The sequence below is a fragment of the Helicoverpa zea genome, chromosome 11, assembly GCF_022581195.2.
Source record: "Helicoverpa zea isolate HzStark_Cry1AcR chromosome 11, ilHelZeax1.1, whole genome shotgun sequence".
Classification (NCBI taxonomy): domain Eukaryota; kingdom Metazoa; phylum Arthropoda; class Insecta; order Lepidoptera; family Noctuidae; genus Helicoverpa; species Helicoverpa zea.
In genome coordinates, this window is record NC_061462.1 from 11,874,517 (window position 1) to 11,988,613 (window position 114,097).

At 36.1% G+C, this 114,097-nt stretch overlaps 4 protein-coding genes and 1 non-coding gene across 8 annotated transcripts; 3 read left to right on the plus strand and 2 right to left on the minus strand.

The window, feature by feature from the left end:
- The first annotated feature begins 5,137 nt into the window (after positions 1 to 5,137).
- LOC124634563 lies at positions 5,138 to 7,140 on the plus strand. Its single transcript, XM_047170180.1, has 4 exons — positions 5,138 to 5,272; positions 5,539 to 5,654; positions 6,274 to 6,399; positions 6,857 to 7,140. The coding sequence occupies exons 1-4, from the start codon at positions 5,138 to 5,140 to the stop codon at positions 7,050 to 7,052; spliced, it is 573 nt and encodes a 190-aa protein (XP_047026136.1). The 3' UTR covers positions 7,053 to 7,140.
- Positions 7,141 to 13,911: 6,771 nt separating this feature from the next.
- On the plus strand, positions 13,912 to 41,197 carry LOC124634609. The gene is made up of 5 exons (XM_047170251.1): positions 13,912 to 14,047; positions 27,558 to 27,779; positions 38,079 to 38,225; positions 39,573 to 39,632; positions 39,898 to 41,197. Exons 1-5 carry the CDS (start codon positions 13,982 to 13,984, stop codon positions 40,099 to 40,101), a joined length of 699 nt encoding a protein of 232 aa, XP_047026207.1. The 5' UTR covers positions 13,912 to 13,981; the 3' UTR covers positions 40,102 to 41,197.
- A 2,680-nt stretch (positions 41,198 to 43,877) lies between these two features.
- On the plus strand, positions 43,878 to 48,428 carry LOC124634363. Of its 2 annotated transcripts, XM_047169922.1 has the most exons (6): positions 43,879 to 44,091; positions 44,827 to 44,907; positions 46,668 to 46,865; positions 47,214 to 47,354; positions 47,674 to 47,772; positions 48,230 to 48,428. In XM_047169922.1, exons 1-6 carry the CDS (start codon positions 44,032 to 44,034, stop codon positions 48,425 to 48,427), a joined length of 777 nt encoding a protein of 258 aa, XP_047025878.1. In that variant the 5' UTR covers positions 43,879 to 44,031; the 3' UTR covers position 48,428. The 2 variants fall into 2 exon arrangements, with proteins under 2 accessions (XP_047025879.1, XP_047025878.1); XM_047169923.1 differs by lacking the exon at positions 44,827 to 44,907 and having other exon boundaries at positions 43,878 to 44,091.
- Positions 48,429 to 48,773: 345 nt separating this feature from the next.
- Positions 48,774 to 110,699, minus strand: LOC124634362 (cadherin-87A). Of its 3 annotated transcripts, XM_047169921.1 has the most exons (38): positions 110,390 to 110,699; positions 75,218 to 75,282; positions 74,071 to 74,189; positions 73,704 to 73,790; positions 72,341 to 72,472; positions 71,925 to 72,050; positions 71,543 to 71,677; positions 70,951 to 71,143; positions 70,588 to 70,700; positions 70,066 to 70,263; positions 69,404 to 69,556; positions 68,875 to 69,003; positions 68,703 to 68,761; positions 66,778 to 66,940; positions 66,125 to 66,274; positions 65,543 to 65,704; positions 65,071 to 65,194; positions 64,556 to 64,747; positions 64,055 to 64,287; positions 63,268 to 63,421; positions 62,845 to 63,042; positions 62,202 to 62,441; positions 61,626 to 61,816; positions 60,967 to 61,153; positions 60,343 to 60,560; positions 59,511 to 59,708; positions 58,963 to 59,122; positions 58,420 to 58,555; positions 57,777 to 57,967; positions 57,204 to 57,380; positions 56,712 to 56,824; positions 56,109 to 56,272; positions 54,984 to 55,141; positions 52,723 to 52,828; positions 52,021 to 52,210; positions 50,786 to 50,899; positions 50,599 to 50,675; positions 48,774 to 50,463 (listed from the first exon to the last, which is right to left on the minus strand). In XM_047169921.1, exons 2-37 carry the CDS (start codon positions 75,270 to 75,272, stop codon positions 50,601 to 50,603), a joined length of 5,493 nt encoding a protein of 1,830 aa, XP_047025877.1. In that variant the 5' UTR covers positions 75,273 to 75,282; positions 110,390 to 110,699; the 3' UTR covers positions 48,774 to 50,463; positions 50,599 to 50,600. The 3 variants fall into 3 exon arrangements, with proteins under 3 accessions (XP_047025877.1, XP_047025874.1, XP_047025875.1); XM_047169918.1 differs by lacking the exon at positions 68,703 to 68,761 and having other exon boundaries at positions 68,816 to 69,003; XM_047169919.1 differs by lacking the exon at positions 68,703 to 68,761 and having other exon boundaries at positions 48,774 to 50,675; positions 68,816 to 69,003.
- Positions 51,162 to 51,280, minus strand: LOC124634784. Its single transcript, XR_006984919.1, has one exon. It is a non-coding gene; the product is annotated as a 5S ribosomal RNA (ribosomal RNA).
- Positions 110,700 to 114,097: the final 3,398 nt, after the last annotated feature.

Consider the following 114,097-nt stretch of genomic DNA (forward strand, 5'->3'; position numbering starts at 1 on the left):
AAGTAGGTTTTATTAGTGGTATGTACTTGGTGAATGATAGGCGAAGTTCTGTGTTTCGGGGAATTATAAGTACAGGACAGGACACAGGTAAGTTAATCATGATAGGTCAGTCATAATGGGGACTTACAATCAATGTAGTTCCTGGATGTAAAATTGGTAATTAGAGAAAATACAATGCATCTTTGGAAATAATTGGGCAATCGCCATAGATGGTTGCAAAAACATAAGCAATATGAGAGAATAGCTTATGCGGCAGACTTAGAATTCTAATTATAAAATACCCAAGGATTATATTTTCTATAGAAGTTGAAACTAATTTTGAAATCAATATTAAAATCATCAGTAGTATCCACCCCTATGGATAATTATTTCTATTATTTGATCCATAACCAATCAAAAGTAATAACGCTACCTTAACGGACAATTATATTCAACCCTTGAATGGTTTCGATCGAATTGAAAATTACTGGCTCGTGTCAATTCACAGTTATTGGTAGAAATAGAAAAAAGTTTAGAGGACGATTATAATTGATGATTTTTGTTTGTTTTCGTGACTTGATTAGGTTTGGCTTTGTTTCTATATTTTAACCGTTACTTAGAAGGCAGCGTGAGTGGGTTAATTTTGTTGCAAGAATTGGATTAGTAAATAAAAGTAAACAGTTATTTCTGTAGTTAAATGATACTATTTAGGTCAGTAATGTACCTATGCATAAGGTAAAATGTCAAATTTTATCGACGTCTAAGAGTGAAAACTCGTAAGCGTAAAATATATGGAATATGGAATTATGGAAATATTTCTAAGTAGCATTGTTGTTTTTTTTGCATACCTATCTGGACTGGGGGTAATATTGCAAAAGTACTACATAGAGTCTTTCTCGAGTATGAGGGCGCGGGTTCGATTCCAGGTCAGGCAAGTACCAATGCAACTTTTCTAAGTTTGTATGTACTTTCTAAGTATATCTTAGACACCAATGACTGTGTTTCGGATGGCACGTTAAACTGTAGGTCCCGGACTGTCATTGAACATCCTTGGCAGTCGTTACGGGTACCTAGTCAGAAGCCAGTAAGTCTGACACCAGTCTAACCAAGGAGTGTCGGGTTGCCCGGGTAACTGGTTTGAGGAGGTCAGATAGGCAGTCGCTTCTTGTAAAGCACTGGTACTCAGCTGAATCCGGTTAGAGTGGAAGCCGACTCCAACATAGTTTGGGAAAAAGGCTCGGAGGATGATGAACTACATTAGAGCCCATCGCTTTCAGACTATTTCCATTATAATCCTACCTTTAACGTTAACCCTTCATTTATTCAAATGTTTGTTTAACATCATAATAAAAAGGGGTAACTTAACGTCTTTTAAACTACATAAACTTCGAGAGAAAGTTAAAAAAAGGCTATAATTTCGAAAACTTTGAATAAATGTACCTAACTAGTTTAAGTTTGGTAAAAAAAAAGTATCATCAAGGTTAAAAAAAAGGTGATCAGATGGATCAAAGGTACCGATGTGGTTAAATAGTATGTCGTTATAGATCGAAGCGCGAACTAACTATAGTGGACTAAATGGCCGTTTAACCCTTCGGCTGTCCTTTGAGTCTGTGATGACAATTTGGGACGGGTTTGCGTTTTGATTTAAGTTGTAGTGATTTAAAATATTTTCTTACTAGTCTTTGTACTTTCTTACTGAATATTTGCTAGAGATTATTTTTCCATACTGATATTTAGTTTCTTTTATAGATATTTGCTTCTAGTGCCTGTTAGAGTAGCTTCATAATATGGAGAAAATAACTTTCCCATGTCAAACTAATTAAAACAGTCTAAATGCTTAATTATTAAAAAAGCATAGTATTTTTTTATTATTAGCTACGTAAGGCCGAGAAAGTGAAAGTTTTATACTTGTCATAGAAAAAAAAATCGATTTCACTAAATAAATGTTTTCGGCACTTTCTTTTTATCTTCAAGTTATAACGTAAACGCAAACCATCATGTTTTTAACCCGTTAAATCACTACCCTGAACCAAACCTTGATGAAGTCATTTAGAAGCAAAAATCCGTTGTTTGTTTAGCATTAAATATTATAATAGGGGCCTAAACGACCCACCTATGGTAAATAAAGGGTTGACTCCAAATTTATTAAGTCAACATTTGGTTGATTTTTTGTGCATATTTGGCTATTACATTTTTGATGCGTAAATAAATATTGTGAAGAGATTTAGTTTAATAATTTGGGATTTTACTGTTATTTTATGGCTTAATCAGTTTTCTATGAATGTTTGCTTTGATTGACCTGGACAAAAACATTAGATCAGTTAACTAAAAACAACAAAAAATACAACTTATTGGTATTACGAAAATTAACAATGGCAATCTTAAGATTGAACTAATTACTGAAGATTGCTTTAAGAACCTTTTGTTTATGAAATTGTCGATAAACAATTTCGGAAGAATCCAAAGCCAACCCCTCAAAAGAATAGATAGTCCACCCAAAAAAAGTTGTACTATATAATTCCAAATAATTTTAATTTCTTCTCCAAATCTTACGCAGAAATGTCAGCGCGGTCATCAAAAATGCCATAAGTCAAAAAATTAGAAATCCATCAATTTCCTGAGCACGGTAGCGCGACATCCCGCAGTGTGGCCAGTGTCAGCTACCGCGGGGTTGCCACACCAAAAAAATCGATTGATTTGCAAAAAAAATGGCGGACCTTTTCACTTTCTGAGCTTTCGATTTTGCACGCCCACTCAGTAACGTATCGTAATGTTGATATCCTTGGCAGTTTTTTTTTTGCTAATATATTATTATAAAAATGTGTTTGAATTATTTTTGTGTAGGGATGAGGTAAACTTGCTGCAATGTTTTGTAAATAAGCTGTTTTCTATTAAAGTAAGCTCAAATCAAGACTACATACACCTATTTCTAAAAACACGCTGTAGTGTCACTTTCTATAAGATACTTCACTCAGTAAAAGTAAAAATAATGAGTGTCTCTCAGTAAACTCTTGACCAATGTAAGAGCATTTGTCCTTTCCATCCTAGTATCAATATCGCCACTATTATCATTAGGTAAATAAACATAATTTACTTTACCTCATCATCCCATTTCACACAAGTACAGCAATCGCGGTACCACCCAAAGAAATAAAGTCATTTTCACTCATTATCACCAGGCAGTGACAATACATACAAACGACCCGCAATAAGTATGATTTGCATCTTAAAATCACAGGAAACACTGATTAAGTTATTATTTTAATATCACTGATGTGTGACAATCAACGCAGATTTTTACAAGCTTTTTATGTCTTCATCTTGTTTGTGAATGACATTTGATGGTGTTTCTGTGTGATGGTAATGGTCATTTGGCAGTATATTGGCTCTGATGTGTGGTTTCACTTGCGTATTGAAGACACAGAAGAGAAGAGTATCTATGGAGTTTCTTGCCGGTTCTTCTAAATGAGACCCACTCTTTGAAACCGTGCAACTAATTTGACGTTTCGGAAGAGCTCTCATAGGTCTATTTGAAAAAAAATACCGTGGCTTTAAAGATAGAAGACTACTTTCGAAGTAGCACTGTCTTTTAACGATTGGTCAGGTAGTAAGCATAGCTTCACCTACTTTTGTGTGAAAAATTTAATTGCACTAGAAGACTGGAACAAAATTTAAATGTATGTGAGATTAGTCAAATACTTAAATGTATAATCGTACAGACAAACAGAATAACTTTCGCATCTTTGTAAGCAAAAGACATAATAAATGTAGCGCCTCGTACCACCTACAACGAAATGATAGCGCTGTAGGTCTGATGCTCTGATCGCTCCAAATTGAGGCAAAACTTACATAAAAATAAGTCAATTAACAAAAAAGTTCCCAATCAATTGAATAAAAAACCTTTTTTTACTTTGGCAACCGCGAATAATGACACCGCGGGTCGTCCGCGTTCTTTTTGAATTTCGAACAATGGCCTCCAACAGTTCGCGCCCAAAGAATGACATATAAAGAAAAATAGATAATTTAGAAAAAATACTTTTGTGCTTATGCCAGTTCTGATACAGGCTACCGAATTTACAGATTAATAATCGATGGAATTTTAATTAATGTTCAAGGGCAGGCGTGTTAAGAATCGATGATTTGTATGTTAATGACTGTTTTAGACAACATGATACTTTTCGAGCTCAATTAAATTATATATTTCTTAATTGCATAGGAATAAGCAATACTTGCATAATAATTTCCGAGATTTTAAAGTATTGTCGTTAACCATAGATTCATTTATGATATAATACAAGTTTTTATAATTTATGAACGTGAAGTACAGTGAAGTAAATCCTACACCAAGTGACATGAAGTTCTAGAACAACCTCTATATAGAAAATCTAGAAAAAACATCTCTGACAACGTCACAGAAATGTCTGACATCTGAGCGGAAGAAAATATCGAAAGCACCCAAAATCATTTATTTAAACAAATTATCAGTATGATGTAATACATAGTCTCTCAGAAAACCTAACAGTGCCTATCTGGGCACCAGTTAGTGGGAACTCTAAGAATTGCAGAAGGTGAGACATGAAAATATACTAAATTTTTTATAAGTTGTGATAAAGGTGAGCTCATGTCTAAGGGTGCGTCTACACAGTGCATGTAGCTGGAGCAAGTTAACATGCGCAAGTGACCCGCGCGCACGCAACAGCACGTGTTCGGGTAGCCTGCTTTGGTACATGTGTGGGTCACTGGATCCGCACGTTCTTTAAGTGCCGTATAGATGCACCCTAAGATTAAGCCGCACTTGGCGCAGTCGATCAGTCGATCCGTGTGGTGCCAATGATGATTTCTTCTAAGTTTCGGAAGGCACGTTAAATTGGTGGATCCTGGTTGTCATATGCAAATTATTGGCCGTCGTTAATCAGAAGTCTGACTACCAGTCTTACCAAAGGATCTCGGGATGCCCACGTAACTGGGTTGAGGTGGTCACATATATATTCCTTCCATGTAAAACACTAGTATTCCGATTAGACTGAAAGTTGGTCTTAACTTCAGGAAAAGGCTAGGCTGTTTACGTTGCTTCTTGGTTCCATTTCTTCCCTTAAAATGGTGCCAACTACATAGTTGATAGCTCATTAACTTTCAATATTCTTCTCCGATTCAGAAGATGACATCGCAAATAGCGAAAGATTTCGCTAAGCAGATGATGAACTCTGATTTCGACCAGTTCATGTTCGAGACTCCCGTCGGCCTGACCTCTGTGTCCTCGGATGCGTTCAGCAAGAAATCCGGAGATTCCCACGTAAGACCTCTAATCTCTTGATTCTTCTGGCTTTGACTGTGATACCTACCATCATCATTTTTCCCTATTGCTGTCCACTGCTGAACGTAGGCTTCCGAGGACCGATGATTTGAGGATGGTTTCGGGCAGTGGTTGGGCTGCCCAAGACCTGCATGGTTGGGGGAGGCCTATATTACCTACTGTCTTGGAACGAGGAAACCATATTACTTATGGTAAAGTTTACAAGACTGCAGCAACAATCAAATACCTCTATATGCAATTTGCAGCCAGAAGAGCCTAACTCCGATTCGTCGATAGCAAGTGGGTTCAGCCAGTACAGCAACGACGTGGAGCGGTGGCTGAGAGGTTCCCCTACTGAGAGCACTGGTGTCCAGAACAGCAGGTATCGTCATCGGCTTACCTTCGACTAGCCTATGGGTCCGTTCAGACAGACCGGCTCCGATCGCGTTCTTTTTCTCAGTCTTGGAGACGTTTGGCTCTGATTGCAACTCTTTCAGCCGACTGGAGCCGATCGGAGCCGATTCCGGTCTGTGTGAAAAGAAAAATGCGCGCCGATGCTCTCCGAGCCGGTCTGCCTGAACGGACCCTATTTCTAACTATGTTGGGGTCGGCTTCTAGTCTCACCGATTACAGCTGAGTACCTACCAGTGTTTATGTACGTGAAGCCTATCTGACCACCTCAACCCAGTTAAATACGTGGTTAACCCGATATCCCTTGGTAACATGGATTCAGACTTTTTGGCTTCTGATTTCCCGTAATGACCACTAATTTAACATGCCTTCCGAAACACGAAGGAAATTGTCATCATAAGATGGTTACCAAGTGCCAAGCATTGCTAAGCTTTATCATCAATTTACCCGTGCGGCTGTTACTTGGCTACGAGCTCTTCTGTATAAAAAAAAAAATAAAACTTTTTCTATTTGACAACTCACCTTATCCCTTGCATTATCCACAACATGAAACCAACCTTATTCCCTACATCTTAAAGTTCAAATTCCAGAGTGATAGTAGTCCAGCGCTCGACCCTGGCGCCGTCGACGTCTCTGGCTGCGAATGGCATGTGGTACTTCATGGCCATGGCTCTGCCACTGTTTAGCAACACCATGCAATGGAGATGCACGCCTAGGTAAGAAAAACTTTCCCCCTAAGCGAGTAGGCTAGAAAAACTATAAGCTAAATTCACCCGAACTTGAGTCTCACGGATACAATGTTATTGGCTAAGAAAATAGGCACCTTCTCAGTACGGAACCCTTTACTCTCCGCTCTATAAAGATGTATTGAAATCGCTAAGGCTAACACTGCCATCTATTGAGGCTTTTCGGAACCTTTTTGTCGTTGTAGAATGCAACGAAGAAGGTCCGAGACAAATCACCTGAACGTATTGTGCTTCTTCGCTATGTAGTTAGAGTAAGAAAAGATAGATGGCGCTTATCACAATACTACTCGTTTAAATTAAATAAAAAATATTTCTAAAAAGAAAGAAGTTTATTAATGTGATTAAAAGTTACTTCTTCTTTCTTACTTCTTTACAATGTTAAGATTTATTTTTGATGAGGTTCTTAATATTATCTTTTTATTTTCAGTAACGTGCTGAACGCCGCAGAGCAATTCTTTGGCCATCTATCTCAATACTGCGAGGTGGCACGTGGTCAAGTTAGACGACTGGCCCAGGACCACGTGGCTAGGGATCTGTTTGCCACAGCCATGGACATTGTCCTAGTAGTCTACGCCATTGGGTTCCTCGTCCTATCTTTGTACCAGGCATCCATCATTGGGTGAAGGTTTCCCATTATAGTGAAGTTCATAAATGATAGGTCAGTGTGTTTTGTACTAACAATTAAGTCTCTTAATAAACTATGGGTGCAAATTTTGTTGTTTTTGTTCCTTCACTTTTAATATGATGAGCCGAACCCAACATAGTTGGGAAAAAGGCTCGGAAGATGATGCAGATGATGATCATCTCCCTAGCCTTTCCGTAACAATTTTGGGGTTGATTTCCAGACTAACTGGATGCAGATGACTGACTGACCTCCACAACCCAGTAACCAAGGCAACTCAATAGATACCCTTTGGTGAAACTGGATGTCAGACTTACTGGCTTCTGATTACCCGTAACGACGCCCAAGCCTGGGGGAAGGCAAATGTGGATGATATGATATGATGATGATGAATATCTATTATTATCTAATCCGATGCAATTTTCCTATGTAATAATACATATACATTATTGTAATACATTACCTACTCAGGAAGTTCCTGAAGGGTTTTCATAATAATCAAGGTTAGATACCAATCTCTCAGTAGATAAGTTTCAGTTTCTTGAAACTCCTAACACTTGAAACAGCAACATTATGTATCCGGCATACTAAAACCGTGGAGAACAAAATGATTAGCGGAGGTGCCATAACAGAAAATCGCCTACGAAAGTAGCGCGCCGCTGCGGGTGAGCGGGAGACGAGGGACGTTACTATTTTCGCCCTTATACGCCTTCTTTGGACACGAACATTTTTTGTGATACGAAAAATTGTTGACCGTCTCGTTAGTTCACTTGTAATTGATCGTGTCATGCATGGTACGAATTTGACATTATTTTTTATTATTTTTTTTTTAAATGGGGGAAAATCCTCATGGACTTGTACGAATTTGACCTAGAAGTGACCTGACCTACCTGCGTTATGGTATCTCTGCTCATATTTCCTTCCTTACTCCGTTTCTGAAGCGAAGGAAAATTTTACAGTGATTCATAAAATTAACTATTATGTTAAATTACTCATTAATGTCATACTTTGTAGATTTATTTAGTGATATCATACATTGTAATGATAGGCAATTAGCTTTGTTGATTGCTTTTTTATTATTTATAAAGGTTTCATTATCATTTTGTTGTTTATGGATCGTTATGTAGATTTTTCTCGGTTTTTCAGATGATTATGTTTTATGCATTTTGAGTGTCTTATTGGGAATATTTATGAATTGATGTAAAACCACCTTTCCCCATCCAAGTAATCTTTTTCCTTTCTCAGGTAATGTGTGTGACGTTCTTGAATGACCGCTGCTGAAATGACTTAGAATTAAAATTGAAATCGAACATCAAAGTCAAAGTATTTTTTTTTTCATTATACAAATTGGATATGGATGCAATCGATACCCTTGATTATTATTTACATAGGATATAGATAGAAAGTAGGTTCTTCATCATTCTCCGAGCCTTTTTCTCAACTATGTTGGGGTCGGCTTCCAGTCTAACCGCATTCAGCTGAGTGCTTTACAAGGAGCAACTGCCTATCTGACCTCCTCAATCCAGTTACCCAGGCAACCGCAACCCAATACCCCTTGGTTAGACCGATGTCAGACTTACTGGCTTCTGACTACCCGTAACGACTGCCAAGGATGTTCAATGACAGCTGGAACCTGCAGTCTAACGTGCCATCCGAAACACAGTCATTGGTGTCTAAGAAATACTTAGAAAGTACATACAAACTTAGAAAAGTTGCATTGGTACTTGCCTGACCTGGAATCGAACCCGCGCCCAAATACTCGAGAGTTTGGTTCTTTGCAAACTAGGCCACCATGACTTTTTGTTTTTTAATAAGTATAGAAGTAAAGATTGACATAATTATGATTTTGCTCGCTAAAGGTGGTCGCGACACAGCGGGCGCGGCGCGACGGGACGAGACGGCGACGTGACACTGAGCAGTTGTAATGTACTAGATATTACGGACGACACCACACAGAGCCGTCCCGCTCGACGCGACGCGACGCGACGATCTAGTACATTGTGTCGCGTCGCCGTCCCGTCCCGCCGCGCCGCGCCCGCTGTGTGCAGAGACCATAAAACTGATCATGCAGTTAACAGCTTAAGAATTGCTGAATAGACTTCGATAAAATTGGGTTTTAAAGGCCTTTTAAATAAGTGGGTAAGCCTTATTATTACATGGAGTGGATGTAACATGAAGTTTCGCATATTTCAGTAACTGACGTAATTATCATTAATGTATCATTGTGGACAGGTAGCAGGTAATTGGGTCACGTCTCAATGGAGCTGAATTCCTGAAGTATTGCTAGCTGAATGTTTTCAGCATTACTAAGTTTACGCGTCATGTTCTTATATACTTACTTAGTACACATGAGACAATCACGTTGCTTGAAGGTTTTATATATAGGGTTGCTACTATATGTTTAAATTAGAAATACACAATTAAAAATAAGTTTAGACACATAAAATTCTAATAAAAAAGTACGCGATTTTGGAGATTTTCTTAACTAAGTTTTACGGGTTAACAAAACAAGCTCCTGAGTTTTTTTTATTTGATTCCGCTTACTAATTTACCATGTAGGTGCTTTCCTCATCCAACTGTGAAAAGAGTCCTATTTTTGGTAAGTAATTCATTATTATTCATCCGAAAGTTGAGAGAAGTAATAATTTGAAAGAGGGATCTCAAATTGTGAGAAACTTCAAAATGCCCCTAACAACCATGTAATTATTTTGAATATAAAAACGTGACAACCCTCCATTAAGTCGATAATGTTTGTACAATTGTTAATACCATGCTGATGAGGTTTCACTTCGACTAACGTATATATTTCCAATTTATTTTAATACTCACTACTTATTCATCTGTATGCACGTTGATCATCTTCTATTCTTTGCGTCAGTTAATTTTTGAGCAATTAAACATATGAAAAGGTACCTACCTACTGAGGTACCAAAGAACGCGAAATATATGCGTTAGAAAGGAAATTTTCTTGTTGGAACTTTTGAGAATATAAATATTATGCTGTAACATTGATAACTTAGTTATGAAAAGTACAAGTCTGTATTTTTGTAAGATGCTAGCTGTTCCCTGTTTTACTCACGTTCCAGAAAATCCACTTCCCAAAACTGAACTGAAAGTGGCCTATATCCTTTCTAAGGCTCAAGACTAGACTATCTGTGTATATTTTATTTAAATCGATTGAGTACACAAAAGACAGGCTTACTTTCGCATTTATAAGACAGGTAAGGATTGTAGAGCTTTGATTTTGGAATCTCAAATACAGATGACATCACACCACAGTCACAGCACATCATAGTGAAAGGTTATTCATCATCATCATCATCATCATCTCAGCCATAGGACGTCCACTGCTGAACATAGGCCTCCCCCTTTGATCTCCACAGATACCTGTTATAGGCGACCTGCATCCAGCGTCTTCGACGGCGAAAGGTTATTGTTTGATTGGTAAAATTTTACAGATTCGGATAGGTTGACCTACCCGTGAACAAATCACCCATTGCATTAGAAAGTGCATCAATTTCTGATCACCTGAAGATATCATAAATTTTCAAAATCATGCTTCACCATCAAATTATGTTATCTATATAAATAAGCTTCATAAACAGGTAACGAGGTCCTTCCAGTTTACAAGAAAATCTAAACCTTCAAGTATCTACTTAACGAGAAAATAATTGTCGCTGTATTAAATATTATCTATATGCTTACTCATGATTATACTAAATTATTAAATTAGTAAAACTCTATTTTTAGCCTAGCCTTTTCCCAATTATTTTGGGGTCGGCTTCCAGTCTAACCAGATGCAGCTGAGTACCAGTGTTTTACAAGGAGCGGCTGCCTATCTGAACTCCTCAACCCAGTTACCCGGGCAACCTGATATTCATAAAGATGAGTTTGACTAATAATCCTACAGTAGAATACATTGTTTATCAGGTAAGTAATTCTTGTACTAAACAGATGAATGGTGGATGGTTTACGATTGTGAACTAAAATAACTAAATTATGTAGGTCAAAGTAAATATTTATTATCTTTAGGAATCAGATTTAAAGTCGTAGTATACAACTCTAAGAAAACATTGTAATAATTAGTATAGCTATTAAGTAATCTGTGCTGTAGGTAGTCCTATGGTCCTAAAGCATTTTTAAATTTAAAACAATCTCTGTAGTAAGAAACTCCTTTTCTACGCTAACTAACACTTGTAGAGGAAAATTTTGTTTGTAATTCATACATTCAAAAACTAATTGGCCAATTTGAAAAACTTTGAGTTTCCAAGTGACATAGGCTATATTTTATCCCGGTACTGGCAGTAGTTCCCACGGGACGCGGGTGAAAAGGCGGAAAATCGGGTACTTGAAAATTTAACGAAACTAGAATTACTGGAATAAGATTTTTTGGAATCCTGAGACTAGAAAAGGAAAGATTTAGTAATTAAAAGAGTTCTAACTTATTGCAAAAAGCTTTCTTTCTTTTCTAGTTTAGTTACCTAACTCTCTTTGCATACTAAGCTTGTAAAAGATATGGTGATTTGAAACACATAGGAAGTGGTGAATGATGGGCGTTTTGGGGACTGTTTTTTTTTCAAATTTTTGACGTCTAAAAAGTGTTATTTTAGCAGCCAAGTTTGAATAAATGATTTTTTATTTTTATATATTTTGAATAAATTTTTATTAACTACGCATATAAGAACAACTTAGGTACTTACGCCGATATACATATTTTACCCATTTGCAGTAAAATGCATCTAACAAGACTTACTGTAAAAATATGGATCATGCACTACTCGTGAGCAACCAATACATACCAAAAGAACAATTACAAAACATCACAAGTAAATAATTATTCTTTTCAATTTTCACCCTACGAGCCAAAGGCACAGAGTTCAATTTCCTATGTCATAAACTTGGAACGTGTTTCAGTTTGTATTGTAAATAAATTATAGTTTTTCGTCAAATGTAAATGACGCGTTTGCTTCTAAAATGAGTGTAAATATAAATATTGTTATGTATTGAATATATTATTCCGTCGTATATGTGTAGTATGTTATGTAATGTTAACATGCTCGCTCACGGATAAATATGGATCTGCGCACGTAGAGTATGGAGCTAGGAACAAAATATTTGCGATTTGGATGGTGTCTGAAGATTTCAGGTTTGTAAAATTAAAAAATCTGTGTTAGCAGTGAAGACTTATGGCTCTGAAGGGTCGTAAGACGATTATTAAATGATAATTCTAGTTCGTCTTCTTTTCCATTCTAGTTGGAAAAAAATATTTACTGTTTTTTTATGGCCCTAGATCTCATTAAATTGGAGACCTCATACGGGCAAGGTGTATTTGAGATGGTTTGATCTGTCTTTTTGAAATCTATGGAGAGGCCAATGTGCATCAGTGATCATCCTACGTTGAGTGATGATGATTGACTCATTAATGTGGAATATATATCATTAAATTTGTTATAAAAGTCGCCGGAAGACGCTGGATGCAGGTCGCCTCCAACAGGTATCTGTGGAGATCTAAGGGGGAGGCCTATGTTCAGCAGTGGACGTCCTATGGCTGAGAAGATGATGATGATGATGAATTTCTTATTTCTGATGTTGGGATCTATGAAAATGGTTCAAATTTAAATTTAAAGAAACAAAACTCAAATAGAGAAAAAGTCTGAAAATAATAAAACGCGTAGAGACAACTATTTCAATTTTTCAACTAGGTTCTTAGTTTTTGTGATTTCCTGAAAGAAGTGCAATATGAAATGCTTTATAATAACTCTCATTCAGAGTAGTGGATGCCGACAAAGGTACAGTCGGCAGCAAAATATAATACATTTTATTTCTAGGTCAAAGCTTAAAGTAAGGTAAAAAAATGCTTAGGTAAAAGAGAAATCTATACTTATAATAAATCTGAAGAGAGGTCAATTCTGTACATTAAATATATTTCAAAAATAACTATCGGGGGGTGATTAGTGATCGATACTGATGCCAAAAATGCAATCAGTAAAATTTTTGTCTGTCTGTCTGTATGTTCGTTATGGAAACAAAAACCACTTGACGGATTTTAATGAAACTTGGTACAATTATTCCTCATACTAATGGGCAGGTTATAGGATACTTTTCATCACGCTACGGTCAAGAGCAGAGCAGTGAAGGGAAAGTTGGGTAAAACAGGAGAAGTTATTCCATTTTTTACGCTTCTGTCGCGTGTGCAGCCATAATGGTTAAAACTACATAGAAACCATGTATGACGGAAATGTTCTCCTTAAAATGATGTAAAAAATATACTACTATAGCGTATGTCTATCTTTTATGGTTGGCTCACAATAACACGTGTAACTTTCGATAGTTTAGCAGTTTGGAGCTTTCTGATTATATTTCTTTGCTATTACGTTTATAACACCCTCACGCACACTAATTTTAAAAAAGTAATATTAGATAATTGGATAAGCTGGAGTTTATTATTTCCTCTCTTTGCACAAAGTCCGAATTTAACGCGGACGAAGTCGCTGGCAGAAGCTAGTACTAAATATAATAGAAACGATTTATTTTTATAAGATAAGAACGTTATGTTTATGTGGATTTTTCTCAAAGATCCTAAAACATTCGGATTATGACTAGGCAATGTAATCTATATTATTTTGATATATAAATATCACAAGTCTGTTTCATATTTTTACAAAACAAAAGTATAGTTAGTAACTTTTTGTGAATTCCACACATCTACATAAGTAGCAGGCTTAAGTATTTTAAGACCCCTCTTCAAACAAATCAAACACTAGAACACGAAAAGATAAACCAACTTCATATCTATCGATATCCGAACTACCTATATAAATATAACTTCACAAAGTGGTATGCAAATTCATGTAGCGACTGTACATTATACAAACAGGTGCGCAGACGCAGATCTCGGTAATCGCAGTGCAATATCTCGCAGAGTGCACTATGGCTGCGCGCATCTTAGTCGCGTCTTGCGCGCTTCTCGCGTTCATTCACGTTGCGTGTGCTCAGGTCGGTGTTAAATTATTTTTTAATTTTTTTTTTTGTGTTTTTTGGTGTTTTGTTTTGTTTTGTTTGTGATTTAAGTGGTCGGTAAGAGGATTTATTTTTATTTTTGTTATTAAATAATGGATTAAAAATTTATAAAAAAAAAATGTAATTCTCGGTGATTTGGTTGAATATTTTAGTAAAAGTCGTACGGTTATTTTTATAAACAATGACATATTTATTTAAAAAAGAAATCAAAGATATGTATTTTTCCGTAAACGGTAGTAGTAGGCAATATAAATATTAGGTACTCATCTATCAAAAAAAGCCCTCAAAAATCGGGTAAAAATTAAAATATCTTGAAAAATTACAGAACAAGGTTATCGGAAACAAACATCGAAAACAACTTCTCGTTAAAACTTTGATCTTAGTCGAGATAAAGGTTAATTTAACTGAATAATGAATTTACTACTAAAGGTGTGGTAAGTAACTTCGGTATTTCATAATTTAATGTCAATAATAAATTAGTAATATTTATTATGATTGATAATTTAAATGCAGTATAAACTAGCTTACTATTATAATAGTATGCGATTATAGTGGAAGTAATTATCGACTTAATTGCGTCATGTTTTGTATTTTCTAAACACAAAAACCATATTTTCTTGGTAACATTTTTGAGTTTATAAAAACGTAATTAAGCAAAATATTATTTCGACTGCTGTTTTATAAAAAAGTTGTGTACCTAACCACTGCCAAAAATGTTCAAATGACAGCCGGGACCTACAGTTTGCCGTACCCTCCGAAACACAGTCAATGGTGTCAAACATATACTTAGTACATTCAAACTTAGAAAAGTTGCCTTAGTACTTGTCTGACCTGGAATCGAACCCACACTCATGCTTGAGAGTTTGGTTCTTTTACCCACTAGGCAAAGAATGCAGGTATGCTCTCAAAAGCAACGGTTTCTAATATCAAGTAGTCACTTATCATAACTCTACACCTTGACGTTTGTGCTTACCTTTATGTACCTAAACATTCGCAAAGAATGTGTGGGAATAAGCTCTGACGGTTTTTAATCTGTCAGATAGTAGGCCTTTTTTTGTTGATGGGAAATAAAGAAGTAACACACCATCTTTCATCTTATACCAGGGCAGGGGTTATTTTTTTTTTAATTTTCCGAATAATATATATTAAATTAATATCAACGATAATTATGAAGAGATTTAAATGTTTTAAGAAACGACTGATTATCAAGGCTCGCAAAAAATATATATTACACAATTAATAAGATTTTGAGAAATAAAATTGTAGCAAAATGAATCACATAGGTGCAACAAAAACGCTCTAGTTTCCTCACATTTTATTTCAAGATTTTACTTAAAAATATTCCAATAAAAATACTCTTTCGTTTCCCGTGACTTTTGTGTCCATGGTGACTGTATGTGTGTATGTCCTTTTAATAACTATTGAATAATATAACAAACACCTGTACAAACAAGCTTGATGTTACCTCGGCCATCGATTTAGAGAAAAATGTATGAGTAACAGACATCAGCTGTTTTTGTACTACGCTGTAAATTTTCTGTTTAACTATTGAATTCCAGTTGAAAAGATTATTTAATATTAAAAGAAAATATATAAGGAACTTGATTTATACTTGCATAATGTTATTAGTTAAATCGCTGTGGTGTCGATTAGTTAATATGGAAACATTATTTCCTTCAGATTAAAATTATATGCCAAATGTACCTAATGCTCTTTAAAATTTTAAAATCAAGTTACCTACCTACAACCTTTCTAATTTCTTAAAAATATTAATCACAAAAAACATATTGTATTCTAAGTAGGTAAGCAAACTAAAAAAAATATCTGACATCACGAAAAAAAATCAATTTTATCTTTACCTCACGTAACTGTAAATTACGTAATCGAAAAGCTAAATTAACCAACAACAATAATTAAACTAAACGAAATGACGACAATCCATTGAACGCGTCATCCTATGGTGCATCGCTGACTTTGTGGCCCGACCTTGACAGACAATGCACTCGAATAAACTAATGAAGTATAACTAGAGGATTAACTAATGTATGGTTTATTTGTTGCTAGTTTAATTTGTCATAATGTACAAAACGTTTGGTATAGAGACCAGTGGGTGGGCTTATAAAATACTATTCGTATTTCCGCGGTTACACCTTGTGAACTACTGCCTGTACCAGGGTTAAATATAGTTCCTATTACTAGGAAAAGCTTTTCAACAGTAAAAAAACAAATTCGTTCAGTAATCAGGAAAAAATACTTTAGCTTAATCTAACTTAATGGTAAAATGACGTTGATCCATTGAAAATTCCGGTGTATAGTTGACACCGCAGATGACGTCGCTCGTCATCCTATGGTGCATCGCTGACTTTGTGGCCCGACCTTGTCAGACAATGCACTCGGATCTAATGAAGTATAACTATTGAGTTTAAACTAATCTATATGGTTTTTGTTGCTAGTTTAATTTGTCATAATGCACAATAATATTGGCATAGTGGTTGGATGTCACAACGCACTGGTTCGATTCCTGAACGGAAAATTATTTTCAATACTAATATTAAAATGCTGAAGAATTGGTTTGTTTGGTTGAGCATTAATAGCAGGAACTACGAACTAGTTCTTTTAAAACAATGTTTCAGTGTCAGAAAGATTTTTTTTAAGTTTACTCTATCTGTGGAGATGTGTGGTATCTGTGGAGATCTAAGGGGGAGGCCTATGTTCAGCAGTGAACGTCCTATGGCTGAGATGATGATGATGACTTTTCTGTAGGTGAAAGTCAGTATTTTATGAAGCTTTAATGGAATAAAAACTAACCCTTATAATATACACTTTTATAAATCTTGTGCAAGAAATATATAGGCTATCTTACCTAGCTATTATTTCATACTCAGGAGAAATATCTACTCGTATCAACATTTGTAATACCGAAGAATAACCATCAGCAACGATACAGTCATCTTTCTGATGCACCGTGACTGCAATTTGCTATTGTGCACAAACCTTGTATCTCTTTCATACAATTGCAATAAACTGCACTAGAGTATTTGTTAAGATAACTCTGTTTTACAACAGTAATAAAAATAATTTAATAATTATATTTACAAAAAACAATACAGTACACCTTCTTCTTACAAAACTAGGCTAAATACCATGTTCCCGTGATTTTACAAGAAAAGTAAGAACTAACTTTTAAATTATATAGGTATTAAATGCATTTTGAAACTAAAGTTAACAAAAGAAGAGACACTAGCCGCCGTCAGCGGTTTCACCCAATATCAGGTTGCTCGGGTAATTGGGTTGACAACGTCAGATATGCAGTGGCTCCTTGTAAAACACTGATACTCAGCTGCATCTGGTTAGACTGGAAGCCAACCTCAACATTGTTTGGAAATGGTTTGTAAGATGATGATACCGTTATGATGATACTTTCGAACACTGAAATATTTTTTTAATCGAACGAGTCGAGACAATCAGAGATTTCAGCTTTATACTATTAGTATAATAATAGATTGTTGTTCTTCAATGTTGTATCTCAATTAATTATCACTATCATAATGAATCAAGATCTGACTAACATTAACATAGTAAAGTCATGACCCAAATAGTTGGAATTCCTGAAATATTTTCAGTGGGGTCGCTTATCTAACGCACACTGAAGATAATGAGACCTTGAAGATTCTACTATTATGTCTAGGAAATATACGTAGATAATATAATAAGGATATGGTTATTTATGTATGGGTATAGGCAGAACTAGAAGTTAGTAAAAGTAACTTAAAATCTCATAGACGGATTTTAAGTGGCGTTAAGTCCGCCCTTGTACAGAATGTGCAAAAGTATTAAATAAAAACCGGCCAAGTGCGAGTCGGACTCGTGCACGAAGGGTTCCGTAAATTACAGTTAAATCAACCTATCTCAAAAACTATAAGAGATACTTTGATCAAACCAAAAATCGTTGAAAGAGTTAATTAGCATGCATCACCTCTATTTTTTTTATAATTTTATACCCCGTAGTTATAAAAATAGAGGGGGGGGGGACATACTTTTTACGACTTTGAGAGCTGATATCTCAAAAACCGTTCACTTTAAGAAAAATGTTTTTTAGAAAACTTTATATCATTTTAAAAGACCTTTCCATTGATACCCCACACGGGTATGTACATCGAAAAAAAAAATTTCATCCCTCAGTTACATGTATGGGGGGCCCCACCCCCAATTCTTTTTTTTACTATTTAGTGTCATATTTTTGTAGCGGTTCATACAACACATATTCCCATCAAATTTCATCACTGTAGTACTTATAGTTTCCGAGTAAATCGGCTGTGACAGACGGACAGACGGACAGACGGACATGACGAAACTATAAGGGTTCCGTTTTTGCCATTTTGGCTACGGAACCCTAAAAAAGAAGTAAATTAGCCGTTTCACCCGCGGCTTCACCCGTGTTCCGTGAGAACTTCTGCTCGTATCGGGTTAAAATATAGCCTATGTTACTCGGGAAGAGTGTAGTGAGAGTGAGTGTAGTGAGTCGTGGTGGCCTAGTGGGCAAAGAACCAACCTCTCGAGTATGAGGGCGCGGGTTCGATTCCAGGTCAGGCAAGTACCAATGCAACTTTTCTAAGTTTGTATGTACTTTCTAAGTATATCTTAGACACCAATGACTGTGTTTCGGATGGCACGTTAAACTGTAGGTCCCGGCTGTCATTGAACATCCTTGGCAGTCGTTACGGGTAGTCAGAAGCCAGTAAGTCTGACACCAGTCTAACCAAGGGGTATCGGGTTGCCCGGGTAACTGGGTTGAGGAGGTCAGATAGGCAGTCGCTTCTTGTAAAGCACTGGTACTCAGCTGAATCCGGTTAGACTGGAAGCCGACCCCAACATAGTTTGGGAAAAGGCTCGGAGGATGATGTTACTCGGGAAGAGTGTAGCTTTCCAACATCCAGAGAATTTGCAAATCGGTGCAGTAGTTTCGGAGCTTTAGTGCACGAACAAACAAACAAAAAAGTGTCTCCCCGTTTATTATATAAGTAAAGATTTTCAAGACGTTACCTTATTTAACAATATATACAATTTCTCTGGAAAAACAAAAATAACAAATTAACATAAAGTAATGAAATATTTCATACCTCAGCGGGGAGGCCTATTATTGTATTACTGTGGGAACATAATGAGCTGATTTTACAGTTCTTCAATTTCAGCATTTTTGTCTAATATTGCTGTGCTGTTATAAATGTGATCCAATAGTAATTAGATAGCTAGGCCACCTACCTGATAATATCTTTTAGGGGAACCCCCGCTCTCTTGCAAAAACTAAATTAAATTAATATGAGGAAAAAAGGGAAAATAAGATGAATTGACGTAATTAGCAAATTCTCTACGTGCCCAGAGTTCGATAACATTAACAATAAAAAAATCGTTCAAGTTGTTCTTTATATTAGTTCAAAACATTGTAATTATAATAATTTTGTTTAGTTTTAGGGAAGTAAATGTGACAATAGTTTTAAACCTGTAAATAATATGTAAGTACATACCTGTAATTATTACTCGTATAACAAAATTTGAAATAAAAAACAGTTGAAAACAACATAATATCAAACAAATTGAGAACCTCTTTCTTTCTGGTATGTCGGTTAAAATAAAACTTTCTGTCATCTGACTACCCCTAACGACTGTCAAAGATGTAAATAAGACAGCCTGGATCCACGAATTAATCGTACCTTCCGAAATACAGAGAAACTCGCAATGATAAGGTCACCCATCCATAGACCGACCGCACCAAGTGTTGCTTAACCATAAGATTAATCAACCCGTGCTGTAAAAAAATATTATAGCGAGTGTCATCCAGTTTAAATTACCTATTAATGTTATACAAAACGTAAGCAACGCCACGGGTAACAACTATTATCATAATTATCTACTTACCTTATCCTTCAGTAGCTGAAAACAAACTAGCGTAACACGACCAAAATACTACAGTTTACACAAAAGATAAACTAAGTATGTATATTAGTTAGTTAGACGATATTACTTAACAAATCCTTGGAGATATACAAACAAACAAAATACACAATCAACTGATGTTGATAGTGTAACAAACTAAAATATTTACGTATATACAGATAGTTACTGTTACAGCCTTATTATCGTCCCACTGCTGGGCTGCGGCCTCCTCTCACATGGAGAAGGATTGAGCATTAATCATCACGCTTGCTCAATGCGGGTTGGTCTGAAATGACCAACCCGCATTGAGCTATAGTCCAGGTTTGTTCAATATTTTCCTTCACCTTTTTATCAGTCATTGGTGTCTAAGATTTACTTAGAAAGTACATACAAACTTAGAAAAGTTGAATATTATTGTAAGTATGCAGATAGTATACAAGCTATTTTCCGTGGTTTCGCTCGCATCCCGAGGGAACTGTTTTCCGCACTTATATAAAAAGTACCTGGCGTCAGACCTCAATCACATGATCACATGCCCGTCATTGATATACCCTGAACTAAATGTGAACGTTATTTTATTAATTTGATTCAAGCTAAGTTTTGGCATGAAAGCGGGACAAACCAGACATACACACAGAAAGACAGAACTACCTATACTTTAGCATTTATACGTAATATGACAAGTAATTTTCCGCGGTTTCACCCACCCCACCAATTGTTCGAGCAAGCGAAGAAAAAGTCGCATAAAAGTCTTCCTCAATAAATGAACTATCTATTACTGAAACAATTAAAATGTACTTCTACAACATTCAAACAAGAACATCGAAATACTGAAAATAACAAAGTTGCAGTCATAACAATGATTTGCATTACTAAGCATGCATATTGCATATTTTAAATATGAATCATATTTCAGAAACGGTGTTGTAGAGATAAGAGAAAGAATTTATTACATTCGTACGCGAAAGACGTAACCCATCTTTATTGACAGTCGGGTAATTACAGTAGGTAACTTTCATTTTCATTTTTCATTTCATTGTTTCATTCATGGACTTACACTTTATAGTAGACCCTCTATTTCAGCCGGTTTCACTCGTATCTTAAAGGATTTACTTCCCGTACATGGACAAAATATCCAATCCAGATTCCTACTCACAAATAAAGAGACTCTCTAATTTACATGCACTAATATAAACTTACTAAAGTACTCGTACTCGTACTTACTAAAGTACTCTAATTTATATGCACTAAACTAAAGACGAAATCTTTTTTTGTTTCCTGGTTTGTACACTTAAAGGCCAAATGAGCCGATTTGTAAAAATAGTACTGTTGGAAAGCCAAGCTATTCCTAAGTTACATAAATTATATTTCATCCCTGTACCTACGTGCAGACGGGACGCGGGTGAAACCGCGGGAAAACTGCTACAACTTTATATTTTGTCCGGCTACGGAAAGAAGTTTCCCACTGAAACAGCTATAAATAACAAACAGACATTACAGTTATCACATCGTTCAAGGTGCATCACTACGATGACGTCATTGCATCGTCACACAATGCAGTCTTCATGCCAATTGCCATTCACTGCACACCGCTTGACAGATACTGATATAATATTTGTTTTGCTGTCTGCACTCAAATAAGTGGCACTTGAAAACTATTGACGGACTTTACATTCGTTATGTTGGAGTTATTTCCGTGTAAAAGCGGGTTCATTGGTTAAGGTTATGTTTTGGCTTGCCACGGTCGGTCTTTGGATGGGTGACCGTTACTTTTACATCTAGACATTTCTGTATATCTTTGACCCTATAATTTTGGTTTTGGGTGCCATTATTTGCCTAGCATTTTTCGAACTCTCTGGGGTCGGCTTTCAGACTCACCAGAGCATAGATAGCTGAGTACCATTGCTTTACATGAAGCGACTCCCTATCAGACCGCATCAACTGGTTAGACTGGTTGTCTGACCTTCTGGCTTCTGACTACCCGTTACCACTGTACAAATGACATCTAGGAAACACGAATTTAACTGACGAAGTAGATAATATTCGATGTTATCCCATGACAAAAAAAAACTTAAATGGGTAAATACACTTCCAAGAATTATTGCTGAGTAGGAGTACCATAGTGATTGGGAATTATGTTATTGGCGTGTTTCCAGTCTACAGTGCTAGGTCAAAGATCTATGTAAATGCATCACATGCAGATGGTAGTTGAAATTACGTTTTGTTGTATAATTTTAAAGTCTATAGGTATAGCGTAGTGATAAATATTAATCGATGTATATATTTGGGTATGTCCGTCTATAAATAGAAAATATATACTAGTATTAATTTTGATTGGAACTACGGAGATAAGATAGATTTTTTTGGACACATGAAACTGCTCTCTATCTAGCTAGCATATTATTTAAAGTGGCAACTATCACTAGCCCAATGTTTTAAAAGTTCTTAACTAAAGCAGTCCCGAACAATCAAAAGCCCGTTAAAACTAATTTGTCCACTGAAAATCATCCAAGCCTTTTAACAACTATGTTAGGGTTGGCTTCCAGTCTAACCGAATGCTGAGTACCTACCAGTGTTTTACAAGGAGCGACTGCCTATTTGTTACCCGGGCATCCCTAATACCCCTTGATAAGACTTTCTGGCTTCAGACTACCCGTAAAGACAGCCAAAGAAGTACAAACGCCAGTCCGGAAAACGTCCAGAAAAACGTGCCTTCCAAAACACAGATTTGCTCATTACCAACAAGATGGTTACCCACGGCCACTGAAAATCTGAAAATCAGCTATTCAAACTGAAACAGTGACGTGCATTCAGTACAGTCAATACTAACAGCCGTGTTTAATGGTTTCCTTTGTGACATCATAATTTCGCCATAAGATTTTTATAGCGACCTTAGTTTCGCGAGGCGAGGTCAGGTGAAGGTCTGAACTGAAAATATGCTAGATATTTAGTATATTATGAGGAATTTAATGTAGCTTGTGGAATTTCATGTCGATTTGAGAATACGTTGTTACTGCGGGTTGTTCGAAAGAGATACCGCGGCCCTGGTACACAAAAGGCCTATGACGGAACACGACGGTTTTTAGTCAGTAAGAGTCTTCTGACACTCCCTCTCCGCTGCTAACCTACAGCGGGAGGGGTCATTTGATGTTTTTTGACGTCGTTAAAAAAAAAAAAAAAAAACAAAAAAAAAATTCGTTGTTACCGTGAAAATGTGATGGCATGACAAAAAAGTTTCACGATTGTTAAGTATTACTTATCCAGTTTTGTTTTATTTAATTAGTTTAAATGAGTCAGCGGGATTGTAGTAGTTACTGCCGCCTTTCACACGAAGGGCTTAAGAAGGAACATGATGGGTTTTAGTCAGTATGAGTCTGAACTCCCTCACGCTGCACCCATACTACTTGCGACTTTTAAAAGACAGATAAGAATCTGAGTAAGGTGTGAAGATACCAAGCAACGTGTCTTTGTAAACAAAAGCATATTGTACATACATTCAGTAAAGAAATAAAATACCTATACATATTATTATGTATGTAAAAAGTCGTGGTGGCCTAGTGGGTAAAGGACCAACCTCTCAAGTAAGAGGGCGCGGGTTCGATCCCAGGTCAGGCAAGTACCAACGCAACTTTTCTAAATTTGTATGTACTTTCTAAGTATATCTTAGACACCACTGACTGTGTTTCGGATGGCACGTTAAACTGTAGGTCCCGGCTGTCATTGAACATCCTTGGCAGTCGTTACGGGTAGTCAGGAGCCAGTAAGTCTGACACCAGTCTAACCAAGGGGTATCGGGTTGCCCGGGTAACTGGGTTGAGGAGGTCAGATAGGCAGTCGCTTCTTGTAAAGCACTGGTACTCAGCTGAATCCGGTTAGACTGGAAGCCGACTCCAACATGATTGGGAAAAGGCTCGGAGGAGGAGGACATATTATTATGTATGGCTGAATCGGCAACCTTACTCCAGTTCATAATATATACAGGGTTACTGGTAAGTAGACCGCATCCTTTCAGGAGGTGATAGTATAGGTCAATACGGACAAATTTGACCCTGGGATACACTGGGCAAAAGTTAACCCGTTTCGAGATAATCGAATTTCAAGATCAGTCGTCTAGGTACACGTATTAATTTTCATTATTAGTCAAAAGTCTCGTTTTTGTGGATTTTTGTGTGTTTTTGGATAGAAGATGAATCATTTCATAATAACAAACCATAAAACTGTACAAATTACAGAGGAAATTATAGCGAACAGCAATTACTTTTTTAGTAGATATTTTCTCAAAAATATTACTCTTCATTTTTTTGTGCAGAATACTTAAAAAACATCTACATTTATCTAGCTATCCAAAAAGCCACAAAACACACAAAAATCCGCAAAAACGAGACTTTTAACTAGTAATAAAAATGTATACGTGTACCTAGACGACTTGTAAAGAAAAGATCTTAAAATTCGATTATCTTGAAACGGGTTAACTTTTGCCCAGTATATCCCAGGGTCAAATTTGTTCGTATTGACCTATACTATCACCTCCTGAAAGGATGCGGTCTACTTACCAGTAACCCTGTATATTCATAATTGTATATTATGAATATGTTCATAACGATATTATCGTTAGTATAATATTATGTTTGTGTTTGTTTGATGTTCAAACTGAGTGCTTTGTTTTACGAGTTTGTTCTCAATTTCATTTTAAATTCATACAAGTAGAGAATATCGCCAATAAAGTGGATTGGCTTTATTCTCTATTGGTATGAATTCATCAACGCTTATTGTCTTTGAAGAGCCAGATTTTTGCTTATTAAATTATCTTGTATTAAGGATAACAAGAGAGCAGTTAAAACTATAGACACGTTTCTAGCAGATATATTAATTAAATAAAATTGAAAACGGAAAAGCCTTCGTAGCCTTCGTAGATAATGTATTCAATATTCATCGTCGAATTATTAAAGTAATAGCTCCACTGCTTCGCTTAATGTAACAAAAAACTCATTCCCATCAAAACAAAAATAAAACAGCTTACTAAACAAATTATGTAACAATAATGAATAGAACTTAAACTTACTGACAACCGTATCAGCGTAATGCTAAACCGGTGAACTGTAGAAGTGGTAGGTATGACTCTTGAGCATACGTCATTAGGCGGATCACGCACTCACAACGAACAAAATAAAACACAAGCATCCATAATCTTACTTTTAGTAACTAATTCAAGTATTTTCTAAGTTGTCCAAACCAAACAGATAGACATGTATTGCAACAAACTCCCCGTTTGTTGTGCCACTTCGTCTTCCCAACAAAAACAAGTGGATTTTATGAACTGCTGTTTTGACGTTCAAAAAATACAGATTTTCAGTCTAATTTGATATTTTCTAAGCGCTATAATACCTACTATAAAAAAATATAATGGCAAAAGTACTTAGAAAGTCAGTATTTAAAATCTGTTCATAACAGGAATGTTATTTTGCATAATACAAAACTTAAAATCTACTTTTTGCCGTTAAATTTATTTCTGACTTTAATTCTGCAAGGTTTGTTTCTGAGAATAAAGAAGAATAATTGCTTTGAAATAAGCTGATAAATCAGCACGTTTCGAACGTAAAATGACAAAAGAAACCGTCCAAAACGCCCACCCTTGTACATATAAACAACATTATGTAAACAAATTACTGTATTGTTGTTAATATCGAGAAAAACTAAGAGCACACTGCAAACTTTAAGTCTTCCGATAGTTTGTTTCGGCTCATAAACCAGCATGAAGATGAATGGTAGTACGCGCATTACAAAGATCAGGTATTTAGCCGGTATCAGACTGACTGAAACCTTTGGTAGGAATCAAGATTTTCTTTTAAAAAATTGGCCGACTGTTTAGTCTGCAGTGTGTTAAATATTAGTGTGGGATCCGCCTTATTGTATAACAATGAAGAGCTGACAACTTTATACTGCAGTTAAAGTTAGCCATAAAGAAACATATGTGCTGTGTATAATAATATAATACTTATTGCCTTTGTTGATATATTGTTCTATACTTTGTTGCTTAGGACGGAAATATAGCATGACGTCACTTGCCATAGATATTTCACTTACCATATACCGTCAGTGAGATGAATATGGTCTTCAACTATTCATTTGCTTACTGCGATATTGACTATACTTAGTTAAATGAAGCAGAAAAAATTTCTTCGTCTTCAAAACGAGGTACCTATCAAAAGTTTAGATGATTGCAGTTTATTTATAACAAATATATACAAACTTGTAAATAAGTTAAGTCTATAAAAAAATTATTTACCTACATTAAAACTAAAACGCTTTTTATATATTTAGACAACGGCAAAGTAACAAGCACAGTAAATAGGTGCATTAGATTGTAAATTAAATTGATTTTTCGAAAATAAAAACGGTGACATAAAAAGCTCACCAGCAATTTGGTATGAAAACAAAAAAAGAAAGAATAATGCAGGATCAAAAACATATCATAGAAAGTAGTGGTAGTCACTTATTGAAAAGCAGTGGTACTCAGCTACATCCGGTTAGACTGGAAGCCGACCCCAACATAGTTGGAAAAAGGCTCGGAGGATGATGATGAGAACATAACATAGAAATGTAGTAATCCCAAAAGAATTTCGACTATTTCGCGTACCTGGAGTTTATTTTTGACCTTGAAACTGAACTAAAAGTTCGCTTAGTGATCATTTAATTACTCCGACTGAGATATTTAGGCAAAGAAGTCGTTAAAGTAAAAATAACACATTTTTCGAGGCTGGCAATAAAAGTTTTTGCAACACTTTGTTTTGATGTTTTATTTATAAATATAAACTTAGAAATTAACACTAGCTTTTCGTTTGTTTTAACATAATTATGCTTAGATCACGTCTGAAAAGATATACAACAATATTTTTCAGATTGTCTAAAGTGATGTTCCAATGTTAAGAGTTCTATTTCAAATATTATTAGATTCGACCTTATTTTGTAACACATTCAAGATAACACGCTATTTTTTACAGTTTTCGGCATCATAACTTGAACCACAAAAAATCTTAAATCATTGAAAATTCCGTTCACACTTAGGTCCATTTTCACAGACAAAGAAAGTGTCCGTTTTTTAGGGTTCCGCACCCAAAGGGTAAAACGGGACCCTAATGTTTTCGCTCCTCTGTCCGTCCGTCCGTCCGTCTGTCACAAGGCTGTATCTCATGAACCGTCATAAGTAGTTAAAGAGTTGACATTTTCACAGATGATGTATTTCTGTTGCCGCTATAACAACAAATACTGAAAACTAGAATATGTACAATAAATATTTTGGGGGGCTCCCATACAACAAACGTAATTTTTTGCTCATTTTCTAAATAATGGTACGGAGCCCTTCGTGTGCGATTCCGACTCGCACTTGCCCAGTTTTCTTAAAACAACTGCTTACTTTGGCCGTATTTTTAAGAAAAAAGTCGACATATTTGACTACATGACTATGTTGCTGCATGAGTTTCGGATTTTTGATATCACCTAAAATCCAACCATTTAATTGAACAGATTCATAAAGTTCAATTTTAAATTCCAGGACATTGCAGTGCAAGTCTACCATCAACCGACCCAGGCCCGACAGGCTCTCGTGAACAGCTACATCGACGTCACCACACAGCTGAACTCGGTGAAGAGTCAGGTGGAACACCTGTATATAGACTTCGCTTCGAGAATGACCAACAATATGAACTCGGTCATCAAGAATATTACCAACTGTGTTGAGAGCACTAGGAGGAATTGTCATTGGGATTATTGTCATGTAAGTACACCTACATAGTACTTAATTTTGCAAAACTTGCTGCTTTGTAAAACTTTCATAAAGCAGCCCGGAGCCTCGAAGTTGGTGTATTGGGGAGCACGTAAATGTCGGTCCTGCGCCTGATCTCTTTCCGGTCGTGTCGGATTGCCGTCCCATCGAGTTATAAGAGTGAAGGAATAGTGAGTGCATCTGCGTCTGCACAAATTGATTGTGACAAATGTTCAAGACAAAGTTCTTAGTAAGCAACATTAGTTCCCAAAAACCATAACATCTATTTTTAGAGTACTAACACTAGGTATATTATTCCGTTCTGCCCACATACCGTCAATTCCTTGCCAATTGATATCATACCCAAAAACAGTGATGATTAACCGTATTCCTGTAATAATAGTTTACAATAATAAACGCCAGAAATCTCTGAATACTTTCCCAAAATACTACTTGACGTGATCATGTGCAGCATGGTGCATGGAGAAATGCATGTGCATCATAACATTAGGGGGAAAATATTTGAAGTACATAGTTGCAATGGTGATTCAGTAGGGCTGGCAGTTACAATCGATATTGGTGTTTATAACTCAATTTATTGTCATGTAATCAATTTATAAATTGAGGTTTTGATTGATAGTTCTATAAAATAATTAAAATAGGGGTTTTTTATTAGTTAAAAATGTTTGGGATGGTTTTCACTTGTTCAAATCTGCCTTGATTTACAAGCCTGTGTCAATGCTCAAGTCTTTTGAGCTAAAGTAGGTACTGTAGCTAAAAAAATAAAGTAAGTAAAATATCTAACGAATAAAACCTTACAAATGAAAAAGTTTCTAACTACGTTACAGTACCTACTTTACTTAGTTATAAATAGTAAGAAAGTTAGGTAATCAAAGCAAGCGATTGATTCCGTATCCGGATGGGGCAATTCTTTCTAATTGATGTTTGTCCGGGGTCTTACAACATGTTACTTTAATTATTTTTACCTTTGATAAAACATAGCCTGTGTCACCCTTAGTCTTCAAAAAAATGTAAGAATCATTCACCTTGGTTGAGTAATTTCGGAGCCTTTTCAAAGAAAGTAACGAAAAAAATCTCAATATAACTGTTACAGCCTTTTTATCGTCCCACTGATGGGCACAAGCCTTTTCTCACATGGAGAAGGATCGAGCATTAATCATAACGCTTGCTCAATGCGGGTTGGTGATTTCAGACTTAATAGTCTAGGTTTCCTCACGTTTATATCAGCCTTCACCTATTTATATCAGCCATTGGTGCCTAAGATATACTTAGAATGTCTCATTATAACAGTAAGTGTAAATTACTTGATATTGATTTATTGATATGATGATATTTTCAAAAATAACTCGCGTATCTATTACAATATAAAAGCTTTATAACAGCCCTAGTGCACACAGATGGGAGTGCAATTGATGCGAGTAATGCACAGCGCATGCCTACACGTTGGAATGCAGCCTAGTTGTGCACCGCGGGATTTGGCAATACATTGATGTTGTTGATAAAGGATTGCGATTTATCCTTTGTTTTATCATTTTATTTTTTAGGAAACTGTTTCTAAAGTATGCCGTTTAATGGTGATTTAAATCATTCAAACGTTTGGTTTAAGCTACTTACTTATATTTAGCACTTAGTTGAATTTTTATTCAGTTTTATGAACCTGGCTGTAAAAATAGTGACGATGGCTGAATGAATTATCTTTACTAGCTGATTAACAAAAGAGATTGTAAAGAGTTTTGTAAATAGATTATTTAAAAACTTTTTTATATAATATTATTTCGAGATTAGTGCACGTATTTTTAAACAATCGGGACCTATTAAATTATGTTTAGGTCGGTGCAATTCCTAAAAACTAAGAAAAGGTAAAGGAAAAGGTAGGTAGGGTAGTACTTAGGTACGTTAAACTAAAAATAAAATTTCAAAAAAATACTAATTTATCCACTTTGCCTGATCTGAGAATTGAAGTATAGTATATAATCTAGATCCATATGCTTATCGCAATAGCATTTTACCTCTGAAAGCCATAATAAATACGGCATAGTAATATTATTACCTATGTCCCTGTAGCCGCTAGCCAAAAGCCATCACTCAAATACCTGCGTGATTCAATCTTGGCCGTATAAAACTATGCCGGAAGCACATAAAATTTATTAAATTATATAACTACTTCGGTTACAACTATTTATTCATAATTATCCCGATTTCAGCGATATTATTACTACGCTTATATCCTTGGTCTTAATCTTACTCTTAATCGTCATACTAGCAAATGTCGCATAATGGGTTAAAAACCATGTAGGTTTCATTCAACAACTGCAACTTTTCTAAGTTTGTATTTACTTTCTTAACATGTCATGGACACCAATGACTGTGTTTTGGAAGGCATCGAAGAGAGTCCCGACTGTCATTTGAACATTTTTGACAGTCAGTCATTGTCCAAGATATACTTAGAAAATAAATACAAACTTAGAAAAATTGCATTATATGCATGACCTGGAATCGAACACACATTCATATTTGAGAGGTCAGTTCTTTACCCACTCATTTTATTTCGTGCGATGGCAGACTGCTCAGTTGTACCAATAAAATATTTATAACCGTAACTAATGTTAAACATATTGTCATCATAACTACATAAGTAGATTAGTCCAGGTTTAACCTTGTTTTTAATGAACCAATAGTTTAATGATGCACGCGTTGTAATGACTTACACGTGGGTTTTCAGAGCTCTGCCAAGGTAGGAAATGAGATAATCAGGCGTTTGTTTACCGATGATCTATGACAGGATGTTGTATAGACTAAAGAGTATTCCTATATCCTACAACATGTCTTGAAATATTTCGCTTTTTTTGTTATATTTGTGGGAAATCATCAAATGACCTTTCCCGCTTTGCGTGCAGCGTGAGGCAGTGTCAGACTCTTACTGACTAAAACCCACCATGTTCCTTCTTAAGGTCTTTAAGTATGTGCGAGGGCCGCGGTAACTCTTTCGAATAATCCCGTAGCCCAAGATACAATCCCTTTGTATTTAGAACATTTTTCTTGATAAGTAGATTAATGGACGCCAAAGACTGTGGTTATTTACTTTATGATGGACGCGAAATACTGCAATATGTACTTTCAAACCTACTGAAAATGCTCATCGTTGATCGAGGTTAGGCCTTTAAGAAAAAAAAGTATAAACTATTGAACCTAACGTTTTTTTATAGTAAATTAAGAAAAGTTTTAACCGGATTCATTATTTACTTATACTCAATACTTTTTAACATTCTATTATCTATTTTAGTGCAAAATCCGATCACTACAAAAGGCCAAGTTTGTATTTGAAATTATAGCTTCTGTATGTCAATACGTTGATTTAAGAATAATCATTGTGTTAACACATCGTAAAACTATGGCGCTAACAATATCTCACGTGTGTTTAGAATTTCACACCTACTACGCTAATGTATCGATATAGGAATCATACACACATACATAAAGCATATGTACTTACCTAGATAATACAGACAGACTAAATATTACGAGTCTTTTTGAACCCGGCATATTTTGCAAAACTATTTCACAAACAATGATAAAGACTCTACTGTCGTCTCGAATGCCACATCAATCTTCGCACAAAATTTTATCTGAATCGGTTAAGCCGATTTAACGTGAGTGCTGAAAAAAATAAACAGTATCTGCGTACTAGATTGATAAATGGAAATAGTTTTATTTCGATGCAGGAAGAGATTCCCGTGGGAACTCATACCGCGGAACCAGGTAGCAACACCATATTTGAAAAGCTTAGAAACAAAAGGAACCTCTGAATTTACTTGATCACACAAACAAAACTATCTCTAAATTCTCCTAGTATAGTCTTTTTACCTCTCATACCTCATACCTCTTAAACCTCATACGTAAAATACCAGTGCCTAAAATACCAGTAAACAAACTAAGTTTATACTTAGGTATTCTCACACGCATAAATTACCACAGATCATTGCACGATGATTCGTGCTAATAAATCAGTCTTTCATTATAAAAATCATGACCACTTTGTATCTACATACACATGTAGATATAATTATGTGTAATCTCCACGTCAATCGCGTCAGAACACAAGTTATGCCGTTTGACCGACTGCCAAAGAGTACGACGTGATGTTAGGGTAACCAAACTATTTGTTTTTAGTCCCTGTCATAAACGTAAATATGTAAATACCTAAATTATTAACTAATTTATTAGAAAAACACGGTTACGGGTTGCCAGAAGCCGGTTAACGTGACGACCAGTCTTACCGAGGGGTATTGGGTTGCCCGGGTTGAAGAGGTCAGATAGTCAGTCGCTCCTTGTAAAACATTGGTACTCAGCTGCATTCTGTTAAACTGAAAGCCGACCCCAACATAGGTTGGAAAAGGCTAGGCAGATGATGATAAGCAAGGATCATATTAACTTACATAATTTGAAATAATACAATGTTCCATTATCTCAAGTACGGCTTAACTTGAAGTTCCTTTCTAAGTACGTGGAATGCAGGAAATGTAAAATATAAGCCTCCACCCAGCTATCATTGGTTTTACGTTGTCAAAGTATATTTTATATTATATTTGTCATTAAAATAGTTGTATACTTGGCGCCATGATATCAATAAACCCTTAAATTCCATGATAGTGCCACTTTGTAATGTTTATACATTATTCTATGATAGTTAAAATAGACATAAATAACATTAACCATCTTAGAATATAATTTTGGCTAGCAATTGCGTTTTGTCCGAATCCTTACTAATATTATATGTGAAAGTCTGTGGCTCTTTTACACCAGAACAAAAACTAATTTAAATGAAAGATATTCTAGAGCCGGAGAAAGGAAGGAAGACACTTTTTTTCCGGGTGCGGGATTAGTTCCCTCGGGACGTGTTCGAAACGAAGGGCAACAGTTAGTATTGTACATGGTATCTTTTCTAACTTTTAGTTTAGTTACCGCTCCTAAATTAGAAGTGTTATATAAAAGGGGTAATATACATACATATTTAATACCTTTTCATAGAATTCTCAATTTCGATAAAATAACTTATACAACAACCATAATCTCACGATTTAAAAGTTATCATAGTATCAACGTGTCTCTACCCTTTCGTCAACTTGTACTCTACAGATTATTACCCTGCCTAAAGTATTCGTTCAATCCTAGATACCGCAGTTTTATCTCGCAAATCGCCTTTCTTGTAATTAAGTCAGTCTGCATTTGCATCCGAATTTGCAATTCTTGCATTCCTGTTCATCCAGTTTGCCTGACATTCCAGAGGTTGCTATCCTTAGATGGCCAGGATCTATTTTCTATCAGAACCGGTCCAGCAATAATTAAGAGCTGGTTGCTAAGTTTTACATAAATGACAAATATATTGTCGCTTGAACTTTATAACCTTGGGGTAACCACGGTTTTTTGCTCTTAAAATAGTTTTTTTTAAATTTATCAGTATAGTATATCAGTATAATATTGCCAAGGATGTTCAATGACAGCCGGGCCTACAGTTTAACGTGTCCCACGAAGTACGGTCGTTGGTGCCCAAGATGTACGTAGAAAGTGCATACAAACTTACATTGGTACTTGCTTAACCTGGTTTCGAACAAACACTCATACTTGAGGGGTTGGTTCTTTACCCACTAGGCCACCGCGACTTCTTCAAGAATATGTCTTAATATGTTCAAAGAAACCGCTGTTTACATGTATTTTAATCCCGATTGATGTTAATTGCATACTTAATTGATTACATATTGATAAGAGAATGTTTCTTCCTGTTGTCGAGGTAAGGTTATCAGTTGCATTATCGATAAATTGATTATTATGATTGTAGGAAACCGCGTGCAAGTGCACTTTACTTTTTGAAGTACCTACTTAACTGTAGCTACATTGTTGCCAAGTGTTACCAAAATCCATCAAGCAGTTTACACGTGAAACAATATAGACATAGACAGGACAGAATAGACATATTCAGATCTAGATAGACCTACATCCTACTATCCTACTTCCTACTAATATTATAAATGTGAAAGTTTGTGAGAATGTATAGATGTATGTTTGTTATTCTTTCACGCAAAAACGGCTGGACCGATTTGGTTAAGATTTGGTATGTAGATAGGTGATACCTCGGATAAACACATAGGCACTTTTTTAACAACACAGCATGCGGGCGAAGCCAAACTTTCGCATCGATATAATTAAATTTATTATTCGTAAAATGTCCTTACAGAAATGCAAACGATGGTAACATTACTCGGATATGAGATAATGCAGCTTGAGTGCAATTCCTTGACAGTGCACTCCGTTCAAGGGTGCATGAGTAATTGGTGCAACATTGCATAATAGTGCACCTCACCTGCCAATGGATAAGTACTGAGAATCGGTTTTAGGAAATCGTCATTATTTTTGGATTCTGATTAATGCTGATGGTGCAGACCTGATTTAGTTGCCTCGGGTCTAAATAGAATATAAGGTGTGACGTTGTCTTTAGGGATTTATAAAATCTACTTCTTCTGTTAGGTACCTACGTATATTCCTTGTTTTTTCTTTCTCATTTCATCATATACCTATTTTGAGGAAATTTTGAATTATATAAGTCCTAAACATTATTTAAAAAAATGAGCTATAATATTAACATTTAAGTTTGCAATATAGGTTCATGAATGATATTTGTTCCTAAGAGGTAAATCAGATGTGAAGCGGTATAATATTTTATTAATTCTTACGTATTTGAATGATCACACGATAAATGTTTCACCTCTAAGTCTTCTTTATTGCATACGAAATTCTTTGGCAAAGTAATGCGTTTAATTATTTATTTGTTTTACAAATATAGATCAAAGGAAAACTAAAATAGTTTCACGTCATGATGCCTACATTGAAAAATAACTGTTGCTACTTCTGCCAGCGATTTCACCCGCTTTCCGTGGTCCCAAAGTTACATATAGCTGGAAAGCTTCTAACATTTGCTATACTTAGATATATTCATAAATGTATTACACAAAATGCGGAAAACCCCGTCTTTAAATAATATTAATAATTATCAGTAACTTATAGTTATCGGCACGGATATTGAGCCCTGACCTTCACCTGCGCAGAAGCGATTTATTGGTTAATTGCCTTATGTGTACAGTGCGCAAAGCGATCCCCACTCTTCCGCCGAGAGCTCAATATCCGTGCCGATAACTATATCAGCCATTTCCTGGGTAAAGTGATTCACATCTCGTGAACTTAATACGAATACTTTTGATGTCGAAATGGTTGGCTCTCATTGGTGGAGACCTAAGTACAGCAAAGGACGACAGGTGATAACAAAGAAGTGCTTACCTATAATAAACAGAAACACATTTAGCAGAATTATTATACTTTAGATATTAGTATAGATACAGGTTTCTCAGCCTAATTAGAAGCCATAAAATAAATCCACAAAGTCACGCCGCCCACAACTGCATTCTTCAATTAACTGCAGTTTATTCATAAAAATGCACACCACGTTCTTTGTTATTATACCTACACTGCAATTGATATTAATTATTATATCTATTTATTACTAGTTGTTTTCTGCGGTTTCACTCGTGTACCGTGACCTGCACTCAATAGATTATTATTACGTTCTTTCTCATCTCCCTTCCAATCCAAATTCCATCTTCTATGGTATAGGTAGACATTTACATTCAAAGATTGACCAAATAAAACTTCCAAAAGACCACTGCGATGCGTTATTATTTCCATTTCCCAATTAATTGTCTAGCTAAGTAGTAAAATAATATTAAAGGTCAGAATACGTAAATGTACCTACCTATGTACTACAAATATTTTAAGAAATATACATTACCTGCATAATCTTGTCTGTCTGACTATAACCAGGAACGCCCTTGATGCACTCACACACACACACAAACACATCAGGTTAAAACTATAGTTCGGCCATTCAGAGAATGCGTTCCTGACACGTCGCGATTGAACTGACGACGTAATAACATTCATTGATTATTGATATAATAATGTTGTTTTAATGCTCCTCAATTGTTAAAACGGTAAACAACCAGCAAAAATATTTTTATCGTAACTGCAACGCCATTGCAAAGTTACGTCGTCAGTTCAATCGCGACGTGTCAGGAACGCATTCTCTGAATGGCCGAACTATAACCAGATTCTCTCCCTTAGCACAGATTATCGTGTAACCTTAACTGTCTCTCACTATTTGAATCGATTTACATTTGAATTTGATGATACAAATATGGACGACACAAATCAAAAAATCACAAAGAGCTATCACGATATGCCATCTTTTTTAATAGCGTCCGCACTAAAGACTCCAAAAATATTGAACCAAGTATGGTAGTTGAAAAGAGGTGGTAACTACACCCAACTGGCAACTACTTACTTGATTTTTTGATGGGAAATCATCAAATGACCCCTCCCGCTGTGGGTTAGCAGCGTGAGGGAGTGTCAGACTCCTACCTACTGACTAAAATACGTCATGTTCCTTCGTAGGCCTTTTATGTACCATGGCCGCGGTAACTCCACCACCTGAAGCAGACGAAACTGCGGGAAGCATTCTAGTGATGATTTCCGTTTATCGAATTTTCAATTTCTGATAGAACAGTGACATTAAATTATCAATTAATGACTTGTCTACAACTAAATATAATTTACACTCATGTTTACACTACATTCATAACAATGTCATGTTGCCAATCCATTTGCAAGCCTTGGCAGTAACAGCTTCATGCACCACAAGCCAGATATTTGATATTTTATATGACAGCGAGTGTAATGTGTTAGTGAATGAGATTTGTGCATCTGCGTGAACTTTTTAACCAACTTCAAAAAAGGATGTTCTCAATTCGACTACTAAATCTATTCCTTGTTTAATTTACTTTAGGTGCTAAAGTACTATTTACCTGTAATTTCTTTTTTTATCTTACGTGTGCTGTGGATATTTTAAAGTCTTTTCATCGTTTTAGCGGCTGCTAAAAGCTACTTTTTCTTCAAGCACATTTTTTTTGAGATGCAGATGAAACTAGCAGGCACTAGCTAATATTGAATAAGTATTGTACTATGGCGTTTTCATTTAGAAGCTCTAAATAAATAAATAGTTATGAAAAAGTTAACACACCAATGCGATTAGGTACACAAAAATCGTGCCATTCATTTCTTTATAACATAAAATCTAGACGGCCTAATGTTGTATTCAAAAAATAAAAATAACACAACAGGAAGAATATAAATAAAATTAATACAGGAATATATTGTGGATGCGCCCGTGTCAATCAGCGAACAAACCTTGGCAATGAGACGAGAGCGGTGTGGCCTTACAATAAGCGTTTGCGTATTGTTTTTCATTAATTAGGCGTTTCCTCCGATTACATGCTAAAGTGGGAGAATTACATTACAAGGGATCAGGATTATTCATGAATTATTAATCTACATGTAGGTGTCTCATACTACATATCTCATCGTGGTTCTCATTATATTATAATGGTAAAGAATTTATTTGTTTGCTTGCTTGAAGGCGTTTGCTTAATGCCAAAAACCATTGGTCCATTTGCAAAACTCTTTCTAAGAAATTGCATCACGCACCTGCTTGAAAAGAGTCTATAGTTTTCTTCTGAAATTGGGCACATAGCCCAGATAAAACTCTAAAAAAAAATATGTAATCGAACTATACGTTTATGAGGTAAGTGCGTAGATACAAACCAAATTTTCAGGTTTTAAAATTATATTTACAGCAACTTATATTAGGTACAAACAAACAAAAACGGCAAAACCCGCTAACCTTATAGCCTTAGTAATTAGATGACCACGTCATTACGTATTACAGTTACGTCTAATAGTTTAATTTGGGCTACCGTTCACCCACAATACTGTAGCTCGATATATTTAGCACGTCAACATGTCTACTGAGGCTAAAATTACTTCTATACGTCGAAGATGTAGTAAACCAATTTATTATTATACCTTGAAATTGTTTATAGATAAAATGCTGCATAATGTTGTTTGGTTAACATAATATACCGTAATATCTTTCACAGGAAATTTCATTATTTATATGTTTAAAGAGTCATATTTTTGTGTACATACTTGCTTAATAAAATAAATCATACAAATACCTCTTAAATACGATATAAGAAAGAAGCAACAAAGCCTACACTAATCAAAGGAAAATACATTTTAATTTAAAATAATCATAAATATAATTCAATCAGACGGAGCACTTTTGCTGAAAGCGTATAAAAACATTAACTTAGCCATTATATTCAACCAAATTAAACCTTTTTCCAGACTCCAGATAACCAGTGCTGGGTGAAGTTCGATTACCATCTGCAGAAAATTGCGCACGATGGCAGGAAGAAAGCAGAGGAAAGCGCCGAGATTCACACGAAATATCTTAAGGGGTACATGGTGGTGGCCAGAATTCACCTCGATAGGGTAAGGCTTATAGAAATTATAATAAGTAATCTCGATCTTCAAAGTTTAAGTCAAAAAGTAGGCTTATATAATTACCTTAAAAACGCTCCTTTTCACCCCTTAATAAATGTTCTTCATCATCCTCCTGCCCTTATCCCAATTTTATTAGGAACTGGCGCAGCAAGTTTTCTTCTTCCATACTCTTCTATCTGCTGTCATCTCACGAGTAACTTTCTTTCTAGCTATATGGACTTTCACACAATCCTTCATCGTTTCTTTGATGCTTCGTATCGTTTATACCCAAAACCTTCAGACCATGACTTTCATTCCTCGGCATCACATGCCCATACCATGATAGGTGGTTTCCACGCCGCTTCTCTGTTACCACTTCCTAGGCTCCTAGTGCTCATCATAATCTCTCCAGCCTTTACCAACTATGTTGGGCCAGCATCCAGTCTGAATGTTTTGTGAGTACAAGGAGCGACTGCCTATCTGACCACCTCAATCCAGTTACCGTGTCCTAGTGTTATGGCTGAAAAGAAGTACCTAACGGTGATGAACAAACTTCTTAGCAACACAGCTGTGTATTATATCTAATTAGCCATCAGTCATTATTAACCTTTTTAGTGCCCTTAGGCACAAGGCCTCTTCTTGCTGAGAAAAGACACGTGTGGTTATTAAATAGCAAAGTAGATTTCCGGGGTTTCACACGGATCTTGAAGGAACTAAGTACTTCCCGTACCCAAATAAAATAGCCTATGACACTCCCAAGTACTTACTTATAAACTTTCTCTCGTTAAAATGTTCTTTCGAAAATGGCTTTGTAGATCCGCAGTTACCCCCTACTGGCCAACATGTCACAAACAAATTAAAAAATATACAATCTTATGTTGTGTAGCTAACATACAAATTCATGGAAACCGTATGCATATAAATAAATCTAGCTGCATACTGCATACTTACATGTTTGCAATAACTCCTGTGGAATGACATCTGCAAGCACAAATAACTCCGATGAAAAATACACAATCATGGTGTTCCGCAAAGGTGTGTATTGCGGAAATTGACTAGGTATTAAAAAAAATATTAAAATAGTTGCCAGCAACATAGGAATATGTATTTTACTATAATGCATTTTTTATGCAATTGATATGAACACCGTTTTTATGCAATTGGTCTAAAAAGTATAAATAAAAATAAGGGTGGGTCCCACCATGTAAATCACCGATTTGTAGCGATTTTACGACTGCAATCGTAGTTACATGGTTTATCCCGACCTAAGTTTGTAGATGTATATTTTTCTTATAAACTAACACGTATTGTTTAGTCTACAAATTAATTAAATACCTTTTTTAATACTCTTTACAGACTGCAGGCTGCTTGAGGAGGTACGACAGATTTCTAAGGGGCTGCAGGCTGTCTTGTCAGGTAAGAAAGATATTGTATGTTTCGAAAACAAGGCTTAAGAAAACACTTAAACGGTTTTTTTTTAAACTTACAACTGCCTTTCAACAGCGGTTTCGCCTGCGTGGGAACATCGAGGATCCGAATAAAAAAGTAATTTAAGTTTAGCCTTCCTCGATAAATGGGCTATCCAACACTGCAAGAGTAACAAAGGATTGTCAAATCCATGCTTGAAATAACATAAGCAAACCAACTCACTGTTAAAAATTTTCCTCTAAATTGTTCACAGGAAACAGCCAGAGTAAGTCGTTTTCACCGCATCGCTCTAGAGAAAATTCGCCGAGTTCGAAACGATCTGCCTTTTACGAGGCGAGCTTACCACGACCTTCTCTGTCGATCCCGCCAAGAGCTGAGGCAGTTCGAAAGGTACGCCTCGATACAGACGAGGCGAGCCATTGAGGAGATGAGATCCTGTGTAGATGTGAGACGCTAAGGTTTTTGGTGAGGTCGAAAGTTGTTTAAAGGTCTTAAAATTTTTGTAAAATTCTTATAAGTGTAATTTTGTACCTCTGAAGTTAGATATTTGACGCCTCGCACATGTGCGGCAGTGTTTCTTTGTTTCTTTAGTGACTCCCGTCGATTTGTCGAGATGACTGGAAGATACGTTTCCTATAGATGTTTTATTTCACAAAATGCATGAACCATGCTTGTGTGTGTGAGAATGGCTTCTGAGCTTACACACATACAGAGACAATAAGCATTACACATATAAGCATGGCTCACTTATTGTCGTGAAATTAAAACATCGATTTCCTTTTTACCCATAGATTTTTAACCACTTTCGACTTAAATCAAAACTAATAGAATTTATATGTGTCATACTAGTTAATTTAATAGTGAAAATTAATTCGTATACCTGTGAGTTTAATGAGATTGATAATTAAAGTTCTGTGACTATAGTATTAACTTCTTAGTTAATATATTATTAAAATATTAGGAAAAATACTTTAAGTATGGTATTTTTTATGGTCCCAGAATTAGTGTGAAAATGGTGATATATTCAGCATTAAATAGATTATACAAGGTATAGTTTTAAATTGCCTAGCTAATCGTTCCACACTGCAAACTTTTAGTCGGCCGATAGTTTGTTTGGGCTCATAAATCAGTATGAAGATGAATGTTACGCACATTACAAAGATCAGGTAGATATTTAGCCAGTAATAAGCAGGTATCAGACCAACTGACAACTTTGATTGGAATGAAGATATTAAAAAATCAGATCAAATTGTCGGCCGACTGTTTAGTTTACAGTGCGCTGGTACTCTTAAGCTATTACGGAATTTATTTGACATAAATATTGAATTGATCCAACATTATATATCCACAAAATTGATAGAAATCTTTACTTTAATCAGCTTATATACCGACCTACTTATTGTTTTTATTAAGAAATAAAAAAGTAGACGCAGAATGTGAAATCCAAAAATATACATAGGTACCTAGTAAGTATTTATGTTTAGATAAGTATATGACTTAAAATTGTAAAATTAGATTAAAAAATTAAAATTGTAAAAAGATAATTGTGATTAGGTGATGTCAATAATTGGACTCTATGACATTTTTATTGTGTTTTGAAAATATTGCGATGGTCCGTAGGTATTGCAGAAGTACATATATGAAAAGAAATGCTTTATTTATATTTTAAACACGAGTTTATCTACTGCTAATGAATTTTTAATAAATAACTTTTGCCATAATATCGCTCACCTAGCAGTATAATGACACATTTACAAAAAAAGCGAAACTGGGTTTTTACGGCCTAAGTGTTTAAAAGTGTATAATTTATAAAGTGGTAAAACGGTACGGCATTAGTTGTTAAAACTATAAAATCTAAGATGAAATATAAAATGAAGTCATAACCTCGTTTCAAACGTTTGCAAAATCTTTGACCCTCATTTCTGTAAAATAAGAAAAAAGTAGATGTGTCATTATACTGTTAGGTGAGCGATATAGGTAAATATTAAATGTATCTTACCGACTGCGTCAAACGGATCAACGCAATATAGAAATCTTAGTATAAAATTCGGTATACAGACACTGTGATAGTTATAAAATAAATGTAATTTAATTCAGAATTAAGTTTTAAATATAATTTGTTGCATGTGTATAATAATGTATTAGGTATAGGCAGTTTCGCAACCTTCTGTCTTTAATTAGTAGACGTTTCTTTAAATGATTAACGGTGAGTCCAACTTCAGAAATATTTTTAAAAAGCTTTTTAAGCGAGGATGGACCGCCCTAAATGTTTGTCAAACTTCCTATTTTAGCTAGTTGGTTGGGCATTGGGTCTATAACTACTGACTGAGTTATCAGAAAGATAGTTCCATGCGTATTGTCTAAGACCCAGCTGCACCATTCAACTATGACGATATCTCGTGTGATCAAATCGGTGATTTGACAAATGAAAATGGTTCGCTTATCGTAATAGTTAAATTAGCTTCTCACCGTATGAATAATTTGTCAGGTATCTAACTACTAGATATTCAGAGCCAGAAGTTTGTGAAACTGATTCATTTAAAATGTTCTTTGTCTGTCTTTTGAGTTTGATTTATTTAGTTTAACTTATCCGGTATAAGGATATCCTTTAACTTATATTTACCGACATTACACAAATGTTTTCATTAAAAAAGTTTTTCCGTACCTACCTACAAACCCAAAAGGCAGATATTTGAAAATATTGTTTAAATACGTAAAAAAGTACAATCGTTGTGTTTAATAAATAAATTGTAATCTAATTCTATTTGTTGTTAATGTTATTATTGTATAAAAAAATGTATTTGACAATCTATTTTTGTAATAAATAAATATTTTAACATTGTTTGGTTTATTCTGCCTAGCCTTTTCCCAACTACCGACCTGTATATTAGGGTAGGCTGCTACTAGATGCAGCTGAGTAGCAGTCTTTTACATAGATTTTAAATAGGTTCGGGCCCTGCGCTTCATCTATGGCATTTTAAATGGAGGGACCTATCTGGCCTTCTCAACTCACTTACCTGGTTAACCCGATACCTCTCGAAAGGTCGAAAGTTTTAAGGATTACCAAATTGTTACATAAAATAAAAACCGCAAACCTATTAATACCCGTATTGTGCTAACAAGTAATATTTGTTTCGATTTGAGGAAGAGAATCGATACCCAATCAATTGACTATAATGATTGCATTCGACCTTGTCCTGCCCACATTGCGCACTGCAAACGCAGGCGCATAATATTAATTCAATCTGTCAGCGATAACCTCAGGTTATCATATCATGATAATGTACAGTCAACCAGTAAAATGATCTACGTATTGGAAATTATCATGGAGAACAAAATCACTAGCGGAGATGTCATAATGCAAAATTTCTTCAGAAAGTAGCGCGCCAAAATACGAGTGTTTGGGAGGGGGGGGGGGGAAGGGGAAGTTACTAGCTCCACCCTTACACGTCTTCTATAGAACTCACTTAATACTTTCTAAATAAAATCACCAATCAATCAAGACCAACCTTTGACCAGAAGGTTTTTGATTTGAGAAGGAACTCGAGCGTCTCGTTAGATCTAGTAACAGATCACCGTTGCTTGACCTACAAGAAAGTGCGTGACCTGCCTTATATATAGCATCTCCGCTATATTTCCTTACTCCGTCGAAATTACACTTCATTTAGTTCACGTGGTAAGTCATGCTTGACGATTGGTTGCATCTCACAGGTCTTGTCAAATAACAGTGCTTTCACTATAGCGTATTTTCCGATCGGTTTTTCCGAACGGATCTTAGATTGTCAACAATGGTTCAAATAGGTCAAAGATTGGCACGTGAAAACGATAGGCTTTTGTCGCAATGAATTGCGAGTAGAAAAACCAAGTGGAAAACCCACGCTTTAACTTTTCCACTATATAGGCAACAACTTATTTGAAGTTACGCGCATACATGAGATAGGTAGATACTTACAGGGGTTTGATTATCGAAAAGTGGCCAACTTCGGAGCGGAAAACTTATTTGGCGCATAACTACGTGCCAGTATGTAATGTATAAAGATCTAACACTGAAGTTTGAAAATAAAACTTTAGAAAAATAAATTTGCTTTATTTTGCACCATAATATAATGTTATTACTAGTTAATATAACGTACCTATAGCGTATGTCACGACCTCTCAACTTGACACTGCGTATTCTCCAGTTTACGATAGTAATATTTATTTACTTGCAAACATTGCTAACTTTACTTCAGATGCATCTTAATCTTGTATAGATAAGGCAATGCTCTCCACTAGATCACAACAGTTTTAAGTCTTAGAACGATGCTCAAACATCAAAGTTGAGCGCTTGTTAATTCTGACTCTGACTAGTTGAGCATTGAGTGCGCTACTGACTTTCTTTTGTAAAATGTTTGTTTTGAAGTTAATTGTTTTTCTGTTGCCTGTACTTTGGGGAGCGTCTTGTGTGGTAAGTTCACTTCCTTATATTATGTTGACAATTGATTAGAATAGTTAAATTATGTTATTGTTTGTGTCTGGACTTAAATAGGATACCTATCAGACAGTTGCTGTGAATGTGGGACAGAAAGAGATATTCTAGTAGGTTAGTACTGTAGAGGTGTAGTACTTAGATACTCTTTGGTGGCAAGGTTTTATTTATTATATTTAATACCTGGCCGGACAATGATATAAATAGATTCGATTTGAAATAGAATAAGTTTTTATACTGAAGTATGTCACTTCACCCCCAGTCCGTCAATAAACACAAAGTTAAAGATCTATTTAATGTTTTAATTATCGTATATCCTGAAGATCCCCGGTCCCTAGCGCACCACGGGCTACAGTACCTAAGTACCTACCTACTGTTTACTCATTGAACTATCGATCGTCCTTTCTTTTTGGAACTCCTAAAGGAACTTTTCAGCTTATTAAAGATGATTTTTTGTTTTGTCCTAAACAACTAAACGAAGAAAGTATAGTAAGTAGCTTTTCTTAATAGCATCCATTATGAAATTACGAATTAAAGTAAGTACAGACTACACTGACAGTGTGTCATATTTCTTCAATGGATTTTCAACCTTATCACAATACTCGAAGGTTAATGTTCTATTGGTAAAATTTGGCAGCTTCGGGTAGATTGACCTGCTAGCATCTTTACAATACAATAAAAGTTTTAGATCTGAATTGTTTGTTTATGTGTTAGGCAGCAGTCCAGCACACAGATCGACTGATAGCAAGTGGATATGGGCGCCCATGGATACCTACAACACCAGAGGAATCGAAAGTACGTTGCTAGCCTTTTTTAACGTGTGCGTTCGCGCAGCGGAATGTTGTTGAATTTAAAGATTTTAACTATGCAGATAATTAGCGTAAGACGTTCTATAATTGTGTATGGTAAAAAAAAATTGTGTATGCAGCCATTGTGGAGAAATTCACCAAAAACTGATTCCGCTGGGCGAACGTTGTCCTGGCGGAACTTTTTTTAATCCATAGACTTTAGAAGAAAAAAGATGTGTCCAAAAATTTGTGTGTATTTGTGTATAATTATTTATGTATGAATGAAATCAGTGCATGCATAAACTTCGGAGAAATTCAAGTTTCCGCTACGCGAACGTTTGGTCATTAGCTAGTTTTCATATAAAGCGCTTACATAGAGAGCTGTAGATTTTTAGATACGTTGTTTTGAATTTGTTTATATTTGTTTAAAAAACAGATTTAGAAAAAGTCGTAGGGTTTAAAAGATAAAAATATAAACGTAAAATACACTTATTAGGTCTTAGTTCTTAAAGTATGCAGTTTGGGGTCTAGATTTTCACGTTTACACAAACCTTGTAAGTGTATGCAACATGTTGCCAAGTATCAATGATGTTCCGTTAGTAATTAAAAAGTTATAGGATTATTTACCATGAATAGATTACTGTTTACAAAGCTGTCGAATATCATGACGTTCTAATTTCTCTGCTTTCAGTTCTAAATTCGACTGCTTTGTAAACAGTGATCTATTCATGGTAAATTATCCTATAACTTTTTAATTACTAACGGAACATCATTGATACTTGGCAACATGTTGCAGACACTTACAAGGTTCGAGTAAACTTCAAAATCTAGACCCCAAACTGCATACTTTAAGAACTAAGACCTAATAAGTGTATTTTACGTTTATATTTTTATCTTTTAAACCCTGCGACTTTTTCTAAATCTGTTTTTTAAACAAATATAAACAAATTCAAAACAACGTATCTAAAAATCTACAGCTCTCTATGTAAGCGCTTTATATGAAAACTAGCTAATGACCAAACGTTCGCGTAGCGGAAACTTGAATTTCTCCGAAGTTTATGCATGCACGGATTTCATTCATACATAAATAATTATACACAAATACACACAAATTTTTGGACACATCTCTTTTCTTCTAAAGTCTATGGATTAAAAAAAGTTCCGCCAGGACAACGTTCGCCCAGCGGAATCAGTTTTTGGTGAATTTCTCCACAATGGCTGCATACACAATTTTTTTTTACCATACACAATTATAGGACTTCTTACACTAATTATCTGCATAACTAAAATATTTAAATTCAACAACATTCCGTTGCGCGAACGCACACTTTTTTAACTGATTTCACCACCATAAGGAGGGTAGTGTGTTTATCAGCCTATGTACGCATGTAATGTATGTAGAACCTATGTATAAGTACCTACTGGTTCGTACCCTTGCGGCATTAGGTAGGTACGTTGTATATAGACCAAACGCGTAGGTTAATTTTGCTACTTAAATGTGATTGTCGTTTGATTTGACAAGAAACGTTTAAGATGGTGCGAGGGCACGGAATAATTTTATGGATATTCTTAATTTAAGAATAATGTTTTATAGTTATCGGCACGGATATTGAGCCCTGACCTTCACCTGCGCAGAAGCGATTTATTGGTTTATTGCCTTATGTGTACAGTGCGCTAAGCGATCCCACTCTTCCGCCGAGAGCCCAATATCCGTGCCGGTAACTACATATATTGTTCTAAGAATTCAATTTCAGTCTTCATTTCCAGCGTACCAACATACAACTCCAGATACAAAAATTCGAGGAAGATGTGAACGCTTCCAGGGTACTTCAGAAGAATGATAGAGACCAAATGGTGAACTGGGCTGATGAGTTCCAGATCAAGCGGTTAGATGTCACTATGAGGTATAGGATGCAGATGATCAGACATCAGGAACATAGCTTGAAGAGCAATGGTAATCCTAAGGTGAGGAGAAACTTTTTAAGAGTCGCTTACGCGCTTATGTGTGGCATCTGACTGCCTGATCCATATATGGTCTTAAATTTGGGTGAATTTGAAACCAAACAAGTGCATGCTTATTCTATAAGTACCTTTTCCGAGCGAAAATGGTAATAAGTGTTGTTAACTGTGCCAGTTTAAATATACTGTGATTAATGCGAACCCATGGCCAGTCATGTAACACCACCAACTTGCATACCGATCTAGTATCCGAATCGATTCGACGACTCAGTGCATAGCGGTCTCGCCCACGTCCACTAGATTAACGGGCAGTAACTACCGATAGAAGACTTTTAATTTATCTTCATGTTTCAGTGGCTAGAGTGCCTCTTCGTCCATAGAAAGGAGATCAGGCGTTCCATACACCTGTACTATGAGAGTGAACACCTGTGCTTGAAGGCAGCCACTTCTAAGGATGAAGAGTCCAAAGAACCTGCTGAGCAGTTGGATAAACAAGTAATTATTTATAAATACTTAATAATCTTCTTATCGAGTGAGCTACAGGTTTGGACACCTACCAAGTCCTAGTGTAAGACCTGCCGGTGCTGCGGGATTGAAAGAGTTACCTCGGCTCTGGTACCAAAAGGTCTTAAGAAGGAACATGATGGGATGGGTTTTAGTAGTTTAACTTGGTAGCCTGACACTCAATCACGCTGCACCGGCAGCGGGGTTGTAATTTTATGTTTTACCATTAAAAAAAAGTCCTAATGTTAAGGATTTCAAACCTGCCTGACGGCTTCTGTCGTGGATAAATTAGAATATTTTTTTATTTCAGATAGTGAAATGGAGGAAAGGTTACCGCTATTTAGTAAACCTCTGCAGAGACGAGCACCCTACATCAAAGCAACAAGAGCAAGAGTGTTTAGTTGAATACGTAAGTGTAACTTGGTATTTATTTTAGCATCTATCATCATCATCATCATCAGCCTATCGCAGTCCACTGCTGGACATAGGCCTCTCCAAGTGCACGCCACTGAGATCGATTTTCGGCTACTCGCATCCTCGCATTTTAGCATCTATATCTACCGTTATTGCTAACGGCGGCTGAAAGGCTTGGCTTGCTCATCTCTTGCCTATTCACTATTTAATCGACTTTCTAAAAATGTTCTCAAGTCGAATTCCTTTGCATTATTAATATCCAGTATTCTACCCATGTAATCAAAAATCAAGCGTGAGGCGTGACCATATAATTCGAATATTCGATATTCGATATTCGATAACTTAAGTACCTTCCTCAAAGTGAATATTTGATGACTTAGTTTAATGTTTTTTTTTCCAAATATTCCTACACTCTGCATTACAAACTTTAGTTTATTAAACCCACCTTTCAGATGCAAAACGACAAATACAACGAAGTGATCCGAAGGCTGATGTTACTGAAACAGACCGCCACTAGCGACCTCTACGCGTACTACAACTCCTCGCTGATAGACCTGGAGGAATGCCTGAAGACGAACCTGTCGCGATACCTGGACAGGATCCGAAACATCATGGAGACCTTGAATAAATGCTATACTATTACCACGTGAACCATATTTTATTTTACTTATTTTTTATTTGGTTGCCCGGGTAACTGGGTCGAGGAGGTTAGGTGAACAGTCGCTCCATGTAAAACACTGTTTCTCAGCTGCAACTGGTTCGAGTGCAAGCCGACCCCATAGTTGGGAAAAAGCTAGGGAAAAGACCAAGACAGTTAAAAATTATGTGTATCGGGAGAAGCATTACCTATTCAATATACAATAACTATCGTTAAAATCCACGTTGAAATAAGGATCCAAAAAGAAAATTAAAAAAAACGGTTTAATAAACATTCACGTTTATTTTCCAATATTAGTAAGGATTTTTTACAATTCCACCAAATAAAACCAAAAACAATTTCGCTATAAAATCTCTTTATTGCTTTGTCGTTGTTAAATAATACTTGAAGGTATAAAAATATATATTTACAAAAACGTACTTAACTTATTGACTATTTATTTCTTTTATTATTTTGTATTTATTTCAAATATCTTAGGAAAGGATGGTACCATAAAATATCAATTCCCCTATCACGTTGACCACTTTATGAAAATAAAGAATATTTACATAAAAATGCGGTGTTGCACCTTATTTTTCATTCTTGAACTATTTTTTAAATAAAATTCCGGAAAATCATAAATTGTATCAAAAATAGAAATGGACTTTCAAATTAGATTCTTATGTACCATTATAACAACATAATTGGCTTTTATTAATTATAAAATTTTATAATACATTGTTTAGTTTGTAGAAAGCAGAAAGTCATATTTAAAAGTAAGTTTTTTTCTTATATTACTTACATAATGAATATTTACACAACATAACAGATTTTGGTTACACACACATTTTGATATAATAAAATTCTGCAGATGTATGCGCCCCAAAATGCAGAATTTGAAATTGGTCCCTTACAATAAACAAATCTTAAACAATATTGTATTTTGTACAATATTTTGTAATTTACAATATATTTATATGGCATTAGTTAAAATCAAAGACGTATAGAAATAATTTAGGTTATAAATCTAAAGATTGGCTAAGATATTATGAGATTCTAGACAAGATTCTATATGAGATAGAGAAAGAATATAAAAATAATGGTCTTTTTCTCTACTTAGCAGCTTTTTCTTTTTGGTTTATATAAAAATGAAATAGAAAAAAAACATACTTAGGCCATATTGATAGCATGAAAATATTACAAAATTAGTAGATAGGCAAATAATTTTCCTGATACTAAAAAAAATATTTCTGAGAACCTCCTCATTTTTTTGGGAAGTCGGTTAAAAACATAGTCGAAGTAATAAAAAATGCAATTTCATGCAAAATAATGTTTATACACACCAAAAAGAAAAAGTTATCAATAATTTAAAACTTTAGATTAATAATTTCATCACAGGAGAAATTAAATCACAAATCTAAGTAAAAATTGTATTAAAATAAAGAATTTGTTCCTACACTAAAAATAAATGGACGTTGTCAATGTATCACATAATATAAAGTTTCTTCTAAATGGTAACAAAAATATTAATAGTTATTTTCGGACAGTCTTACTTTGTTTTACGGTATATACTGTTTTTGTAACACTTGTACAAATAGAAAAACCGTCAGTTGCACAAAGCTCCATTTAAGTTATAGCTTCTTTTAATCTATTGCTGACTCTTTCTTTGTCAACAAGATAAAAAGTGTCAGCAATAGATTTAATGAAGCTTTAACTTTAATGGAGCTTTGTATAACTGACGGAAAATTCCTATAGTCATCGTAAACCGTACGTCAAGCGTCACACATTCGTCATTTGACGGTTGCTTGCATCATGCACAGAAACACAAAAAAAATGAGTGTATGTCTTGAAGCAGCAAAGTCGTGTTTGACTTTTCTAAGTTTGCAAGCATTCGTCAAAAAACGAGGCCACTTACAATATTCGTGAAAGTTACAAAAACAGCATTTCCGTGTATTTTTATAACACATTGTCAACATGCACTACCTAGTTACTAAATATTTACAGTTAACTTTATATTTATAAATCTTCCACCAATTTGTATTGACGTTTCTGAAACAGACATAATTCAACTAGTTTTAATTTAAATACGGAAAGAAACCTAATTATAAAAAAATATCTAAAAATTGTACCCTCAAACTTCCTGTTTGTTGGAAAAACTGAGTCTGGTGATGGTGTTAGACTTACCATCAAAGAATACCTAACCCTGAGGGTCTAGGAGGCGGCTCTGGCGTATCCGGTGATGGTGGCTTAAACGTACTGCCCTGGAAGAAAAAAGTTTTATTTAGCTTCCGGGTTTTCCTGACTCTCTTTCAGACTGATTCTCTCTCAAATAGAGTAACACAATAACAAAGTAAGATAGTTAATTAGATACCTGGAAGCCTAGTGCTGCCTCTAGGGGGGTGGGCGAGTCGTTCCCGAGCGTGGCGTAGTCGCCGAATCGCTCCGTCGTGCGGCTGCCCTGGATCGTCGCATATGTATTGTCCGTCTACAAAATAAATGTTATATTAATTAGAACTGTAATTTTTAGCAATTATTTTTATAGTTCCTCTCACTCTCTCTCTCTTGTAAAAAGTCCATTGCACTAAATAGGTATTTCTTTTAAATACCACAACCACTCATAATCATACATAAACTTTAAATTAAGCCTGATTAAGGAAACATAAAATAAGTCTGCCTTTTCCTACTTTTTAATAAAAAAACGTGAAAAAAAAAAAAAAAAAACCTATTTCAATTTCCAAAAAGCAAAAAGCCAACGTCACGCGGTGTTCCCAGGCGGTCACCCATCCAAGTACTGACCGCGCCCGATGTTGCTTAACTTCGGTGATCGGACGAGAACCGGTGTATTCAACGTGGTATGGACGTTGTCGAATGCTATATTGAAATTATTCATTGCTATACCCCTTTGTACGACTTTCTGGCTTCTGACTACCCTGACCAATTGCCAGAGATGTTCAAATGACAGCCGTTTCCCACGGAAATACGAAATAACTCGTCATAATAAGATAGTCACACATCCATGGACCGACTTCGCCAACCGTTACTTACCGTATGATCAATCAATCCTGGCAGTTTTGACTTTATGTCCAAACCAATCTATAATACGAAAAACAACGGATGGATCAGTAATCGAAATTCGCAGTTAGCCACGAGTTCTTTCTTACAGCTTAGACCATGAGATTATAATTTAAGAATTGCTAGGTTATACAACGTTATTTTTTGTTTATGCGAAACCTGATACACCTATCTAGTATTTTTATGTAAAGAATCTATGTACGAAATTTCAACACCGTATCATGAAAAATCACAAAGTTATAAGCATGTTAAATTACGGGACTGTCCGTAAAAATACATAATCACCACAAAGCGCACACATGCCGCGCAACGCGATAGCACTGTGCGCTCGCGCCCGCTATGAACTCGCCGTGACTTGTTGTGCGAGAATAAATACCTATTTGTGGTGTCCAACATTCAAAGTTTTTTAGATAATTTTGGGAAAAAATATAACATGGTGTAAAAACTAGTGGAATCGATTCAGTTACTGATTCTGAACAAACTATATTCAGGTTTCGCACAAACAAAAAATAACGTTGTATATTGTAAACTCACCGGCGCAGGTTCAGCCGGCGGCTGTTCATTCTGGTCTCCGAAGACATTCATGGTGAGTTCCTGTTCCTCATAAGGCCTCAGCTTGGTCTCCAGCCACAGAGGGTTCTCAGTAGTAGACAGTTCTTCTAGAATACGGCGACGGGCTAAACTGTCGCCCTTGCTGGATTGTAGTGAGGGAGGGGGGATTACCCTGGGGAAGGGAAGGTGGTTTGATTAAATCAAATCGAAATTCCTTTATTATTTTCTTTATTCTTAGAGTAGGTAACATAAATTATAATACTTAAATTGCCAATAACAAGTCTTCACAGATAATTTCAACCCATCGACAGATACAAGTGTAATACTTATGTATTTTCTTCTACATTGGCCCTAATACCTTGAAGACTAATATAGGTACTGACTTATTATTATTACATTGTATATGTATAGAAAATTAAATCTATGTACTTACCTATGTTATTATCATTTCATTACTATATTATGTATGATATAAGAGTTACTTATGAAAGTGTTCATGGTAGGTGTCGAAAGTATTGTCAGAGTTTGTAGTTAGAAGAGCTAATTCTAGTGATTTTGCTGCCAACAAATTACAGTTTTTTTTTTCAATTTGGGCGTGTTGGTTGACCTGCGCCCAATTTCAATAAGGAGTTATAATACATTTCCGATGTCTACGAATATGTTTGAAGATAAAGGTAAACTTACCAGTGTTTAAGACATGCGCAGACGACGATGAAGGTGACGATGCCGGTGAACAGCACGATCAGCAGAGCTATTAAAGCTGCTAGTGCTGGGTCGAAACTGTCTGGTGCTGGAACGAAAAACATACAGATTTTTAAAAGATTGTATTTTGTATAACAATCTTATTTTATTACACGCTTTTTATTAGCTTCACCTGTATGTTTGTATGTTTGTAACCGACTTCTTTGGGCGCGATTTTGACCCACTTTAAACAGCCAGATTTCGTTCAAACTTTGTAGATTTATTGAGGACCGATGACAATACACCAATTTGATAAAATTATTCCATTTTTAACCGACTTCCCAAAAAGGAGGAGGTTACACATACACATCGATTACTCCGAGGTTTATAGACCGATTTACGCGATTCTTTTTTTGTTCGACTCGGAATAGCTGCCAGTTGGTCCCATAGTCATCAGGTCAGGATCTGATGATGGAAACCCTGAGAAATAGAGGGCAACCTTCAAAAGTTGTAGGCATACATAGGGTAAAAACTTGACACTCAGGTGTACGCCTAAAAGCACTATTTAACTGTGAAGATTTGGAGCTGACCTGATGATGGAGACCAGAGAGGGTCGAGGGAACTCGACAACTGAATATGTAAACTACCTCGTGTTTGGGCTTAAATTATTTGTATTGACAAGACCTTTGCAACAGTGAAGGTTTGGAGATGACCTGATGATGGAGACCAGAGAGGGTCGAGGGAACTCGACAACTGAATATGTAAACTACCTCGTGTTTGGACTTAAATTATTTGTATTGACAAGACCTATGCAACAGTGAAGGTTTGGAGCTGTCCTGATGATGGAGACCAGAGAAAGTCGAGGGAACTCGACAACTGAATATGTAAAATACCTCGTTACGACTTATATTCTTTGTATTGATGAGAACTTCCCACTTGTATGGATAGTGACAACTATTCGTATCACTGAAAAGCTTTAAATAAATAACCTTTTTACAAAAAAATTCAACCGACTTCCCAAAACACTAAAAAGCAAAAAAAAAACTAATTTTAGGTGCATCGGCCTAGAAGTCGGTGGCAAAATTAACTTAGTAACATCCATTAGACACCGACTTCTAGGCTTTTCAATTTGCAAAATATGATTTTTGTTAATTTATATAGTTTTCATCTATAGTCGATAAGGTAAGAAAATTAATTAAAATTTTCTAGAATTTTTCTCTGCAGTCGATAAGGCAGGACTCGGTGTTAATTTTTATTTCCAATCATTATCTTTAGCCGTTTTCTCTAATATTGACATTTTTTTGTATACTAAAGAGAATTTTAATTCTACAAAACAAATAATAGTTTTAAAACAAACTAAAAAGTAGAAAATAAATAATAGTTTAAAAAAACTAAAAAACACGCTTTTTATAGAAAAACGAACTAAAAAATAGAAAATAAATTTTAACGAATTTAAATTAAGAAAACAGTGTTAAAAATTTCAATGAATGTAAATTAATAATAGTGTGAATACAAAAAAAAAAGATTTAAAAAAAGCGTGGGGTGCTTTTTAAGATATTATCGAAATGAAAATCACTGTACTCATATCTGTCAATAAAATATTTATAACTATTGACACCATGCACCCCACGCTTTTTTTTAAATCTTTTTTTTTGTATTCACACTATTATTAATTTACATTCATTGAAATTTTTAACACTGTTTTCTTAATTTAAATTCGTTAAAATTTATTTTCTATTTTTTAGTTCGTTTTTCTATAAAAAGCGTGTTTTTTAGTTTTTTTAAACTATTATTTATTTTTTGTCTTTTTAGTTCTTTGAAAATTGAAATCGATTATGTGATTTAACTTTCAAACAAGATAGTGCTGGATATTATTTTGAGTTTAAAACTACCGCAAAAAAAAATGATATGAAAAAAGACCTTACAGCGTATGTAAGTAAGCAAAAATATTTTTACTTACCTGTAACCTACTTATGTAGATATGTACCTACCTATTATATTTTTACATATCCGCAACCTACCTATGTATTTACCTCTGTACATATTTTATACCTATGAGGTATCTTTGTTCTATTTAAATAAATGTTTCTTTCTTTCTTTAAATAATTACGAAAATATACCTACTATTTGATAATTTTCAACTCAAAGTTCTTTGCATATAAATTGAACAGCAAAAATAACTTATAGATTATCTGAATAACTATACTTTTTTGTTTTACTAGGACACTTTTTTATATTTATTGTAAATCTTAACTGTAGCTCACCCTTAGAAGTAGCACTGGCAGCTATCAAAGTCTCCACGCCATACTCCTGGTACACGTCTTTCAGTTCATCGTACTTAGAGTCTATGGTTTCTAGAACCTTCTCCACTGGTAGCACTTGGTATGTGGTCGGGTCTACTGCGTGTAGGTGAATCTCACACCTGGAATAGAATTTAAAAGTTATTTTTAGTAAGTTTCTGCGAGGAAATAAATGTTACTACATGCTTCTAGAATTTAAAAGAAACGAATAAGGTTTATGAATTGACCCAGTAAAGTTGTAAAGAATACATATTTTGCAAAATTTACCTAGTATATCTTAATTTAAATGTATTTTTGTGCATTTGAAATCGTGTTAATAATGGCGTCCTTCACAATTGTGGCGTCGGCCACAGCAATTACTGTTCTCTAACAGCCAGTTTCTTCATCAAAAATTAAAGCCAAAGTAAAAGTCAAAGTAATGTCTAAAGTAAAAGTAACGGTCAAATTCAATTTTTCTATTAGTTTTGCTGTCACTTTAGCCTTGAAAAAACGTATTTGACCGTTACTTTTACTTAGACATTACTTTAACTTTAACTTTTGATGAAGAAACTGGCCGTAAGAAGATTGATTTGCGCAGGACATATCTATAGTGTATTTACTAATATTTTGGGCTCTCTAACTAACTCTTTGGGCCCGATGGGATGGTAATCCGACAACACCGAAGAGTGATCACAAACACGACAGATAACAACGTGATGCTCGTGTGTATCACCTACCTTCCACTACCACTCACCTAATTCTAAACTCCAGGATGTTTTGAGAAAGTTTCTAAAACCTACATAGCGATTTCGGCCTGACCCGGGTATCGAACCTGAGACCGTGTACAGCGGTCTCGCTTACGACCATTAGACCAACAAGGCAGACTAAGAGGATCAGTTCCCACTAACCAGTCATCATATCTCCTGTCAGCTTGCACTAGCGGCAGGCGTCTGCCGAGCACCACCAGTGCTGATGATGCAGAGGCTAGTCTCCTCGTCACGCCGCTCAGCGCTGTCCTGCAGCCGCGGGATACCATCATGCGGATGAGAGGAACCGCTGGCAGAAGCTAGTGATAATGATGATGATGTAAGAGCATCAGGTCCCACTTACCAGTCGTCATATCTCCTGTCAGCTTGCACTAGCGGCAGGCGTCTGCCGGGCACCAGCAGTGCTGATGATGCAGAGGCTAGTCTCCTCGTCACGCCGCCCAGTGCTGTGCTGCAGCCGCGGGATACCACCATGCGGATGAGCGAGGAACGGTCGATTATCCATACCTGGGGGTTTAAGTTTATAATGTTAAAGTATTTAGTAGGAAATCATGAAGATTTGATTCTATTCCTATTTGATACTAAACCAAAAAGTGTTTGTAAAAATATAATATAAATATATTTATTACAAACGTTATAGATTTTATTTACATACATTTAAAAATCCTCCATAAACTTGCTAAAAATATAATATCTTGTTAAAAAATGTGCATGTGCATAGTATATTGCCTAAATATTGTGTAACTATTATTGGGCAAGGGCTTGCACATGAATTTACGTTTTTATTTTACGGTGAGTTATACAGTGATACTATGATTTGACTTTGTATTGTTAACTGACTCTTTATATGCGACCATTTAATCTCCTCCACTCAGTACAGACTACTTAAGATTAAGATTATATTAAAAACACATGTAATATTACAGTATTATCGTGGTATACTTACATATACTTGAGCCGTGGCCCGTCGCTGCGGCGGCGCCACTTCTTGCGCGATGATGTCGAGCACGAACCGATCCTGATTGTACTCCGCCATGTAGTGTGCCGTCATCAGGATACCTGGGGATTACATTATCATCATCATTTGCCTAACGCTTTTCCAATTATTATGAGGTCTGCTTCCAGTCTAACCGGATGAAGTGTGAAGTGATCAAACATTGATTTGAAACTGAACCGTGCGAGTAGTTCTTAGCCACGACTAACTATTGGCTTATTTACTAGGATAAAAGTTCAGTCCGATTGTCAGTTCAGTTGTTCAGACACAAATGCAGTAATTATTCCTTCACACTCTGCGCGCAATGGGACGGCAATCCGACACCACCGGTGAGAGATCCAGATCAGGTCCGACACTAACGTGCTCTCCGATCCAAGTATACATCAATCTTCAAATCAAAACTTCCAGACTCCGGGCTGCTTTATGAAAGTTTCTCAAACTTACCATCCTGACTGATATTAAAAGGCGAAGGGACAACACTGCCACTGGACTGGGAGTCACCAAACTTGTACAGATTAGAGGCAGCTACCATGTACACCAGTGTACCGTTCTCGTCTAGATCCGGGTCCTCAGCTATCACGGAGATTATTGGCTCGTTGACCAGAGCTGTGTGTTTTATTCCTGAAGATATATAAATATTATTATTAGTTATAATGCGCATCAAAAATGTTTTTCCAACTATGTTGGGGTCATCTGAGTACCAGTGTTTTATAGGAGCGACTGCCTATCCGACCTGCTCAAACCAGGTACCCGGGCAACTCAATACTTCTTAGTAAGACTGCTGTCGAACGTGCCCGTAACGACTGCCAAAGATGTTAAGTGACAGCCGGGACCTACAGTTTAACATGCCCTCCGAAACACAGTCACTGGCGTCCAAGATATACCTACTTAGAAAGTACATACAAACTTAGAAAAGCATTGGTACTCGATTGTAGGTACTATACACAATTATACTTAAGAAGTCGGTTTTTTCCCACTAGGCCACCACGTGAATTAATCTTAAATGTAAAATCTGACCTGCATAATAAACCTTATGCTGAAACTTGGGTTCGTTATCATTGTCGTCCAGCACCTTGACCCTGACGACAGTAACGCTGGGCTCGTGTCCGTCCGTCGCGTTGTCCACTGAGTTCAGTATGGCGGCCGCGTGCTCTAGTATCGGATTGTTGCTCGCGTATATTGTGAGGGTATAGTCGGATTGCTTTTCTCTGGAAATTTGAGAATTAATAATGTTACACATAGGTTTTGATAGACGATTAATATTTCAAACAATGGGGTGTTTTCAGAAAATGAAACAAGGTCAAAAATATATCGACTTCCTTTGTTTTACATGAAGTAAATGACGATAAACTATGTAGCTAGTATTGTTGGGTCACCTCGGCTTAAATATGTATTTAGGGGAAACTAGTGTGTTATCCTTATCAATCACATTTCGACGCCTTAAGAATGAAAATCTCTATAAGAATAAGAATCCTTTTTCGCAGAGACTCGGTATTACAGGTGTTTTGGTTAAGTTACATAAAGAACAGCATATCTCACGGCTCAATCAGTATGCAAATTTTGATTAGTAGGTACTAGTACTATACTGGTACTCTAGACAACGATTTGTCAAATAGTTAACATTCACCAGGTTTACGCAAAAAATGATTTATTTCCTCACCTATCAAAGCTGATATTAGCTCTAATAGTTCCTTGCGTCCTGTCAACAGTGAAGGCGCCTTCCTGGTTGCCCTCTAGCACGTGGTAGTACACCTTGCCGTTCTCACCAGAATCCTTATCCGTGGCTTTTACAGTACCTGTGAATGAGATGAGAATAGTTTAGTTTAAGCAATGACCTTTGTAAATAAATTACAGCCAAACTATGATGAAAAAGGGGGCTTTTTTAAGAGAAAATAAATAAAAACTGGCCATAGACATTATTATACTATAGTTCAAGGTGCTTGGTATCTCAAGCAGAAATTAACTTCATACTATCCGATTCCCCAGCGACTCTGGATCACTACTACTAGTCTTACCCGGATAAATTTTTTGCCTATGTCACTCCTATGTAGCTTCCAAAGAGTGAAACAATTTTTCAAATCGGAACAGTAACTCCTGAGATGAACCCATGTAGGTAAGTCATATACCATGTACTTCAGACAACAGCAATTATTTTTTTACCACCAAACCACAGCCAAAGAAGCCTTCTTAAATGCACACTTACCCACAATAACTCCGGGTGCCAGGTTCTCGTTGACAGAGAACTGGTGGAGGGGTGACGCGAACATCGGAGCGTTGTCGTTATCGTCCACCAGTACTACTGTTAGCAGACGCAGGCTCTCGAACTTGGCCGGGGTGCCGTTGTCTACTGCTGCTATTACCAGCTGGAAATAGGAAATGAGAATAACGGTAAAAGGGATGTAAATAGACCGGGGGGAAGTCAAAGGGCTATTTATGCTACTTGTTTAACCATGTTTGTTCTAAGACATCAGTCACTCATTCAATTCCGTAAAATAAAGAAGTGGTAAGATATAAACTATGACTGATGTATAGCGAGATTAAAGTTGCCAGATTCACAGCGCAGTAGATAATTTTATTGAAAAAAAAAAATAACTGTGCTGCCAAACAGCTTACTTACATACTCTCCAAGTTACTTATTTTCTTTATAGGTAAACATTATTTTATTTATCCATTTATTTCAGATTCAGGCATCAAAGCTCATCAATATACACAATATATGTATAAAAAACTCAAAAACATATTTTAACATACCTGATACTCAGCCTTATGCTCCCTATCCAGGAAGGTCTTAGTCCTGAGCTCTCCCGTATCCTTATCCAGGCTGAACTCAGGTGTTTCACCAACGTTCTGGTTATCCACCTTCAGGAAGTAGGACACGCGGCCGTTTTCACCGCTGTCCTCGTCAACTGCCTTTATTGTGGTGATTAGGTAGTCTGATTGGGCCGCATTCTGGGGAGGAATGGGGAAGGTTAAAGAGCGCTGAGAATTTTCTCCTTGATAGGGAAGAGTCACAAAGATATTGTTAATGTTTAAAAAACTGATTATGGAGGTCAAAAGACTAACATGAAACCATATAACACACACATTTATTATGTAAACTGGGAAGGAAATCGTGTACGCAATATACACAAAAGTATGTAGAGTAAGAGATAAGGCAGACCAAACCGAGTATTACCTATGTCATTTGCTGTCAAAACTTTTAAAACTGGATATAATAAAAAATAATTTAATTAATAATTTAATTATATAATATAATTTCTGAAATTATCAAATATGTACATGGTATAGCTGTCGGGTCACGAAGGAACTTGCAGAACCTCGATGTTAAGGGCACCGAGTGTAATGAACCTCCGCTTTATTACGGAGCCTCAAGTTCCCGTACCCACCAATTCAACTAGAAACTGATGACTGTAGATTGATGAGGTAAGGACCTCAGGTATCTCTAGCTCCCTCTGTACAAATAACTGCTGAGTCACGAAGGACCTCGCTGGATAAGCGGACCGAGCGGAATGAACCTTCATCCCTAAAGCCTTGAACTGCTCAATCAAAAAAGATAGCTAAAATATGGTGTTGTATGTCCTACCTCAGGTATCTCCAGCTGCCTCTGCTCCGGCGGCGGCTGCGTGAACACGGGGCTGTGCCGGTTGACGCTGAGCACGGTGATGTCGACCCGGGCGGCGTGGGAGTGCGGGCCGGCGCCGGCCTCGTCCTGCGCCAGCACGGTGAGGTGGTACGACGTGTTGCCGGTAACGGGTTGAGAGGGGTAGATGATACCGCTTTGTGGGTTTACTGTGAATACTCCTGGGAAGAGACGAGAGGAGTTTTAATAAATATTTATTTAAGTGCAGTGGTTTTTTACCATTGCACTTAAAAAAATATTTATTTATTGGCACCAATTTTAATATAATAACGGGTTCTTTTTTTTTGTAACAATAAATTATATAACTGTATGCTGTATTTTTTACATCAGTAATCATTATAACTCATACGTAACACTAGGTGTCAATTCGGAACTTACTGAAATTATTTTTGTCTGCAACTTCAATAGTGAATACGAAATTAATTCTGGGAATATGCTTCATGTAAAAGGAGCACTGGGCTATACTTTTACTATACCATATAACGAAAACAACAACTTAATTGAATCCTACTTTTCAGTCGAATGCTAAAAATTAATTATGAGAACTTCTTCATTCCAACTACTTACCCGGCTCACTCTGCTCCACAATCCTATAAGCAATCTTCCCGTTCAACCCCTCATCCTTATCATCAGCCAGGACCTGCAGTATAGCAGCCGGGGGGTTCAGTTGCAGATTCTCGGCTATCGTACTCTTGTACACGTTCTGGCTGAAGATCGGCGCGTGGTCGTTGATGTCGACGATTTTTATGTGGACCTGAGAAAGGAATATTTATGAGATATTGATTATTGTGGCAGATTGTGGAGGATAGGAATTAATAAATAGTATTGAAGTAATATTACTTACGAATCACCTACATGCATGCCCAGTTCAGAAAGCATAGGCAAATATTCTCAATTTGGGGGAGTATATAAGGAAGTACCATACATAATACACGTTACTATGTAATTACATAAGAAATTGCATCAGTAAGTATATAAGGGTGTAAATAAGTACGCAGGTATACTAACTTATGTATCTCTATGTGTCCCTTATGTGCCTCTATGTGCTACCCCTTTGTATATGTAACGTTTATATACTTGTATAGGAAGTACATAACTAATAGTAGTACATACAAAAGATACGAATTACTTTTCCTAAACACCTGCATACAGATTTGATATAATTTCCATTAACATTTTGAAGGGGTCAAGGGACAAAAAGCTTGTTAATCAGTACACCAACTCACAGGAACACTAGTACTCCTCCTAATATGCGCAGGAGCATTATCAGAGGCGATCGCTCGCAGCCAGATATCTGCTGTCACCTCACGGTCCAGTGAGGCACCTTCAGCTACCGTGATGACTCCAGTTTGAGGGTCTATGGTAAACTGCTCGGAGGAATCTCCTGATAGACTGTAGGTTACTTCGCCGAATTCATCTAGAGAATTTTATATATTATATTATATTAAAAAAAAAATGTTTTATTGAGTGTCTTTGTAGTATCATAAAAAAAGAATAAAAGCAACGTTCACCGACACAAAGTTTTTTTTTTTAGAAAATTGTATATTTCTGGCGTTCGAAAAGCGTTGTTTTGCATTTTGCACGAATTTTGATTTTGATTTGATTGATTTTGAGTTATTAAGTTGTGCCGTTTCTCATACGTTTGAATACAGAATTCACTCTTTTCTCACAAAATTCAATTTCGGTCCGTAATTAAATTCATCACACAAGCACGTAGATATTGTTCATAACCTGCCTCAAACGCTTATATACAAATGCTTCGAGACGACAAAAAGTTTGGCGCCAACTATATCAATATTTACCTTCATCCTTATCAACAGCAGTGACAGTGAGCACACTGGTACCAGCAGGCGAATGCTCAGTGACCGCAGCATCGTAAGCCGCAGCCACAAACACGGGATCCTCGTCGTTAACATTCCGCAGCAGCACGGTGACGCCGGCCGACGTGGACAGCTGCGGCACACCGCTGTCGTATGCGACGAGAGTGAAGTTGATGCTGTGGAGTTTCTCGTAGTCGAGGCGTTGAGCGGTTTTTACTACACCTGGGGAAATAAAATGGTTTAAATCATTGTAAGCCCTAAGAATATCTTCCACTAATATGGAAACTAATATGGATTGCTTGATATCAAGATCAAGCTCTGTTCACCAGGCCTGATCTCTACCGGGGCTGCGATATTGTTCGAAAGAGTTACCGCGGCTCTGGTATGTAAAAGGCCTACGGAGGAACATGGTGGGTTTAAGCCAGTAAGGGTCTGACACTCCCTCACGCTGATAAACACACAGCGGGAGGGTTCATTAGATGATTTACCATAAAAAAGGGCTGTAGAATATCTTGGATTGCTAAATATAGCTTCTTGTCTAAAAACTGGAATTATTATGGAGTTAACTCGACCATTGGTGATCACTAGGCCCGATATGATGGCTGGGAGTCAGTAACACACTCACCAGTAACATTATCGATAGTGAAGTAGGGGCTGGGCGGGTGTATGAGCGTGGCCTGCACGGCAGTGTCGCGGTCGGAGGCGACGTACGTGTTGAGCACGGTGCCCACCGGCTGCTCCTCCGCCATGCTCTCCAGGTACGAAGGCTGGGAGAATACTGGAGCGAAACGGTTCACGTCCACTATTGTGATTATTAGTTCACCTGAAACAGATGGGAACTAGTTAAGAAATGTTTTGTATAAATATGTACAAATTCAATAAAAATGACAGTCAACCCCGTCCACAATTCCAAAACGAGTGACAGTCAGACATCCTTTTAGACACTCCCTTATTAACTTCCTCTATATACTCCTGTGTACTCCATTATATAACCGTATGTGGGTACTACCCCTATGTACTCATTAACGTAGGTACTATTAATAGTTACCATCGGCCTCCTGCAGCGTGGCGGCAGTAGCGTCAGTGACTGTGACCGGCAGCGTCAGCACTGCCGCTCGGCTCCTGTCTAGCTTCTGTGTTACTATCACTGTGCCGTTCGGCTGGACCGTGAACCAGGAACCGAAGATACCTTCGTCTGATACCTAAAATTATATCACAATCAATGAATTATTCACCCTAAAATATATAAGAGGTAAATGATGTCTAAATGTTTGTCATCATCATCTCAACAATAGAAGGTCCATTCCTGAACACAGACCTCCCCCATTTCGAAAAGGATCAGCTGGAAGCGGCATGCGTCCAGCGCTTAACGCGATCTTTGTCAGATCGTCTGACCATCTCGTTGGTGACCGTATTACGCCGCGCCTGTCAGACCGTCATCTCTTTTACGGCCAGTTTCTTCATCAAAAGTTAAAGTTAAAGTAATGTCTAAAGTAAAAGCAACGGTCAAATTCGTTTTTTCAAGGCTAAAGTGACAGCAAAACTAATAGAAAAATTTAATTTAACCGTTACTTTTACTTTAGACATTACTTTAGCCATAACTTTAACTTTAACTTTTGATGAAGAAACTGGCCGTTAGAGAAACTTTAATTGTCTTCAAACAAGACCCAATGATCACGTCAACTAAATAATTGCTAAAAAATAATCAACAGATAGTCCGCTAATTTTCAACTGGACTATTTGTTAACTTCTTATTTAATGTAGTACTGTAACATAGGACTTAAATGCAATGAATACCATTATCACATAAAAATAAATAAAAAACAAAATCTCACCTCCTTCCCATTCTTATCGACCGCCCTAATAACTTTATCCCCCATATTGAAGACCAACGACGCATTATCCGTGATATCCGGGTCATCAGCCACCAGAGTATGCACGGTATACCCCAGTTCTGCATCAGCCGATACCTCTGCTCGTTGTATGGTGGGGGTGAAGTAAGGTTTCTTGTCGTTCACGTTTATTACGTTTACTGTGAGTTCTGTGGTACCGGTTAGACTGGGTATGCCTGTGGAGAGAAAAGTATATGTGTACAATATGTATAAAAGTATATGTATGATCTAAATCTATATGTCTTAATGTCGTTGCGTAGTTTTTAAGTTTTTCGCGAGCAAAACGACAGTAGAGTTGAAAGCCTTTCTTCAACAAAATGTTAAAATTATATATCAGCCTAGCTTTTTGGCGATTGGCTTCCAATGTAACCCTAATACGATCTAGTACAAATGTTTTACATGTAGGAACTGTCTACCTGTTGGTATTGTTAATTAATTACTTACCTAAATCAGTAGCAACAATCTGTATAGTATAAGTGTTCCTCTTGTCATAGTCTAGCTTGGAAGACACAGTGACTACGCCGGTATCGTTGTGTATAGCGAAGGAGTCGAGGGCTCCCTTCTGTATCCAGTACTTGAGTTCTGAGTTCATGCCGCTGTCTAAATCTGTGGCTCGAACTGCTGCTACCTCCGTACCTGGTAAAGAAAAATATAATTGTATTAATTCATAAAAAAAAAGAAACGAAGATAAAGTTACATCATTATTTGATAGGAGTTATTGCCGTAGTTTATTAACACATGTATCCACTGAGCACAGAATATATTAGTTGTAGATGCAGTGACAGTAGTGCAGTAACAATAGTGCAGTGACATGCAGTGGTAAGTTAGGTCATTAAGGTTATCTTTTGTTGCAGACCTTAAGGGAAAATCGACCTTATTGTTTCATGACGTTCAAATTGGTGTCACCCGTAGGATATCAGACTTTTGTCATAACAGATTAACAATTAAGATAAACTTACCAATTGGTGCGTCTTCAGAGATATCAGCATTATATCTATCGGTATCGAAGACGGGAGCGTGGTTGTTCACATCACGGACTGCGATCTCAACCTTACAAGTTGCGTTGTGAACGCCATCTGTCGCCTAGGGGAGGAAGCAAGAAATGCAATGGACATAATATTAGTCTATGCAATGGATAAAGTAAAGGCTTTATCTGGCCTTCGTTCGAAGGTCTGACAACTGAAAAGTACAATTATATGAAACCGCCAAGTTATAAAAATAAAATTGTTAATTGTATTTGCAAAATTGTAGTTACAACAGAAATGAAAAGGTAGTAAAATTGAGTAACGATGTTATAAATTAGTTATTGATTTTTAAACCGTCAAAAGAATAAATCTGAGTTATTTCTTTTAGAGTATTCCTACTTATAAGAAAACCAGATTACCTAGCAGGTTATGATTATTTTGTTACATAGGTATAATTTAAACTTACCAGCACAGTCAACAAAATCTTATTACTATCTTCAGGCGGTGTAACGCCACCAGCCTCCACAGATATCTTGCCGTTGATGGGGTCGATAGAGAACGGGTGGGTCGGGGGTTCGATGATGGAGTAGCGAATGTCTGATGTTGCGTCTATGTCACGGGCTTGCACCTGTAGAATTGTGAAATACACGATTATTTGTATATCTTGGATATGCACCTGATGACTTGGAAATAATGTATTATTTTTTAGCTACAAATATGTTAAGTCAGGAGAAAGGAGAAGCCAGAAATAGAAATGATTTCTTCAAAAAGATCTGATATGTATTTATATCAAAAACAAACATTCACGAATTGAATTATAGATTAAAAAAGAACAGTTCGCAGAATATTTACGTTCCAATTGTAAATCATCATCTTTTCAGTTAAAATATTTCTAAAAGAATCATTTGCATTTTTTACAGACCCAGGATATTTTTATTAACTTTATTTCTGCGAATATGAGTACATACATGTAGATCTTATATTATCTATTTAACAAAAGGAGTGAAAGAAGTGAAGGAGTGAGTTAATGAAAGTAAGCAAAAAATACCTGTAACTCCGGCTCGAACTTGATAGCATCTTCATCAATAGAAGCCTTGTAGACTAGCGTGTGGAACACTGGGGGATTGTCATTGGAGTCCGTCAGGGATATCTGCAGGGAGACCACTGTCATTTGTCCGGCTCCATCGTCGTCTGTTGCCTGGGAATAAGATAGAGTTAAAGTTATTTGATTTGTAAGTCATAATGTTAAGAAAAAAAGTGATCTCTCTCCAATGGTTTCGGATTGTCATTCCATCAGGCTATGAGAGTGAGGGAATAGTGAGTGCACCTGTGTCCAAGCAAATGCTCGTGCACTATAATATTATTATGTCCTGCGCAGTTGGCTGATCTCCTTATGTGAAAACAGCCGCCGTAGCCGATAATCGGCTAGGACGCTATTATTATTATGGGTGAGTATTTGGTAACGCTTTCACGCTTGACTCGAGGAAACTACGTCCTGTGTCTCGATAAAAGTTAGCTATCTCTGTCTTCAGGGTACTTCCTATATCTATGCTAACTTGCGCCTCAATTATTTCTGCCGTTTTAGCGTGAAAGTGTTACCAAGAAATAAAATTCATTTTCGTAATATTTTGGCAGATGAAATATTATGTCTAGTATCTAATATCTATAATATCTGATATCAAGTATGTCGTCAGTAAGTACCTTATACTGCAAGAAGTAATCCTTCCTCGTCTCATAGTCGAGGCAGGGCGCGGTGCCGGGCGTGGGGCACGGCGCCACGGTGATGAGGCCGCTGCGTCGGTCCGCGCGGAATAGTTCTGCTCCATTGCCGGATAGCTCGTATACTATGCCTTCTGTGCCGAACCTGGTATAAAAACAGATATTTATGGTAGGATGTATAAATGTGGCATAAATAGGATGGGAATAAAAAACCATTAAAACTGAACCTTACTTTTTTGTTATTTCATGAACTAAAATTAGTGGACTTTTGAAACCTGCTAAAAGAAAGAAAAACAAACCATTTATCCCGACTGGTTTTTGTCTGACCTACCTTAAAACTGCCCTACTCCCTTTTAAAATTAGTTTGATTCCTTAGCTCATTTAGGCAGATATCTAAATATATAAAACTCAAAGGTGACTGACTGACTGACTGACATAGTGATCTATCAACGCACAGCTGAAACCACTGGACGGATCGGGCTGAAATTTGGCATGCAGGTAGATGTTATGACGTAGGCATCCGCTAAGAAAGGATTTTGATCAATTCTACCCCCAAGGGGATAAAATAGGGGATGAAAGTTTGTATGAAACTTTGTCAATTTTAAACCGATCGGACTGAGACTTTGCATGCATAAAGCTACTATGGCGTAGGCAACTCTTAAGAAAGGATTTTGATAAATTCCATCCCTAAGGAGATAAAATAGGGGATGAAAGTTTGTATACATCTTCTTAGATTTGTACACGCTAATCTTCCGAACTACTGAACGGATTTCAATGATTTTTTCTTTGTTGTATCAGTATTAAGCCTGGTCAACATATAGGCTATAATTTATCTTCGAAACTTGAAGACCTGATGCAGAACTCCAACAGACCAACAAAACTATAAGAGATACAAAAATGGTGCCATGGCAAAAATTGTTTCATGTGATGAGCATTTTCAGCTGAGATAATAAATTTTAAGATCTGGAACACCTGATGTGGAACCCCAAGAGCCCAGCTTCTCTATACCATATACAGGTATGACGTTTTAGCAAAAGTTGTTCAATTTGATAAGCACTTTCTATTGACTTACACAAATTGAAGATCTAAAACACCTGATGTGGAACTCCAGGGGCCCAGCTAGACTATAGCATATAGAAGTATGACGTTTTAGAAAAAGTTGTTCAATCTGATAAGCACTCTCTGTTGACTTATAAAAATTGAACCACACCTACACCTGATGTGGAACTCCAGGAGCCCAGCTAGAACCATGACGGGGGTAGGTCTCACGCCTCTGGTTTAGCTTGGCCGTCCAGAGTGGAGTCGCTAGAGCAGGATTAGTAGCCCTGCTCGGAGGGTAGGTGCCTCATGGTAAGCACAGGGAGCGCGTAATCTGCGTTTAAAGTCCACCGAGGTATCCTCACCCTTCAGCTCATACTTGAGAGATTGGTTCTCTACCCACTAAACCACCACGACTTCCACTAAGTCACCACGACTTTGTCATCTATTTAATGTTTTTTTACGTAATAATACTTGTGTAATATTTTTGCCACACACAAATGCGGACTAATTAGAATCACTACTTTTATCCCTATGGTCACGTCTATTGCGGTTCAGTTCTCAGCGTTTTGTTTAATCTGCTGTGCTTTTGCTGTTAAAGTACAAAAAATAAGTATATAGAACGTTTCTCTTCGGTCCCTTAAAATTCAATATCAGACTATTCAGATCTTTGATTTTGCTGACCCCGTAGTCGCTGGCACAAGGGACAGGATCCGCGTACGAAGTCGCGGGCAGAAGCTAGTTCTAAACGTAAAATACTAGTATTTCCTGCCAGTATCTCTAACAGTAGCGACCCTGGTGCCAGCAGGGGCAGCCTACGCAACAGTAGCGGAGTACGGCTCGTCGGGGATATGTGTGTAGTTCCTCACCTGCCAGTATCTCTATCAGTAGCTCTAACAGTAGCGACCCTGGTGCCAGCAGGGGCAGCCTCGGCAACAGTAGCGGAGTACGGCTCGTCGGGGATATGTGTGTAGTTCCTCACCTGCCAGTATCTCTATCAGTAGCTCTAACAGTAGCGACCCTGGTGCCAGCAGGGGCAGCTTCGGCAACAGTAGCGGAGTACGGCTCGTCGGGGAACTGCGGAGCGTTGTCGTTCACGTCCAGCAGGGATATCGTCACGCTGGCCTTCGAGGATAGTCGGGGGGATGTGTGTAGTTCTTCTGCTATTACCTGAAGTTTGTAGAAATCATATGACAAAATGAATAAAGACTAAATTATTGCTCATGTAAGCAGAAATGACACGCCTCATTACAGCATATACACGCCGTGTAATAGGGCAATGCGAAATCGGGCGCACAACCTGTAGCGTATATTACGATGGTGGACTTGATTTTGATGGCAAACAAAAATTAAGGGGATAGATATCAAATGTCAATTAAGAAACAGTAACTAACGGTTGAGTTCTTAAGCTGGTATTTCAAAAGTTTTTTTCTACTCGATAAAGAACAAACAACATCATCAGCAATTTTTATACACATCGTTTCCTAACATCGACTTACTCAACGATATTGTTCACGATTCATGACAACAGCAAACCTGTAATCCCAAGTAGGTACCGAAAATACCTTACCTCCAAAATAAACTTCCTCTGATTAGGATCTTCGTAATCCAGGGTGGAATTGAGCCTCAAAGTCACAGAAGCGCTGCCAGTCGCTGTGGACGGTTCTACTATAAACGCTCCCATTTCGTCTGATAGACGCAGCGTGAATACTGAATTGAGGCCCTGGAAAGATTATTAGAAAGAAGTTATTTCGTGAGAATTTTGGGAATATGTGTATTGTATATTTTATTTGGATGTGTAACTTGTGTATTAAACTTGTAGACGACAGAATGTTTGCGCACATTTTGCGCAAGTTGATGTGTTGCGCAAAATTTTGCGCATATTTTATTTTTGTTGCGCAGTATGCAACATGAAAATTCTAATATTAAAGAAACACTCGATTAAATTAATTTTAATTTCACACACACGATATAACGTAATCTATCTTATATCTGGTATGTATAGGTCGTATATCGTGCATATACCTTATAAATAGGTATAACAAAATAATATGGTATAAAATACAAAACTGTACATTGAATATTTCTTTAAAAAAATACTTGGGGCGTGATCCATCATATAAAATAAATTTTCCATACAAAATCCCCACTCAATCCGGTTAGACTGGAAGCCGACCCCAACATAATTTGGGAAAAGGCTAGGAGGATGATGATGACAAAATCCCCACTCACCACATCAGTATCAGTGACCACCATATCCAGATTTGGCAGTGGAGTCTCAACCGGTAGACTCTCAGGTATTTCCACGAAGTACTCGCGACGGTTGAAGCGCGGCGGCTCGTCGTTCACGTCCTTGATGGTGATAGTAACGGTCGCAAGGGTCGAAGTTAGGTCAGAAATTACTGGGACGCCGTTTACTAGTTCTGTTGCCTGGGGTAAAATTATAATAAAATATGAGCATGAAAAGGATTTTGATTATTTTATGGTGTAGTGAACAGGTAAAGATATAGGGTTATTTGTTTATATTATTAAGAAAAACAATACAAACATGGTTGACATTATACATATATGCAGCAATTATCACATGGCAATTTATTCAACTGAATAATTAATTTATACGAAATGAAAACTAGGGTTTAACAGTTAAACCCTAAGTTTTCATTTAGTTAAACTTTAACTCAAATCTATCATACATTTGTATGGCGACAAAAAAAAACTAATATTATATATACAAGATATCTCTTAGATACTCACTCTGACGGTCAGATTTAATGGTGAAGATGGGTCGGCTAGTGCCTCCCTGTCTAAGGGCTTCGCTGTTCTCAATTCACCTGTCTGACTGTCTAGTAGGAAGAAGTCCAGGGGATCTGGAAGAAAAAACTATATCACATACTACATTTTTAAGGTAGTTTATTATTTTCAAAACACTTTTGTTCTCACTAACATTTATCGTCGTTAATCTATCTGCCTTCATATCATCAGTAGCCGATAGATGGCGCTTAGATTGTCAAAAGATGGTCGTCAATTCACGGACCAAAAGTGGCTTACCATTTTATGGCTGTTATTTGGCCACTATTATCTTGTGCCCTGTACCACCCAATTTCAAAACTAACTTACTAGTAACTAGTTCCAGCAGCACAGGCCTAGGCCGGGCCCGGTCGGCGTCTCTAGCATGCACAGTGAGGGCCAGCGTCCCGACCGGGGCGTCCTCAGCTAACGCTGCACTGAGGGAGCCGCTGAAGACAGGCGGGGTGTTCTGAACGTCCACAACTTTGATCTCTATGTGGGTGCTCGAGTTTAGGGTGCCGTCCTGGAAGGAAATGATTTAAATTAATATTAATATCTGCAAAGTGATTTGTATGTCTTCACAGGCACCAACGGATAGTCTAAGGCCTCGGAAAATTGCGTTAACTTTGACAACTCGACACGGTTAATAAACTTTTCTGACTTCATAAGTTACTGTCTGCTACTTGCCGAGACCGAATCGCTATAGATATGGTCCTATTACGGGACCAGTTTGATATGTAACACATTTACAAGTTGATGGACCGCAATATTTGAGCAAATTATCCTATCCAACTTTTAAATTACAATACTTTTAACATCTACTACATGTTAAAGTATTTAAACATATATAAAGTACCTACATAAAAGTAAAAAAAAATGAACATTTAATTAGTTTGTATACGTCATTTATCTTCATACTTACAGTAGCATACAACTGGTACTGGTAGAATTGCCTTTCATTGTAATTCAGTGGTTTCTTCAGCACCAGCGCTCCGGTGTACTGGTGAGCTGATGAGTTCAGGGCTACCACTTCAAATGTTTCACAAGCTTCAGGCCACTGAAATATTTAAAACAAGTTGTTACATAAAACTTAATATTATTTCACTTTTGTATACATTTACGGGGGCTTTCAATAACTTATCTATGTAGTGAATTGCATCCTGGAGATAGGAATTTGTTATAACTTGTACGAGGTTAATGTCAAACTTCTTTATATTTAGTTTGAAAGCAACAGATGGATAGGTTATTGGAATCTGAAGTAGAAGTGCAGTAACACGCAATAATATAGTTTAAGCGAAGTTTACCTGTTCACTGGGTATGCAGCCGACTTCAAGACTGTCTCCCACAGAATCCCTGTCTTCCACAAGAATGTTCTCCAGTATAGTCTTTCCAACTTCTTCGTCTTCAGGTACGTCGACTTCATAAGGACTCTAGAAGAAAAGATAAATTATGATAAGATACAGTTTAACAAAGCAAGTCTTGGCGTTACAAAATCCTACTAGCGATCCAAATTGTGCTGTGTAGTCTCGGTTTTATGGTTGAAGTTAGACTGTCTGGAAACAACTGGGACCGTAGTAAATATAAGACTACTCTTTCTTCGATTGATAGATTGTAAACATTTATTTATTGTACAATGTCCAAGTTCGGAGAATCTGAGAATTACTTCAAGAGGGCAATTTAAATCAAATAATTATTGGTAATAATAGTTGGGAGTACTTACATTTTTAAACATAGGTGGGTTATCATTCTCATCCAGCACGATGACGGTGACTGGTTGTGACTGCACCAGGTTCTGTTCTTTCGCTGGATCCTCATCTTCTATGGACACTAGGAACTTTATCGTGTCTTCCACCTGGAATGATTACGAGAAACATTATACAAATAAAATTGGGATAAGGGCAGGAGTATAATGAAGGTGATAAGGTTAGTGTTCTGTTGAATGAGCCCCTTATTAAACAGGGCAACAAAAATATACTACCGATGTATATAAGAGAGAGATCACTATTTCGTGGGTTTATCAGTTTTTAAAATAGCAATAGCCCAACACAGAAGAAATATTGGTTGATAGCGCATCGTAGGTAACAGTCTAATATGTCAAATAAGTAGTAGGTGTAGCTAGGTACACCCTTCGTCGATCAGAGTGACGAAATTGGTTTTGTTTACTTCAGGAATGAGTCCTCTAGGATAGTCCTGTATCCTACAGTGGCTGATGATAATGCAAGATAATTCCCTTTAACGGATAAGATATTTACAAACAACGTAGGCGCGACATTCTTACCTAAGAATTGTGTAATCAATGCAAAAAACATAAGGGTCAAACACAGTCATATCACCTTTAACTTTAATAGCATCCTTCATTATTGACCTTCCGACCCTGGGCTCAAGTTAATAACAACCATTTGTAATGCCGACGTAACCACGAGCCATGCCTAATTATAATTTGTAAAGTCTTATACAAAAAAAAAACATTGTGCAGATTTTATAGGTAATACTTGTTAGGTATGCATAATATAATGTTTTTTTTTTTATGTAATTATAAGCGCTTTGTTAAGGGCTTATTACATTTGACTAAATTCAGTCGTCTAAATAGGTTTGTCTAATTAGGTTTCTAAATGATTTAATGAAAACTACCTTCCTAAATGCGATTACATTTGACTGAATTTAGTGACTGAATCATTTAGACGACTGAATTTAGTCAAGTGTAATAAGCCCTTTATTATGACGCCTGTGTATTTTAACGGTGTCAGCCTTGGAATTATAAGCCACAATAAAAAAAAAGAAACAAAAGACATTTTTGTTTTAAAAAATCATAACCACAGTTAAGGCATGAGTTAGGCCCAGGTTCACCGCCTACATAAACCACCGTTTTAATTTATTGTAAGCAATAATTCACAACAAACAGTTGTTTTAGGGAAACTAACGTTTATGTTGTAGATGAACTGTCCAACCTTAAGCATGCAAATAGATATTTTAAGTTTTTGTTTTTGAGTTTAAACTGCTATTACAAACAAAAATTCACCGGCTTTATAGCTACAAAAAGATTAACTGTAAAGCTTAATAATTTTAGTAAATAGTTTACATACCTCTCTGTCTAGTGGTTTCTTCAGGGTGACGTCACCAGTCACAGGGTCCACAGAAAACTTATCTGTTCCAACCAAGCTGTATGTTAGCTGAAATAAAAACAAATTATTGCTCAAGATTTAGAAGTAAAGTAGGGTTGTCAAAAAAAGCTTCTCAATGACGGACACAAATGTAAGTCTTGATTTTAACATATTTAGCGTTTTTGTATTTTTATTTTTTGACATTCCATCAACATGAAGGAACTCGTATCCCTCTTATAAAATTGTCTCTGGTCATGCCCAACCTACAAACTTGGTTGGGCATGACCAGAGAACTTTACAGAAGAAATTCTCACATATCCTATAACTAAATTAATATAGTGATGCTTACCGGCAATCCTTCAGGGTCAGTTCCTTGCAGCCTGTAGACCATGGTACCCACTGGCGTGCTCTCTGATAGCGCTAGGTTGTTCATGTCCTGTGTGAAAACTGGTAACATGTTTGCGGACCCTGGAAGGCAGGAAAATAAAAGAGTTAACTTGTTATTAATATAAAAAATACACTTTAGGCACTGAATAGTGTATTGTTGCGGATACTTAATCTTCTGGCATAGTATGCAGTTCCTGTGGTGAAATTGGTGCTCCAAATTCTAAGGATTTTCTCGCAGCCTATTAATAGGTCTCCAAATAAATTATGTTTTATTTTACTATTCATTTAAGTTTTGATGTTTCTTTGAGTTTTCAACTTGTAAACAAAAACCCAAAAGTTCTCCTGAAGTATAGCTTCAAATCGTATCTGCTAACCATTTTCTGCAGAAGTGACCAAAGCATATCAAACAAAGACCAATACAAATACCAATACAACCCAAAGACCCAAAACTTTCGCTCCAAAAACCTATATTACACAACACACCTCGAACTACACAAATTAGCAGTAAAATCTACACGGCGAGAAACAAGCGATGCTATGGCCGATAATTGTGTTAATCACTGTTCCGGTTTCAATACCAGTTGTATTGTTAACCACTTGCTTTTCACTGTTAACTGTTACTTTAGTTATCAGTTAAGCGTTTTATTGTTACTGGTAGTTGCTTACTATATTGTTGTTTAAAGAGCGAAGATTCCTTTTGACCAAGACACTTAAAGCAATAAATATCTCACTCTAATTAGGGTTACCTATTTAAGTTATTGTATTTTGTGAATAGGTGTTAAACAGCAACGTGTGACTAAAGGTTAAAGACGAAGGAAAACATCTCGAGAAAACTTGGACTTTAAAGTCTGAAATCACACAACCCACATTGAGCAAGCGTTTTGATTAACGCTCAAACCTTCTCCGTATGAGAGGAGGCCTGTGCCCAGCAGAGGGGACGATAAAAATGCTGATGATCATGTGATTGAATTACAGTCAACTCCAATAAACTCCTGAAGTTAGTCATTTGTTTTTGAATTTAAAGAGGTTTGCTTGCACTTACACAGGTGCAATAACATCCCTGAGAAAGTATATATGTATATAAGTATGTTATGACAAATGATTATTACCTGAAGCAAAACACACAGCTGCCCAGATGATTGTGTAACTCCACCGCGTCTCCATCTTTGGTTTTCTGTAACAATCGAATTGTTTTTATAAATATCTTTTTCTTACAATGACATGTGAGCGTCCTTTATACGTGTTATGAAATAATTTACACAGAATTATAAAACACATACTATTTTAATAATTGCAATGCAGCTGGTGGAATTGTAATGCAGCTGCGAACTTTAGTGGAAATTTTAATAGCAAATTGAACAATTTGTGACGCTAAAGCTGCATTAAGTTTTTCTTTGCTTGCGCTTCGAAAATAGCGGCTCTACACAGCTTAAAATTTCCTTTTAAATATATAAAAGACGATAAGTATTAAAACATCGAGTTCACTATCATATATAAAATAATAAATTCCAAAGTTCTAATCGGCCAACCCTTCTCTCTTCCAAGATAAAATAACACTGGAAAACTCCTTTTTCAACTTGTCATTTTATAATAGTTATAGCTACCCAAAATCCATTTTATTTACATAATGAGCTACTTCAATAATTACTAAAGATATTAGCTAATCAGCACCATTTAATATTCACAATTTATTTTAAGTCTTAACATTTTAATACCTATATGTATATTTCTGTATGCATCTCATTAGATAAGTAATGTCATTAATATGATATTGAATTATGAATGGGTTGCGTTAAAGTGAACTTGGTGATTCATTGATGCAAATAAGAGCGATAATTTTAATCTTAATGGGATCCAATATTAATACAGACGAATTTTATATGTTTGCATTGCACTACCTTCAATCAACTTCTGAGAATAACAGAAATTAAGTTTTCAAGTGTTTAACAATTGAACATAGGCCTTAAACTACGAATAATGTCAAAGAGTTTTTATAAAACATTTTGTTTTCAACGATTCGAATAGTAGCATAACTAAAGCTGACATTCAAGATGTGCACTGAAAATTACTCCAAGACCTACTGATCGATCAAATGTTGGCCAATTTCCAACTCTCAATCAAAAGTAGAGGCAAAGGCCTTGATGGTAATCGAGACCTCTTCAGATGAAGTGGTTAGGGAGACGCATCATCCCGTACTAATTCCGTACCTTCATATACCTATGTATAGGTACATAAGATTCTAAAGAATTCTTTTTGTTTCAAATGTAAGTAAACAGGAGATTATTGTGGAAAGTAGTCGCAATGCGATGAACTTTATCAGTTTGTATCAATAAGTATCGATACAATTTTGTGTAGTTGTATCGCGATCTTCCTGCAGACGTCAGCAAATAGTCCTTGCAATCTCCTGTAGATTTTGGAAGAATAGCAATTAACAACATAATAAAACACTTTACTTCTTAGAAACATCCCCATTTAATATTAAAGGGATAGAAAGTGAAACTAAACTACTATGTTCTAAGCAGTCAATCTGCTTCTTTCTATTGCTAAACAACGACAATAAACTTTCATTGTTTCAAGTTTTAGGTTCAAACACTGTTGGTACAACAATGGTGAGTACAACGACCTCGTCTGTTTTGGTTGAATTTATGATTATCAGTGCTATAAGGAAAAATATATTTTGTATGTATTTGTTATTTATTATTTTGTCCCTTGACTTTGACTTTTTTTCGAAAATCGGTTAAAAAGGGTCCAAGCCACCACCAGTCATATTTAATCCCGTACTGAAACTAGCGGGAGGACCTAATGAGCGTATCCGGCCGCGCTCTCGCTGGGGCGGCATATTGGGCTGACAAAGTGTAGTCTCACTATACTATAAGACATGTCATAGACACGAAAGAAGAAGACCACAAACATGTTTACAATACAGTACAGTTTTCAAAGTATGTAGAACCTAATAAGTACGCAGCTACCTAAGTCTAGGTTAATTGTCAGGTCAGTAGCCATGACCGTCTCGTCAGTAGGGCACCGTTAAAATCGTCCTCATTAGCTAACTAATTGAACGGCTTGTTATTGAATAATATGTTGCAATTGAGTTGTAATAAGAGGTAATTTATGTTATGGTCGTTAGGATAATCAGGTAAGTAGGTAGGTACCTACTATGTTTTTTTTTAATTGAGTAAGTAGTAAGTAAGTACCTACTAGCAGTAGTAATAGCTCGATATGGTTTCAATTTTCAATGTGGAAACCTTCTTGATGATTTTTTAAAATTAAATCAACGAACCCAAAAGGCTTCTGTAACTTAGGAGAATGGGAATTGTGAAAAGACTTTTCATACGATAATTTTTTACTAGCCCTTTCTAAGCCCGTCCTCCACCAAAGCATAGCAGAGAACTTTTTAAACAACCAATAGAATTTCATTATTCAAACATCTCGTACCCGAACGAAGAAATTCTATAGGTAGTTTAAAAACTTCGCCCCTTTTTGGTGGAGTCCGTCTGGGCGTTACAAACTGTCTTAAGATGACAACTGACTGTCACATATTAACTAAGATAAAGCTCCAGTCATTTAAAGCCTTCTCGTTATAACATGTTTATTACAATTTCTACGCTAAACCACAGAATAGCTATGTTCACGGCAATTAGTCAAGTGTGCCGTGAGAATTGAGATCTCGTTATTTCATAATCCATTCTTAGATAGAAAAAAATCATTTACAAATTACACTACGTTTTAAGCAATTAGGTCACTAATTGGTTCTTAATTATATATTGTAAATTAGTAGGTCGAAGAGTCAGTTAATGGTTTTTGGTTTGTTAAGGCTGTGAAAGCGTTAATTTTCTTTAATTAATTGATCTATGGAGTTGGTATTGATCCTTGAAATAACTTTTGTCGGTTTGCGTTATTATGTATTATGATCCAATTGTACTGGACTACAAAAAGCTATTCGCATGAATGGCTTGCCACCGACCACCGGAGTTTTGTAACCAAATCGAAGTATTAATAGAATTTATGTTTTCTAATGTCTATGCTACTGTTACAAATGGCAAATAGAACCGCGCGTTTAGTATGAAAACAAGTGAATGTCAATACGATGATTGTCCATTTTGGTGAACTTTGAACCATTCGAACCTTCAGGATCTGCTTAGCTAGGGATCCACACGAAAAAGGGTTTTTAAAAGATCTTTTAGTCATAAGTTCGACAAGCCACTTTTATATATAATTTTTTTATCTAAAAATTATAACAAAAAAAAAAATTGTACATACATGTGTTGCAAAATCCGTTTCAAGTTAGGTACCTACGTTATGAACATAGAGATCAACTCCAACTGCAGAGCTAACTGCACGGAACGGGTCTGTGTGACAAATGTACAACTTCCAGGACACATTACAATATTTAATGTTACATTACATCTTGCTTGCCCAGCGTGAAAGCCTGGGTTCTTTAAGGGTTACCTAGGTCAGTTTCATCTTGTATATTTGCATAGAAACTTTAAGTGATGATGAATCCAATATGCGATCTTAGATGTAGTCACACTTTCAAAATGGACGCTCTTTTTACAATCATGGTTTCAATTTCAATCATGACTAATCTTATGAAATGTGGCATAAGAATCTTGATTTGGAAGAAATGAGATATGAATAAGATTAAATCCTGGAAAGGGACAAGCCAACTTATGGAACAGCTGAGTACTTCATACTCATTATAATTGAAGACTCTAGTCAGGCCCAACTACTCTAAAACGGCGAAGGCAAACTTCGTGAGGAAACCGGCCTGCCCTAATTCTCTGGGACCATTCATAGATATGTGACGTCAATCATTTAGCCCTGGGCTAAATTATCGAGTCTCTATTTCATGGAGGTAAGGTTCTTAATCAACGGGGAACTTTATACGCTAACTGTGGTTCATTAAATCGGTAATCAATGCTAGAAGCAAGCGGTAGCAATCAACTGCCAAGTATATCTAACAGTAAAAACAAGGAAATCAACTAAAGCAATTACAACTAATCTTTAACAGTTACCCAATTACTCCATCAAGCACTGCTTGACTCCATAAAAATGTTTGTTAATAACCAGAACATGGTAACCAACAAAAAGCGAACCAGATCTGTAGACAATGAGTTGCACAACTTTGTGTTTCGCACAATAGGCATGATGACAAATTTTTAAATTCCTTTGTATGATGTAGGTATACGTTTATTTTATATGAAAAATTATTAATTTTAAGAAAATGCGAAGTTTTTTTATCAAATAATTGCATTTTTCTCTGTCCACTTTGAATCCGGCGCGAAAACGCTTGTCAGTGTCATGTCGTCACTTGTGACGTCACGACTGAAATTACAAGACGCAAGTAAACAACGCTCGTGCAATAATTAAGTTTTTTGTGTTATTAAATATGAATTCGAAAGGGCATAGGTGTTGTGGGGTCCCCCAGTGTAAGAACACATCCAAAACAACTCCTGATAAGTTATTTGTGTACGTTCCTCACAGTAAAAAAATACGAAACAAGTGGCTTAAACTTGCAAGGCGAGATTCAAAAGCAATATTGCCCAGGGTACAACTTTATTTTTGTGAAGATCACTTTGATGTAAGTTATTACATAGTTCTCTAGATTCTAGCATAGTTTATAATGTAAATAACTATTTCGAGGTTAGGTTTCATCTCTCATTGTTTTTTAATTAAACTAGTATACTTACATGGAAGTTTTAACATTTCTAAATTCAGCTGAACAAAAATCTTTATTTGATGCCAAAAACTTTCCCAGCATTATGATATCAATTCTAGGCAAATTAGCGCTGTTTGGGTTGGAGTGTAGCAAAGGGTGTGCAAGGCTTTTGGGAAAATTTCTGAAAATGCCTAGTTTTTCATTTCTATCGTATAGAATACTTAAAAATAAGACGAAAACCATCTGGGCACTTTTTGCCTAGGACCAACGGTTCGCCTGAAAATGAGCACTGAAGGTCATTGTAAACAAAGGCAGTCGACGGAGCCCCGCTACGCGGGGCTCCTACTTCTGGATGGTTTAAAAAAAAATAACCACGAAGGGGATGGCCCAAAAGCCTTGCACACCCTTTGCTACACACTAACCGCTGTTTGCCTTGATAAATCCGGGCTCCATAACTCGTGTTATAAACAATTAATTAATTAAAAACAAAGATCGCAGTGGAAGTTCACAATAACGAAATGTGACGTTCGCGCGCTTTCGCGCGAGTTGTTTTGAGAGATGACGTCACGAGCTCTGATTGGTGTTCAAGATATCATGGCGGATTGCCTTATTTCGTAATTTTATTTTATAAAAATACATATTAATCACATTATTAATAAAGAAAACAATGCGCGTTTTATATTCCAAGCTTCAAGTTTAATTTAATAAATATATTATTTTAATGATTTTTGATTACTGTCATCATGCCTATTACGTCACTACGAACGACACAGTTGCGATCCCGTGTGATCGTGTACAAATACTTAAATGTACATACACGGTTTTTGTTTTAAACAAAGTAATTAACGCATTGTTTTGTTTTCAAGGGTAATGTGGTTTTTTTTGTGTGACTTATTAGGTAATTGTTTAAAGGATTATTATCTAAGCTTTTGGGTGTAATTTTATTGTCTGCTGCTCTTTGCACTGTGATTACCGGTTGATACAAAAATAGGTTAATGTGCTTTTTTGAGGTCGTTTTTCGGGTCACTGTTTTTGTTATCTCATACCTCACCAGCGTTAATTAATACCTACATAATTATATTTGCGTGACTATACTGAACTCTCTCACACAATAATTAAGTTAGGAGATTTCTGTGGATAAACTTGTGTCCAGCAGCAATCTGGGCAAGGATCGATAAAACGATCATTTATTTTTCACAGGATAAACACACGAGATTAAAAAGAAGAAAAAAGTTCTATTGATGAAGACATTACAGATTAAAACTTGATGATGACAGATATGCCTATAATTATAATTTTTAGTCCAGAACATTTAAATTCAAACGTAGGCCTCGTAGGCCTACTCCATTAACTACAAGATGAGGTAAACAGGTTACGTAAATGATGACAGGTAACCTGTTAGAAGCATCGCAAGATAAGTTAAACGCAAACGATAGAACAAGTTCCAATGCAGACTTGATGACTCCGACATATTTTTAGACCGAGGATAAGTAGATAGATAGATGTAAGATATTAATCAAAGGATCACAAAAAGATTAGGATTATGTAGATGGTGCGTTGGAGGTATAGAGGTGGCCTCAATAGAAGGAGCTTCTGCTTTGGTATGGTATTAAGCTATGCTTAGAAAAGTTTTACTCAATTGAGGAAATGGAGATCATATTGATGATAGGATTAAGTTTACAAAAGAATCACTGCAGTTTGCTGCATACCTTTACTTTCACATGTTGTGAAAGAACTGGCGATGATGATAATTTCGTTACTCTACTACTTCATGTGCAGAGGTCAATATGCCTAACCCTACAACAGATCCAACAACTGTACAAACTTCAGTGATGTCCTAACAGTCGTCTAAACAGCCATATCATAAATCTAGATTGCCTCAGACTCGTAGGTCAATCGGCTGTAATTTGTTCCGCCAAAACTAGAAACTTGCTATAGACGAAGAAACTTGTAATGGTCGTTATTAAAACGTTTTCTTATGCGTAGAAATTAGTTCTGTTTATGGAAGTGGAAAAATCTATATTCAAGACCTTTTAAGGTGATCAATAGAGAAGAAATGTCATGAATCGAATTTCTGGCATGCATTCTAACAATATTTAATCAATCTTCATCCTCATCACAGTTAATCTAACTTGATTCAACGTCTAACTAACCATGAACTTTAGTATTTTTAATATTAGGATTTATATTAGCTACATACTCTTTGATTTGCTTTGATAATTCCGTAATCTTTTTCGTAAATACATTCTTTCTTTTGGCACCGCAATCTTTGCTGGAATTGAGACCCGTACGAGCATTTTTATCATCCTCCTTAAGTCTTCTCGCCTCACGAGATCCTATCACAGCCATATCTTCAATAAAATACCGATGGTATAAACCTGAATTACAAACGAGCGAATAATTTCCTCGTCGCTTTGTGCAGCTGTACAAATAACTGTAAGATAATGTTCTAGTGGTGTAACGGTGGCCGGGTCAACCGCAATAATGCACGGGTTTGGTTATGGTGCTGAACATGTTCAACTTCGTTGGGTATTGAAGAACCAATAGTCAAAACATTGAATGGTTCCATTGAGTATTGAAGACTAGGTATATCAATGATCAAGACACCATTGTAGGAAAATTTTGGGTTGTATGTAAAGAATTCTGGAATCTTCCAATGCTGCGGAAGAGGTTATAGTGACTAACATAGCCTCGATATTCAGGATTAGCTAATGCCCGCGGTTTCACCCGAATCCTGTGGGTACTTGTGCACGAACCCAGATAAAATAGCCTATATCCTTCCTGGATATATAGGATATCTAAAACTGAAATAAGTTTTCAAATCAGACCGTTAGTTCTTTAGATTATAGCTTCCAAGCAAACAAACAAACAGATAGACTCTTCAGTTTGTAGGGTTGTCATAAAAGTACGTAGAAGCAAGACTATTTAGTAAATACAAGTCTAAAGAGCCGTATCATATAAACAAAGCCTAAATGCATTACGAAAAATGTAATTTTAACAATAAAGGAAACATAATTCCTACATCTGACGATATCAGTTTTGTTTCACAATCGCACAAAAACGTGACGAATGTTCCAACAATAATTCTTTATAATAGCATTACAACGCTTGTAGAACATAATTAATTATCGCCGGATCGTCTAGACGTGCTTTATTAACATTATTGTATGCTTATGTAATTATTGTAAATAGTTATATTACTTACGTACCTACTGCGTATGTACAAGTTGCCTAGATAAGAACCTATGTATACTTAGATGTAAGTATATAGTTTTACTTTGGAATTGCCCAGCCTTGGCAAGGCCGTTTAGCAAAAGTTGATTTTGTCGTCTACCTACTAAACACTAATGGCCTTACTACAAAAACTTTTTTTTTTAAGTTTTTGTGGTAAGACGGATACCGTCTTACCACAAAAACTTTTAAACGTCAGTTTATGCCTTGTCTAAAAAAATGACAAATTATGACGTTGACATATGGTTCATTTTGCAGCCAAAATTTTTTTAGACAAGTGTAAAACAGAGGTTTAAGTTTTTGTAGTAAGGCCATAAATGTTAGCTCTAAAAAGCTGGCAGTACAAAGTGGGCAAAAATTAAAAAAAAAAGCTCAAAATTTGTTGCTAATTTGTTGCTAATTAGTTGCCAAATAATCGATTTTTTTGCTTTTGCCGATTTCGAGAAATCGTCAACAATGCTAGCTTCACCATAAGCTGGCATGGATTATAAGATAAAAGTAAAGGTAAAATAAACAAAATCACTACAAAGAAGATGGATCAAAATTGCCCCACGTCCTATAACAATGTAATGTACCTCAAAAAAAAGATAAAAATGATAAAAAAAATATGGCATACTCTCTAACTTCTTTTTTTTACACCTTCATACGAAAAAAATGCTTTAAAAATTGTTCAGGCGCTGTTATGAAAACATCGTTCATAAGACTATTTATTGACCATTTTTTTAAATCATGTTTTTGTTTGACAGGGTATACCTCACAGGTGGTCCCATATTCATCAGGTTAGGCTTTGATGATGGAAACCCTGAGATATCCAGGGCAACTTTTGAAAGTTGTAAGCATGCGTAGGATAAAAACTTGTCAATGAGGTGTATGTCTGATAACACTATGCAACAGTGAAGGTTTGGAGCTCACCTGATGATGGAGACGAAAGAAGGTCGAGGGAACTCAACAACTGAATGTGTAAGCTACCTTGTGTTTGGGCTTATATTATTTGTATTGAATAGACCTTTGCAACAGTGAAGGTTTGGAGCTGACCTGATGATGGAGACCAGAGAAGGTTGAGGGAATCGATACCTGAAAATGTAAACTACCTCTTATTTGGTCGTATAGTATTCGTATTTTTGAGAACTTTCCACTAATGCGGATAGTGACAACTATGCTTGTTACTGAAAAGCCAAAAAAATACTTTTTACAAAAAATAAAACCGACTCCCAAAAACACTAAAAAGTAAAAAAAAAAACTATTCTTAGGTGCATCGGCATATAAGTCGTAGGCGAAATAAACTTAGGTACCTACATCCATTAGACACTAACTTCTAGGCCGATGCATCTAAGAATATTTTTTTTTTTGCTTTTCAGTGTTTTGGGAGTCGATTTTATTTTTTTTTAAAAAGTTTTTTTATTTTTTGCTTTTCACTGACAAGTATAGTTTTTACTATCCGCATTAGTGGAAAGTTCTCATCAATACGAATAATATACGACCAAACACGAGGTAGTTAACATATTCAGTTGTCGATTCCCTCAACCTTCTCTGGTCTCCATTATCAGATCAGCTCCAAAGCTTCACTGTTGCAAAGGTCTATTCAATACAAATAATATAAGCCCAAACACAAGGTAGTTTACACATTCAGTTGTTGAGTTCCCTCGACCTTCTTTCGTCTCCATCATCAGATCAGCTCCAAACCTTCACTGTTGCATAGTGTTATCAGACATACACCTCATTGACAAGTTTTTATCCTGCGCATGCCCACAACTTTCAAAAGTTGCCCTAGATTTCTCAGGGTTTCCATCATCAGGTCCTGACCTGATTATTATGGGACCACCTGTGAGGTATACCCTATCAAACAAAAAACATGATTTTAAAAAATGGTCAATAAATAGTCTTATGAACGATGTTTTCATACCAGCGCCTGAACAATTTTTAAATCATTTTTTTCGTATGAAGGTGTAAAAAAAAGAAGTTAGAGACTATGCCATATTTTTTTTTACATTTTTATCTTTTTTTTTAGGTACATTACATTGTTATAGGACGTGGGGCAATTTTGTATGGATTGTGATCCGTCTTCTTTGTTGCTAATTTGTTGCTGTATAACCAAAATAAATTTGAGGTGCAAAAATATTTTTTTTTTTCAAATAGAAAATTTTTATTTGCTTTGCGCGCTTGAATGTCAATTGTTTCATGAAAAAAGTATGAAATAAATTTGTTGCTCGTCACAGAACTGTTCCTTGTCACTTAGAGAATCAGCAACTAAATAGACACATGACGATCGGGTGTCTTGAACTTCGGTGACTAACAAACCGGCCATGCTAGCTTGAATGTCGATTTTTCCGGTGAAAAACGTTGAAATGAATTTGTTTCTCGTCACAGAGGTGATTAATGTCTCTCAGAGAACCAGCAACTAAATAGACACCCGACGATCGGGTGTCTTGAACTTCGGTGACTAACAAACCGGCCATGCTGGCTTGAATGTCGATTTTTCCGGTGAAAAACGTTGAAATGAATTTGTTGCTCGTCACAGAGGTGATTAATGTCTCTCAGAGAACCAGCAACTAAATAGACACCCGACGATCGGGTGTCTTGAACTTCGGTGACTAACAAACCGGCCATGCTGGCTTGAATGTCGATTTTTCCGGTGAAAAACGTGGAAATAAATTTGTTGCTCTTCGCAGAACTGTTTGGCATCGATCGGAGAACCAGCAACTAAATAGACACCCGTTGATCGGGTGTCTTGAACTTCGGTGACTAACAAACCGGCCATGCTGGCTTGAATGTCGATTTTTCCGGTGAAAAACGTTGAAATGAATTTGTTGCTCGTCACAGAGGTGATTAATGTCACTTAGAGAACCAGCAACTAAATAAATAGGAGAGCTCAAAATAACACACAAGTCAAATTGTTGAGCTCTCATAAATTGACGAGCTCAAAAACATCGCAACAAACGGCAACATTCGAACGCTTAATGTATCTAGCGGGAAGTTACAGGAATGGCCTTTTAGGGTCATCCGATTTCGATTTTTTTTTTGCTTATTAGCGCTCAAGGATGGCTTAGAAAAATAGAATTAAAAAAAAAAGCGAAAAAAATATAAAATTGAAAAATAAAAAAATATTAATACTGAATACTAGTCACCAATGTTACCAGTTGATTACGTGGCTATAAGAGTATACTAAAATTAATCAATATATAGTTTCTGGAAAGTACTCAATGCTTAGTTTGGTACTCATCGGTCAAGCTGTTCGAAAGTTATAAGCGATTCACATACTTATTCTTACACATATACACAGCTAGGGTGTCACCCTCGTGGAAGTGGTCAAGGAAGCTTCCTAGAACCTCAAAACGTTAAGATCTGATTTTTAGATTTTTAACGAAAAGTTACCAATTGGAATTTATATACAATTAGCTCATCGTTATCAGTTTATTTACATTAATAAATAATAGTGACTAAGAAGACTAAACGAAACAGATTGAACAAATTCAAAATGTTGATCTACATTTGTATAAATACATCATTTAAAAAATTTTGTTTTAATCATCATTTACCTATAACATTTTGTAGCATTCAAAAAAAGAAATTCAATATACACTCAGTCGAACAAAAGTATTCATTTTTTTTTAAATTTTAAATAAAGCTTGTATGCATCCAATCATTACTCAAAGAACTATTGAAGTTGCTTCCAAAAATTATTTAATTGATAAACATTTATGGTAATATCAACATGGAATTGAATGTAATTAAATTTTTCAAACTTAAAAACAAGATTATTGATTAATAACTAAAACTTAATAATTAAGTAATAAATAACTAGTGAAAGAAAAAATAATGAAAAATAATTCTAATTCAATTTAAGCGCACATGCAAATACTAAAATAATTTATAAATATGACAAATGAGCGTTTGCTGGGTCAGCTAGTATATGTATACATACACATATACGTGATATAACGAAGAGCTCAAAAGCATTGAATAGTTTTATTTTTGAGCTTGAAGAGTTTGTGCTCTCTCATTCTTCATGAGCTACTAATATTTTATTTATTCCTAATATCATAAGATATGTGTTTAACTGGACTTGGTAAAATACTGATATCTATAATCGGTGCAACGAATTTGCTGAAATTCTAAAAATGCTCTAATATTGTATAACTTCAATACTGATTTCGATAATTCTTAACACCAAATACCATACATCGTGTAAATTTACTATGATTTTTCATTCACAGTTTATGATCTACCAGTAGACAATGTAAGTATAGTTTTACTTTATAAATAATGAAAAAAGATATTTTTGTTCCATATTTTAACTCTTTCGAATGAGTTATTTTAATTTCTTATTTTTAAGGGTACAATACGTCGAAGTTCTCCATAAAATGTACTTGACTATTATTTACAACTAATGTATGTAATAATTTTTCCCTAGCAGAAACAAACATTCAAGGAAACATAGCCTGTTTGATAATCATCAGTTTAAAGGAGACTTGGTGATTGGATGTTTATTTAGTTGCTGGTTCTCCGATCGATGCCTAACAGTTCTACGGAGAGCAACAAATTTATTTCCACGTTTTTCACCGGAAAAATCGACATTCAAGCCAGCATGGCCGGTTTGTTAGTCACCGTAGTTCAAGACACCCGATCGTCGGGTGTCTATTTAGTTGCTGGTTCTCTGAGAGACATTAATCACCTCTGTGACGAGCAACAAATTCATTTCCACGTTTTTCACCGGAAAAATCGACATTCAAGCCAGCATGGCTGGTTTGTTAGTCACCGAAGTTCAAGACACCCGATCATCGGGTGTCTATTTAGTTGCTGGTTCTCTGAGAGACATTAATCACCTCTGTGACGAGCAACAAATTCATTTCCACGTTTTTCACCGGAAAAATCGACATTCAAGCCAGCATGGCCGGTTTGTTAGTCACCCAAGTTCAAGACACCCGATCGTCGGGTGTCTATTTAGTTGCTGGTTCTCTGAGAGACATTAATCACCTCTGTGACGAGCAACAAATTCATTTCCACGTTTTTCACCGGAAAATCGACATTCAAGCCAGCATGGCCGGTTTGTTAGTCACCGAAGTTCAAGACACCCGATCGTCGGGTGTCTATTTAGTTGCTGGTTCTCTGAGAGACATTAATCACCTCTGTAACGAGCAACAAATTCATTTCCACGTTTTTCACCGGAAAAATCGACATTCAAGCCAGCATGGCCGGTTTGTTAGTCACCGAAGTTCAAGACACCCGATCGTCGGGTGTCTATTTAGTTGCTGGTTCTCTGAGAGACATTAATCACCTCTGTAACGAGCAACAAATTCATTTCCACGTTTTTCACCGGAAAAATCGACATTCAAGCCAGCATGGCCGGTTTGTTAGTCACCGAAGTTCAAGACACCCGATCGTCGGGTGTCTATTTAGTTGCTGGTTCTCTGAGAGACATTAATCACCTCTGTGACGAGCAACAAATTCATTTCAACGTTTTTCACCGGAAAAATCGACATTCAAGCCAGCATGGCCGGTTTGTTAGTCACCGAAGTTCAAGACACCCGATCGTCGGGTGTCTATTTAGTTGCTGGTTCTCTGAGAGACATTAATCACCTCTGTGACGAGCAACAAATTCATTTCAACGTTTTTCACCGGAAAAATCGACATTCAAGCCAGCATGGCCGGTTTGTTAGTCACCGAAGTTCAAGACACCCGATCGTCGGGTGTCTATTTAGTTGCTGGTTCTCTGAGAGACATTAATCACCTCTGTGACGAGCAACAAATTCATTTCAACGTTTTTCACCGGAAAAATCGACATTCAAGCCAGCATGGCCGGTTTGTTAGTCACCGAAGTTCAAGACACCCGATCGTCATGTGTCTATTTAGTTGCTGGTTCTCTAAGTGACAAGGAACAGTTCTGTGACGAGCAACAAATTTATTTCATATTTTTTTCATGAAACAATTGACATTCAAGCGCGTGTTAGAATATTGCTGTTAGAAGTGTTTATTTTGATAATCGATTGATAAATTAATCGATTATCAAAATAAATACTTATAATTAAAGTGAGTTGGTGTTGTAATTAACATTTATTTTGTATGTTTTTTTTCTATAAATTCAATCCGAAATTTAAAAGTGTTGTTAAATATTGTATTTTTTTTATATCGAAAAGTTTAAAAATCTGGTAAAAATACTTAATTGTAATTAATTTAAAACAAATTCAATATTTTGGATTAAGTCTTGAATTTTAAGCTAAAAATGGGATTTTATTAGTAGATATTTTGAAATAATTATCTAAAAAGTTTGTGTTGTGAATAGTGGGGGTAATTATATAAAAGGCGTTGTTTGGCCTGAGCAGGGGAATTTGTTGTCAGTCAACCGTCGAGGACAGACGTGACTTTGAGCTAAGTGGCTGAATAAATTATAGATAAGTATATTTGTTTAATTTTATTTATTTTTGCTATATCTGTGAAATAAATAAACTAGTTTGAGTTAAAAGAGTTGAGTCATTGGTATAACCTCTTTAATTTATAGATTTAACAAAAACACAACTTGACCTAATTTTATAATATCATTTTAAAACTTCAGTTTCCCTCTTTTAAGAATCCTCGGAATACCTAGCTTCTATCATCAGAAGTGGGATCAAATACGAAACCTTTTGTTCAAAAAATTTAATGGCATTATTATTTACATTTCAGATATGGAGCCTTCTCAGTTATTGGAAAATATGACGAAAGCTATTCGAGATGCAATTACAGCAAACCAGCGCCATGATGACGTTGCACTGCCGCTCTTCGATCCTGATAAAAATGACAACGGAGCAGAGACATGGTGCAGAAGTATCGAGAAACTTGGTGCGGAATTCAAATGGAGCAGTATTCAACAGGCAGCTAAGGCAGGTAAGGCCCTTCGGGGTTCTGCATTAGCTTGGTTTGAAGTATGGGAACCAGAGACCGAACGTTCCTGGGAAGCCCTACGAAAAGATCTTGTGGACCTATATCCAGAAAAGAAAAATCTGTCTGAAAAACTAACGAAAGCTGTGCTTTACAATTCTGATTCTGCTGATACCTATTGCGAGTTTGCTCGAGAAAAAGTTAGGTTATTACGTAATACGAAAGTAGCCTTCACGCAGCAACAATTAATTGAGCTTGTATGCGGTGGAATAACTGAAGTTAACGTCAGGATGGCTAGCCTAAATAACTCCGTCAGTACCATTCCCGAATTGATTGCCTTATTTTCTACATATGAAAAAGTCGCTAAAAAAAGATCCTCGGAGGTAGCATTGAACTCTAGTCAGACTTCTTTTAATAATGCCAAAAAGTTTAAGCCAAATAACGAGTTAAAATCCAGAGATGAAAAAATGTGTTACACATGTGGTAAAAGCGGACATTTTATGGCTCGTTGTTCGAAGAATACAGTTCACAGTACTGATAAAGAATCACCCAGTCAATTTAAAAATTTACAAACTATTAAAACTATTAAGGAAATGTGTTCCTTCTGTAAAAAAGAAGGTCACACATTGGACAAATGTTTTCATCGTATACCCTGTACAGTTTGCAAGAAAATAGGTCATTCACCTGATAGATGCTTCCATCGTTTTCAACATCGCGAACAAGATAAAAATATTAACATCTCTGAAACTAAATGACTATCGAACAAATTCACTAAAATAAATATAAATGGCGTAGAAGTTGATTCTCTATTAGATACCGGTGCAGACTGTAGTATTATAAAAGAATCTGTAGCTAGACGCCTAGGCTGTGATTTTTTTAAATGTTCATTGTATTTAGATGGCATTGGTAACGGAAAACTCCATGTTTTTGCTAAGATATTGGTTCCGGTTCATTTTCAGGACTTATGTAAAGAAATAGAAATATATGTGGCAAAAGACGCAGATTTCCGTTACGATTGTATAATTGGGCGTAACGTAGCTGAACATCAAGATGTAGCTATATTATTCGATTCTTTAGGCTCTAAATTAGTAAAAATAAAAAATAATGAATTTCCATTACAAATTGCGTCACTAATGTCTAAAGCTGAACCGTCTATTGACTTCAAAGTTTTCATGGACTCTCTCAGTTACCTGGATAAATATTTGAAAGACAATATAATCAACATCTTTCAAAAATATCCTACTATCATACCAACGGACACTTATATAAGTACAGTAAAAACGGGACAACTTACTATACGTATGAAAGCTAATAAAATAATTAATTATCGCCCATACCGCTTGGCACCGATTGAAAGGGAGAAGGTGAAGCAAATAATTGACGATTTGATAAAAAAAAATATCATACAAGAAAGCGAATCTGAATTTGCCAGCCCAGTTCTCTTAGTAAAAAAGAAAGATGGCAACGATAGACTTTGTGTAGATTACAGAGCACTAAATAAAAACATTGAAAAGGAACGATACCCGCTCCCTCTTATCGATGACCAGATAGACCGTTTAGGACAAGCTAAATATTACATCTCAATTGACATGAAAAATGGCTTCTATCAAATTTCTGTAGCACCTGAATCCGTGAAGTATACCGCTTTCGTTACACCCGATGGTCATTTCGAATTTTTAAAAATGCCATTTGGCATATGCAATGGGCCCTCAGTTTTTCAAAGGGCTATAACGAAAGCGGTACAACATCTTAAGTTTATTCTTGTTTACATAGATGACCTTTTGATACCATTTGGCAGTATCCCAGAAGGTCTCGATTATTTAGACCAAACTCTCAAAGCTTTAAATGATGCAGGGTTCTCCATTAATTTAAGTAAATGTAAATTTTTTGTAACTACCATTGAATATTTAGGTCGCACTATTTCACATGAAGGTGTGAGACCTAGTCAGAAAAAAGTATCTGCATTAGTAAATTCCCCAATCCCGGCGAATGTTAGACAAGTCAGGCAATTTATGGGACTTGCAAGTTACTTTAGGCGATTTATACCAGAATTTTCAACCAGGACTTCTTGTATTACTAAATTAGTTAAAAATGACCAAAAATGGGAATGGGGATCTGAACAAGAGCAAGCTCGTCATTATGTCTTAGACTGTTTGACAAAGGAACCTTTATTATCAATTTTTGATCCAAACCTAGAGACAGAATTACACACCGATGCCAGTTCCATAGGGTACGGTGCCATACTGCTACAAAGACATAATGGTTTAAACAAAGTAGTGGCATGTTTTAGCAAAAAAACGACTCCCTTTGAGTCTAGATATCATTCCTACGAACTGGAAACCCTTTCAATATTTAATGCTTTGAAACATTTCCGCGTCTACCTATTAGGAATACACTTTAAAATTATTACTGATTGTAATGCCATAAAATCTACAGTTACAAAAAAAGATTTATCACCTCGAGTCGCACGATGGTGGACCTATATGCAAGATTTCTCCTTTGAGGTTATATATAGAAAGGGGCAGTTTGTCAATCATGTCGATTATCTTAGTCGAAACCCAGAAGTAGACCAGGATTCGGTTAATACATCACATGTTCTGCCTTCTGCATCAGTCCCTTTGAAAATAGACAATATGTCGGTCAATTTAATAAATTCACCACCGCCGCGATCTTGGTTAGAAACCGCTCAGGACAATGATCCAGAAACTCGAGTCTTGATAGAAAAAGTTAGAGCCGGAGATTTAGATTCTAATCGGTATATGGTTCTGAATAATTTGCTTTACTACAAAACTGATCCAATGGCAGCACCTAAATTATATATTCCTAAAGGAAGTAGGTTGAATATTCTTAATTTGTTCCATGATGAAAATTGCCATGTGGGCTTAGATAAAACTTATCAAAAAATACTGGAATACTTTTGGTTCCCTGGATTATACAAATTCATAAAAAAATATATTTCTCATTGTCTCATTTGTATACAAAAGAAAACACATCATGGACCAAAGCAAGGAATGCTACATCCCATAGAAAAAACACCGGTACCTTTCCACACCGTTCACCTAGACTGTACAGGACCGTTTCCACAATCTCTTGAAGGTTTTAAACATTTACTTATAATAATCGACGGTTTCACAAAATTTTGTATTTTAAAACCATTAAAAACCCTAAGTAGCCAAGAACTAGTCGACGTTTTACGTACTTCTCTCACTGATTTCGGTACTCCATCATTAATTATAACCGACCGTGGTACAAATTTTTGTTCAAGACAAATACAAGAATTATTTGAAAGCTGGCAGGTTAGACATCATCTGGTAGCCACTGGTACCCCACGAGGAAACGGCCAAGTGGAACGTTACGTATCCACCATTACAAACATGATTTGTACCTCCTGTACTGATGTGTCAGCCTGGCCGAGCGTACTGTGGAAAGTCCAACTGTCCCTTAATAGTACGGTTCAGAAATCCACCGGTTTTCCACCTATTCGTCTGCTAGTGGGCAGAACTACTAATATTCCTAGCATACAAGCTCGAATAAACGAAGTAATAGGCAATAACGGTAATAACGAAATTATAGATGTGACTGCTGATAGACAATTAGCACAACAGCGCCTAATAGACGTAGCTAACAAATCAAAAGAACGTTTTGATCAAACTCGAAGAAATAATATAGAATATCACATAGGCGATACTGTTTATGTAAATCAGGACCATAGACGACATGACAAATTAAAGGCAAAATTTAAGGGACCCTATGAGATAGTTAGTATACTAGATAATGACAGGTTTTCATTAAGAGGTATTGGAAGTCTGAGAAATATTACGGTTGCTAAAGAAAAACTTCGTCTATGGCCTGGTAATTGGGTTGATCAAAACGCTAGTACAGCTGAGTAATATATAGTTCTATTTAAATATTATGTATAATTTTATTGTAAAAAAGAAAAATAATTATGAGGATGATTGTGATGATGATGATGATTATTGTGATGATGATGATTATTATGAAGATGATGATGATTGTAATGATTATGATGATGATGATTATTGTGATGATGATGATGATTATTGTGAAGATGATGATGATTGTAATGATTATGATGGTTCTGATTAATATAATTAATGTGTAATGATGATTATTCTACGATGAATGTTGTAATTATTATTTTTATTTATTTCTGGCATTCACTGACGGCGGGTGATTAAGCTTCACTGACAGCGGGTGTTTGGCCACATAATAGATAGTAAGGTGTGATTATCTTGATAACTATGTAAAATATATATATATATAAAATTTGTATTTTGTGTGGTACTTCGAGAACGAAGTACATGTCAGTATGGCCGTGTTAGAATATTGCTGTTAGAAGTGTTTATTTTGATAATCGATTGATAAATTAATCGATTATCAAAATAAATACTTATAATTAAAGTGAGTTGGTGTTGTAATTAACATTTATTTTGTATGTTTTTTTTCTATAAATTCAATCCGAAATTTAAAAGTGTTGTTAAATATTGTATTTTTTTTATATCGAAAAGTTTAAAAATCTGGTAAAAATACTTAATTGTAATTAATTTAAAACAAATTCAATATTTTGGATTAAGTCTTGAATTTTAAGCTAAAAATGGGATTTTATTAGTAGATATTTTGAAATAATTATCTAAAAAGTTTGTGTTGTGAATAGTGGGGGTAATTATATAAAAGGCGTTGTTTGGCCTGAGCAGGGGAATTTGTTGTCAGTCAACCGTCGAGGACAGACGTGACTTTGAGCTAAGTGGCTGAATAAATTATAGATAAGTATATTTGTTTAATTTTATTTATTTTTGCTATATCTGTGAAATAAATAAACTAGTTTGAGTTAAAAGAGTTGAGTCATTGGTATAACCTCTTTAATTTATAGATTTAACAAAAACACAACTTGACCTAATTTTATAATATCATTTTAAAACTTCAGTTTCCCTCTTTTAAGAATCCTCGGAATACCTAGCTTCTATCACGCGCAAAGCCAATAAAAATTTTCTATTTGAAAAAAAAAAATATTTTTGCACCTCAAATTTATTTTGGTTATACAGCAACAAATTAGCAACAAAATTGTAGTGATTTTGTTTATTTTACCTTTACTTTTATCTTATAATCCATGCCAGCTTATGGTGAAGCTAGCATTGTTGACGATTTCTCGAAATCGGCAAAAGCAAAAAAATCGATTATTTGGCAACTAATTAGCAACAAATTTTGAGCTTTTTTTTTTTAATTTTTGCCCACTTTGTACTGCCAGCTTTTTAGAGCTATAAATGTTGTATATAAATACCACTTAGCGCTTTTTGGCAGCGTTTACCTTGATCCTCATCCTTACAAAATCACACCAAACTTCTTGTTTACTCCATCCAGAATTATTTCTGATCGTTCACTATCATCTTGTTGTTTTTCTCTAAGCTTTCAATCGTTAATATTAAACCTGTTTACTAGATTTATTATTTTATATACAGTTTCAGTGTCACGCTTCCAATTTGTTTTTAATCGGGCAATACTGTACAACAAATCGAATCGTAAAATATTATGAAATTATTTCAATGTTACTTCACACACGACCGTATCAACTCACGCGATCACTCGTTAAAATATTTCGAATACTCATAAAAACCAATGCAGTTTTGATCAAGTTGAATTTACAGTTCTTTTCCGTACACCGAGGTCAGTTTTTGGGGTTATTTCAAGTCCATTTTTCAGGGAAGAAAGAAGTGAAGAAATGAGAGTGTAGCTAAATTACAAGGAGCTTCATGAACGTTTTTAGCACTATTTTACAGACTTGTCCTGACACCATTTCTCTTGACCAGTGGTTCTTAACCGGTGGTCCGCGGACCACTGGTGGTCCCTGGAGGCATTCCAAGTGGTCCGCGAAGCTTAGCTTCGCGACGTTGCTATACGTTATCTAACTTAATTTTTATCGACTTATAACTGCGAGCGGGGGTTTTCGCATGGACTTATATCGGGTGTATCGTACCTAGTAATTTGTAATTTTGGTTTTGAGTCTTAAAAAATAATTAAAATTTCGCGCTCGCTTCGCTCGCGTATTCAGAAACTATTTGTCCTTATTTTTACATTTGTCAACAAACGAAAAGTTACGTACGTTTGGGCTACATTTTACGTAATATTTGGTTTAAGTCCGAGTCCGAAACTACATAGGCAAGTTTTTTTTTTATTTGCATTTGCTTACCTACACATCTGCCGATATGCGTTTAGCTTTGAGTAGACCTGACCCAAAAATTCAGTTTTTTTTTTGCATAAATAATAAAGAAATGAGTACTAATTTAGGTAAACCGATGAGGTGGTCCCCGGCAAGACAAACTTTAGTCAAAGTGGTCCCTCATGTCAAAAAGGTTAAGAACCACTGCTCTTGACAGTATTGTAAAAGGCCATAATACCTACATCTTTGCTAGCTCCTAGGTACAGGCGAGATTTATATCATGTCATTCCCAAAGTAAAAGTAGTTCAACACCATTCCTCAATAGAACACAAAAACGTCACCACAGTACCAAAGCTTGCGTAAGCGCAGATAGGAAACGTAGGCGCATTACCAGCTCCTACACTAGTAGTAGGAAATGAGAAGTCGGACCTATTTACAGCAAAAATGTGATCATGTAGCATTTCCTTATTTATATTGAAAGGTGTTATATGTTTGTGGCTTGTTTTGTGATTTGATGATGTTGTAGCATCGATAACTTTTATTACACCCTATGAGAATAATTGTGGATTCTCAAGTAAGATTTATTTTATGTTTCTAGGACTTGTTATAGCGCCAAGGTCTTATAGAATAAAACTGATAGAAATGGTGAAATTCATCCACTATAACTTGATTTAACTTATCATATTCACTTTAGGCTCTTGAGTATATCGAGATAGGGTCATTCACGTTGGATTTACACCATTGTTTTTGGACATATACGGATTCATTCATGTGTTCCCAAACCTCTATTGTTTAGTTGACAAGTAATGAAAGCCTAGCTTGACAGCATATAACAAGACATCCAGCAGTTACGTACCTAAAAGACCTACCTACAGGTAGTCAGGTTTGGCGAAAAAATAACAAAAAGGAAACCGCATTTTTGAACAAAGGGCAGTCCGAAACTTGTTACCAAACCGGTAATACTTAGCTTAGTCACTTTTTGTTTCCTGTCTGGATCTACAGAGTCGTGACACAGAAAGCCCAATGTGCCCGTACAGGTTTCTGAATACTTAATGGCACCACTTTCGGCCACCAAGTTCGAAAGAGAAAGAGGGCGTTTTATAGCCAAGGAATGCTTTTTTATTTTAGCAAACCGAAAGAATATAGCACAAAATTAGTACGTGCAAGAATTTTCGTGATGTGGTAGGTATGCAACAACCAAATCTCACATTGCATGGCGTAGCTTCGATATTCATCCCTTCGCCGACCTGTCAATTGATTTTAGATATTATACCAAAGTGAAAAATGACGACACTACATCGATAGTACGCTTGCACTTTGTAGTGGTCCTAAGGGTCCAGAATACCTGACTTTCGAACCCAATTTTGAAAACCATTGACCTTCCAGTGTATCGCCGCAATTGAAAGCAAGGCAAGGATGGTCATTACAATCACAAACCAGATATTATGGAAACAAAGCCATAACCATATAATATTATCGATGAACATATTCATGAAACATCTAGCAACAATGATGGGAATCGGGTGACCCGTTTGTAAACATCGTGCGAATATGAAATAAAACATTATTTGTTTTAACTGTACCAGCTGATTCTGTTCCGTGGATAAAACTCATTTATGAAGGTGTTGATATCACTGTAATGAAGATAATGCAACAACGCTTTGATTCTCTTGTTTACATAATATTCGGTTCATTGATTCAGACCATCATTCATCATCTCAGCCATAGGACGTCCACTGCTGAACATAGGCCTCCCCCATTGATCTCCACAGATACCTGTTGGATGCGACCTGCATCCAGCGTCTTCCGGCGACCTTTATAAGGTCATTAATTCAGATATTCTGGTTGAATTAACCCGCAGTACCTACAATAGGTACTGATTCATGTCTCATTATTTAATGCCAAATTAGGACAATCAGTCAACCTTGTCACAACTTTTGCAGCGTACATATTCTTGTAGGTAGGTTTCGTACTTAGTTATATTAGTGCAAAAAGTAAACAACCTACTATGTTATATTCATCATTTACTAATATAATTGAGATTAATCGGACACCAGCTTTTAAATGATTGATAGGTAACACATTAATGAGCAAAGATAGATCCTGAAAATCCTAAATGCCAGTGCAGACAGTACTTGGGCCATTCCTCCCTGAAACACTAAATATCCTCGAGTTCCCAGGACCACACAAGTACCTACAAAAGATTATGTTATGCATGACAATGAGTAGATTTCCTCACGTTTGCATCGACTCACGACGTTTGATGGAATGGTGGTGATTGTGGGCATAAAGCTTGCCACACACTGTCCGATCGATTGTCACGACGACGTAACTTCGATTTGGACGAAATGATCTGTTTATCTGTCTTTTTTTTTTCAATAGATTTTCAACCTTATCACAATAGTGGAAGGTTAATGTTCGATTGGTCTACACTAAGTTATTTTTTTTAAGTATGATGAGATGAAGAACCTTATTGTGTGCGACAGTCTAGGCAAATTACAGATCCAACACCCTTAAGGAAGTATCAATTTACATCGATGACCTGTGTTTCTGTTCAAAATAACAAGAAAAAAATTGCTCTACGCTTAACAGACACTATTTTTTAACGTAACAAAGACTACATTTTCAGTTACCTTTTTTAATAGATACAGCATCTTCTTAACTTTCTATTGCACCTATTTTTGATGAGTTGTTTTGTGTAGCATCACTTACAGGTTAAGTTTTCACTGAGTTGTGCAACAGAAGTTAACGCTTCATTCTGGTACGTCACGACGGCTGACCAATTGTTCGTTTCATAATAGGTAAAGGAAGAAAAAGAAAGTCTTTGGACAATGGCCTAGGCTTGAAAGAATGGTGTTTTTATCGACCATGTTGAAATTATGTATTACTCAAACATTTTTACAGATGTAAGTGCAGGTGCAAAACAGTTTAGACCAGTGGTTCTTAACCGGTGGTCCGCGGACCACTGGTGGTCCCTGGAGGCATTCCAAGTGGTCCGCGAAGCTTAGCTTCGCGACGTTGCTATACGTTAACTAACTTTATTTTCATCGACTTATCTATGCGAGCGGGAGTTTTTGCAAAAATAATTAAAAGTTAAGTACGTTTGGGCAAAATTTTACGTAATATTTAGTTTAAGTCCGATAAAAATTTCGCTCTCGTTTCGCTCGCCTATTCAGAAACTATATGCCCTAATTTTGCATTTGTCAACAAACAAAAAATTAAGTACGTTTGGGCTAAATTGTACGTAATATTTGGTTTAAGTCCGATAAAAATTTCGCGCTCGCTTCGCTCGCGTATTCAGAAACTATATGCCCTTATTTTTGCATTTGTCAACAAACAAAAAATTAAGTACGTTTGAGCTAAATTTTACGTAATATTTGGTTTAAGTCCGATAAAAAATTCGCGCTCGCTTCGCTCGCGTATTCAGAAACTATATGCCCTTGTTTTTTCATTTGTCAACAAACAAAAAGTTAAGTACGTTTGGGCTAAATTTTACGTAATATTTGGTTTAAGTCCGATAAAATTTCCGCGCTCGCTTCGCTCGCGTATTTGGAAACTGCATAGGCAAGTTTTTCTTTCTTTGCATTTGCTTATCTAAACAACTGCCGACATGCGTTTAGCTTTGAGTAGTACTGAACCAAAAATTCAGAAATTAGTAAAGAGAATGCAGTCACAAAAATCTCATTCAATTAAAATCTGTAACTTTTAGTTTTTTCCTAAATACTTAATAAAGAAATGAGTGCTAATTATAAAGTATGCTTGTATTGTTTATCAAAGTACTCTCAATTTAGGTAAACCGATGAGGTGGTCCCCGGCACGACAAACTTTTGGTAAAGTGGTCCCTCATGTCTAAAAGGTTAAGAACCACTGGTTTAGACTTTGCTGCAAATCAGAAAAACATTGAATTGAATTATTCAGGCTAACTGCTTAGATCATTCACAAGAGAATTGTGTGTGTTATCAGCCAGATTCATACCAAGCCAACTTCATAAAAAGTATTAGTAAGAATTTCATACGTAGCTTCTACAAGCAAAGGTAAAACTATACCCAAAATGTTCAACGCAAACTCCCTAGTATCCCGTTTTGATTGCAATTAACGTAACTAGATGGCGTTGGCGTCAAAATAGATCGCGATATGGTTTCGTTACACGCAGAACATTAAGTGCAAGCTCGTGTTCGTTCATATTAGTTTATACGAAAACTATTATTAATAAGTCTCCGATGGTTCGCAAAATATTTTTGGATCAACATAGGTTAGATTACTATGTTGATTAATTGTGGATAAAATGCTCATGAACTCAGCACTTAACCGGAGATTAAAAAAAAACATTATTACATTTTTATTTAAAAATAAAGTGCATTTAATATCAATGCAATAAATACTATACATGATTAACAATTAGGTACTTAAGGAATCGAAACATTATTTTAAGCAGTAGTTTATTTGTTTATAGTTCGGCCATTCAGAGAATGCGTTCCTGACACGTCGCGATTGAACTGACGACGTAACTTTGCAATGGCGTTGCAGTTACGATAAAAATATTTTTGCTGGTTGTTTACCGTTTTAACAATTGAGGAGCATTAAAACAACATTATTATATCAATAATCAATGAATGTTATTACGTCGTCAGTTCAATCGCGACGTGTCAGGAACGCATTCTCTGAATGGCCGAACTATAATATGTATTTTTGTAAAAAGTCCTAAGTATCAAGATTGTTTAAACTTTAGTTAAGTGTTTACTCAAATGCAGTATATTTGATTATTCGATAATTTCTTATACAATGAGAATAATAATTAGAATTGTAAGATTGTTAAGGTCTTCAATAAAACTTGGGGTGAAACTTCCAGGCAGTTTATTTGCTTACAAATGTGTAAACATTAATTCTACACTCGTATGACTACACTAACTCTATACGGATCGACGCGCGGTACGGTCCCGGCCAGTTCGTGTCGTGTCGTCACGAAACAAGCAGGATACGTCACCACGGGCGAGCGGGCAGGGGCGGCTCAGGCTAGGCGGGCTCTTCCAATGCGTGGATACAGCGGCGCGCTAGCGCAGAGACTGCCGATCGATGGCTCGGTGGCTCCTTATAAAGGTGGCGCGGCGAGCTAGTGTGCGTCTGTGTCCCGTCCCGACACAGTGTGAGTGCGCACGCGAGCGCGGCGTGCGTTCGGTGGTGCTACAGAATTATATAATTTGCCTTTTTTCTGTTTTTTGTTTTGCATCTAATAGGTTAATTTTGCAAGCGTTATATTGGTAGGATATGGTCAATGCTCCTTTTGTAAAATAAAATAAGATCTACATCTATGTACCCATATTCGCAAAATAAATTAAATCTTTTCATAAAATACAAATAAAAATCTTGAAATCACCAGAATCGCTGTCACTCCTCAAAGATAGTCTATTAATTCGTGTTTAGTATGGTAAGATTGATTAATCGCTTACCAATAACTATTTTGTAATTCAGATCAAATGATTAAGAATTGCGCTGCTCATTAATGCTGTCTTGAGAAAAAGTCGCATATACACGCACGCAATATCTTCCTTATATTAAAACATAGTTAGGGGTCAGCATGGCTTCTTCTAAGCTCCTCTATCGGATATTTTCTCACAAGCAAGTGATATTCTTTCCAGCCAGCATGGCGTCTTTCACATCATCTCAGAAAAATCTTAACAACTTTCATCATCATCATCATCATCATCTTAGCCATAAGACGTCCACTGCCGAACATAGGTCTCCCCCTATATCCTCCTCCATAGGCGCGAACGTTACTAAGTTTAAATTGAACCCTAAAAAAGGTATACAATCCCAATATTATTATGAGGAACCCTTTATTTAAGTATCTGATTAAAACATTACACCATGTTAATTTCTTACTAATGCTTTATTGTTAGTAAAAACATTGAACCGCTTAAGTAATACAATTGTTAACTTAGAAACGGTTATTACATCAGAACTGCAAATGAGAAGACGAATGCATACAAAGACTTGTGGTTATTTTTGATCAATCACATATATTCTTAGGGTACCTTACTCAAAGAGAATATAGATTATCTGTCCCTCTGTCTTTCTGTATCTTACGCATGAGCTGTGATAGCTAGTCATTTGAAAAAGCTGTAGGAAGCTGAGCTTCCCAACCATGTTGAGGTCGGCTTCCAGTGTAATCGGATGCAACTGAGTACTAGAGTTTTACAAGGAGCAACTGCCTATCTGACCTCCTCAACCCAATACCCCTAGATAAGATCGTAGGTACCTACTATGTTATGAATATCGTGACTCCCAAAACCATTTTTAAATGGCATTACCACAGTTATTTTATTGGAAATATTTAAAAAAACTTCCTCAACCAATCAAAGCTTAATCTTAATGCAGTTAAATAATTTCCTATGAATATTCTTGAGAGCACGCGAGAATCTTGCCGACCTTGACTAGAACTGCTATGCATTGGTGATCGGATACAAATGTTAAGCATTCAATCTGTATAGTATTGCACAAATATGTTCATAGAAAGGTGAATACTGTGCTTGTTTTATCTCATGAATGTAATAAGAATGGAGTGAGATCAATTTGTCTCCAGGCGAATAATAAGCTAAATACTTGTGGAATTATAGAGAAGAGATCATTATTTTAGGGGTTTTCTGAAGTTGCTCCAAATTATAAGGCAGAAAAAAGCACACATAGTTTAGTAAAACCTATAAATTTGTAACCTACTTTCTATATTAGTATATATTATACTTTACGTGATTTCAATTTGGTTATTTCTTCAACATCAGAGCGATTTTGAAATCACAGCTCTCCACGAGAGCAAAGGTTCTCAATTTGACCGCGTATACATATATTTTTATATGACTACAAATCAACGCTGCTAGTAACTGAAATATGACCCATGCCCTACTAGCTAACCTAGCATCAGCCTAATAAGTAACCACGAACTAAGCTCAGATTGCCAACTATGTATTCTAAATCTTACAAGATCTATACTAGTTGGAGAAAGGCAACAATGGATTACTAATTACAGTAATAACCATGTCACTCTTAATTTTCTTTTTATTGATTTCATTCGATATGGCAATGTGTGGGAATTCTATTGTTTGCAATCGTGGTCTAGATGTGATATTGTAATGAAATTTTTGATTGCACCGATGTGGAAAATTACATGAATCTTGCTTCCAGTTTGAATCCTGCAAGAATTTTACGAACTGGCATTTGAACGTCTTTGGCAGTCGTTACGGGTAGTGAGAAGCCAGTAAGTCTGACAACCAGTCATACCTCGGAGAATTAGGTTGCCCGGGTAACTGGGTTGAGGAGGTCAGAGAGGCAGTCGCTCCTTGTAAAACACTGGTACTCATCTGCATCCAGCTTGGAAGTAGACCACGCATAGTTGGGAAAAGTCTAAGCAGATGATGAGAGAATTTTACGAACCGAAGATGTGTTAGCCGTACCTTCCCTGCCAAATGCCAAAAGAGAGTAATTTCGGTTTTGATTGACTAAAATGCATATTAATATGGAACCTGTCAACATCATAACGAAATCAAAGATTTTGTTCATAGAGTACAACTTTCAAAATTCACAATTTGCGAAATTATTACATTTGAAACAAGTCACTTTGATTTAGTATTTAAATAACAAAATGCAATAGACTGAATAAAATTAAGTGTGAAATTGCCAATAAAATGCTAGGCGTTGACATCTATGAACTACAAGAAACCTATTAGGTAACGTTTTACGTAAAGGTAACTTGTTCTCGAAGCGTTTGCTTAGTACATAATTAGCTATGGGTAATATAATGAGCACTAAGTTGGAGTAAACGTTAGTTTCCCCATTTCTCCGCAACTTAGGAAATGAATGAACAAGTTTTGATTCCATGTCCATGCTTTTTAAATGACTTCCCAAAAAGGAGGAGGTTCTCAATTCGGATGTTATATTTTTTAAATGTTTTTTTCGCATGATGTAAAAAACCGGCCAAGTGGGAGTCGGACTCGCGCACGAAAGGTTCCGTACTGTTATTTATAAAACGTTCCATAATTATAATACATTTATTGAGTATAGCTAACTATTGAGTAAAGATTTAATTTAGTGATAATATTTTTCCTTTTAATAAGCAATCTACGTTCAGAATGAATCATTGTTCATTCTCATTCACTCTACGTAATAGGGAAAATATTTTTCATTGACATTGCCTCTTAGCGACAAAGAGGCAAATAAATAAATAATTTTAAATAAGCACTTAATTGCTTTAGGTTTTATTTGGGCTTATCGGGTAAAATAATAGTTTATTGTATTTTTATTGTTATTTATTGTAAGGGAACAATGAATGTATTAGTAATTATTTGTTAAACAATGACGTTTATTCCATTGAATTCTATGGTTAAAGTTCTTCCTATTTATGTCATGCGGTTTTTGATGAATGAATTTATTATTATACTAACACTATCAACACTTACAAATTCTGTTTTTTTTTACTAGACCTACATAATATTTTTTTTAAGCACTCCTTTACTCCGTTCTACATGATCCAAGTTTATCGTTTACAAAACGAAAAAACCGCTAAGTAACATCTGAGTCACATTGACAGATATTGGCAGACATCTTGAATATTTTAGCATTCAGGTAATGTTATAATGTAGCGTTTGAAAACTGGTTGTGTTGTGTTTTTATTAAAAACGCTGATAGTTTGAATTTTTTGCTAAGACAGCGGCTCTCAAACCTTGACCTACACTGGATCGTGTCAAAGTTAACCGTTTTTATTTTTGCGAGTTTGGCATGTTTACTTTATTTACAATAATGCACGATTATACTAAATAAATTGGAATAAGTTAATTTCATCTGTCCAGCCTTGTCCCAACTATGTTGGAGTCGGCTTAAGTTTATTTGTTGGAAAAAAAAAACTTTGCCATTTGCCATCAAAAATGAATAAAAGTCTGAGTATCACTGTACTGGACACCGTAACTAACATAGACGTGGTTTTAATGATGACTGAAACTTGTATTTTTGATGATCTAATGTTCATTCACTAATTATAGGTACCAGACACTTTCGAATGTAGAATTCATAGGAGTAAGAAGTTAACTTGGCCTAGGATTGATATTAAGTAAATTAAATAATATCACAGGTAAGTACGGTAAAGTAGGTATTATCTCATCATATTTTGACACTGTTACGAAGGTGTTATTGATCTTAATTTTTAAATAAAAAACTCCTTCTTTAACATAGGATCTTTGAAGGACCTTAGACTTTCCTAATCTCTATCTAATTTTGAGCCAAAAAAATACCATCATGACAGACATTTTGAATCACCGCCCTTCCCAGGTCGTCAACTTCAAGTATTTTCATATGAACCGGTTTCCATAGCTCGCTAATTATGCAGGCATCTACTGGTTGTAATCTCGGTCACTGCAGTAACGTTTGGACTACCGTCTCTGCCTGTCCCCTAACACCCGTTATGTTTGTATCACGAAATCTCTGAGAGATTTAGCTTGATTTGTTTGTTTGTTGAAACGAGGATTGAATACTTGATTTGAAACTGAATAGTAAGCCTTACTTGAGATCCTGTCACGCATAGGAGCTCCCACTAACTGCTTTTAGTCGGCCCATAATTTGGGTATGTGTCTGATAAATCAGTATGGAGATGAATGGTACTAGGTACTTTAATGCGTACCATAATATTTACAGTTGTTGGTATACAGCTAATTTCTGTCACAATGATGTACCCTAAATTACCTGTGCAACATCTGGTAGTGCTTACATTATAACATCATGGCTGATTTACATTGAGTCAGTAACTGACGTCAGTCCACTGACAAGTCAGTGCTGACCCGGCACTGCCATCGTGTAAATTGATTTGAAGTCAGTACAGTACTACTGACGAAACACTGACACTACACTGACTTCGTGTAAATAGCACGCGTCAGTTTTCGGCGCCTACACTGACGTCAGTTACTGACTCAATGTAAATCAGCCTTCAGGTTATGCGGCTGGTATCAGACCAAATAAAAGATTTACAAATACCTTCAAAATAAATAGCTGTAAGTCAGAAGCTATCTAACAACAAGGTTTAGGTAAGGTTAGGCATTTTCAAGTTTATGATTTCAATGAGTTAACTAACGAAACTATGCTATTTTCAGCACATTTACACAAGAATATGCAGTCGACGAAGCCAGACGAAGTTTATAGCCATTTGAAGATCTTTTAATTATATGCCGAGCTTAGTAATAAAACATTCACAATTGCTTGCTGTTAATTACTGAACCCTAAGTGGTCTCGAAGGAAGTCATTAATTAAGTAATTGCTTTGAACAATCAAAGGCACTGCAAATATAGGAAAGATTCTAAAGAATGGTTGGTAAATGCCTGTTAGGGTATATGGTCATAATTAATTACAAAACGAAGGAAGTCAAATAGGAGTCTGATTGCTTAGTCAAAACGTGCTACAAAAAACTTCCCAGACATTTCTTAAATTGCCATTTCATTCTATTCAAAATACTTTCAATCAGTCAATCAAACATTAGCTAGACCTCTAAAAATACCACGTTGAGAGAGCTCTAGCATATAGCAGCAAATAAAAATGACTGTTGTACTAAAAGATTTATATGTTCGGAACTCGTTTAGAGGCCTTTTGTGTGCAGACAACGAGCCTTTGTATCTGGACTGGGTCTCGAATGGGGGCCGCGTACTAAACCGACAGGTCATCTAGAAAGTGTTCTGCCTAGTTCACGGTCTTTAGGGATTCTGGTTTAATTTTGAAAATGATTCTTGATAAATGTTTAAAGATCTTCCAAAAGGAAGTTTATGTGCTACACTGTACCATTTACGAACAGATTTCGGTCCGATCTAACGACGGTTTCGAGATTATAACAAAGTTATGGCACAGTATAAAGATATTTCTACTTTGCTGGTGAAATATGGCCCAGTACTTCTTGTAAAAAATGGCAGGATATTGCATTAGTTAAAATAACCTTCAGGACACAGGCACTATCACATAATGTAGCGCCTATTAGGTAGTAAAAGACTCATTAGCATGATAAAACGGAAGAAAGAATAAGCTGCATAGTTTGTTTATCAAGTCAGATAACCATTTAAGACTGAAGCATCCAGAAGCGGAGGAAGTGAAAAAATGAGCGGATACAAACGCTTGTTGTCAGTTTGTTTTTACGTAGACGCTCGCGTTAACGTGGTTATTATTTTAACATCAGCATAGTATTTTCAAGTTAGTGAGACATCACAGCGCTTTGATAGAAATGGTCGTTTCTATCAAAGCTATGTGATGTTGAACAAAGTGTGCCTTGGAGAACTGCAATCCTTATTCTAAGCTGAGCTTATAATCTCGCATTTCATATTGTCACACCTTGGTTGTACTAAAGACACACTGCTTTTCTGTGATAAATCAACAAACGACCTCTGAGGAAGACGTGAAAGACTTGTACCGTGTAAAAGACATCTTTGTTCATTCTGGAGCCTTTTGTACAGGTACCGCGGTAACTCTTTCTAACAATCCCATTGATACTACATGCTGCTGCAATTCATTCTTTCTCTAAGCATGAAATTGGCCAAGTACACCTTGAATGACCACGTCTTATATCGATTGCTCGTCTCGGTCAGAACAAATCGACTTTTGTTAGATCCAGCTTTCGAATAAACACGTGGAACTAAAAGCCGTAGTTTGAAGAAAGTATTTTATGTTATAGTAAGTAAAAGGTTTTAGAAATGTGTGTATTGAAACTTTTAAAAGGTTTACACGGTTGTTTGCTAGACAAACGTGCTCTTAGGATACACTATGTAATTTTACGGTTTCGTTACAATACGGGAGGGATCTACCTACGTGATAATTTGTTTCATTGTCTTAGAGTGAAAACCTGGAATGTTATATTTTTATTGCCTTTTTAAAAACAAAACGTCGCAGTGGACATTATTTCTGTCTCCTTTTTACGAGGTTTTTACTCTAAAGTTGTATGCGAAGTTGGATTGTGTACTTAAACTTTGCCTCTTTTGTAAAGGCCTATTTTTTGTACAAGCAAGGTTCACGCCACCATACCGTGCTCTGTATTCACCTTGTTTTCGGGGTTTAAGGTTTTATTTGCTGGTAAACAAGCCTCGATTGATAGTATTAATTCTACCAAAACGGATACCACATAAAATAGAACCAGTTGTAGGCAGAACTCGTTCTGTGACCAATACAACACGATATTTGCATAACTGCATCAAATTCGTGTCCGTGCCGAATATCAACATTACCATCAACGGATCTTTCATAATATTATGTTACAAATCCTATCTCTATACTAATATACCTGAAGAGTTGGTTTGCTCTAATCTTGCGATTTACTGGTCAGATTTGATTAATTTTAGATTTTTGCAGCCGATTTATTAAGGTCGGCAAAGGCCTTTTTTGCGTTCGGATACCTAAAACAGATCCCATGGGATGAAACTGCTGGCAGAAGCTACCTGAGTAATAATAACCATGAATTAAAAAATAAATAATTGATAAATAACCATGTGACCTACGGGCTACGGATATATCTATACGGAACCCGTTTATCTATATCGGGCAAGCTCAATCGCCATTGTTGCCGGCTTTCCAATTAGGTTCGTGTGACCAAGAGTTGCTGAAGAAAGTGACATACCTAACATAGCTATCTATTATGATTGTTTTGAAGTATATGAGTGTGGTGGGCTGAATTTCAATCAGTATTGGAAGGTCCACTGAGATTATGTGGTAGAGGGGTTTTAAAATCGGGAATTGTGTAATCATATGGATGTGTAATTTACTTAGCATGGTTAACTTGTAAATAAATACGAAAATAGTACTTACGATAGATACATAAAGTAATGGAGAAGGTAGATGTAGAGGGAAGTTAATAGAAGTAGGCACTTCATTATAAGTTTATTCCTAAATATCGTTCATTAAGCAGTCCTATGAGAAAAGGTCTTGTCCTTACCTACTTGGATAAAATGGTTATTCTCTTACGATAATTATCTTCGGACTTCTACGTAGGTAATCCAAGTAGTGGAATAAAACTGAAAACTGCATTTCATTTGGAATTTTGCTGCATCTAAAGTAAGCACAAAAGCAGTTCTACTTGAAAGACGGATTCCCGCATCTCGTTATTAGTCATAGCCCCTATGAATACCATTTATTTACGTTATTGTTATATTTTGTAACTTCCAGGAAACTATTCTTAGCAGTTTAAAGTCCCAATAAATGGGTGAAAAATAAGACGTATCCCTAAAATTAGGTTCTTACGCTTTGAAACAAAAATACGACGTGATTAGGTATTCCTTTGTTCGTAATTTGGGTGTTTTAGGAACAAAAGAAATACACTTTCAGACCCACCAGAACGTGTTTCATACGAGGATGGCAGAAATTACGATAAACCAATTTTTGACGCCTGTCAAGAAGTTTGAGGTTTTGCTTTGAACCAAAAGCTGGCTCTTTATGGTATGGGCCGAAAATAGCTTTGGGATTCATTGATCGTCTGCCTAGCCTTTTCGTGACTGCTAAACAGGACGCAGCTGTGTGCCAGTGCTTTACATGGAGCAACTGCCTATCTGACATCCTCAACCCAGTTACTTAGGCAACCCTAAACTGGTTGTCCGACTTTCTGGCTTCTGATTTCTGCCAAGAAGTTCAAATTGTTATTTGAGTGCCAGGGCCCACCAATTTACACCTAGTGCCTTCCAAAACTTGGAGGAAAGCGTCATCACACATTGGTCACCCATCCATGGACCGACCGAGCTGAGAACTACTTAACCTTATGATCGATAGACCCGAGCGTATTACTTAGCCACGAGTTCCTCAGATATTCACAGAGTAGGCAAAAATACCGTTGTCTTAACATAAATGATTAACATAAGAATAGATACGATAATTGACAAGAGAACCTGAACAGTTTACAATACTGACACGAATAATTTAAGTAATAATTTAGGTGTTTTCTCTCACAGACTGACAAACGTGCGTGACAAACCGGTGGAGAATGGCAAATGGGGACCTTTGCAACAAGGTCGCGGCTTGCTTAACTCTCGAAGTCTGCTATTTATCTTTATGAATCATAGGTGAGAAATATTGACCTTAATATCCTGTTGAAAAGTCTATCAAAACTTTTTCGTGTGAGGAAGAATGTCAACAGTTGCCTGTGCCTATTATTCAATTACAAAAAAAAAATGCAAATTGAATGGAACAAGAATTTGGATTTGACAAAAAATCATAATTCAGTTGTTTATTTCTATATTACAGTATAATAAATGAAGAAATAGATAATTACGATTATAAGATCAAGGAATGTCGTAATAATTACGTCGGAGTTTTTCAATAACAAAACAGTTGCTCGTGGTATTTTAAGTACACACAAATATCTCTTACCGTGAATAGTGTCAGTCGAAAATCACACGCGTTGCATCCTGTGCTTTTTATTCACAAAAACGGGCTTCATTTACTAGGTGTGTTCGTTTTGATACCACACCAGTTCACAGCTCAACAATACCGTTATTTCAACAGCTTGGCATCACACAAAACGTGTAAAAGTATCACAAAAACACACTGAACAACACTTTTGAAGTAACACAGACCTACATAATTACTTTTTAATTAATATTGTTTTATATACACGATGTTACAAATAAAATTAAAGTTAAAAACCGTTCTGTAACCCGCTACCGTGGAATTTATTTCGACAACTGACAACTCGTGTTTACGTTACGTTCCATTGACACGATTCCAGCTATCTCTTTCTAGCGTCAACTATCAATGAGTGGGTGAAAGAGAGAAAGGATGTTAACCGTAATGTAATTTTTCGACGGGCATGCAGCGCCTCTAGTGGTTAAAAATAGTACTATCAAGGGAAGAAGGCTTTGATTTTATTGATTGTGTTCTTGTTTCTTTAGTTTGCCGATAGAGAGCGGTAGTTAATCCAGTCATGAGTGAATATTTCTGCTCTAGATGTCGCCGTAATCATTTAAGTCTCAGTGTTTATTTTGTTTAGGTACATGATACTTTATTTGACTGTCTGCTTATCATGTATCGAGCTGACAAACAAATGAATTTCCCATCAATTAAGCCTGTTATGTTTAGGTACCCTCTCCCCGAGCATAACGCAGCGGAAGCCGTTTATTGTACTGCCTTTCGAAGTCTCTTTGTACAAATAGGTACCTACCAACTAATAAAAAATACATAAAATTTGTAGACATTCTTGACTCTTGAAGTATTTTTTTTTTAGTTTTAGTAACTAGGGCTGCCATCCGTCCGGGTTTCCCCGGATTTGTCCTCGTTTGGAGGCCGTCCGGGGGCCGTCCAGGCGGGGTTTCAAGAAGTGTCCGGGGAAAACCCGGACACTTTTCATGTAAGGAAGCACCTCATTGGATTTAAGTATGTGTTAATAGTAAATGGATTACAAATTAGGTATTATTTTGTTTAAAAAAATCGTACTCCTTCGGGGAAAAAATGCGATTTACGCCAAATGTCCGGGTTTTTTTAATGTTTGTCCGGGTTTGGTGAAATTCGAGATGGCAGCCCTAGTCACAACAAAACCACAGAAATGAATGAGAATGATGAAGAATGAGAAATAATCACTAATGCATCTCTTCGTAAAGTAACTATTCTTTTTATTTGCTACCTAAACTAATAGATAGGTAATTTAATAACGAACATTATGGTAATTTTAGTTTTTTTCAAAACACGAACATTTTATTTTATAAACATTTTAACATAAAATAAGAGCGTTCTCGCTACGTATTTCTTGCGCCGAGTTTGTATGGCGCAGAGGCTCAAGGTTATGGCGCTTTGGATGTGGGTGTCTCATCGCTGCCACACTGTGGTACAGCTGTCAACAACTTTAGTCACCACGGCTCATGGTGCAGCTGGAGTGTGGGCCGTCTAGCGCGTCTTTCTTTCATCATTTCATCAGAAAACTGTAAGCCTACTAAAATATGGGTATGATTTAAGCTGTCACCAATTTAATTTATTTTGTGTTTCTTAAATAATAGGGTTTGCCCTCAAAATAGTAGATTTGTCACCAAACAATATTAAATCAATTCCACAATAAATTACCGAAAATCATGGAGATATGGGGTCAAGTACCAAATAAATGGTTTTGTATGTATAATAATAGGTTTGTCCTAATAGTATTTAAGCAAACTAATTTAAAGAGATCACCAATAAAGCATAGATTATATCAATAGAAAATTTCATGAAGGTCTAAAAATGTAGGGTGGTCGTCATCATTCTTTCAACCAAAAGAGTCTACTACTTAACTGGCCATGTGCCTCCCCCAAGGGTCTTAATTTCCACAGGTAGTATAAATATATTTTAATTAAATTTCTAGCTGAATAGTAAATAAAACACTTAATTAAAGTCAAAATAAGCATCGTATGATCGTACCTACAACCAACCTACAACCCATTCGTTGAGGCCCGAAAGCGCGCCAATTTGTCTCCCTTCCCTTCCTCTTCCCTTTGAACATATTTTCATTAAAATTATAAACTGATGTATTAAATTGGTACCTAACGAATACATGATTTTAATAACTGAACGAAATAAAATGTAACTACTGTATTGGTGATAAAATAACAAATAAAAAGGAGTAGCAGTCAGGGATCGATTAATCGATTTATTTGGTGACAGATCTACCATTTTTAAAGATAAAGATAAAGATAAAGATTATTTATTTGTCCAAAACATGAGTATGCAGTACAAAACAGGTTTGCAAAGCAGGGTGTTACATAAAAAATCATAGTTCTTGCATGTTTTGCCCACAAGGGCGTACAAAAGTTAAATAAAAGATAATGCTTACATTTCTAAAATAATTTTTAAAAATATGAAAAGTAAATTAAACTAAGATATAAACTAGATTACTTATTTAAAAATTCGTGAACATTATAAAAACAGTTTTCTATTAAATATTTTTTTAAATGAAATTTAAATTTTGAAAGCGGTAACTGTTTAATAGACTTAGGTATTTTGTTGAATATCATGGGTGCCAGACAGAAAATACTTTTGTGCATGAGCGCAGTATTTGATCTTACTACGCACAGCCGATCATTGTCTCTCCGATTACGGACAACTACGTCTGAAAGGCGGCTGAATAAGTGTGAGTTAATTTTAACAAAAACGGCTACTTCATATATAAATAGGGAAGGCAATGACAAAATTTTATATTTTATAAAATAAGGTTTACAACTATCAGTGGTTTTAAGTCTAAACATAGCTCTAATACATTTTTTTTGTGCTTTGAAAATAACTTCTTTACTGGTAGAGTTACCCCAAAACATCACTCCAAACCTTAAAGCACCATTTTGAGCACCAAGCTATTATTTAAGTAATAAAACTATTATTATAAGAACGAAGTTTATATTCATGTAATGCACTACAATTTTATTGGTAATCCATATCATATTTTACACATTAATCTATACTTACTAATATTATAAAGAGGAAAACTTTGTTTGTTTGTTTGGTTGTAATGAATAGGCTCAAAAACTACTGGACCGTTTTTCAAAATTCTTTCACCATTCGAAAGCTACATTATCCACGAGTAACATAGGCTATGTTTTATCCCGGTACGGGCAGTAGTTACCGCGGGACGCGGGTGAAACCGCGGGAAAACGGCTAGCTAACAATAATTTGGTAATTCATACCTGGGAACACTCTTTGTTTATCTGAGAACGAAAATATTTCGTGGCGATAGATCTATTTATTAGGTGATACAACTTGATGACAAATATAAATTTTGGTGACAAAAAATATAATTCCCCTAAAATATATATTACCAGAAGCTGCTGCCCGCATTTGGATAAAATGTAGCTTTCGTCACCCGGAGATAGCGGCTCAACTGTGGCTTCAAATCGGTTACCCTAGGCAGGGTCCTATGAAAAGTCACACTAGTTGCACCATGGACTTATAAGGGGGGAGTCCAGGGAGGGGGTCCGGACCCCCCCTCCCCATTCTAATTCATCTTACTTGTCCAACAGAAAAAAAATATACGTAGTAGTATATGTATATACGTACTCCTCTTATGGACTCTCTTATCTATTCTCTTATGTACTCTCTAATGAACTCTCTTATGTACTCTCTTAT

Bases quoted from the DNA above. Each gene is read 5' to 3' on its own strand.
- LOC124634563 (XM_047170180.1), top strand. From the start codon at position 5,138: ATGACATCGCAAATAGCGAAAGATTTCGCTAAGCAGATGATGAACTCT. The intron at 5,273-5,538 runs GTAAGACCTCTA...TGCAATTTGCAG, and splicing joins AGAAATCCGGAGATTCCCAC to CCAGAAGAGCCTAACTCCGA. The intron at 5,655-6,273 runs GTATCGTCATCG...TTCAAATTCCAG, and splicing joins ACTGGTGTCCAGAACAGCAG to AGTGATAGTAGTCCAGCGCT.
- LOC124634609 (XM_047170251.1), top strand. From the start codon at position 13,982: ATGGCTGCGCGCATCTTAGTCGCGTCTTGCGCGCTTCTCGCGTTCATT. The intron at 27,780-38,078 runs GTAAGTACACCT...ACCTTTTTCCAG, and splicing joins GTCATTGGGATTATTGTCAT to ACTCCAGATAACCAGTGCTG. The intron at 38,226-39,572 runs GTAAGGCTTATA...TACTCTTTACAG, and splicing joins CCAGAATTCACCTCGATAGG to ACTGCAGGCTGCTTGAGGAG.
- LOC124634363 (XM_047169922.1), top strand. From the start codon at position 44,032: ATGTTTGTTTTGAAGTTAATTGTTTTTCTGTTGCCTGTACTTTGGGGA. The intron at 44,092-44,826 runs GTAAGTTCACTT...TTTATGTGTTAG, and splicing joins TTTGGGGAGCGTCTTGTGTG to GCAGCAGTCCAGCACACAGA. The intron at 46,866-47,213 runs GTGAGGAGAAAC...TTCATGTTTCAG, and splicing joins AGAGCAATGGTAATCCTAAG to TGGCTAGAGTGCCTCTTCGT.
- LOC124634362 (XM_047169921.1), bottom strand. From the start codon at position 75,272: ATGGAGACGCGGTGGAGTTACACAATCATCTGGGCAGCTGTGTGTTTT. The intron at 64,288-64,555 runs GTAAGTAATTAA...TTCTCTCCACAG, and splicing joins GATTGTTGCTACTGATTTAG to GCATACCCAGTCTAACCGGT. The intron at 62,442-62,844 runs GTGAGTGTGTTA...TTATTTCCCCAG, and splicing joins CACTATCGATAATGTTACTG to GTGTAGTAAAAACCGCTCAA.